The 110,891-nt window shown below is 28.8% G+C and overlaps 3 protein-coding genes across 9 annotated transcripts; 1 reads left to right on the top strand and 2 right to left on the bottom strand.

Moving 5' to 3' along the window:
- The first annotated feature begins 9,980 nt into the window (after positions 1-9,980).
- On the top strand, positions 9,981-28,350 carry LOC135136219 (mitotic spindle assembly checkpoint protein MAD1). Of its 3 annotated transcripts, none has more exons than XM_064065408.1 (9): positions 9,981-10,714; positions 10,968-11,489; positions 11,539-11,755; positions 11,812-11,948; positions 19,637-19,819; positions 19,869-20,060; positions 20,119-20,452; positions 20,507-20,739; positions 27,720-28,350. In XM_064065408.1, the coding sequence occupies exons 2-9, from the start codon at positions 11,040-11,042 to the stop codon at positions 28,176-28,178; spliced, it is 2,205 nt and encodes a 734-aa protein (XP_063921478.1). In that variant the 5' UTR covers positions 9,981-10,714; positions 10,968-11,039; the 3' UTR covers positions 28,179-28,350. The 3 variants fall into 3 exon arrangements, with proteins under 3 accessions (XP_063921478.1, XP_063921479.1, XP_063921477.1); XM_064065409.1 differs by having other exon boundaries at positions 10,713-10,783; XM_064065407.1 differs by lacking the exon at positions 9,981-10,714 and having other exon boundaries at positions 10,762-11,489.
- Positions 28,351-28,541: 191 nt separating this feature from the next.
- Positions 28,542-29,601, bottom strand: LOC135136220 (phosphatidylinositol-glycan biosynthesis class F protein). Its single transcript, XM_064065410.1, has 2 exons — positions 29,450-29,601; positions 28,542-29,400 (listed from the first exon to the last, which is right to left on the bottom strand). Exon 2 carries the CDS (start codon positions 29,383-29,385, stop codon positions 28,720-28,722), a length of 666 nt encoding a protein of 221 aa, XP_063921480.1. The 5' UTR covers positions 29,386-29,400; positions 29,450-29,601; the 3' UTR covers positions 28,542-28,719.
- Positions 29,602-41,875: 12,274 nt separating this feature from the next.
- Positions 41,876-82,893, bottom strand: LOC135136232 (protein disabled). 5 transcript variants are annotated; one of them, XM_064065423.1, is made up of 13 exons: positions 82,497-82,893; positions 82,128-82,317; positions 81,856-82,070; positions 81,655-81,798; positions 81,199-81,339; positions 71,292-71,516; positions 70,886-71,240; positions 68,750-70,675; positions 59,638-59,871; positions 59,304-59,580; positions 43,560-43,765; positions 43,210-43,473; positions 41,876-43,159 (listed from the first exon to the last, which is right to left on the bottom strand). In XM_064065423.1, exons 2-13 carry the CDS (start codon positions 82,162-82,164, stop codon positions 42,198-42,200), a joined length of 4,986 nt encoding a protein of 1,661 aa, XP_063921493.1. In that variant the 5' UTR covers positions 82,165-82,317; positions 82,497-82,893; the 3' UTR covers positions 41,876-42,197. The 5 variants fall into 5 exon arrangements, with proteins under 5 accessions (XP_063921493.1, XP_063921492.1, XP_063921494.1 ...); XM_064065422.1 differs by having other exon boundaries at positions 82,128-82,893; XM_064065424.1 differs by having other exon boundaries at positions 59,638-59,832; positions 82,128-82,893.
- Between the last annotated feature and the right edge of the window lie 27,998 nt (positions 82,894-110,891).

The raw sequence follows: 110,891 nt of genomic DNA, 5'->3' as shown, positions 1-110,891 counted from the left end.
CAAACCAAAAATTGAAGAAGCAAAAAATTGAAAAATCATGAAACTGAAAAATCTAAAATTGAAGAAATGAAAAATCCAAAAGTTATTACAAATCCAAAAACTCAAAAATACGAAAATTGGAAGGTTTCACATTGAAGAAAAGAAAACGAAAAAGACGAAGCTGAAAAATCGAAAAATTGAAAAGTTGAATAAATGAAAATGTTTTAAAATCCAATAATTGAAAAATGGAAATATTCTAAAATTGTAAAATTGAAAAGTGAAATATTTAATAAAATATCATTATTTCATGTTTAAAATGAAAACTAGAAAATTGGAAATCAAAAATTGAAAATTTTCACATTTAAAAAAGAAAAAATTAAAATCAATACGTTGAAAACCGGAAAACTGAAAAAAATGAAGAAAATAAAAAACTGAAACAAGAAATTGCAAATGGAAAAGTTGAAAAGTCGAAAATTGAAAATCGAAACGAAAAATTGGAAATCGAAAAATTGAAAAGGCGGATAAATGAAAAAGCTTTAAAACCCAAAAATTCAAAAGTGGGAAATCGTAAAACTGAAAAAAGAGATTTTAAAAATCATGATTATTTAAAATGAAAACTAGAAAAATGCAAATCAAAAATTGAAGAAGCAAAAAATTTAAAAATCATGAAACTGAAAAATCTAAAATTGAAGAAATGAAAAATCCAAAAGTTATTACAAATCGAAAAACTCAAAAATACGAAAATTGGAAGGTTTCACATTGAAGGAAAAAAAACGAAAAAGATGAAGCTGAAAAATCGAAAAATTGAAAATTTGAATAAATGAAAAAGTTTTAAAATCCAATAATTGAAAAATGGAAAAATTCTAAAATTGTAAAATTGAAAAGTGAAATATTTAAAAAAATATCATTATTACATATTTAAAATGAAAACTAGAAAAATTGCAGATCAAAAATTGAAAATTTTCACATTTAAAAATGAAAAAATTAAAATCAATACATTGAAAACCGGAAAACTGAAAAAATGAAGAAAATAAAAAACTGAAACAAGAAATCGCAAATAGAAAAGTTGAGAAGTCGAAAATTGAAAATCGAAACGAAAAATTGGAAATCGAAAAATTGAAAAGTCGGATAAATGAAAAAGCTTTAAAATCCAGAAACTCAAAAATGGAAAATCGTAACTGAAAAAGAGATTTTAAAAATCATGATTATTTAAAATGAAATCTAGAAAAATACAAATCAAAAATTGAAGAAGCAAAAAATTGAAAAATAATGAAACTGAAAAATCTAAAATTGAAGATATGAAAAATCCAAAAGTTATTACAAATCGAAAAACTCAAAAATACGAAAATTGGAAGGTTTCACATTGAAGGAAAAAAAACGAAAAAGATGAAGCTGAAAAATCGAAAAATTGAAAAGTTGAATAAATGAAAAAGTTTTAAAATCCAATAACTGAAAAATGGAAAAATTCTAAAATTGTAAAATTGAAAAGTAAAATATTTAAAAAAATATCATTATTACATGTTTAAAATGAAGACTAGAAAAATTGCAGATCAAAAATTGAAAATTTTCACATTTAAAAATGAAAAAATTTAAATCAATACATTGAAAACCGCAAAACTGAAAAAAATGAAGAAAATAAAAAACTGAAACAAGAAATTGGAAATAGAAAAGTTGAGAAGTCGAAAATTGAAAATCGAAACGAAAAATTGGAAATCGAAAAATTGAAAAGTCGGATAAATGAAAAAGCTTTAAAATCCAGAAACTCAAAAATGAAAAATCGTAACTGAAAAAAGAGATTTTAAAAATCATGATTATTTAAAATGAAAACTAGAAAAATGCAAATCAAAAATTGAAGAAGCAAAAAATTGAAAAACCCTGAAACTGAAAAATCCAAAATTGAAGAAATGAAAAATCCAAAAGTTATTACAAATCGAAAAACTCAAAAATACGAAAATTGGAAGGTTTCACATTGAAGGAAAAAAAAACGAAAAAGACGAAGCTGAAAAATCGAAAAATTGAAAAGTTCAATAAATGAAAATGTTTTAAAATCCAATAATTGAAAAATGGAAAAATTCTAAAATTGTAAAATTGAAAAGTGAAATATTTAAAAAAATATCATTATTACATGTTTAAAATGAAAACTAGAAAATTGCAAATCAAAAATTGAAAATTTTCACATTTAAAAATAAAAGAATTAAAATCAATACATTGAAAACCGGAAAACTGAAAAAAATTAAGAAAATAAAAAACTGAAACAAGAAATTGCAAATCGAAAAGTTGAAAAGTCGAAAATTGAAAATCGAAACGAAAAATTGGAAATCGAAAAATTGAAAAGTCGGATAAATGAAAAAGCTTGAACATCCAGAAACTCAAAAATGGAAAATTGTAACTGAAAAAAGAGATTTTAAAAATCATGATTATTTAAAATGAAAACTAGAAAAATGCAAATCAATAATTGAAGAAGCAAAAAATTGAAAAATCATGAAACTGAAAAATCTAAAATTGAAGAAATGAAAAATCCTAAAGTTATTACAAATCGAAAAACTCAAAAATACGAAAATTGGAAAGTTTCACATTGAAGAAAAGAAAACGAAAAAGACGAAGCTGAAAAATCGAAAAATTGAAAAGTTGAATAAATACAAAAGTTTTAAAATCCAATAATTGAAAAATGGAAAAATTCTAAAATTGTAAAATTGAATAGTGAAATATTTAAAAAAATATCATTATTACATGTTTAAAATGAAAACTAGAAAATTGCAAATCAAAAATTGAAAATTTTCACATTTAAAAATGAAAAAATTAAAATCAATACATTGAAAACCGGAAAACTGAAAAAAAATGAAGAAAATAAAAAACTGAAACAAGAAATCGCAAATTAAAAGTTGAGAAGTCGAAAATTGAAAATCGAAACGAAAAATTGGACATCGAAAAATTTAAAAGTCGGATAAATGAAAAAGCTTTAAAACCCAAAAATTCAAAAGTGGAAAATCGCAAAACTGAAAAAACATCTTAAAAATCATGATTATTTAAATTGAAAAATCATGAAACTGGAAAATCTAAAATTGAAGAAATGAAAAATCCAAAAATTATTACAAATCGAAAAACTCAAAAATACGAAATTTGGAAGGTTTCACATTGAAGGAAAAAAAACGAAAAAGATGAAGCTGAAAAATCGAAAAATTGAAAAGTTGAATAAATGAAAAAGTTTTAAAATCCAATAATTGAAAAATGGAAAAATTTTAAAATTGTAAAATTGAAAAGTGAAATATTTAAAAAAATATCATTATTACATATATATTTAAAATGAAAACTAAAAAAATTCCAAATCATAAATTGAAAATGTTCACATTTAAAAATGAAAAAATTAAAATCAATATATTGAAAACCGGAAAACTGAAAAAAAATGAAGAAAATAAAAAACTGAAACAAGAAATCGCAAATTGAAAAGTTGAGAAGTCGAAAATTGAAAATCGAAACGAAAAATTGGAAATCGAAAAATTGAAAAGTCGGATAAATGAAAAAGCTTTAAAATCAAGAAACTCAAAAATGGAAAATCGTAACTGAAAAAACAGATTTTAAAAATCATGATTAATTAAAATGAAAACTACAAAAATGCAAATCAAAAATTTAAGAAGGAAAAAATTTAAAAATCATGAAACTGAAAAATCTAAAATTGAAGAAATGAAAAATCCAAAAGTTATTACTACTCGAAAAACTCAAAAATACAAAAATTGGAAGGTTTCACATTGAAGGAAAAAAAAACGAAAAAGATGAAGCTGAAAAATCGAAAAATTGAAAAGTTGAATAAATGAAAAAGTTTTAAAATCCAATAATTGAAAAATGGAAATATTCTAAAATTGTAAAATTGAAAAGTGAAATATTCAAAAAAATATCATTATTACATGTTTAAAATGAAAACTAGAAAATTGCAAATCAAAAATTGAAAATTTTCACATTTAAAAATGAAAAAATTAAAATCAATAGATTGAAAACCGCAAAACTAAAAAAAAAATTAAGAAAATAAAAAACTAAAATAAGAAATCGCAAATGGAAAAGTTGAAAAGTCGAAAATTGAAAATCGAAACGAAAAATTGGAAATCGAAAAATTGAAAAGTCGGATAAATGAAAAAGCTTTAAAATCCAGAAACTCAAAAATGGAAAATCGTAACTGAAAAAAGAGATTTTAAAAATCATGATTATTTAAAATGAAAACTAGAAAAATGCAAATCAAAAATTTAAGAAGGAAAAAATTGAAAAATCATGAAACTGAAAAATCTAAAATTGAAGAAATGAAAAATCCAAAAGTTATTACAAATCGAAAAACTCAAAAATACGAAATTTGGAAGATTTCACATTGAAGGGAAAAAAACGAAAAAGATGAAGCTGAAAAATCGAAAAATTGAAAAGTTGAATAAATGAAAAAGTTTTAAAATCCAATAACTGAAAAATGGAAAAATTCTAAAATTGTAAAATTGAAAAGTGAAATATTTAAAAAAATATCATTATTACATGTTTAAAATGAAAACTAGAAAATTGCAAATCAAAAATTGAAAATTTTCACATTTAAAAAAGAAAAAATTACAATCAATACATTGAAAATCGGAAAACTGAAAAAATGAAGAAAATAAAAAACTGAAACAAGAAATTGCAAATAGAAAAGTTGAAAAGCCGAAAATTGAAAATCGAAACGAAAAATTGGAAATCGAAAAATTGAAAAGTCGGATAAATGAAAAAGCTTTACAACCCAAAAATTCAAAAGTCGTAAATCGCAAAACTGAAAAAAGATATTTTAAAAATCATGATTATTTAAATTGAAAAATCATGAAACTGAAAAATCTAAAATTGAAGAATTGAACAATCCAAAAGTTATTACAAATCGAAAAACTCAAAAATACGAAAATTGGAAGGTTTCACATTGAAGGAAAAAAAAACGAAAAAGATGAAGCTGAAAAATGGAAAAATTGAAAAGTTGAATAAATGAAAAAGTTTTATAATCCAATAAATGAAAAATGGAAAAATTTTAAAATTGTAAAATTGAAAAGTGAAATATTTAAAAAAATATCATTATTACATATATATTTAAAATGAAAACTAAAAAAATTCCAAATCATAAATTGAAAATGTTCACATTTAAAAATGAAAAAATTAAAATCAATATATTGAAAACCGGAAAACTGAAAAAAAATGAAGAAAATAAAAAACTGAAACAAGAAATCGCAAATTGAAAAGTTGAGAAGTCGAAAATTGAAAATCGAAACGAAAAATTGGAAATCGAAAAATTGAAAAGTCGGATAAATGAAAAAGCTTTAAAATCAAGAAACTCAAAAATGGAAAATCGTAACTGAAAAAACAGATTTTAAAAATCATGATTAATTAAAATGAAAACTACAAAAATGCAAATCAAAAATTTAAGAAGGAAAAAATTTAAAAATCATGAAACTGAAAAATCTAAAATTGAAGAAATGAAAAATCCAAAAGTTATTACTACTCGAAAAACTCAAAAATACAAAAATTGGAAGGTTTCACATTGAAGGAAAAAAAAACGAAAAAGATGAAGCTGAAAAATCGAAAAATTGAAAAGTTGAATAAATGAAAAAGTTTTAAAATCCAATAATTGAAAAATGGAAATATTCTAAAATTGTAAAATTGAAAAGTGAAATATTCAAAAAAATATCATTATTACATGTTTAAAATGAAAACTAGAAAATTGCAAATCAAAAATTGAAAATTTTCACATTTAAAAATGAAAAAATTAAAATCAATAGATTGAAAACCGCAAAACTAAAAAAAAAATTAAGAAAATAAAAAACTAAAATAAGAAATCGCAAATGGAAAAGTTGAAAAGTCGAAAATTGAAAATCGAAACGAAAAATTGGAAATCGAAAAATTGAAAAGTCGGATAAATGAAAAAGCTTTAAAATCCAGAAACTCAAAAATGGAAAATCGTAACTGAAAAAAGAGATTTTAAAAATCATGATTATTTAAAATGAAAACTAGAAAAATGCAAATCAAAAATTTAAGAAGGAAAAAATTGAAAAATCATGAAACTGAAAAATCTAAAATTGAAGAAATGAAAAATCCAAAAGTTATTACAAATCGAAAAACTCAAAAATACGAAATTTGGAAGATTTCACATTGAAGGGAAAAAAACGAAAAAGATGAAGCTGAAAAATCGAAAAATTGAAAAGTTGAATAAATGAAAAAGTTTTAAAATCCAATAACTGAAAAATGGAAAAATTCTAAAATTGTAAAATTGAAAAGTGAAATATTTAAAAAAATATCATTATTACATGTTTAAAATGAAAACTAGAAAATTGCAAATCAAAAATTGAAAATTTTCACATTTAAAAAAGAAAAAATTACAATCAATACATTGAAAATCGGAAAACTGAAAAAATGAAGAAAATAAAAAACTGAAACAAGAAATTGCAAATAGAAAAGTTGAAAAGCCGAAAATTGAAAATCGAAACGAAAAATTGGAAATCGAAAAATTGAAAAGTCGGATAAATGAAAAAGCTTTACAACCCAAAAATTCAAAAGTCGTAAATCGCAAAACTGAAAAAAGATATTTTAAAAATCATGATTATTTAAATTGAAAAATCATGAAACTGAAAAATCTAAAATTGAAGAATTGAACAATCCAAAAGTTATTACAAATCGAAAAACTCAAAAATACGAAAATTGGAAGGTTTCACATTGAAGGAAAAAAAAACGAAAAAGATGAAGCTGAAAAATGGAAAAATTGAAAAGTTGAATAAATGAAAAAGTTTTATAATCCAATAAATGAAAAATGGAAAAATTCTAAAATTGTAAAATTGAAAAGTGAAATATTTAAAAAAATATCATTATTACATGTTTAAACTGAAAACTAGAAAAGTGCAAATCAAAAATTGAAAATTTTCACATTTAAAAATGAAAAAATTAAAATCAATACATTGAAAACCGGAAAACTGAAAAAAATGAAGAAAATAAAAAACTGAAACAAGAAATTGCAAATATAAAAGTTGAAAAGTCGAAAATTGAAAATCGAAACGAAAAATTGGAAATCGAAAAATTTGAAAAATCGGATAAATGAAAAAGCTTTAAAATCCAGAAACTCAAAAATGGAAAATCGTAACTGAATAAAGAGATTTTAAAAATCATGATTATTTAAAATGAAAACTAGAAAAATGCAAATCAAAAATTGAAGAAGCAAAAAATTGAAAAATCATGAAACTGAAAAATCTAAAATTGAAGAAATGAAAAATCCTAAAGTTATTACAAATCGAAAAACTCAAAAATACAAAACTTGGAAGGTTTCACATTGAAGAAAAGAAAACGAAAAAGACGAAGCTGAAAAATCGAAAAATTGAAAAGTTCAATAAATGAAAATGTTTTAAAATCCAATAATTGAAAAATGGAAAAATTCTAAAATTGTAAAATTGAAAAGTGAAATATTTAAAAAAATATCATTATTACATGTTTAAAATGAAAACTAGAAAATTGCAAATCAAAAATTGAAAATTTTCACATTTAAAAATGAAAAAATTAAAATCAATACATTGAAAACCGGACAACTGAAAAAAATGAAGAAAATAAAAAACTGAAACAAGAAATCGCAAATTGAAAAGTTGAAAAGTCGAAAATTGAAAATCGAAACGAAAAATTGAAAACCGAAAATTGAAAAGTCGGATAAATGAAAAAGCTTTAAAATCCAGAAACTCAAAAATGGAAAATCGTAACTGAAAAAGAGATTTTAAAAATCATGATTATTTAAAATGAAAACTAGAAAAATGCAAATCAAAAATTGAAGAAGCAAAAAATTGAAAAATAATGAAACTGAAAAATCTAAAATTGAAGATATGAAAAATCCAAAAGTTATTACAAATCGAAAAACTCAAGAATACGAAAATTGGAAGGTTTCACATTGAAGGAAAAAAAACGAAAAAGATGAAGCTGAAAAATCGAAAAATTGAAATGTTGAATAAATGAAAAAGTTTTAAAATCCAGTAACTGAAAAATGGAAGAATTGTAAAATTGAAAAGTGAAATATTTAAAAAAATATCTTTATTACATGTTTAAAATGAAAACTAGATAATTGCAAATCAAAAATTGAAAATTTTCACATTTAAAAATGAAAAAATTTAAATCAATACATTGAAAACCGCAAAACTGAAAAAAATGAAGAAAATAAAAAACTGAAAAAAGAAATTGCAAATTGAAAAGTTGAAAAGTCGAAAATTGAAAATCGAAACAAAAAATTGGAAATTGAAAAATTGAAAAGTCGGATAAATGAAAAATCTTTAAAACCCAAAAATTCAAAAGTGGAAAATCGCAAAACTGAAAAAAGATATTTTAAAAATCATGATTATTTAAATTGAAAAATCATGAAACTGGAAAATCTAAAATTGAAGAAATGAAAAATCCTAAAGTTATTACAAATCGAAAAACTCAAAAATACGAAATTTGGAAGGTTTCACATTGAAGGAAAAAAAAACGAAAAAGAAGAAGCTGAAAAATCGAAAAATTGAAAAGTTGAATAAATGAAAAAGTTTTAAAATCCAATAATTGAAAAATGGAAAAATTCTAAAATTGTAAAATTCAATAGTGAAATATTTAAAAAAATATCATTATTACATGTTTAAAATGAAAACTAGAAAATTGCAAATCAAAAATTGAAAATTTTCACATTTAAAAATGAAAAAATTAAAATCAATACATTGAAAACCGGAAGGTTTCACATTGAAGAAAAGAAAACGAAAAAGACGAAGCTGAAAAATCGAAAAAATATTACATATATATTTAAAATGAAAACTAAAAAAATTCCAAATCAAAAATTGAAAATTTTCACATTTAAAAATGAAAAAATTAAAATCAATACATTGAAAACCGGAAAACTGGAAAAAATGAAGAAAATAAAAAACTGAAACAAGAAATTGCAAATAGAAAAGTTGAAAAGTTGAAAATTGAAGATCGAAACGAAAAATTGGAAATCGAAAAATTGAAAAGTCGGATAAATGAAAAAGCTTTAAAATCCAGAAACTCAAAAATAGAAAATCGTAAAACTGAAAAAACAGATTTTAAAAATCATGACTATTAAAATGCAAATCAAAAATTGAGGAAGCAAAAAATTGAAAAATCATGTAATTGAAAAATCTAAAATTGAAGAAATGAAAAATCCAAAAGTTATTACAAATCGAAAAACTCAAAAATACGAAAATTGAAAGGTTTCACATTGAAGGAAAAAAAAACGGAAAAGTTGTAGTTGAAAAATCCAAAAATTGAAAAATTTCACATTTAAAAAAGCAAATTTAAAAATTAGGACCTTGAAAACCGGAAAATTGAAAAAAAAAAGAATCGAAATAAGTCTCTAGTCAAAAGATAGTCAAAAGAAAGGGTGGATAACCATAGAAATAGTATTAAATGGAAGTAACTTAAGAAATCATAAAATTACTCTTGATCAAGAACCATTAATTAACCACTTAATTCAGATTGTTTACAATACATTTAAAGAATATTTAACTTTTAGTTATTGTTTTAGTTAAAATTCGATTTCAGATTTGTAAATAAAATGCAGCAATGTGATAATCGTATATCTCAACATTATGGCAACAGCGCACTAACCATCCACGTTTATTTAAGTCATTTGGAATATTTGTATTCGTTTCGAAGTTTTCTTCTTTTGGAATCAGTGTTTATAATCGGAAATCGTGATATGTAATAAGCATTCACGTTCGGTAGAAGTAGCTGACAGAAACTTTTCTGTGGTTAAGTTGCAATCTTAAGATCACTAGAAACTAAAGATTGGCATCAACTGTCTAATTTTCTAATTCAAATGTCAAATCTGACTTGTGTGGAAAAAAACAAAGTTTTTCTAGTTTCAACACGCTTCGTTTCAAGAAAATCCTTAAATACAGCGTGGAAACAATTTCCACAAAAATAGTCACAAGAAAACCCATTTTAAAGAAAAAGAGACAAGAAATATTTCGGGGTTATCAAAAAATTACAGAGAAAAATGGACAACGTTTGGGTAAAACGGAAACAGTTAAACTGGTGGCAGAAATATTTTCCGTAAAGTTCTCTGGTGTTGACGAGTGCTTTTCGAATTTTAAAATAATACCGATACAATGGCGTCGGTGCCGTTAATATTATAATCAGAATCAGAAAGACGACTGCGCAGAAAACATTCGGCTTTGAGAATAATTGTACGTAATACACGCATAAATTTAGGTTTCCGAAGGCAAAGTTTTTCACATTTTAAACACGTTATAGCTACCACGCTACCAGAATCAAATTTCTAAGGCGGTATCTCCAATTGCGTGATGATGATGAAGATTTACTTTTCATTTCCTTCGATGAGACATGGATATATCAAAACGGATCTGTGGTAAAATCGGCCGTGGGTAAAATTGTGGATACATGATGATGACATCAAATCTTGTCCTCCTAAAAAAACTAGTGAAGGGAAAAGATTCACAATTTTACATGCGGGTTCCTCTTTGGGCTTTTAGAGGGATGTAATTTTCTCCTTGATTCAAAAATAGATTCAGCAGATTACCACAAAACCATCACATTTTCGATGTTTGACATTTACTTACTTACATGTCACATTTTTGATACCTACTTTCTGATACATTATACACTAGAACAATTATGTCCGCAGTTACACAGCTTAAAAAAAAAAGTTACCAAATCTAGTTACATCTACCGAACGTGAATTCCTTATAAACAATTTCAACTGAAAAGCTGCATTTTGGTAGTTATATTTTTTAATGTTGGTTGCATTTGTTCCTAATTCATTAAAAGCGTCGTTTAGAATTTGTAGGTTAGTTTGTTCACAAACATCCAAGCTTAAAAATAATGGCCAGCCCGGCTATACACGTTTCTGTTATTCAGTTCTAGTGCTGTTTGCAATTTGTAGTAATTACCCACATTTAATAAAGTTGAAAGTTTGGTTAATGTTGAGCACAAGACAGCTTGTTGTATTTTAGCAAGTTTTTTCTTTGCAGAAACACGATTTTGTGCGGATGGTGAAAACTAAATCAATTTTAAAATTATTTATGAACTGAATAACCACGACAATGACTGACAAAGTTAATGATACTATTATAAAAATGGTAACGAATTTGAAGCCGAGTGTGGATTTGGAAGTCAACAATTTCTCCTGTGGCACACCTCTGAAACGTTCATCCAGTTCAGTTTCAAATGATAGTCAAACCAGTTCTGAAGAATCTACAAGGATTAAAAGGATGAAGTACGCAAAAGAAATGAATTTTGGGTATATGGCGTCACCGCGAGAAACGAGACGTTTAAGAACTGATTTACTAGAGGGTCGAAACACTATAATGAATTTAGAAAGTAGAATCCAACATATGCATAACGTTAGAAAAGAAATGGAAATAATGTATGAAAACGAAAGTAAATTACTTAAGAAACAACATGAAAGTGACCGAAAATCAATCGAAGAGTTGGAAGCGCAATTACAGTCAATACGACAAAGAGAGGCTGATCTTAAGAAACAACTTGCTGATGTGAGTACTAGATGTGTAATAATAATGTTACTAAAGAGTTTATTTATAGGTAAATAACAAGTACAGTATGTTGAAAGTACGAAAAGACGAGGAGATTGAAGAATTAGAGAAGAGTCTTACTGAAATGAAGGAAGAATCACGTTTGTTTGATGGTGAAGAGAATGCAGAAATTATATTATTAAATCGCAAATTAGCAGAACTGCAAATGATGCTAGATGCAGCCGAGGAGGATGCAGAGGCACAAAAAAAGCTAGTTTTAGAATTAGGTAATTATCGCAATAACGCTGAACATTGAAGATTTTATATTTATTGTTATTATTAGAAAAGCGTCTGACAGAAAAAAGCGTCACGGAGAGGGAATTAGAAAGAAAAGATCAAGCATTACAAGTTGCACTTCTAAAAATCAAGGATCTGGAGTATGCCAAAGAAAATTTTTTGGAGTTTCAAGACCAAGCAAAGGTAATAAATGATTATCATGGTTGTGTATACTACCATTGTTTAAGTATATTATAGTTGGACAACTTATATGGAGAATCACTTTTCCATGTAGATATTTTAATATTTTATGTCTCACTCGCTTCACTATGAAGTGTATGAAAGGGGGTAAAAATAGTGTGTAAGCAAATTGAATTATCAAAAAATTAAAAATTTTAAAAATCGAAAAATTAAAAAACTAGAAATTGAAACTTAAAACATTGAAAAATTCAAATATAGGAAAATTGGAAAATCGAAAATTCAAAAATTCCGAAAATTGAGAAATTGAAATACATATAGAATAACTGAAAAATTTAATTTTTCAACGTTTTAAATTTATAGATTTTTCGATTTATCAATTTTTCCATTTTAAACATTTTGATTTTTCGATTTTGGCCTTTTTCGCTTTCTCAATTTTTCGATTTTTCGACTTCTCGAAGTTTGATTTTTTTTTATTTTTCAGTTCTTCAGTATTTCTATTTTTCAATTTTGCTGTTTTACGATTTTTTTATGTTTCGAGTTTTTGCCAACTTGGTTTTTCGATTTTTAAACTATTTGTTACTTTTCAACTTTTATTTTTCTCGATTTTTCAGTTTTTCAATTTTTAAATTTCTGGATTTTTCGATTTGTCTAGTTTTCAATTCTCTATTTCATTTTTTAAATTTTCGATTTTGTAATTTTTCGATTTTTCAATTTTTTGATTTCTCGATTTATCAAGATTCGGACGTTCCAATGGTTTGATCGTTCATTTTCTCGATTTATCAATTTTTAACTTTTCTTTCGGCGTTCGACTCCTCGATTTTTGGGCTTTTCAATTTCTCGATTTTTTAGTTATCCAATTTTTCAATTTTTCTGGAGTTTCGAATTCTCGATTTGTCGATTTTTCAGTTTTTCGATTTTAAATTTTAAATTTTCGAATTTTTATTTTTTGCTTGGATTTCTAGATTCTTCAATTTTTCAAATTTTGACGTTGCTAAATTTTCAGTTTTCCGATTTCTCAATCCTTCTATTTTTGATTTTTCCACTTCTCAAAGTTTCGATTTTTCAGTTCTGCAATTCTTCAATTTTTCGACTTTATTGGTTTTTCGATTTCTCAATTTTCCAATTTTTTAATTACCCAATTTGTGGATATTTTTTTCAGTTTTGAGATTTGTCAATATTTCGGTTTTTCGAAGTCTGGATTTTTCGATTTTTTATTTTTGGATTTTCAGTTTTTCGTTTTTTGATCTTTAGATTTTTCAATTTTTCGATTGTTTTATTTCAATTTCTCAATTTTTCAACTTTTCCATATTTTAATTTTTCAATTTTTAATTTCTCGAGTTTCCAGTTCTATTTTTCAATTTTTCGAATTTTTAAATTTTCGATTTCTCAATTTTCTGAGATCTTGATTTATCGAGACTCGGATTTTTCGATGTTTTGATTTTTCGATTTCTCGATGTCTCAGTTTTTGAATTTTACGATGTCTCGATTTTTCGATTTTTACTTTTCGGTTTCTCGAGTTTTCGATGTTTCGATTTTTGAATTATCGGATTTTTGATGTTTGGATTTCTCCATTTTTCAATTTTACGATATTTTAATTTTTCAAATTTTGATATTTCTGAATTTTCAGTTTTCGGATTTCTCAATTAATCTATTTTTTTATTTTCCCATTTCTCCACTTCCCAAAGTTTCCATCTTTCAGTTCTTCGGTTCTTCAATATTTCGATTTTTCAGGGTTTTGATTTTTCAATTTTTCGATTTTTTGAGTTTGCGATTTTTCGACTTGGCTTTTTTGACTTTTCGGGGTCTGTCTCAATTTTTTAATTCCATAATTTTTGGATATTTCGTTCAATTTTGTGATTTTTAGTTTTTCGATTTTTCAATTTTTCTTCCATTTTTCAATTTTTTAATATTTGAGTATTGGGATTATTTTGTATTTCGACTTTTCGAGTTCTGGATTTTTCGGTTTCTCGACTTTCTACTGTTTGGATTTTCAATTTTCCGATTTTTAAATTTTAAAAAAATAAAAATCGAGAAATTGAACAATCGATTAATTGAAAAATCGAAACATCGTAAGATTAAAAAAAATTGGAAAATCGAAAATTTCAAAAATTCCGAAAATTGAAAAATTCAAATATAGAAGAACTGAAAACTCGAGAAATCGAAAAACCTAAAATTTTAAAAATTGAAAAGTTAAAATATCGAAAAGTTGAAAAATTGAGAAATCGAAGCATAAAACAGTTAAAAATTGAAAAATCCAAAGTTTAAAAAACGGAAAATTGAAAATCCAAAAAGTAAAAAGTCGAGAAATCGAAAAATCCAGAACTCAAAAAGTCGAAATACTAAAAAATCCCAAAACTCAAATATCGAAAAATTGAAAAATAGAAGAAAAATTGAAGAATCGAAAAACTGAAAAATTATAAAATTGAACGAAATATCCAAAAATTAGGAAATCAAAAAATCGAGAAACCGAAAAATCAAAAAAGCAAGATCGAAAAATCGCAAACTTTAAAAATCGATAAATTGAAGAACCGAAGAACTGAAAGATGGAAACTTTGGGAAGTGGAGAAATGGGAAAATAAAAAATAGATTAATTGAGAAATCCGAAAACTGAAAATTCAGAAATGTCAAAAATTGAAAAATTAAAAAACCATTGAAGAACTGAAAAATCGAAATGTCTAAAATTTTAAACATTGAATAATTGAAATATCGTAAAATTGAAAAATAGAGAAATCCAAACATCAAAAAATCAATGAAATAAAAATTCGAAAATCGAAAAAGTGAAAAATCAACGAATCGAGAAATCGAACCTCGAAAATTTAAAAAATTGGAAAATTGAAAAATCGGATAATTCAAAAATCGAAACATTGTCAAGTTGAGAAACCGAAAAGTAAAAAATCGAAAAATCGGTACATCGTAAAATTCAAAAACTGAGACAACGAGAAATCGAAAAATCAACAGATCGAAAAATCGAGATGTCAAAAAAGAAGAACTCGAAAATCGAAATACAAAAAAATCCCAAAACTCAAATATCGAAAAATTGAAGAATCGAAAAACTAAAAAATCACAAAATTGAACGAAATATCAAAAAAATGAGAAAACGAAAAGTCAAAAAAGCAAAGTCGAAAAATCGAAAAATTGAAAAATCAAAAAATTGAAGGACCAAAGAACTGAAAGATGGAAACTTTGGAAAGTGGAGAAATGGGGAAATAAAAAAGTAGATTAATTGAGAAATCCGAAAACCGAAAATTCAGAAACGTCAAAATTTGAAAAATTTAAAAATATTGAACTGAAAAATTGAAAAACCTAAAATTTAAAAATCGAAAAACTGAAAAATCAACGAATCGACGAATCGAAACTCGAAAATTTAAAAAATTGGAAAATTGAAAAATCGGATAATTCAAAAATCAAAACATCTAAAAGTCGAGAAATCGAAAAATCGAGAAGTCGAAAAATTGAGAAACCGAAATATGCCAAAATGGAAAAATTGATAAATCGAGAGGTTGAACAATCAAAATATCAAAACATCCGAATCTCGATAAATCGAGATCTCAAAAAATTGAAAACTCCAAAATTTAAAAATTCGGAAAATTGAAAAATAGAACTGGAAACTCAAGAAATCGAAAAATCTAGAAATTTAAAACACTGAAAAATTAAAATATGGAAAAGTAGAAAAATTGAGACATTGGAATGTAAAACAATCGAAAAATTAAAAAATCTAAATTTAAAAAAACGAAAAACTGGGAAAATAAAAAAATTGATTAAATTGAGAAATGTCAAAATTTGAAAAACTAAAAAATATTGAAGAACAGAAAAATTGAAAAATCTAAAATTGAAAACATTGAAAAGCTAAAATATCGTAAAACTGAAAAATGGAGAAATCCAATCAAAAAATCAAAAAATTAAAAATTCGAAAATCTAAAATTTAAAAATCGAAAAACTGAAAAATCAATCGAGGAATCGAAACTCGAAAATTAAAAAAATTGGAAAATTCAAAAATCGGATAATTCAAAAATCAAAACATCGAAAAGTCGAGAAACCGAAAGTTAAAAATCGAAAAATCGATACATCGTAAAATTCAAAAACTGAGACATCGAGAAATAAACAAATTGAGAAACCGAAATAGGCCAAAATGAAAAAATTGATAAATCGAGAGATTGAACAATCAAAATATCGAAACATCCGAATCTCGATACATCGAGATCTCAAAAAATTGAAAACTCGAAAATTTAAAAATTCGGAAAATTGGAAAATAGAACTGGAAACTCGAGAAATCGAAAAATCTAGAAATTTAAAAACTGAAAAATTAAAATATGGGAAACTTGAAAAATTGAGAGATTGAAATATAAAACAATCGAAAAATTGAAAAATCTAAAGTTTAAAAAACGAAAAACTGAAAATCCGATAATAAAAAATCGAAAAGTCGAAGAATCGAAATATTAAAAAATCTCAAAATTTAAAGAAATATCCAAAAATTGAGGAATTAAAAATTGGAAAATTGAGAAATCGAAAAAATAATAAATAAAGTAAAATCGAAAAATTGAAGAATTGAAGAACTGAAAAATCGAAACTTTGAGAAGTGGGAAAATCAAAAATGGATTGATAGAAACATCGGAAAAGTGAAAATTCAGCAACGTCAAAATTTGAAAAATTTCAAACGTTGAACAATTAAAATATTGCAAAATTGAAGAATCTAGAAATCCAAACATAAAAAAAGAAAATAATTCGAAAATTTAAAATTTAAAAATCGAAAAACTGAGAAATCTACAAATCGAAAATTCGAAACTCCAAAATTTAAAAAATCGAAACATTGAAAAATTGGAAGATCGAGAAATCCAAAAATCGAAACATCGAAAAATTCAAAAACTGAGACATCGAGAAATCGAAAAATCAAAAGATCGAAAAATTGAGGAGTGGGAAACCGAAAAGAAAAGTTAAAAATTAAAAAAAAATGATAAATCGAGACATTGAACAATCAAAACCACGAAACATCTGAATTCGATAAATCGAGAAATCAAAAATTTTAAAAATCGAAAAATTGAAAAATAGAAATATGTATTGAAGAAATGAAAAATCCAGAATTTGAAAAATCGCAAATTTAAAACATTAAAAAATTTAAATATGAAAAAATTGTAAACAAAAAAAAAATGGAAACATGAAAAAAACAAAAAAATAAAAACTGGAAAATCGAAAATTTAAAAATTCTGAAAATTGGAAAATTGAAATATAGAAGAACTGAAAACTCGAGAAATCGAAAAACCTAAAATTTTAAAAATTGAAAAGTTAAAATATCGAAAAGTTGAAGAATTGAAAAATCAAAGCATAAAACAAAAATTTAAAAAAACCAAACTTTAAAAAACGGAAAATTGAAAATCTAAAAAGTAAAAAGTCGAGAAATCGAAAAATCCAAAACTCGAAAAGTCTAAATACAAAAAAATCCCAAAAAAAATAGAAGAAAATTTGAAAAATTGAAGAACCGAAGAACTGAAAGATGGAAACTTTGGGAAGTGGAGAAATGGGAAAATAAAAAAATAGATTAATTAAGAAATCCGAAAACTGAAAATTCAGAAATGTCAAAATTTGAAAAATTAAAAAAAATTAATAATAATAATTATATAATAAAATTGAAAAATGGAGAAATCCAAACATCAAAAAAATAAAAATTCGAAAATCTAAAATTTAAAAATCGCAAAACTGCAAAAAATCAACAAATCAGGAAATCCAAAAATTAAAAATCAAAAAGTCGAAGAATCGAAATATTGAAAAATGTCAAAACTGAAATAAATATCCAAAAATTGAGGAATTAAAAAATTGGAAAATTGAGAAATCAAAAACCATTAAAGCGAACTTGAAAAATCGAAGAATTGGGGAACTGAAAATCGAAACTTTGAGAAATCTAGAAATGGGAAAATCAAAAATAACTGAAAATTTAGCAACGTCAAAATTTGAAAAATTTAAAACAATTGAACAATTAAAATATCACAAAATTGAAGAATCTAGAAGTCCAAACATAAAAAAGCAAAAAAAAAATTCGAAAATCAAAAATTTAAAAATCGAAAAACTAAAAAATTGAAAAATTCGATAACTAAAAAATCGAAACATTGAAAAATAGAAAAATCGAGAAATCCAAAAATCGAAACATCGAAAAATCAAAAGATTGAAAAATTAAAAAAATTGATAAATCGAGACAGTCAACAAAATCATGAACATCTGAATTCGATAAATCGAGAAATCGAAAAATTTTAAAAAAGAAAAACTGGAAAATCGAAAATTTAAAAATTCGAAAAACTGAAATATGTATAGAAGAACTGAAAACCCGAGATATCGAAAAACCTAGAATTTTAAAAATTGAAATATTAAAACATCGAAAAGTTGAAAAATTGAGAAAACGAAGAATAAAACAGTCGAATAATTGAAAAATCTAAAGATTAGCAAAAAATTGAAAATCCAAAAAGTAAAAAATCGAGAAATCAAAAAAAGCCTAGCAATCGAAAAATCGAAATATTGAAAAATCTCATAACTGAAAGAAATATCCAAAAACTGAGAAACTAAAAAATTGGAAAATTGAGAAATCGAAAACTGAAAATTCAGAAATGTCAAAATTTGAAAAATTAAAAAGTTCGAAAATCTAAAATTTAAAAATCGCAAAACTGCAAAATCAACGAATCGAGAAATCGAAACTCGAAAATTTAAAAAATTGGAAAATTGAAAAATCGGATAATTCATAAAATAAAACATCGAAAACTCGAGAAACCGAAAAGTAAAAAATCGAAAAATCGATACATCCTAAAAATTCAAAAACTGAGACATCGAGAAATCGAAAAATCAAACGATCGAAAAATTGATAAATCGAGAAAATGAACAATCAAAACCACGAAACATCTGAATTCGATAAATCGAAAAATTTTAAAAAAGAAAAACTGGAAAATCGAAAATTTAAAAATTCGAAAAACTAAAATATGGAAGAACTGAAAACTCGAGATATCGAAAAACATAGAATTTTAAAAATTGAAATATTAAAACATCGAAAAGTTGAAAAATTGAGAAAACGAAGAATAAAACAGTCGAAAAATTGAAAAATCTAAAGATTAGCAAAAAATTGAAAATCCAGAAAGTAAAAAATCGAGAAATCAAAAAAAGTCCAGCAATCGAAAAATCGAAATATTGAAAAATCTCATAACTGAAAGAAATATCCAAAAACTGAGAAATTAAAAAATTGGAAAATTGAGAAATCGAAAAACTAAAGAAGCAAAGTCGAAAAATCGTAAGCTTAAAAAATCGAAAAAGTGAAGACTTGAAGAAGTGAAAAATTGAAACTTTAGGAAGTCGAGAACTGGAAAAATAAAAAATAAAGTTACTTGAGAAATCGGAAAACTGAAAATTTAGAAACGTGAAAATCTGGAAAATTGGAAAATCGAAATATTTAAAAATCGCAAAATTGAAGAGGACAAAAATTAAGAAATCGTATCATTGAAACATCGGAAAATTGAGAAATCCAAAAATAAAAAAAGTTCAGCACTATGCTACTTTTTAACATTTAAATAACATTATAAATGGGAAAATGTTGATTTTTTTTTCCAAAAATCTTGACGTTCCTTGTCCCAAAGCTCACTATTTAGACGAAGTAACATTTGTATTAGGTTGTCTAACTAAAATATACCTACTTAAACAATGATACTACTCACATGTTTTAGACACAAGTACAAAAATTAGCAAACTACGTTGATTTGGAGAAGGACGTTGAAAAACTTAAATGTGAAAACGTAAGACTAAAAGATGAAGTTAAAAATAAATTATTGTTGGAGGAAGAGGTTCATGATTTAAAATCTCGGCTTACTCATTACAAGGAACAAGAAAAAAGAATTGCGGCTTTACAGGTAATTTTTCGCACGATTTATTTGTTGTTTAGTTACTCTTGTGTGTCAGGCTGAACAAGTACAAACTCAAGTGTACTTAAATGAATGGAGATCAGTGGCTCGTGGAATTTGTGAAGTAACAGGATCAGACTCATCATTGCCCCATCTGCTCAGATGTGTAGTTGAAAGACTGCAACAACAAGAAATATCTTTGACTTCGTCTAAAGTTGAGTTAGAATCACAACTATCGACGGCTTTATATGTAAGTATATAGCGACAGTTTTTTAGTATGTAATTTACATAATTTGTTTATATTTTAGGAGCAGAAAGTGGCCAAAACGGAATTAGAAAAGTCGCAGAAACTCCTGGTAGAAATGAAGAAAACAATTGAACAGAAGCAGAATCTTTTCCATCGAATGCAGAAGAAACTTGGGCTTGTCAGTCGCGAACGAGATAGCTACCGTTTACAGCTGGATTCGTATGAAAAAGACCTCACAATGGCTATCAATCCACCTTCAAATGCACCACATACAAGTCAACTGCAATCACAAAAAGAAAGAATCGAGTCTTTAGAGAAAATTGTTGATAATTACAGAGAACTGAATGCTAAATTAGAAAGTGACTTGCAGAGTAGTAACCCGTCTTTATATTCTGGTATGACGATATTTTAAAGTTTTTCTTAAGAATATAATCACGAATTTTTTACAGAACATGGAACAAATAAGACAGAACTTCTTGTGAAACTGCAAGATGAAGTAGAGCAGTTGAAGTTGGAGAATGATATGTTGAAACAGAAACGCGATCAACTGGAAATTCAGTTAGAAGGTCTTCTAGTGGGGCAAGACACACTCCATGGTGGTAAAGTGTATCATTTGGGGAACAATCCGCTGGCTGAATGCTTAGCGCAAAGGGAGCAGTTAGTGGAAAAGTTGGAACAAGAGGTATATTTCATTTAGTTTCTTTTTAAATTTTTTTCTATTGGTGTTCTTGCTGAAAAGTTGATGACGTCATCATAAGATTTTATTATGAAAAAGTCACTTGAAACACCTGCATAGCATGTTGAGTTTTCACCTTAGACGTCAAGATTTTTGGAAAAAAAACATTTTCTAATTTATAATGTTATTTAAATGTTAAAAAGTAGCATAGTCCTGAAGTTGTGATTTATAAATACGCTATTGAGATTTTTCGGCTTTTCGTTTTCTCGATTTTCAGCTTTAGATGTCTCAATTTTTCAATATTTCAATTTTGGACTTATTCAATTTTTCCATTGTTGAAATTTTCGATTTCTCGATTTTTTTATTTTTCGATTTCTCAATTTTCCGATGTTTCAATGATACGATTTCTAAATTTTTGTCCTCTTCAATTTTGCGGTTATAATAGTATTGAATATTATTTTTCAATTTTTCAAATTTTCGTGTTTCTAAATTTTCAGTTTTCCAATTTCTGAAGTAACTTTTTTTTATTTTTCTATTTCCCAACTTTCCAAAGTTTCAATTTTTCACTTGTTCAGTTTTTCGATTTTTTAAGCTTACGATTTTTCGACTTTGCTTTTTTAGTTACGATTTCTCAATTTTCGAATTTTTTAATTTCTCAGTTTTTTGGATATTTCTTTCAGTTATGCGATTTTTCAATTTTTCGACTGTTTTGTTCTTCGTTTTCCATGTTTTAATATTTCAATTTTTAAAATTCTAGGTTTTTCGATATCTCGAGTTTTCAGTTCTTCCATATTTTAGTTTTTCGAATTTTTAAATTTTCGATTTTCTAGTTTTTCTTTTTTTAAATTTTTCGATTTATCGAACTCAGATGTTTCGTGGTTTTGATTGTTCATTTTCTCGATTTATCAATTTTTTAATTTTTAACTTTAACTTTTTTTCGGCTTCCGAGTCCTCAATTTCTCGATCTTTTGATTTTTCGATTTTTCGATGTCTCAGTTTTTGAATTTTTCGATGTTTCGACTTTTGGATTTCTCGATTTTCCAATTTTTCAATGTTTCGATTTTTTCAGTTATCAGATTTTTCAATTTTTCGATTTTTTTAATTTTGGAGTTTCGAATTTTCGATTGGTCGATTTTTCAGTTTTTCGATTTTTAAATTTTAAATGTTCGAATTTTTTTTGCTTTTTTGTTTAGATTTCTAGATTCTTCAATTTTGCAATATTTTAATTGTTCAATGTTTTAAAGTTTTCAATTTTTCAAATTTTGACGTTGCTAAATTTTCAGTTTTCCGATTTCTCAATCGATCTATTTTTGATTTTCCCACTTCTCAAAGTTTCGATTTTTCAATTCTGCAATTCTTCGATTTATTGGTTTTTCGATTTCTCAATTTTTTAATTCCTCAGTTTTTGGATATTTCTTTCAGTTTTGAGATTTTTTCAATATTTCAATTCTTCGACGTTTCGATTTTTCGATTTTTTATTTTTGGATTTGCAGTTTTTTGATTGTTTTATATTTCAATTTCTCAATTTTTCTACTTTTCCATATTTTAACTTTTCAGTTTTTAAATTTCTAGATTTTTCGAGTTTCCGGTTCTATTTTTCAATTTTCCGAACTTTTAAATTTTCGATTTTTCAATTTTTTGAAGATCTCGATTTATCGAGATTTGGATGTTTCTCGATTTATCAATTTTTCCATTTTGGCCTATTTCGGTTTTTCAATTTTACGATGTATCGATTTTTCGATTTTCTAGTTTTCGGTTTCTCGACTTTTCGATGTTTCTGAATTTTCCAATTTTTGAGTTTCGATTTCTCGATTCGTTGATTTTTAGTTTTTCGATTTTTAAATTTTAGATTTTTCAGTTTTTCAGTTCTTCAAAATTTTTTAGTTTTTCAATTTTTGATATTTCTAAATTTTCAGTTTTCGGATTTCTCAATGAATCTATTTTTTATTTTCCCATTTCTCCACTTCCCAAAGCTTCCATCTTTCAGTTCTTCGGTTCTTCAATTTTTCGATTTTTCAGGTTTTTGATTTTTCAATTTTTCGACTTTGTTTTTTTGACTTTTCAGTTTCACAATTTTTTAATTCCCCAATTTTTTGATATTTCGTTCAATTTTGTGATTTTTTAGTTTTTCGCTTCTTTTCTTTTTTTTCAATTTTTCAATTTTTCGATATTTGAGTTTTGGGATTTTTTTGTATTTCGACTTTTCGAGTTCTCGACTTTTTACTTTATGAATTTTCAATTTTCCGTTTTTTAAACTTTAGATTTTTCAATTTTTTACCTGTTTTATGCTTAGATTTCTCGAGTTTTCAGTTCTTCTATATTCCAATTTTTAAATTTTCAGATTTTTTAAATTTTCGATTTTCCATTTTTTTTTTTAATTTTTCGAAGTTTCAATTTTTCAATTAACCGATCGTTCAATTTCTCGATTTTTAAATTTTAGATTTTTTTGTTTTTTTCATGTTTGGATTTCTCGATTTTACAATTTTCTCATATTTAAATTTTTCAATGTTTTAAATTTTCGATTTTTCGCTTTCTCGATTTTTTATTTCTTCAATAATTCTATTTTTCAATTTTTCGGTTTTTTAACTTTGCCATCTTGGTTTTTCGGTTTTTAAAATTTTTCGATTTTTAGATTTCCCGATTTTTTAGTTTCCGGTTTAGCAGTTTCTGCAACATTATTAGTTCTGGGAACTTTTCAATTTCTAGTTTTTTAATTTTTCGATTTTGAAAATTTTTGATATCTCGATTTATCGAATTCAGATGTTTCGTAGTTTTGATTATTCAATTTCTCGATTTAGCAATTTTTCAATTGTTAACTTTTCTTTTCGGCTTCCGACTCCTCGATTTTTCGATCCTCTGATTTTTCGATTTCTCGATGGGTCAGTTTTTGAATTTTTCGACGTTTCGATTTTTGGATTACTCGATTTTACGATTTTTTACTTTAGGGCTTTTCAATTTCTCGATTTTCCAATTTTTCAATGTTTCGATGTTTTAGTTATACGATTTTTCAGTTTTTCGATTTTTAAATTCTGGAGTTTCGAATTCTCGAATTGTCGATTTTTCAGTTTTTCGATTTTTAAATTTTCGAATTTTTATTTTTTGCTTTTTTTATGTTTGGATTTTGCGATATTTTAATTGTTCAAATTTGTTCAATTTTACAAATTTTGACGTTGCTAAATTTTCAGTTTTCCAATTTCGCAATCAATATATTTTTGATTTTCCCATTTCTAGACTGGTCAAAGTTTCGATTTTTCAGTTCTCCAATTCTTCGATTTTTCGACTTCGCTTTATTGGTTTTCCGATTTTTCAATACATATTTCGATTCTTCGACGTTTATTTTTGGATCTTCAGTTTTTTAGATTTTTCAGTTTTTAAATTTCTAGATTTTTCGATTTCTCGAGTTTCCGGTTCTATTTTTCAATTTTCCGAATTTTTAAATTTTCGATTTTTCAATTTTTTGAGATCTCGATTTATCAATTTTTCGATTTTTAACTTTTCGATTTTTCGATTTTGACCAATGTATTTCGGCTTCTCAATTTTTCGCCTTTTCGACTCCTCGATATCTCGATTTTTTGATTTTTTGATTTCTCGATGTCTCAGTTTTTGAATTTTACGATGTATCGATTTTTCGATTTTTTTAGTTTTCAATTTTCCAATTTTTTAAATTTTCGAGTTTCGATTCCTGGATTCATTGTTTTTCGATTTTTAAATGTTAGATTTTCGAATTTTAATTTTTTTTATTTTTTCATGTTTGGATTTCTCCATTTTTCAATTTTAGATTTTTCAATTTTTCAGTTTTTGAATTTCTCAATTAATTCATTTTTTTATTTTCCCATTTCTCTACTTTCCAAAGTTTCCATCTTTCACTTCTTCTATATTTCAATTTTTCGATTTTTAAATTTTCGATTTTCCAGTTTTTTGATTTCTCGATTTATCGAATTCAGATGTTTCTTGGTTTTGATTCCTCAATTTGTCGATTTATCAATTTTTCAAATTTAACTTTTCTTTTCGGCTTCCGACTCCTCGATTTTTCGATTTTTCGATGTCTCAGTTTTTGAATTTTTCGATGTGTCAATTTTTGGATTTCTCGGTTTTCCGATTTTTTCCTTTTGTGCTTTTCAATTTCTTGATTTTCTAATTTTTCAATGTTTCAATTTTTTAGTTATCCGATTTTTCAATTTTTCAATTTTTTAAATTCTGGAGTTTCGAATTCTCGATTTGTCGTTTTTCAGTTTTTTTATTTTTAAATTTTTGAATTTTTATTTTTTGTTTGGATTTCTAGATTCTTCAATTTCGCGACATTTCAATTGTTCAATGTTTTAAATTTTTCAATTTTTCAAATTTTGATGTTGCTAAATTTTCAGTTTTCCGATTTCTCAATCAATATATTTTTGATTTTCCCACTTCTCAAAGTTTCGATTATCCAGTTCTCCAATTCTTCGATTTTTCTACTTCGCTTTATTGGTTTTTGGATTTCTCAATTTTCCAACTTTTTAATTCCCCAATTTTTGGATATTTCTTTCAGTTTTGAGATTTTTCAATATTTCGATTCTTCGACTTTTCAACTTCAGGATTTTTCGATTTTCTATTTTTGGATTTTCAATTTTTCGTTTTTTAAACTTTGGATTTCTCAATTTCTCGATTGTTTTATATTTCAATTTCCCAATTTTTCAACTTTTCTATATTTTAATTTTTAAATTTGTATATTTTTCGATTTCTCGAGTTTCCAGTTCTATTTTTCAATTTTCCGAATTTTTAAATTTTCGATTTTTGGACTTCTCGACTTTTCGACTTTCGATTTCTCGTTGTCCCAGTTTTTGAATTTTACGATTTTTCAATTTTCCAATTTTTTTAATTTTCGAGTTTCGATTTCTCGATTCTTTGATTTTTCAGTTTTTCGATTTTTAAATTTAGATTTTCGAATTTTAATTTTTTTGATTTTTTCATGTTTGGATTTCTCCATTTTTCAATTTTAGATTTTTCAATTTTTCAGTTCTTCAATATTTTTTAATTTTTCAAATTTTGACATTTCTGAATTTTCAGTTTTTGGATTTCTCAATTAAACCATTTTTTTATTTTCCCATTTCTCCACTTCCCAAAGTTTCCATCTTTCAGTTCTTCTATATTTCAATTTTTCGAATTTTTAAATTTTCGATTTTCCAGTTTTTCTTTTTTAAAATTTTTCGATTTTTCAATTTTTTGATTTCTCGATTTATCGAATTCAGATGTTTCTTGGTTTTGATTCTTCAATTTCTCGATTTATCAATTTTTCAAATTTAACTTTTCTTTTCGGCTTCCGACTCCTCGATTTTTCGATTTCTCGATGTCTCAGTTTTTGAATTTTTTGATGTGTCGATTTTTGGATTTCTCGGTTTTTCGATTTTTTCCTTTTGTGCTTTTCAATTTCTTGATTTTCCAATTTTTCAATGTTTCAATTTTTTAGTTATCCGATTTTTCAATGTTTCGATTTTTTAAATTCTGGAGTTTCGAATTCTCGATTTGTCGATTTTTCAGCTTTTCGATTTTTAAATTTTCGAATTTTTATTTTTTCCTTTGTTTATATTATATTATAAATTTTATTGACTAACAGAACAAAGTTCCAAAATAGACAATAGTTTTAAAAAACAGAATATGAAATAAGATGTCCTTATAACTACAAACGTCTTAAATCATTGTTTAAACATATGTTGCGAGCAACTGAAGATATCTATTTATGTTTGGATTTCTAGATTCTTCAATTTTGCGATATTTTGATTGTTCAATGTTTTAAATTTTTCAATTTTTAAAATTTTGACATTGCTAAATTTTTAGTTTTCCGATTTCTCAATCAATCTATTTTTGATTTTCCCACTTCTCAAAGTTTCGATTTTTCAGTTCTCCAATTCTTCGACTTCGCTTTATTGGTTTTTCGATATCTCAATTTTCCAATTTTTTAATTCCTCAATTTTTGGATATTTCTTTTAGTTTTGAGATTTTTCAATTTTTCGATTTTTCCACTTCTGGATTTTTTGATTTTTTATTTTTGGATTTTCAGTTTTTCGTTTTTTAAACTTTACATTTTTCAATTTTTGAACTTTTCCATATTTTAATTTTTCAATTTTTAAATTTCTAGATTTTTCGATTTCTCGAGTTTCTAGTTCTATTTTTCAATTTTCCGAATTTTTCAATTTTCGATTTTTCAATTTTTTAAATTTTCGAGTTTCGATTTCTCGATTCGTTGATTTTTCGATTTTTAAATGTTAGATTTCGTATTCTTCTTTTTTTGATTTTTCGATTTTTCAATTTTACGATATTTTAATTTTTCGAATTTTGACATTTCTGAATTTTCAGTTTTCGGATTTCTCAATTAATCAATTTTTTTATTTTCCCATTTCTCCACTTCCCAGTTTCCATCTTTCAGTTCTTCGGTTCTTCAATTTTTCGATTTTTCAGGGTTTTGATTTTTCAATTTTTTAATTTCCTAATTTTTGGATATTTCGTTCAATTTTGTGATTTTTCAGTTTTTCGATTCTTCAGTTTTTGATAGTTGAGTTTTGGAATTTTTTCGTATTTCGACTTCGATTTCTCGACTTTTTACTTTTTGGATTATCAATTTTCCGTTTTTAAATTTTAGATTTTTCAATTGTTTAACTGTTTTATGCTTCGATTTCTCAACTTTCCAGTTCTTCAATTTTTCTATTTTCGGAATATTATTTAAATTTTAGATTTTCCAATTTTTATTTTTTTGATTTTTTCATGTTTGGATTTCTCGATTTTTCAGTTCTTCAATATTTCTATTCTTCAATTTTGCCATCTTGGTTTTTCGGTTTTTAAAATTTTTCGACTTTTCGATTTCTCAATTTTTGCAACATTATTAGTGTACAACGCACTGACTAATACGTCAGTTTACTACCTTATCGACATCACGTGCTTACACACTAGTTTTACCCCCTTTGACTATAATATACTTAAACAATGACCGAACCTTGATGTGATGTTAATTTTAGGTGGAAAGGCTAAAGATCAAGATTAAAAAACTAGAAGAAGGAATTGAATCCAGCAAACTTGGTGAATCAGCTTTGTGTCCAGAAGAAATCCACACCCTAAAAGAACAAATAAAAACTCATGAGTCTCAAACGCAACGGCTCAAGGATTATTTTAAATCGTCTCTGCATGAATTCAGAAATGTTATTTACATGTTGTTGGGTTACAAGATAGATCGAACTTCGACGTCGCTGTACAAGTTGACGAGTATTTATGCAGAACGGGCTGAAGATCAATTATGCTTCCAATTAAATAATGAAGGAAATCTGAATTTACTGGAGAATGAATTCAGCTCGACTTTGGAGGAAATGGTCAATTTACATTTACGCCACCAAAAATCGATTCCAGTGTTTTTGAGCTCCCTGACTATAGATTTGTTTAACAACAGTACAATGGCAACTAAAACGTTCGAGATAGAATAAACCGATTTGTGTGTTTGATGCATAATTATATTAATATAGGTTTTTCAATGTCATGTCAATACTGCTCATGAAGTTTTTATTTTACTTTATTTAACCTAAGTTATATAGTGTAGTATAATTATTTTTAATGTTAAATCTCAATTACAAACATAGATAAAAACGTGAAGAAGCATTTATATTTTATTTAACCCAATTAATGGATGAAACTTTACTTTTCGTTTTGGAAATTTCAAAACATAAAAAAATTCAAAATATCAGATAAAATGCGGCGTGAAAAAGCGTAAAATTCTAGTAATGAGAAATGATGTTATCTCCAAATAAAATTATTTTACGTGTATATTTTGTGAATAAATTTGTGGCATATAATCTTCAAAGACGTTTTTTTATTTATTAATTTGTCTTGATCGTTACAGCTGATAAATAATTAAATTTTTACAAGGAATCGGTTTCTGTAAATATAAAAATAAAAATTAGTTTTGGCACAAAACAATAAAAAAACAGTTACAGAACTCAAGTCTTACATGAATAACACATTATTACATTACAATGTATACTTTCCAGTTTTTTTACTTAATTTGTGTCGTCGGCTGTACTGCAGGAAAGAACTAACCCAATTTGCCACAGTATACCCTAGTATAGTTCCTACACAGCATGGAATAGGCCAGGTTTGCCATGGGCGGTTCCAATCTAACGGTATTGCAATGGCCCCTAACCATGCCCCAAACAATGTTAATCGGAGTTTCAACATAAACAAATTCTGAATTTCGCTTCCATCGAATGACGTTATTGACAAGAACATTGTTACTGCAGTTTCTGCTCCAAAATGTAGACAGATGGGCAGAGCAGTGAATGTTGCTACCAAAAGAGTAAACATAAAAGTTTCTTCTATTTTTGAAAATACTGAAGCTCCAAATAATACTGTGACCACATACATAGCGCACACAAACAAAATAACTGCTAGTACAGACTTTGTAAGGTCCTTTATGGTCCTATGAACTGTTTTCTGACTGCGTGCAAATATAACAAATTTTAATACTTCCAAGAAAGCAAGTATTAAAATGTTGTAAATACTGATTGCATTTCCTAGTAATAATACGTAGTTACTATGGTATAGAAAAAGTGTGGCAAGTGGTAAATATAACGATGTGCACAGGTCATTCCAGTGTACTATTTTCGAATAATCTTGACAAACTTGTTTCGATTGCATGGTGATAATGAGAACCTAAAATGCAAGGAAAATGAGTGCATCTCTATATTAAATTATAACATACTTTGATCACTTAACAAAAATAATTTTGGCTCCTATTTTAGGTTACCACTTTATGTTCTTTTTTTCTAACCTATGAGACTTTTTCTTCATGTCAACCACATGTCAAACATAAGTCAAATGTCAACACAGATCCCAGGAGTTTATCCCATAGATGAAATAGAAATAGACGGGCGACTTTCTCATTCAAAAAGTGTATTGAATTTCTGCGCTATCTATATTTGCTGTTACAAACCTAAGCAACAAAATCAACACCATGTGTTAGAAACTTGTAATTATATACATGACCACGAAATTCAAATCTTTTATTTTGTCTTTTTACTTCCCGACCGCTGGCCGACTACACTTTTTTGTTTTCTCGACTTATGACCTTTATAATTTGCCCATTTTTTTCCAATTTACGAAGTTTTTTTTCCCAACAAGAAACTGAAAAGATGTTAACTATCATCCTGTTATTGAAATAAAACTCTAAATTAAAAAAAAAGATTAAACAAGAAAAGACGGCTACATATTTAAATAAAGAGGGCAAAATATAAGCCCCGCCCACCCGCCCTATCTCAATTGTGATGATTTTTTCATTCCTGATAAGACCGAGGGACGGGATTTAATTTTAACATCAAAGTTAATCTAGAGAAATTATACCCTTTTAAAAAGATATTTCATATGGTAATTTCTTGTAGAGAAATAAGCTCACGATGAATAAAAAATTCATCACAGTTGAGAAGGGGTGGAATGGGCGGGGCTTATATTTTGCCCATTTTTTGTTAATATACGACCTCTTTTTTTCCCAACAAGAAACTGAAAATATATTAACTATAATCCTGTTATGGAAATAAAACTCTATATTAAAAAAAAGATTAAACAAGAAAAGACGGCTACATATATAAAGAAAGAGGGCAAAATATAAGCCCCGCCCACCCACCCTGTCTCAATTGTGATGATTGTAACATATTATTTCTCTAGAAAATTCTACCCTTTTAAAAACAAATTTCACATGGTAATTTCTTGTAGAGAAATGAGCTCACGATGAATAAAAAATTCATCACAATTGAGAAGGGGTGGGTGGGCGGGGCTTATATTTTGTCCATTTTTTCTTAACATACGAAGTCCTCATTTCCAACAAGAAACTCTAAACATGTTAACTATCATCCTGTTATTGAAATAAAAAGACTCTATATTAAAAAAAAAGATTAAACAAGAAAAGACGGCTACATATATAAAGAAAGAGGGCAAAATTACAGTATGCAAAATATAAGTCCCGCCCACCAACCCTGTCTCAATTGTGATGATTTTTTCATTCGTAATCAGATCGAGGGGCGGAGTGCAATTGTAACATATTATTTCTCTAGAAAATTCTACCCTTTTAAAAACAAATTTCACATGGTAATTTCTTGTTGAGAAATGAGCTGACGATGAATAAAAAATTCATCATAATTGAGAAGGGGTGGGTGGGCGGGGCTTATATTTTGCCCATTTTTTGTTAATATACTACCTCTTTTTTTCCCAACAAGAAACTGAAAACATGTTAACTGCCATCCTGTTATTGAAATAAAACTCTAAATTAAAAAAAAAAGATTAAATAAGAAAAGACGGCTACATATTTAAAGAAAGAGGGCAAAATATAAGCCCCGCCCACCCGCCCCATCTCAATTGTGATGATTTTTTCATTCCTGATAAGACCGAGGGACGGGATTTAATTTTAACATCAAAGTTAATCTAGAGAAATTATATCCTTTTAAAAAGATATTTCATATGGTAATTTCTTGTACAGAAATGAACTCACGATGAATAAAAAATTCATCACAATTGAGAAGGGGTGGGTGGGCGGGGCTTATATTTTGCCCATTTTTTGTTAAAATACGACCTCTTTTTTTCCCAACAAGAAACTGAAAACATGTTAACTGCCATCCTGTTATTGCAATAAAACTCTAAATTAAAAAAAGAGATTAAACAAGAAAAGACGGCTACATATTTAAAGAAAGAGGGCAAAATCTAAGCCCCGCCCACCCGCCCTGTCTCAGTTGTGATGATTTTTTCATTCGTAATCAGACCGAGGGGCGGAGTTTAATTGTAACATATTATTTCTCTAGAAAATTCTACCCTTTCAAAAACATATTTCACATCGTAATTTCTTGTAGAGAAATGAGCTCACGATGAATAAAAAATTCATCACAATTGAGAAGGGGTGGGTGGGCGGGGCTTATATTTTGTCCATTTTTTCTTAACATACGAAGTCCTCATTTCCAACAAGAAACTCTAAACATGTTAACTATCATCCTGTTATTGAAATAAAAAGACTCTATATTAAAAAAAAAGATTAAACAAGAAAAGACGGCTACATATATAAAGAAAGAGGGCAAAATTACAGTATGCAAAATATAAGTCCCGCCCACCAACCCTGTCTCAATTGTGATGATTTTTTCATTCGTAATCAGATCGAGGGGCGGAGTGCAATTGTAACATATTATTTCTCTAGACAATTCTACCCTTTTAAAAACATATTTCACATGGTTATTTCTTGTAGAGAAATGAACTCACGATGAATAAAAAATTCATCACAATCGAGAATGGGTGGGTGGGCGGGGCTTATATTTTGCCCATTTTTTCTTAACATACGAAGTCTTTTTTCCCAACAAGAAACGGAAAACGTGTTAACTGTCATCCTGTGATTGAAATAAAACTCTATATTAAAAAAAAGAGTAAACAAGAAAAGACGGCTACATAAATAAAGAAAGAGGGCAAAATCTAAGCCCCGCCCACCCGCCCTATCTCAATTGTGATGATTTTTTCATTCGTAATCAGATCGAGGGGCAGAGTTCAAATGTAACATATTATTTTTCTAGAAAATTCTACCCTTTTAAAAACAAATTTCACATGGTAATTTCTTATAGAGAAATGAGCTCACGGTGAATAAAAAATTCATCACAATTGAGAAGGGGTGGGTGGGCGGGGCTTATTTTTTGCCCATTTTTCGTTAATATACGACCTCTTTTTTTCCCAACAAGAAACTGAAAATATATTAACTATAATCCTGTTATTGAAATAAAACTATATATTAAAAAAAAAGATTAAACAAGAAAAGACGGCTGCATATATAAAGAAAAATTGGTCTAAAGAGTTTAGACAGTACTTCCCTCGCTGTCGGAAACTTGACGACTGCATGGCTATTGTGTTTTTTTCTCATTACATTTTTGTAGTGGGAATTTAAAAAAAATTGCGATGACGTCAACATTTTTGCAAGGACACGTATATCAGTTGGGATAGATGTAGTGTAATACTAAGAATAAAATTATTGTATTCCCAAATTTTCGGAAAAATGAATTGGGTCGTTTTGAATATTGATTTTTTATAATCAATAAAATAACGAAACAATTTACTCACGTATACGGCAACTGAAAATCGTTTCTGTATAAACATTCTTAATTTAAGATGACAAGCGTAACAGCATACGTGAGAGTCAAACAGAGAAACTGTAAACAAAACGACCATCGGTTTTATTGCTTCGACTTCCGCTTATTATATAAAACATTGGGTTTTATTTTAATTCTTGACGGTGAAATTCACAATTGGTTGATTATAAACAAGTCTATTTCACATTCGCGGAACCAAGTGATCGCATAAAACAAATGCAGGTCTGTAATGTTAAAGTCAATGTAAATAAGCATGCTACCCTTATGTTTCAACCGAGTTTTTCCTTTAACAAATTTTGTGTCTACCAAATTGGGTTGGTTGGGGTGTAATACTAATAATAAGTGTTGCCTTTAATTTAATCAATAAAATAAATTGACTTCATTAATTTTTTTGAACCACCTCTTAAGAAAATCTAAAAAATATGAATGGAATGATAAATCACAAGTACAAACTTATCATATTTTTTGCATTTTAGATAGGATTTATTCAGCAAAATTTAAGGGTGACGTCATCAATTTTTTTAGGAGGGATGAACAAATACATTTTGAACAAAAGTTTACCATGCTTATAATAACTTTAAAATATTCCCAAGATTTCAAAGCATTCGGTTTTGTAATTCCTAATTAAATCGATAAAATAAATTCAGGCCTTCATTAATTTTTTTGAGTCACCCTGCATATGCAAATCCAAAAATACGAATGGAATGATAAATCACAAGTACAGACTCATCATATTTTGTACATTTTAGATACGATTTATTCGGCAAACTTTTGAGCTGACGTCATCAGTTTTTTGTAGAAGATAACCAAATATATTTTGACTAAACATTTATTATGCTCTTTATGACCTTAAAACATCTGCAAGATTTCAGAGCATTCGGTTTTGTAGTTCCTGATTAAATCAATAAAATATATTTACGCATTCATTAATTTTTTTGAGTCACCCTGTATATGCAAATCCAAAAAATATGAATGGAGTGATAGATCACAAGTACAGACTCATCATATTTTGTACATTTTAGATAGGATTTTTTCAGCAAAATTTTGTGGTGACGTCATAAATTTTTTAGGGGGGACGATCAAATACGTTTTGATCAAAAATTTACCATGCTTATGATAATTTTAAAATATCTTCAAGATTTCGAAGCATTCGGTTTTGTAGTTCCTGAGTAAATCAGTAAATTAATTTACGCTTTCATTTATTTTCTTGAGTCACCCTGTATATGCAAATCCAAAAAATATGAATGGAGTGATAGATCACAAGTACAGACTCATCATATTTTGTACATCTAAAATGCAAAAAATATGATAAGTTTGTACTTGTGATTTATCATTCCATTCATATTTTTTAGATTTTCTTAAGAGGTGGTTCAAAAAAATTAATGAAGTCAATTTATTTTATTGATTAAATTAAAGGCAACACTTATTATTAGTATTACACCCCAACCAACCCAATTTGGTAGACGCAAAATTTGTTAAAGGAAAAACTCGGTTGAAACATAAGGGTAGCACGCTTATTTACATCGACTTTAACATTACAGACCTGCATTTGTTTTATGCGTTCACTTGGTTCCGCGAATGTGAAATAGACATGTTTATAATCAACCAATTGTGAATTTCACCGTCAAGAATTAAAATAAAACCCAATGTTTTATATAATAAGCGGAAGTCGAAGCAATAAAACCGATGGTCGTTTTGTTTACAGTTTCTCTGTTTGACTTTCACGTATACTGTTACGCTTGTCATCTTAAATTAAGAATGTTTATACATAAACGATTTTCAGTTGCCGTATACGCGAGTAAATTGTTTCGTTATTTTATTGATTATAAAAAATCAATATTCAAAACGACCCAATTCATGTTCCCGAAAATTTGGGAATACAATAATTTTATTCTTAGTATTACACTACATCTATCCCAACTGATATACGTGTCCTTGCAAAAATGTTGATGACGTCATCGCAATTTTTTTTTAAATTCCCACTACAAAAATGTAATGAGAAAAAAACACAATAGCCATGCAGTCGTCAAGTTTCCGACAGCGAGGGAAGTACTGTCTAAACTCTTTAGACCAATTTTTTGTTAATATACGACCTCTTTCTTTCCCAACAAGAAACTGGAAACATGTTAACTGCCATCCTGTTATTGAAATAAACTCTAAATTAAAAAAAAAGATGAAACAAGAAAAGACAGCTACATATTTAAAGAAAGAGGGCAAAATATAAGCCCCGCCCACCCGCCCTATCTCAATTGTGATGATTTTTTCATTCCTGATAAGACCGAGGGACGGGATTTAATCTTAACATCAAAGTTAATCTAGAGAAATTATACCCTTTTAAAAAGATATTTCATATGGTAATTTCTTGTAGAGAAATAAGCTCACGATGAATAAAAAATTCATCACAGTTGAGAAGGGGTGGAATGGGCGGGGCTTATATTTTGCCCATTTTTTGTTAATATACGACCTCTTTTTTTCCCAACAAGAAACTGAAAACATGTTAACTATAATCCTGTTATTGAAATAAAACTCTATATTAAAAAAAAGATTAAACAAGAAAAGACGGCTACATATATAAAGAAAGAGGGCAAAATATAAGCCCCGCCCACCCACTCTGTCTCAATTGTGATGATTTTTTCATTCGTAATCAGATCGTGGGGAGGAGTTCAATTGTAACATATTATTTATTTAGAAAATTCTACCCTTTTAAAAACAAATTTCATATGGTAATTTCTTGTTGAGAAATGAGCTGACGATGAATAAAAAATTCATCACAATTGAGAAGGGGTGGTTGGGCGGGGCTTATATTTGCCCATTTTTTGTTAATATACTACCTCTTTTTTTCCCAACAGCAAACTGAAAACATGTTAACTGCTATCCTGTTATTGAAATAAAACTCTAAATTAAAAAAAAAGATTAAGCAAGAAAAGACGGCTACATATTTAAAGAAAGAGGGCAAAATATAACCCCCGCCCACCCGCCCTATCTCAATTGTGATGATTTTTTCATTCCTGACAAGACCGAGGGACGGGATTTAATTTTAACATCAAAGTTAATCTAGAGAAATTATACCCTTTTAAAAAGATATTTCATATGGTAATTTCTTGTAGAGAAATGAACTCACGATGAATAAAAAATTCATCACAATCGAGAATGGGTGGGCGGGCGGGGCTTATTTTTTGCCCATTTTTTCTTAATATACGAAGTCTTCTTTTCCCAACAAGAAACTGGAAACATGTTAACTGCCATCCTGTTATTGAAATAAAACTCTAAATTAAAAAAAAAAGATTAAACAAGAAAAGATGGCTACATATTTAAAGAAAGAGGGCAAATCATAAGCCCCGCCCACCCGCCCTATCTCAATGGTGATGATTTTTTTATTCCTGATAAGACCGAGGGACGGGATTTAATTTTAACATCAAAGTTAATCTAGAGAAATTATACCCTTTTAAAAACATATTTCACATGAAATTTCTTGTAGAGAAATGAGCTCACGATGAATAAAAAATTCATCACAATTGAGAATGGGTGGGTGGGCGGGGCTTATATTTTGCCCAGTTTTTCTTAATATACGACCTCTTTTTTTCCAAACAAGAAACAGAAAACATGTTAACTCTCATCTTGTTATTGAAATAAAACTCTATATTTAAAAAAAAAGATTAAACAAGAAAAGACGGCTACATATATAAAGAAAGAGGGCAAAATATAAGCCCTGTCTCAATTGTGATGATTTTTTCATTCGTAATCAGACCGAGGGACGGAGTTTAATTGTAATATAGTATTTCTCTAGAAAATTCTACCCTTTTAAGGACAAATTTCGCATGGTAATTTCTTATAGAGAAATGAGCTCACGATAAATAAAAAATTCATCACAATTGAGAATGGGTGGGTGGACGGGGCTTATATTTAGCCTATTTTTTGTTAATATACGACCTCTTTTTTTCCCAACAAGAAACAGAAAACATGTTAACTATCATCCTGTTATTGAAATAAAACTCTATATTAAAAAAAAGATTAAACAAGAAAAGACGGCTATTTACATACATATGGAAAGAGGGCAAAATATAAGCCCCGCCCACCCACCCTATCGCAATTGTGTTGATTTTTTCATTCCTAATCAGACCGAGGGACGGGGTTTAATTGTAACATCAAAATTTATCTAGAGAAATTATACCCTTTTAAAAAGATACTCCATATGATAATTTCTTCTAGAGGAATGAACTCACGATGAATAAAAAAATCATCACAATTGAGAATGGGCGGGTGGGCGGGGCTTATATTTTTCCTATTTGTTGTTAATATACGACCTTTTTTGACAACAAGAAACTGAAAACATATTAACTATCATCCTCTGTTATTGAAATAAAACTCTATATTAAAAAAAAAAAAAACAAAAATTAAACAAGAAAAGACGACTACGTATATTATGAAAAAGGGCAAATATAAGCCTCGCCCACCCACCATATCTCAGTTGTGATGATTTTTTCATTCGTAATCAGACCGAGGGTCGGGGTTTAATTGTAACATCAAAATTTATCTATTATTATACCCTTTTAAAAAGATATTTCATATGGTAATTTCTTGTAGAGAAATGAGCTGACGATGAATAAAAAATTCATCACAATTGAGAAGGGGTGGGTGGGCGGGGCTTATATTTTGTCCATTTTTTCTTAATATACGAAGTCTTCTTTTGGAAACAAGAAACTGAAAACATGTTAACTATCATCCTGTTATTAAAATAATAAAACTCTATATTAAAAAGAAAACAAACATTAACCGAGGAGTGGAGTTTAATAATTGTAACATCAAAATTTCTCTAGAAAATAAGATTAAAGAAAAAAACGACTACGTAAAAAAGAAAACGGGCAAAATAGAAGTCCCGCCCACCCGCCCCGATCTCAGTTGTGATGAATTTTTCATTTTCAACATGTCTTAAGTTTCTTGTTGTGAAAAGAATGCTACACGTATGACAAAAAAAGGAAAAGAATCTGTCAAATTAAAGAAATCATAATGTTAAATCAGGTGATTAAAAGTACGGTACAAACGGGCATTGTAAATTCAAAATACTGAAAATTAAAAAAACAGAAAATCCGATAATTGAGAATAAACGAACGAAAAAATGTAAAATCAAGAAAATGAAAATTAAAAAATTGGGAAAATGAAAAATAAAAATAAAGAACTTGAAAATTGTAAAAAACTGAAAAATCGAAAAATTAAAAATTGAGAAACTGAAGACGCGAAAAATTAAAAATTATAGTATCGAAATATTGCAAAATTGAAAAATTTCAAAACGAAAAATTCAAGAAATGATAAACTGAAAAATTGCAAGCGTGAAATTGAAAAATTGAAAAAATTAGGGCGGTTTATGGAAGCAGATTAAATGTGGAATATGAGCCGTTATTGGTTAAAACATGCGCGTTGCATAGCAACGGACTTCAATCAAAGTTAATCGCGATTAAGTTTTAATTCGCTTTCCATAGATCGGATGTTAAAGTTGCAAAAACGAAAAATTATGAAACCGGAATTTTGAAAAATGAAAAAATTAAAAACAGAATTTTCGAAAAATTATAAAAACAATCGGTCCAGTAGATTCGGAGATTACTTGTCTAATTAAAATGACGTGTCAAGAAAATATTAAAGTAGTAATTCAGCCGATGGACTTGGCTTACGCTCGGGAAGTAAAAAAAAACGACTGCAATATGAAACAAGTACGAATAAATACAGGGTCATCAAAATTGATTGAAAGAGTTGATAAACATTTAAATTTCACAAGTTTGTACAAGATTAATAAGGGCAAAATCAGGTTTATCCTAACAAGTATTAGCCCCACCCACCCGCCCCTATTTTCTCAGAGGATATGTGATTTGCCAAAAGCAGTCTTATCTTACCGGGTACTAGCCCCGCCCACCCGCCCCCTATTTTCTCATAGTATATGTCATTTGCCAAAATAAGGTATATGTAAGCAAGTACTAGCCCCGCCCACTCACCCTTTATTTTCTCAGAGGGGTATATTAATTTCCGCACCCGTGCCGACCAATCACAACAAAGTATGTCGGCCGATTTTTCAGTTTCTCGATTTTTATTTCGTCAGTTTTTCAGGTTTTAATGTTATAGTTTTTAGATTTGACAATTTATCGTTTTTTCGATTTTTTCATTTTAAGATATTTTTATTTTTTGATTTTTCGATTGTTTATTTTTTCGTTATCCGATTTTTTAATTTCGCTATTTCAGTTTTTTTATTGTTTAATGATTCGTTTTTTTTTCAATTTTTCAGTTTTCGATATTTTAATTTTACAGTTTTTCGATGTTTATTTTGACATTTTTGGATTTTTTAATTCAAATTTTTTCTATTTTTCGATTTTTTAGTGTCTAGATGTTTTAATTTTTTGATTCTTCAGCTTTTAAATTTTACAATTTGTCAATTGTTCTATTTCCTGAAAATTTTGTTTTCCGTATTTTTCTATTATTCGATTTTTAATTAATCAATTTTTCGATTTTCATTGTTTGTTTTTTCAATTTTTCAAATTTTCAGTTGTTTTTTCAGTTATCGAAGTTTTCAGTTTCTCAAATTTTAAGATTACAATTCTTAAATTTCTCGCTGTTTCAAGTTTCGTTTTTTCTATTTTTGATTTTCAATTTCGCAACTGTTCGATTTTTCTGTTTTTTAAATTTTCAGTTTTTTCATTTTTAAGGTTACAATTTTTCCTCTTCCAATTGTTGACCTCTTTTTGAGTTTCTTTATTTTTGCAGTTCTTCGATTTCTCAATTTTTAAATTGTTCAGTTTTTCAACGTTTCTTTTTCGATTTTTCAGTTTTTAATTTTTTGATTTTTCAATTTTTCAGTTTTACAATTTTCCGATTTTTTGATTTTTTAAAATTTCACTTTTAATAAGTTTGTCCTTTTGTTGAAAAATTAAAAAACGAAAAATTGAGAAAATGAAAAATTAAAAATAAAGTACTTCCAAGTATGTAATTCCAAGTTGTTTCGTGTCTTCGATTTTTTATTTTCTCAATTCCAGATTTTTAAATTTTTGTTTTTTTAATTGTTAATTCTTCGATTTTTCCGTGTTTCGTTTTTACATTTCTCGATTTTTTTTGTTTCCTGATTTTCATTATGATTTTTATTTTTTAGTAAAATTTTTGCATGTCTCGATTTTTTAATTTGCAGATATTTTAATTTTGCGATTTTCCAAGTTGCTTTTTAATTTTTAGATTTTCCATCTTTTTACAATTTTTCGTATTTTCAATTTTTAATTTATCACTTTTTCAGGTTTCAATGTTGTAATTGTTTCATTTTTAAATTTGTCGGTTTTTAATTTTTCACTTTTTTCGAATAATTATTTATTAGGGTTTTTTTTAAGTGTACAATTCTTGGCTTTTCAATTACTCGATTTTTCAGTTTCTCGGTTTTTAAATTTTTCGGTTTTTCAATGTTTCGTCATTTCGATGTTACGATTTTTCAATTTTTCCATGTTTCTTTTTTACAATTTCTCAATTTTTTAGTTTTTCAGTTTTCATTTTAAAATTTTTGGATTTTGAAATTATTTTTTTTTTTTAATTTATAATTATTCAATTTATAGAAGTTTTTGTTTTTCGTTTTTTCAATTTTTCACTTTCTCGATTTTTAATTAATCAGGGTTTTCAGGTTTCTGTATTACAATTTTTCGATTTTTCAATTTTTTAATTTTTCGATTTTTTAATTTTTTAATTTTTCGATATTTCAAGTTTCATTTTTCAGTTTTAAAGTCTCATTTTTTCGGTTTTTTCAAGTTTTCTTTATTTTTTCAATTCTTGGATTTCTCAATTTTTTCATTTTTCAATTCAATTCAAAATTTCGGTTTGAATGAATTTGTCCTTTTGTTGAACAATTAAAAAATGACAAATCGAGAAAATGAAGAAATAAAAATCGAGAATTTGAAAAATTTTATATCGAAAAATTGCAGAATTGCTTCGTTTTGTCGATTTTTTAATTGCCCGATTTTTAATTAATCAGAGTTTTGAGGTTACAATATTACAAATTTTCGATTTTTCAAATATCCAATTCAATTTCTTAATTTTTCCATTTTTCGATTTTCCAGTTTCTCGATATTTAAAGTTTCATTTTAAAATTTTTTGTATTTTTGTTTATTTAATTTACCTATAGAAATTTTTGTTTTTCGTTTTTTCAATTTTTCAATTTCTCGATTTTTAATGAATCAGGGTTTTCAGGTTTCTATATTACAATTTCTCGATTTTTCAATTATCCATTTGTTTAATTTCTCATTTTTTCGTTTTTCAATTTTTGGTTCTCAGTTTTTTTTTTTATTTTTTCAATTCTTAAACTTCACAATTTTTATAATTTTCAGACGTTTCAATGTTACAATTTTCTGATTTTTAATTTTTCATAATTTCGGTTTGAATAAATTTGTCCTTTTGTTCAACAAAAAATGAAAAACCGAGAATTTGAAAAATTTTATATCAAAAAATTGCAAATTTGTTTCGGTTTGTCGATTTTTCAATTTCTCGATTTTTAATTGTTTCATTATTTAATGTTTCGGTGTCATAGTTATTCTATTTTGCAAATTTCATTTTGATTAAAATTGAAAATCAAGAACTTGAAAACTTTAAAATTGAAAAATTGCAAAGGGTTTTTTATTTTTTCGTTTTTCCAATTTTTACATGTTTTTAAAATTTTTCCATTTTTCGGTGTCTCGATTTTTAGTTTTTCGATTTTCATTTTGAAATTTTTGGATTTTTCATTTTAAAATAAAATAATAGAACACGAAATCGATTTCCAGATTTTTGGAAAAAAAATCAAAATTAGAAAACTACATTTTGACATTTAATTTGGAATCTGCAAAGCCGAATGCTTTGATGCTTATCATGGCATAATAAATTTTTAATCAAAATATATTTGCTTATCCCCTCCAAAAAAATGATGACGTCGACTGAAAATTTTGCCGAATAAATCCTACCTAAAATGTCCAATGTCCAAAAATACTTTTTTGAAACGCAAGATTCAATCCATGATCAATAAATACACGTAACAATAAATTAAATATATTTAACAGAGGTAGAAAGTACAATGAAAATAAAAATTATAAATATACAAATATCAGATCCACTAATAATGCATTTTCAAATACGAATAATAAGTTTCTCATTATATTTAAAATACGAATGGCTAGAATCACATGAGTTCCTTAGTAAAATTACAAATAAATACATACAACTTAGCATCCTTTTTCCTAGTATTACTTTACTTAACAATAATATAACATTAATAATTAGACAATAAAAGAAGCATTTTGAATGAGGCCGTCAGCACAGATTTATAAAAAAGACGCCTTCGAATCAAATGCTACATTATTTTTCTTCAGCGGGAAATTCCTCAAAATCTTCGGTCCATTTAAGATCGCTGGGTTTCGGAGAATTCTCTGCGTATTGTGTATTTTCATGACTAGACATATTTTCGCTAAAAAAGTCATCATCAAATGGATCGCTTTCACGAGCAAAAATATTTACAGATTCGGATTTCTTAATATTAATGTCTGACTGTATATTATTCGAAAGCCTATGTTTATTAGGTTTCTTTCTTCTACAGTTCGTTGCATTTTCAAAATTATTTGTGCTAAGAGATCCTTCTTTTGCTTTAGAATCAACTTCTTTGATGCTTGATATGCTATTGTCTTTAGGTAGTGGTTCTGATTTTCCGCTGGGGGAAAAATCATCTTCGAATAAAGATTTTGATTTATTTTGTAATCTGGGTGAAAGCTTAAGTTCTTTTAATGACCTTGGTCGATAATTGTCTTTGTTGAATTCAGTGTCTAGTTTAGTTTTTTCAAATAAACTGTGTTGTTTTAACGCTTTTACCGACTTATTAACCACAGTTGGCGATTCTGCCTCTGATGTTTCAAATTCATTTTCAAAATTGAATCTCGTTTCAGAACGTAAATTTGGGGTGCTTTCTTCAGTTGATACGAAATCGTTTTCAAATAAGGATTTAGACCGGGAAGAGGATTTCCTCGGGAACGTGCCCACAATATTCATGTCTGCTTTGGGACTCTCTTTTGTTTTTTTTCTGCTTGTTAATGTGGCGCATTTTTTGCTATTATAGTCTAATTTCGACGCGTCGACTTGTTTCTTAGGGGCTACGTCAGCAAAATCGTTTTCGAATGTCTTACAATACTGTTTGTTTCTGTGTGGGCCTCTAGGTGCTGGACCTGCGTCAGTTTTATGGCGGTAGGAAGTCTCCGAATACTGCGAATCGCGACTCCTTGATCTTCTAGCAGGTTTATATCTTCGGTCCCTTTCGCCATCGCTGCCTCCTGAATATTACGATTTGTAAAATAATAAATGTTGAAATTTCTCTCCTTACCTGTTGCTAAATAATGTCTTGACCTGATTTCACCAGTTTTTCTGTCCATCTCGGAAGCGCTGCTGGGTCTCTTCCAGTTTCTTTTAGCCGTTAAGTAATGCGAAGTGGAAATTTCTTCTGCTTCGTTTGAGTATTCGTCTTCCCAGGGAGATTCTTGCGACTCCCTACTGTAGTAACGTTCATCGTGTTTACGATCACGCCACATGCCGGAGGGTCCATCTGGGTGAGGCCAGCGGCCAGTATTATATCGATTACTGGGTTTGTCTAAAAGTAGCACATAAAATTTATAGCTAAATTATTTCTATTTAAACTGATTTTAATAAAACGTATAATGTTAAATTAGTCTTTACCATGTTCACCTACATCCCTGTCTGGACAACACCATCGTTCCCTTTCTCCCTCTCGTCTTCGTCGATGTCTTCTATCATCAGCCCATTCTTCATCCCATTTATCAACATTATGCTCTCTGCTAAGTACTGTATCATAACGTTCGCGATCCATTTCCCATTTCTGGCGATCTGAACGATGAAATCGTGGAACTCGTTCTTCCTCATATCTGAAAATATACAAATATTGGTAGATTTTTTTTTGTAATAATTTGATAAAATTCCATTTGACAACAATGTAAAAGCGAAGGTACAAATCACCAAAAATCGAATACACATTTAAAAATGTGTGACGTATCAAAAATTGTCAAAGTTTTCAAAAGAGATATTTTTATTCTTCTCCAGATGAAAAAATTGCTTCAATCGTTTCTCGATTTTATATCACAATTTTTGGTTTCTTTATTTCCTTTATTATTTTATTGTTTCTTTCGATTTACAATTATTTATTTATTCAATTTTTCAAATTTTCGGGTTTTGATTTTTAAAATTCCATGATTTTCCACGTTTAAAATTTTTCAATTTGCAGTTTTTGGATTTCCAGTTTTCCAATTTTTCAATTTCTTTAATTTTCAATATTTTGATTTTACAGTACATATTTCTTTTTTTTATTTATCACTTTTTCGAGTTTAAAATTTTTCAATTTTTAATCTTTTGATTTTTCAAATTTTTGTTTCTTCAAATTTTCATGTTTGATTTTCACTTTTGACATTTTGCAAGTTTTCATTATATACTTTTTCGTTTTTTTATTTTTGATTTTTTAATTTTGCAATTTTTCGATATTACAGTTTCTCATTTTTCGATTTTTCACATTCTCAGTTTTTAATTTTTGTCATTTTCAATTTTTCGTTTCCTAAATTTTTCAAGTTCTCGATTTTATGTCACGAATTTTCATTTTTTCAATTCCTTTATTTCCTGTTGTTTCTTTTGGTTGTTCAATTTTTCGAATTTTCAGTTTCTCAATTTTTCGTTTCCACAATTTTTCATGTTCCTGATTTTTATTTTTCAATGTGGCGATTTTTTAATTTTTATTTTCTCGATTTATATCACAATTGTCCGTTTTTTCATTTCCTTTATGTTCTGTTTTTTTTTCGATTTTACAATTTTTCATTTGCTCAATTTTTCAAATTTTCAGGTTTTGAATTTCAGTTCGTCCATTTTTCAATTTTAAAATTTTTCACTTTGCAGTTTTTGGTTTTCCAGTCTTCCGATTTTCCAATTTCGTTAATTTTCAATATTTCTATTTCATAATACATATTTCTTTTTTTTTTTGATTTTTCACTTTTTCGATTCTTAGATTTTCGAAGTTTTCATTTTGTAATTTTTCGTTTTTTAATTTTAATTTTTCAATTTTACAATTTTTCGACTTCCAAAATTTTCAATATTTTCCGAAAAATTGAAGGGTTTGCATCAGTTTTTCAATTTGGCAATTTGTCAATATTACAGTTTTTCATTTTTCGATTTTTCAGTTTCTCAATTTTTAATTTTTCCTTTTTCCAATTTTTTGTTTCCGATTTTAATTTTTCATTTTCCTGATTTTTTTATTTTCACTTTTTCGTTTATTCAATTTTTCAATTTTTCGTTTCCTCAATTTTTCAAGTTCTCGATTTTTATTTTTCATTTTCTCGATTTTATGTCACAAATTTTCATATTTTCAATTCCTTTATTTCTTGTTTCTTTCGATTTTTCAATTTTTCAATTTTTCAAATTTTCAGTTTCTCAATTTTTCGTTTCCACAATTTTTCATGTTCCCGATTTTTATTTTTCAATGTGGCGAATTTTTAATTTTTATTTTCTCGATTTATATCACAATTGTCCGTTTTTTCATTTCCTTTATTTTCTGTTTTTTTTTTCGATTTTACAATTTTTCATTTGTTCAATTTTTCAAATTTTCAGGTTTTGAATTTCAGTTCGTCCATTTTTCAATTTTAAAATTTTTCACTTTGCAGTTTTTGGTTTTCCAGTCTTCCGATTTTCCAATTTCGTTAATTTTCAATATTTCTATTTCATAATACATATTTCTTTTTTTTTTGATTTTTCACTTTTTCGATTCTTAGATTTTCGAAGTTTTCATTTTGTAATTTTTCGTTTTTTAATTTTAATTTTTCAATTTTACGATTTTTCGACTTCCAAAATTTTCAATTTTTTCCGAAAAATTGAAGGATTTGCATCAGTTTTTCAATTTGGCAATTTGTCAATATTACAGTTTTTCATTTTTCGATTTTTCAGTTTCTCAATTTTTAATTTTTCCTTTTTCCAATTTTTTGTTTCCGATTTTAATTTTTCATTTTCCTGATTTTTTAATTTTCACTTTTTCGTTTATTCAATTTTTCAATTTTTCGTTTCCTCAATTTTTCAAGTTCTCGATTTTTATTTTTCATTTTCTCGATTTTATGTCACAAATTTTCATATTTTCAATTCCTTTATTTCTTGTTTCTTTCGATTTTTCAATTTTTCAAATTTTCAGTTTCTCAATTTTTCGTTTCCACAATTTTTCATGTTCCCGATTTTTATTTTTCAATGTGGCGAATTTTTAATTTTTATTTTCTCGATTTATATCACAATTGTCCGTTTTTTCATTTCCTTTATTTTCTGGTTTTTTTTTTCGATTTTACAATTTTTCATTTGTTCAATTTTTCAAATTTTCATGTTTTGAATTTCAGTTCGTCCATTTTTCAATTTTAAAATTTTTCACTTTGCAGTTTTTGGTTTTCCAGTCTTCCGATTTTCCAATTTCGTTAATTTTCAATATTTCTATTTCATAATACATATTTCTTTTTTTTTTGATTTTTCACTTTTTCGATTCTTAGATTTTCGAAGTTTTCATTTTGTAATTTTTCGTTTCTTAATTTTAATTTTTCAATTTTACAATTTTTCGACTTCCAAAATTTTCAATTTTTTCCGAAAAATTGAAGGGTTTGCATCAGTTTTTCAATATGGCAATTTGTCAATATTACAGTTTTTCATTTTTCGATTTTTCAGTTTCTCAATTTTTAATTTTTCCTTTTTCCAATTTTTTGTTTCCGATTTTAATTTTTCATTTTCCTGATTTTTTAATTTTCACTTTTTCGTTTATTCAATTTTTCAATTTTTCGTTTCCTCAATTTTTCAAGTTCTCGATTTTTATTTTTCATTTTCTCGATTTTATGTCACAAATTTTCATATTTTCAATTCCTTTATTTCTTGTTTCTTTCGATTTTTCAATTTTTCGAATTTTCAGTTTCTCAATTTTTCGTTTCCACAATTTTTCATGTTCCCGATTTTTATTTTTCAATGTGGCGAATTTTTAATTTTTATTTTCTCAAATAGTATCACAATTGTCCGTTTTTCATTTCCTTTATTTTCTGTTTTTTTTTCGATTTTACAATTTCTCATTTGATCAATTTTTCAAATTTTCAGGTTTTGAATTTTCAGTTCGTCCATTTTTCAATTTTAAAATTTTTCACTTTGCAGTTTTTGGTTTTTCAGTCTTCCGATTTTCCGATTTCGTTAATTTTCAATATTTCTATTTCATAATACATATTTCCTTTTTTTTTGATTTTTCAATTTTTCGATTCTTAAGATTTTTCAAGTTTTCATTTTTTAATGTTTCGTTTTTTAATTTTGATTTTTCAATTTTACAATTTCTCGACTTCCAAAATTTTCAATTTTTCGTTCCTTCAATTTTTCGGTTTGGATCAGTTTTTCGATTTTGCAATTTTTCAATATTACAGTTTTTCATTTTTCGATTTTTCAGTTTCTCAGTTTTTAATTTTTCCTTTTTCCAATATTTTGTTTCCGATTTTATATCACAATTTTTCGTTTTTCATTTCCTTTATTTTTTGTTGTTTCTTTCGATTTTACAATTTTTCAAATTTTCAGTTTTTTTTCAATTTTTCAAGTTTGATTTCACTTTTTACGTTTTTCAAGTTTTTATTACACACTTTTTCGTTTTTTTATTTTTGATTTTTCAATTTTACAAATTGTGGACTTCGAAATTTTCCAATTTTTCAATATTACAATTTCTCATTTTTCCATTTTTCACATTATCGATTTTTAATTTTTCCCTCAATTTTTCAACTCCCCGATTTTTATTTTGCATTTTCCTGATTTTTTATTTTTCATTTTCTCGATTTTATATCACAGTTTTTTGTTTTTCCATTTCCTTAATTTTTGCTGTTTCTTTCGATTTTCCAATTATTCGTTTATTCAATTTTTCAAATTTTCAGGCCAATCGATTCCAGTTCGTCGATTTTCCAATTTTAAAATTTTTCAGTTTGCAGTTTTTGGGTTTCCACCCCTTTTTTACTTTATGGATTTTCAATTTTTCGTTAAACTTTAGATTTTACAAATTTTCGACAGTTTTATACATCGATTTCTCAATTTTTTTTTCAACTTTTCGGTGTTTTCATTTTTCTTTTTTAAAACTTTTCAATTTTTTTCTATTTCTCGATGTTTCGGTTTTTCAGTTTTCCGATTTTTCAATTTTTTTAAATTCTGGAGTTTCGATTTGTCGATTTTTAAGTTTTAGATTTTCGAATTTTCCTTTTTTGATTCTTTGATGTTTGGATTTCTCCATTTTTCAATTTTGCGATATTTCAATTGTTCAATGTTTTTTAAATTTTAGATTTTTCGATTTCTGGATTTTTTGATTTTCCAGTTCTTCAGTATTTCTATTTTCCACTTTTTCAAATTTTGACGTTGCTAAATTTTCAGTTTTCCGATTTTTCAATTAATATCTTTTTTTTCCGTTTCTCGAATTCGCAATTTCGATTTTTCAGTTCTTCAATTCTTCGATTTTTGGATTTTTCGGTTGACTAATTTTTTAATTCCTCAATTTTGGATATTTGTTTCAGTTTTGGGATTTTTAAATATACCTATTTTTCAACTTTTCGATTCTTTATTTTTTGGATTTTCAGTTTTTCGTTTTTTAAACTTTAGATTTTTCAATTTTCGACTGCTTTATATATATTTCGATTTCTGAATTTTTCGAGTTTTCAGTTCTTGTATATTTTAATTTTTCTGTTTTCCGAATTTTTTATTTTTCGATTTTTCAATTTTTTGAGAACTCGATTATCGAGATTCAGATGTTTCGATGTTTTGATTGTCTCTGTTTTTGAATTTTTCGATGTTTCTATTTTTGAATTATCCGATTTTTGAATTTTCCAATTTTTTTAAATTTTCAAGTTTTGACGTTTCTGAATTTTCAGTCTTCCGATTTCTCAATTAATCTATTTTTTGATGTTCCCATTTTCGACTTGCCAAGGTTTCGATTTTTCAGTTTTTCAGTTCTTCAATTTTTCGATTTTTCAGGCTCCAGATTTTTCAATTTTTCGATTCTTTAGGTTTGCAATTTTTCGGCTTTTCGATTTCCCAATTTTTCAATTTTTTAATTTCCCAATTTTTGGATATTTCGTCCAATTTTGTGAGTTTTCTCAGTTTTTCGATTCTTCAATTTCTCAATTTTGGGATTTTTTAGTACTTCGACTTTTGGATTTTTCACGTTCTGGATTTTTCTCGACTTTTTACTTTTTGGATTTTCAATTTTTCGTTTTTTGAATTTTCGGTTTTCACAATCTTTCAACTTTTCGATATATTAAGTTTTCAATTTTTAACATTTTTTGGGTTTAAAAGAGAAAGTCTTGCAGGCGTTGTGTTTTGTTTTTAAAATATTTTTAAAAAATCTCGAGGATCCGTGGAGTTCTTCATTTGGAAAAAATTTTACTGAATCTTAGGGGCTCCTAACGTCTTTTTCTTAAATATGTGATGTTTCGTTTTTGAAGGAGAAAACGAAATATTGTCAAAACCGACAAAATTGAAAAATCAAGAATTTAAAAAATTTTAAAAATCCAAAAATACAAAAATTAAAATATCGAATAGATGAAAATGTTGAAAAATGTAAGATTTAAAAACTCGCAAAATTTGGAAAAATGGAGTAAGTCAAAAATACAAAAAAAAACAGAAAGTTGAAAAATCTAAAAATTTAAAAATCGAAATCTTGAAAAGTCCCAAAATTGAAAAATCCTAAAACTTAAACAGAGAAATCGAAAAATTGAAAAATCGCGAAATAGAAACTTCAAATGAAAAATAGAAAAATTGGGAAATGGAAGTGGCTAAAAATCAAAAGTTCAAAATAAAAAAAATTAAACTTGAAAAAACTGAAAAAACCAAAAAGTGATAAATCCAAACATCGAAAAACTGGAAAATTAATTCCGTAGAATTGAAAAACTGGACAATCTAAAAACGAGAAAACCGTTAAATCGGAAATTAAAAAATCGAAATATCGAAAAATTGAAAATTTAATTCCGCAAAATTGAAAAATCGAAAAATCTAAAAACGAGAAGGCAAAAATCCAAAGTTTGAGAAATCGAAACAACAAAAAAATTAACAAATCTAAATTTTAACAATTGGAAAAATTGAAAATTTAAAAAATCGAGCAATCAAAACAACAAATGGAAAAATCAAAAATCTGAAAAATCGAAAATGTAAGATTTAAAAAGCCGCAATATTTTGATAAAAAATCAAAAACACGAAAAGTCGAAAAATTCTGAAACTCAAACAGAGAAATCGAAAAACCGGGAAACTAAAAAATCGATTAATCGATAAATTGAAAAAAGATCCGAGAATTTAGAAACACCAAAAATTGAAAAATCGAAAAATTTAAATGCATAAATCCCAAAATCGAAACGTCGAAAAATTGGAAACTTGAATAACCGAAAATACGAATAATCGAAAAACTGAGAAATCGAGAAATCGAAAAATTGAAAAAACGCGAAATCGAAACAACAAAAGATCGAAAAATAGGAAAATTCAAAATTGAAAAATTTAAACTTGAAAAACCTGAAAATGGAAAGGCAAAAAATCGAAAGACTGAAAAGTCGAAACAATAAAAAAGTGAAAACATTAAAATTTAAAAATTTGAAAAATTGGAAATTCTCAAAATCGAGAAATCAAAACATCAACGAATCGAAAAAAAAAATTGAAAGATGTTGATTTAAAAAATCGCAAAATTTTGAAAAATTGAATAAGTAAAAAATCAAAAAAACAACGTCAAAAATTTTAAAAATTTAAAAATCGAAATACATATTGAAAAATTGAGAAATCGAAAAGACGAAAAATCGAAAAATTTAGAAACGTTGAAAAACTGGAAAATCGAAAAATCGAAAAGATGAATTATCGAAAAACCGAAAATTCAAAATTGAAAAATTTTAACTTCAAAAAACCGATAAACCAAAAAGTGAAAAATCGAAAAAAAAATCGAAAGACAGAAATCGAAACAACAAAAAAGTGAAAAGTCTGAAATTTAAAAATTCGAAAAATTAAAAATTTACAAAAGCAATCAAATCAAGGAATCCAAAAAAAAATTGAAAAATCGAAAAATGTTACAATTTAAAAAATTGCAAAATTTTGAAAAATCGAAAACAAAGTCGAAAAATCTAAAAATTTAAAAATCGTTTTACATATTAAAAAATCCCAAAACTTAAACATTGAAAATTTGAAATTTCGCAAAATTGAAAATTTACAAAATCGACAAATCAAATCAACGAATCGAAAAAAAAAAAATTGAAAAATCAGAAAATGTTACGGTTAAAAAAATCGCAAAATTTTGAAAAATCGAATAAGTAAAAAATCAAAAAAACAGAAAGTCGAAAAACTTTTAAAATCGAAATACATAATGTATTAAAAAATCCCAAAAGTTAAACATTGAAAATAGAAAAACTGAGAAATCGAAAAATCCAAAAATTTAGCAACGCCAAAATTGATAAAAATTGAAAAATCGAAAAATTTAAATAGGGCATACATCCGATAAGTGAAACGTCGAAAAATTGAAAAAACGCGAAATCGAAACATCAAAAGATCGAAAAATAGGAAAATTCAAAATTGAAAAATTTAAACTTGAAAAACCCGATAAATCGAAAAATTGAAAAATCGAAACAACAAAAAAGTGAAAAATCTCAAATTTAAAAATTCGAAAAATTGAAAATTTACAAAAGCGACAAAATCAAATCAAGGAATCGAAAAAAAAATTGAAAAATCGATAAATCTTACGATTTAAAAAATTACAAAATTTTGAAAAATCGAATAAGAAAAAAACAAAAAAAAACGGAAAGTTGAAAAAACTAAAAATTTACAAAATCGAAATACATTAAAAAATCCCAAAACTTAAACATTGAAAAATTGAAAAACTGAAAAATGGAAAAATTTAAATAAATCCCAAAAGTGAAATGTTGAAAAATAGTTCAAATCGAAAAGATGAATTATTATCGAATAACTGAAAAATCGCGAAATCGAAACATCAAATGAAAAATCGAAAAATTCAAAATTGAAAAATTTTAACTTAAAAAAACCGATAAACAAAAAAGTGAAAAATGTGAACAACGAAAAACTGAAAAATTAATTCCGAAGAATTGAAAAATCGGACAATCTAAAAACGAGAAGGCGAAAAATCGAAAAATTGAGAAATCGAAAAAACAAAAAAGTGAAAAATCTAAAATTTAAAAATTGGAAAAATTGAAAATTTAAAAAACCCAAAAATGTAAGATTTAAAGCCGCAATATTTTCATAAAAAATCAAAAACACGAAAGGTCCAAAAATTCTAAAACCTAAACAGAGAAATCGAAAAACCGGAAAATTAAAAAATCGATTAATTGAGAAATTGAAAAAAATCCGAAAATTTAGAAACACCAAAAATTGAAAAATCGAAAAATTTAAAGACAAATCCCAAAACCGAAAGGTCGAAAAATTGGAAACTTGAATAACCGAAAAAACGAATAATCGATAAACTGAGAAATCGAAAAATTGAAAAAACGCGAAGTCGAACCATCAAAAGATCGGAAAATAGGAAAATTCAAAATTGAAAAATTTAAACTTGAACAACCTAAAAATGGAAAGGCAAAAAATCGAAAGACTAGAAATCGAAACAATAAAAAAGTGAAAACATTAAAATTTAAAAATTTGGAAAAGTTGAAAATTCTCAAAATCGAGAAATCAAAACATCAACAAACCGAAAAAAAAATTGAAAAAACGAAAAATGTTGATTTAAAAAATTGCAAAATTTTGAAAAATCGAATAAGTAAAAAATCAAAAAAAGAAAGTCGAAAAATCTAAAAATTTAAAAATCGAAATACATATTGAAAAATTGAGAAATCCAGAAATCGAAAAGACGAAAAATCCAAAAATTTAGAAGCGCCAAAAATTGAAAAATTGAAAAATCGAAAAATTAAAACATAAATCCCCAAACTGAAACGTTGAAAAAGCGGAAAATCCAAAAACGAGAAGGCGAAAAATCGAAAGAAAACCGTAAAATTGAAAATTGAAAAATCGAAATATCGAAAAATTGAAAATTTAATTCCGAAAAATTGAAAAATCGAAACAACAAAAAAGTGACAAATCTAAATTTTAACAATTGGAAAAATTGAAAATTTAAAAAATCGAGCAATCAAAGCATCAACAAATGGAAAAATCAAAAATCTGAAAAATCGAAAATGTGAGATTTAAAAAGCCGCAATATTTTGATAAAAAATCAAAAACACGAAAAGTCGAAAAATTCTGAAACTCAAACAGAGAAATCGAAAAACTGAGAAATCGAAAAACCGGAAAACTAAAAAATCGATTAATCGAGAAATTGAAAAAACGCGAAATCGAAACAACAAAAGATCGAAAAATAGGAAAATTCAAAATTGAAAAACAACCTAAAAATGGAAAGGCAAAGAATCGAAACAATAAAAAAGTGAAAACATTAAAATTTAAAAATTTGAAAAGTTGAAAATTCTCAAAATCGAGAAATCAAAACAAAAAAAAAATTGAAAAAACGAAAAATGTTGATTTAAAAAATGGCAAAATTTTTAAAAATCGAATAAGTAAAAATCAAAAAAACAAAGTCGAAAAATCTAAAAATTTAAAAATCGAAATACATATTGAAAAACTGAGAAATCCAGAAATCGAAAAAACGAAAAATCCAAAAATTTAGAAGCGCCAAAAATTGAAAAATTGAAAAATCGAAAAATTAAAACATAAATCCCAAAACTGAAACGTTGAAAAAGCGGAAAATCTAAAAACGAGAAGGCGAAAAATCGAAAGAAAACCGTTAAATTGAAAATTGAAAAATCGAAATATCGAAAAATTGAAAATTTAATTCCGGAAAATTGAAAAATCGAAACAACAAAAAAGTGACAAATCTAAATTTTAACAATTGGAAAAATTGAAAATTTAAAAAATCGAGCAATCAAAGCATCAACAAATGGAAAAATAAAAAATCTGAAAAATCGAAAATGTGAGATTTAAAAAGCCGCAATATTTTGATAAAAAATCAAAAACACGAAAAGTCGAAAAATTCTGAAACTCAAACAGAGAAATCGAAAAACTGAGAAATCGAAAAACCGGAAAACTAAAAAATCGATTAATCGAGAAATTGAAAAAACGCGAAATCGAAACAACAAAAGATCGAAAAATAGGAAAATTCAAAATTGAAAAATTTAAAGTTGATAAACCTAAAAATGGAAAGGCAAAAAATCGAAAGAATGAAAAATCGAAACAATAAAAAAGTGAAAACATTAAAATTTAAAAATTTGAAAAATTGAAAATTCTCAAAATCGAGAAATCAAAACATCAACGAATCGAAAAAAAAAATTGAAAAACGTTGATTTAAAAAATCGCAAAATTTTGAAAAATCAAATAAGTATTAAATCAAAAAACCAACGTCGAAAAATCTAAAAATTTAAAAATCGAAATACATATTGAAAAATTGAGAAATCGAAAAGATGAATTATCGAAAAACTGAAAATTTAAAATTGAAAAATTTTAACTTCCAAAAACCGATAAACCAAAAAGTGAAACATCGAAAAAAAATCGAAAGACAGAAATGGAAACAACAAAAAAGTGAAGTCTGAAATTAAAAATTCGAGAAATTGAAAATTTACAAAAGCAATCAAATCAAGGAATCGAAAAAAAAATTGAAAAATCGAAAAATGTTACAATTTAAAAAATTGCAAAATTGTGAAAAATGGAATAAGTAAAAAATCAAAAAAACAAAGTCGTAAAATCTAAAAATTTAAAAATCGAAATACATATTAAAAAATCCCAAAACTTAAACATTGAAAATTTACAAAATCGACAAATCAAATCAACGAATCGAAAAAAAAATTGAAAAATCGAAAAATATTACGATTTAAAAAATCGTAAAATTTTAAAAAATCGAATAAGTAAAAAATCAAAAAAAAAAGAAAGTCGAAAAACTTTTAAAATCGAAATACATATGTATTAAAATAAAAAATCTCAAAACTTAAACATTGAAAATTTGAAAATCGAAAGACAGGAATTGAAAAATCGAAAAATTTAGCAACGTCAAAAATTGATAAAAATTGAAAAATTGAAAAATTTAAATAGGGCATACATCCCATAAGTGAAACGTCAAAAAACTGAAAAAACGCGAAATCGAAACATCAAAAGATCGAAAAATGGGAAAATTCAAAATTGAAAAATTTAACTTGAAAAACCCGATAATCGAAAAATTGAAAAATCGAAAAAAAAATCGAATCAACAAAAAAGTGAAAAGTCCCAAATTTGAAAATTCGAATTACAAAAGCGACAAATCAAATCAAGGAAGCGAAAAAAATTGAAAAATCGAAAAATGTCACGATTTAAAAAATTGCAAAATTTTGAAAAATCGAATAAGTAAAAAATCAAAAAAACAGAAAGTCGAAAAATCTAAAAATTTACAAAATCGAAATACATTAAAAAATTCCAAAACTTAAAACAGTGAAAATTTGAAAATCGAAAAATAGAGAAATCGACAAATCGAAAAATTTAGCAACGCCAAAAATTGATAAAAATTGAAAAATCGAAAAATTTAAATAGGGCATACATCCCATACCTGAAACGTCAAAAAATTGAAAAAACGCGAAATCGAAACATCAAAATATCGAAAAATGGAAAAATTCAAAATTGAAAAATTTAAACTTGAAAAACCCGATAATCGAAAAATTGAAAATTCGAAAACTGAACTGAAAAATTTATTCCGAAGAATTGAAAAACCGGACAATCTAAAAACGAGAAATCGAAACAACAAAAACGTGAAAAATCTAAAATTTAAAAATTGGAAAAATTGAAAATTTAAAAAACCGAAAAATGTAAGATTTAAAAAGCCGTAATATTTTGATAAAAAATCAAAAACACGAAAGGTCGAACAATTCTAAAACCTAAACAAAGAAATCGAAAATCGGAAAATTAAAAAATCGATTAATCGAGAAATTGAAAAAAAATCCGATAATTTAGAAACACCAAAAACTGAAAAATCGAAAAATTTAAAGACATAAATCCCAGAGCCGAAAGGTCGAAAAATTGGAAACTTGAATAACCGAAAAACCCATCAAAAGATCGAAAAATAGGAAAATTCAAAATTGAAAGATTTAAACTTGAAAAACCTAAAAAATGGAAAGGCAAAAAATCGAAAGACTAGAAATCAAAACAACAAAAAAGTGAAAACATTAAAATTTAAAAATTTGAAAAGTTGAAAATTCTCAAAATCGAGAAATCAGAACATCAACAAATCGAAAAAAAAATTGAAAAATCGAAAAATGTTGATTTAAAAAATGGCAAAATTTTGAAAAATCGAATAAGTAAAAAATCAAAAAAAGAAAGTCGAAAAATCTAAAAATTTAAAAATCGAAATACATATTGAAAAATTGAGAAATCCAGAAATCGAAAAGACGAAAAATCCAAAAATTTAGAAGCGCCAAAAATTGAAAAATTGAAAAATCGAAAAATTAAAACATAAATCCCAAAACTGAAACGTTGAAAAAGCGGAAAATCCAAAAACGAGAAGGCGAAAAATCGAAAGAAAACCGTAAAATTGAAAAATCGAAACAACAAAAAAGTGACAAATCTAAATTTTAACAATTGGAAAAATTGAAAATTTAAAAAATCGAGCAATCAAAGCATCAACAAATGGAAAAATCAAAAATCTGAAAAATCGAAAATGTAAGATTTAAAAAGCCGCAATATTTTGATAAAAAATCAAAAACACGAAAAGTCGAAAAATTCTGAAACTCAAACAGAGAAATCGAAAAATTGAGAAATCGAAAAACCGGAAAACTAAAAAATCGATTAATCGAGAAATTGAAAAAACGCGAAATCGAAACAACAAAAGATCGAAAAATAGGAAAATTCAAAATTGAAAAATTTAAAGTTGAAAAACCTAAAATGGAAAGGCAAAAAATCGAAAGACTGAAAAATCGAAACAATAAAAAAGTGAAAACATTAAAATTTAAAAATTTGAAAAATTGAAAATTCTCAAAATCGAGAAATCAAAACATCAACGAATCGAAAAAAAAAAAATTGAAAAATGTTGATTTAAAAAATCGCAAAACTATGAAAAATCGAATAAGTATTAAATCAAAAAAACAACGTCGAAAAATCTAAAAATTTAAAAATCGAAATACATATTGAAAAATTGAGAAATCGAAAAGATGAATTATCGAAAAACTGAAAATTCAAAATTGAAAAATTTTAACTTCAAAAAAACCGATAAACCAAAAAGTGAAACATCGAAAAAAAATCGAAAGACAGAAATGGAAACAAAAAATTGAAGTCCGAAATTAAAAATTTGAGAAATTGAAAATTTACAAAAGCAATCAAATCAAGGAATCGAAAAAAAAATTGAAAAATCTAAAAATGTTACAATTTAGAAAATTGGAAAATTTTGAAAAATGGAATGAGTAAAAAATCAAAAAAACAAAGTCGTAAAATCTAAAAATTTAAAAATCGAAATACATATTAAAAAATTCCAAAACTTAAACCTTGAAAATTTACAAAATCGACAAATCAAATCAACGAATCGAAAAAAAATTGAAAAATCGAAAAATATTACGATTTAAAAAATCGTAAAATTTTGAAAAATCGAATAAGTAGAAAATCAAAAAAAAAGAAAGTCGAAAAACTTTTAAAATCGAAATACATATGTATTAAAAAATCTCAAAACTTAAATATTGAAAATTTGAAAATCGAAAAACTGAGAAATCGAAAAATCCAAAAATTTAGCAACGCCAAAAATTGATAAAAATTGAAAAATCGAAAAATTTAAATAGGGCATACATCCTATAAGTGAAACGTCAAAAAACTCAAAAAACGCGAAATCGAAACATCAAAATATCGAAAAATGGGAAAATTCAAAATCGAAAAATTGAACTGAAAAATTAATTCCGAAGAATTGAAAAACCGGACAATCTAAAAACGAGAAATCGAAACAACAAAAACGTGAAAAATCTAAAATTTAAAAATTGGAAAAATTGAAAATTTAAAAAACCGAAAAATGTAAGATTTAAAAAGCCGTAATATTTTGATAAAAAATCAAAAACACGAAAGGTCGAACAATTCTAAAACCTAAACAAAGAAATCGAAAAAAAATCCGATAATTTAGAAACACCAAAAACTGAAAAATCGAAAAATTTAAAGACATAAATCCCAGAGCCGAAAGGTCGAAAAATTGGAAACTTGAATAACCGAAAAACCCATCAAAAGATCGAAAAATAGGAAAATTCAAAATTGAAAGATTTAAACTTGAAAAACCTAAAAAATGGAAAGGCAAAAAATCGAAAGACTAGAAATCAAAACAATAAAAAAGTGAAAACATTAAAATTTAAAAATTTGAAAAGTTGAAAATTCTCAAAATCGAGAAATCAAAACATCAACAAATCGAAAAAAAAATTGAAAAATCGAAAAATGTTGATTTAAAAAATCGCAAAATTTTGAAACATCGAATCAGTAAAAAATCAAAAAAACAAAGTCGAAAAATCTAAAAATTTAAAAATCGAAATACATATTGAAAAACTGAGAAATCGAGAAATCGAAAAAACGAAAAATCCAAAAATTTAGAAGCGCCAAAAATTGAAAAATTGAAAAATCGAAAAATTAAAACATAAATCCCAAAACTGAAACGTTGAAAAAGCGGAAAATCTAAAAACGAGAAGGCGAAAAATCGAAAGAAAACCGTTAAACTGAAAATTGAAAAATCGAAATATCGAAAAACTGAAAAATTAATTCCGAAAAACCGAAAAATCCCAAAATTTAAAAGTCGCAAAATTGAAATAGAAGATAAATAAATAGAAGACAATTTTTATATATTTCATTCCTAGGTTTCGTCTTGTTTTATTTTCGAATTGTCAATATTCGATTACTCACTAACTCAGGTTGATAAAAAAACACCACTTCCCATTTAAAATCCCATGATAAATGTAAATACATATTTTCGAAAATTTTCCACTCCCACTCAACAGAAGAAAATATTTAGCCCCGCCCACCCACCCTATCTCGGTTTCAGTGATTGATTTTATCCGATCTGAATGAATCTTATACTTAACAGAAATAAAATTAGTCGTTAGAATGAGAAGAGGTGGGGGGGGGGAGCTCGTACTTGCTAAGGTAAGACTGATTTTGGTAAATCACATACCCTCCAAGAAAATAGAGGTGGGTGGGCGGAGCTAGTATTTGATAAGATAAAACTAATTTTGGCAAATCACATACCCTCCAAGAAAATAGAGGGTGGGCGGGCGGGGCTAGTATTTGACAAGATAAAACTAATTTTGGCAAATCACATATTCTTCAAGAAAATAGAGGGTGGGTGGGCGGGGCTAGTATTTGACAAGATAAAACTGATTTTGGCACTTTTAACATTTTAGACCCTTTTTCAACTATGTATTAATTTTGTTAAAAAATAATCTTTCATCTTTTACTTACTCGTAATCATCTTCGTCATCCCAACTGTCAGCATGCCTCCTTTCTCTGTACTTTTCAAGCGAAACTTGTCTTGCATGTTTCGCCCAACTAGCTCTTGTTTCTCGTCTCGGTTCTTCCTCCCATGGACTAACATCTCTAGAACTCGATGAATGTCCACCAGCCCCTTGGCCACCATGTACGTATCCCGTCTGTTTCCGACGCCTTGGTCTTTCGTAACATTCATAATTTTCATCGTCATAACTATCGGTGGAGCGACGATTAGATGGATAATACTGCACTAGAAATTCATATCATTCATTACTAATTGGGGAAACGTCAACAAAATATTAATTACTTTCAGGTTCAGCAGAAGTGTCCCACCATCCTTCTTGATCTCTCCGCATGCGCCGCCTTGTCCAGTGATCACCACCACTTTCGGAATCGCCTCGTTGCCATTCAAGAGGTGAACCATTTCCGAATTCTTTCGAATCGCTCGACCACGGCGAAACGCCTTCTTCACTTTGAACCGTCTGCTTTTCTTTGGTTGATTCTAATGGCATTCCTTGGTCAAAGATTGCCCAACTCTCACCTGACATAATGTGAATTATCGTTGCAATTTAGGTTTTATTTTTAAATTATTATTTTGACCTATGATTATTTAGTATTTTGGTTTTAGATAAGACTTTATACTTTTGCTGTATTTTTTTGAATGACCCGCACTAACTTTTTTTTGTTAAATCGATGTATCGATATTTGAAAATTGTAATAATTATTTTTACAGTTTGTCTATGACAGTTTTATTATAATACCAATTTTAAAAATAACCCAATTGTGATTTTTTTTGTGAACCTTTTCTCTGGTAAAAAATTTCATGAAACAACAAACTCTCTCATCTGATGTTTGAAAATCAGATCTTAACACAAGTGGAAAAGCTTAATTATACAAAAACAAAAAAAGGCAAACATTATAACCATCACTAACAATATCAATAATATTAATAAAAACAAAATTGGTAGTTAAAAACTATATCCATTGGAATCTAAAAAAGTTTCAAGCTAAAAAGAATGGTGTTTACAGAATTTCCATATCTTTATCTGCGCTCAAGATATTCACTTGTATATAAAACATATACCGGATGTCCCACTTTATTTGTGCTACTCTAGTGTCTCAGTTGTTGGAAATGCCAGAAGTTTGAAATTTAGATCCGTTAATTAAATAAACAAAAACCTTTAAAAGGACCACTTTATGTCGGTTTTTCTGCAAATGATATCAACTTTTTTATTTTAAACAAAATAACGGATTCATAAACTACATGTATAGGAGTTTGTTATTTTATACCACTTAAAATCCATTTACAATTTAGAGACGACGTCAACACATTGTTGATGATCCGATTACTATACTTTTTAGTTTATGCTCGAGATGTAAAAAAAAAGTGTTGTATTTGACTCAGTTAAAAAATAAAAAAAATAAAAAATTTCATTTAACACTCTTAAAAACATATTCTATTTTTATATTCATTTGAAAAGAAAAAGTTGACGTCATTTCCTCAAAAAAGTGATATAAAGGTACTCGTAGATTTTTTTGTGTAAAATAATCCTTCTCTCACATCTTTTCAAGTAACTGAAGTATTAAGTGGGATTTATAAACTTGTTGTTGACGTTGAAGTTCCCGTTGCAGTTGCTTTTGCAGTATTCAAACGGGTTGCATAAAAAAAAGTGGAGGATTTTACTTGATTATTATAAAAATTTACCATTTTAGACACGTTTTAAGTTTCTTGTTGTCGAAATAAGTCTACAAATTAAGAAAACAAGTCAAAATGTAGCCCCGCCCACCCACCCTATCTCCATTGTGATAATCTTTTTTATTCGTCGTGAGCCAAGAAGGCGGAGCTTAGCTGCAAAATCCTCATTTCTCCACGAGAAATTAAAAACATGTTTCTGAGTGTCGTGTTGTTCAAATAATACTACGTATATTAAGATAAAATAAAGCCAAAGATTAGGCTCCACCTACATCCGTCCCGATCTGAACTCTCAATTGTGATGAATTTTTCATTCGTTGTCAGATCGAAGGGCGGGGCTCAATTGCAAGATCCATTTTAAACCCGCCCTATCTCAATTGTGATATATATTTTTTTAATCTAGAGCCAAAGGAGTGGAAATTAATTGTAAAATCCTTATTATTTCTCTACAAGAAATTACCATGTAAGGTATGTTTTTGAGTATAGTGTTATTCTAAGAATATTATGTACATATATTAAGAAAAAATCAAAGCCAAAGATTAAACTCCACCCATACCTGCTCTGATCTAAATAGTAATCAAGTTTTTATTCGTTGGTAGACCTAGGGGCGGAGCCTGATTGCAAAATCCATATTTCCTTACAAAAATTTACCATTTTAATCGTGCTTTAGGTTTCTGAGAATAAAAAAATCATCCCAATTACGACAGGGCGGGTGGGCGGGGCTTATATTTTGCCTTTTTATTTTAATATGTGTAGACTTTTTTTCATAACATGAAACTTAAAACATGTTTAAAAGGTACCATTTTAAGGGCGTTTTAAGTTCCTCTAAGGGAAAATATAAGCCCCGCCCACCCACCCTGTCTCAATTATGATGATTTTTTTTATTCGTCGTAAGCCAAGCTTAACTGCAAATTCCTTATCTACGAGAAATTAAAAACATGTTTTTGAGTATCGTGTGGTTCAAAGAATACTATGTATATTTAGAAAAAAAAAGGCAAAACATAAACCCCGCCCACCCACCCTACCTCAATTGTGATGATTGTAAAATCGAGAAATCCAAACATGAAAAAATCAAAAAAATAAAAATTGGAAAATCTAAAATTTAAAAATTGAGAAATTGAACAATCGGTAAATTGAAAAATCGAAACATCAAAAAATTGGAAAATCGAAAATTTAAACAAAAACGGAAAATCGAAAATTTAAATATTTCGAATATTGAAAAATTGAAATATAGAAGAACTGAAAACTCGAGAAATCGAAAAACCTAAAATTTTAAAAATTGAAAAGTTAAAATATCGAAAAATCAAAGCATAAAACACAGTTAAAAAATTGAAAAATCTAGAGTTAAAAAACGGAAGTTTGAAAATCCAAAAAGTAAAAAGTCGAAAAATCGAAAACTCGAAAAGTCGAAATACAAAAAAATCCCAAAACTCAAATGTCGAAAAATTGAAAAATATAAGAAAAATTGAAAAATCGAAAAATTGAAGAACTGAAAAATGGAAACTTTGGGAAGTGGGAAAATAAAAAAATAGATTAATTGAGAAATCCGAAAATTGAAAATTCAGAAATGTGAAAATTTCAAAAATTCAAAAAAATTGAAGAACTGAAATTAGAAAATCCAAAATTTAAAACATCGAAAAACTAAAATATCGTAAAATTGAAAAATGGAGAAATCTAAACATCAAAAAATCAAAAAAATAAAAATTCGAAAATCTAAAATTTAAAAATCGCAAAACTGCAAAATCAACGAATCGAGAAATCGAAACTCGAAAATTTAAAAAAAAAAGGCAAATTGAAAAATCGGATAATTAAAAAATCGAAACATCGAAAAGTCGGGAAACCGAAAAGTAAAAAAATCGAAAAATCGATACATCGTAAAATTCAAAAACTGAGAGAAAAATCAAAAGATCGAAAAATCGAGGAGTCGAAAAATCGAAAATTGAGAAACCGAAATAGGCCAAAATCGGAAAAACGAAAAGTTAAAAATGGAAAAATTGATAAATCGAGAGATTGACCAATCAAAACATCGAAACATCCGAATTTCGATCGAAAAATCTAGAAATTTAAAGTTTAAAAAACGAAAAACTGAAAATGCAAAAATAAAAAATCGAAAAATCCAGAAGTCGAAAAATCGAAAAGTCGAAGAATCGAAATATTGAAAAATCTCAAAATTGCAAGAAATATCCAAAAAATGAGGAAAAACTGGAAAATTGAGAAATCAAAAAACCAATAAAGCGAAGTCGAAAAATCGAAGAATTGGAGAACTGAAAAATCGAAACTGAGAGATGGGAAAATCAAAAATAGAAAACTGAAAATTTAGCAGCGTCAAAATTTGAAAAATCTAAAGATCAACGATAAATTGAAAATCCAAAAAGTAAAAAATCGAAAAATCGAGGAATCCAAAAATCGAAACAGAAAAATTCAAAAACTGATGCATCGAGAAATCGAAAAATCGAGGAGTCGGAAGCCGAAAAGAAAAGTTAAAAATTGAAAAATTGATAATTCGAGAAATTGAACAATCAAAACCACGAAACATCTGAATTCGATAAATCGAGAAATCAAAATTTTTAAAAATCGAAAAATTGAAGAACTGGAAAAAAAATTAAAAAACTAGAAATTGTAAAATTCCCAGAACCTCTGCCAAATCGGAAACTAAAAAATTGGGAAATCTAAAAATCGAAAAATTTTAAAAACCGAAAAACCAAGATGGCAAAGTTAAAAATCGAAAAATTGAAAAATAGAATTATTCAAGAAATGAAAAATCGAGAAATCGAAAAATCGAAAATTTAAAACTTTGAAAAATTTAAATATGAGAATATTGTTAAATCAAGAAATCCAAACATGAAAAAATCAAAAAAATAAAAATTGGAAAATCTAAAATTTAAAAATCGAGAAATTGAACAATCGGTTAATTGAAAAATCGGATAATTAAAAAATCGAAACATCGAAAAGTCGGGAAACCGAAAAGTAAAAAAATCGAAAAATCGATACATCGTAAAATTCAAAAACTGAGAGAAAAATCAAAAGATCGAAAAATCGAAGAGTCGAAAAATCGAAAATTGAGAAACCGAAATAGGCCAAAATCGAAAAAACGAAAAGTTAAAAATGGAAAAATTGATAAATCTAGAGATTGACCAATCAAAACATCGAAACATCCGAATTTCGATAAATCGAGATCTCAAAAAATTGAAAAATCGAAAATTTAAAAATTCGGAAAATTGAAAAATTAATATATAGACCTGGAAACGAAAAATCGAAAAATCTAGAAATTTAAAGTTTAAAAAACGAAAAACTGAAAATCCAAAAATAAAAAATCGAAAAAGCCAGAAGTCGTGAAATCGAAAAGTCGAAGAATCGAAATATTGAAAAATCTCAAAATTGAAAGAAATATCCAAAAATTGAGGAATTAAAAAACTGGAAAATTGAGAAATCAAAAAACCAATAAAGCGAAGTCGAAAAATCGAAGAATTGGAGAACTGAAAAATCGAAACTGAGAGATGGGAAAATCAAAAATAGAAAACTGAAAATTTAGCAGCGTCAAAATTTGAAAAATCTAAAGATCAACGATAAATTGAAAATCCAAAAAGTAAAAAATCGAAAAATCGAGGAATCCAAAAATCGAAACAGAAAAATTCAAAAACTGATGCATCGAGAAATCGAAAAATCGAGGAGTCGGAAGCCGAAAAGAAAAGTTAAAAATTGAAAAATTGATAATTCGAGAAATTGAACAATCAAAACCACGAAACATCTGAATTCGATAAATCGAGAAATCAAAATTTTTAAAAATCGAAAAATTGAAGAACTGGAAAAAAAATTAAAAAACTAGAAATTGTAAAATTCCCAGAACCTCTGCCAAATCGGAAACTAAAAAATTGGGAAATCTAAAAATCGAAAAATTTTAAAAACCGAAAAACCAAGATGGCAAAGTTAAAAAATCGAAAAATTGAAAAATAGAATTATTCAAGAAATGAAAAACCGAGAAATCGAAAAATCGAAAATTTAAAACATTGAAAAATTTAAATATGAGAATATTGTAAAAATCAAGAAATCCAAACATGAAAAAATCAAAAAAATAAAAATTGGAAAATCTAAAATTTAAAAATCGACAAATTGAACAATCGGTTAATTGAAAAATCGAAACATCAAAAAATTTAAAAAAATTGGAAAATAGAAAATTTAAAAATTCGGAAAATTGAAAAATTAAAATATAGAACTCTAAACTCGAGAAATCGAAAAATCTAGAAATTTAAAGTTTAAAAAACGAAAAACTGAAAATCCAAAAATAAAAAATCGAAAAAGCCAGAAGTCGTGAAATCGAAAAGTCGAAGAATCGAAATATTGAAAAATCTCAAAATTGAAAGAAATATCCAAAAAATGAGGAATTAAAAAACTGGAAAATTGAGAAATCGAAAAACCAATAAAGCGAAGTCGAAAAATCGAAAAATTGGAGAACTGAAAAATCTAAACTGAGAAGTGAGAAAATCAAAAATAGAAAACTGAAAATTTAGCAGCGTCAAAATTTGAAAAATCTAAAGATCAACGATAAATGGAAAATCCAAAAAGTAAAAAATCGAAAACTCGAGGAATCCAAAAATCGAAACATCGAAAAATTCAAAAACTTATACATCGAGAAATCGAAATATCAGAAGATCGAAAAATCGAGGAGTCGGAAGCCGAAAAGAAAAGTTAAAAATTGAAAAATTGATAAATCGAGAAATTGAACAATCAAAACCACGAAACATCTGAATTCGATAAATCGAGAAATCAAAATTTTTAAAAATCGAAAAATTAAAAAACTAGAAATTGAAAAGTTCCCAAAACCACTGCGAAATCGGAAACTAAAAAATCGGGAAATCTAAAAACCGGAAAACCAAGATGGTAAAGTTACAAAATCGAAATATCCAAAAAATGAGGAATTAAAAAACTGGAAAATTGAGAAATCGAAAAACCAATAAAGCGAAGTCTAAAATTCGAAGAATTGGAGAACTGAAAAATCGAAACTGAGAAGTGGGAAAATCAAAAATAGAAAACTGAAAATTTAGCAGCGCCAAAATTTGAAAAATCTAAAGATCAACGATAAATTGAAAATCCAAAAAGTAAAAAATCGAAAAATCGAGGAATTCAAAAATCGAAACATCGAAAAATTCAAAAACTGATACATCGAGAAATGGAAAATCGAAAATTTAAAAATTCCGAAAATTAAAAAATTGAAATATAGAAGAACTGAAATCGAGGAGTCAGAAACCGAAAAGAAAAGTTAAAAATTAAAAAATTGCTAAATCGAGAATTTGAGCAATCAAAACTACGAAACATCTAAATTCGATAAATCGAGAAATCAAAAATTTTCAAAATCGAAAAATTAAAAAACTAGAAATTGAAAAGTTCCTAGAACTAATAATGTTGCCGAAACTGCGAAACCGGAAACTAAAAAATCGGGAAATCTAAAAATCGAAAAATTTTAAAAACCGAAAAACCAAGATGACAAAGTTAAAAAATCGAAAAATTGAAAAATCGAAAATTTAAAACATTGAAAAATTTAAATATGAGAAAATTATAAAATCGAGAAATTGAACGATCGGTTAGTTGAAAAATTGAAACATCGAAAAATAAAAAAAAACTGGAAAATCGAAAATTTAAAAAATCCGAAAATTAAAAAATTGGAATATAGAAGAACTGAAAACTCGAGAAATCGAAGCATAAAACAGTTAAAAAATTGAAAAATCTAAAGTTTAAAAAACGGAAAATTTAAAATCCAAAAAGTAAAAAGTCGAGAAATCGAAAAATCCAGAACTCGAAAAGTCGAAATACAAAAAATCCCAAAACTCAAATATCGAAAAATTGGAAAATAGAAGAAAAATTGAAGAATCGAAAAAGTAGAAAATCACTATATTGAACGAAATATCGAAAAATTTGGAAATTAAAAAATTGAGAAACCGAAAAGTCAAAAAAGTAAAGTCGAAAAATAGCAAAATTGAAAAATCAAAAACCTGAAAAATAGAAAAACTTGAAGAATCGAAGAACTGAAAGGTGGAAACTTTGGGAAGTGGAGAAGTGGGAAAATAAAAAAATAGATTAATTGAGAAATCCGAAAACTGAAAATTCAGAAATGTCAAAATTTGAAAAATTAAAAATATTGAAGAACTGAAAAATTGAAAAATCTAAAATTTAAAACATTGAAAAATGAAAATATCGTAAAATTGAAAAATGGAGAAATCGAGAAACCGAAAAGTAAAAAATCGAAAAATCGATACATCGTAAAATTCAAAAGCTGAGACATCGAGAAATCGAAAAATCAAAAGATCGAAAAATCGAGAAGTCGAAAAATTGAAAAATTGAGAAACCGAAATAGGCCAAAATGGAAAAATTGAAAACTAGAACTGGAAACTCGACAAATCGAAAAATCAAGAAATTTAAAAACTGAAAAACTAAAATATGGAAAACTTGAAAAATTGAGAGATTGAAATATAAAACAATCGAAAAATTGAAAAATCTAAAGTTTAAAAAACGAAAAACTGAAAATCCGATAAAAAAAAATCGAAAAATCCAAAAATCGAAAAGTGGAAGAATCAAAATATTAAAAAACCTCAAAATTGAAAGAAATATCCAAAAATGGAAAAATCAGAGCATCGGAAAATCGTGGAGTCGGAAGGCGAAAAGAAAAGTTAAAAATTGAAAAATTGAAATATAGAAGAACTGAAAACTCGAGATATCGAAAAACCTAGAATTTTAAAAATTGAAAGATTAAAACATCGAAAAGTTGAAAATCTAAAAATTAACGAAAAAATGAAAATCCAAAAGTAAAAAATCGAGAAATCAAAAAAAATCCACCAATCCAAAAATCGAAATATTGAAAAATCTCATAAATGAAAGAAATATCCAAAAAACAGAAATTACAAAATTGGAAAATTGAGGAATCGAAAAACTAAAAAATCAAAGTCGAAAAATCGGAAGCTGAAAAAATCGAAAAATTGGTGAATTGAAGGCGTCAAAAATTGAAACTTTAGGAAGTCGAGAAATAGAAAAATAAAAAAAAGTTACATCAGAAATTGGAAAACTGAAGATATAAAAAACGTGAAAAATTGAAAAATCTAAATATTTAAAAAATTGAAAATAACAAAAATTAAGAAATCGTATCATTGAAACAAATGAAAATTCAGAAATCGAAAAATAAAAAAATCGAGAAATCGAAAATTTGAAGAATGGAAAAACTGAAAAAGCCCAAAATTGAAATATTGTCATCTAAAGTTGAAAAATCGAGAAAACGAAAAGCCGAAAAATCTCAATAGCGTATTTATAAATTACACGAAATCAAAAAAAAAATCGTGATTTAAAAAAAACCTAGTGGACCTCATTATCTCTATCAAAATTTGATTTTCGTGGAATTAGTGCTGACAACCACAAAAATGTCCCCCTACTTTGGGGAATTTTCCTTCAAGTTGGTAGCACTGCACACTACCGCAATTTGATTGGTTGAAAACCCACCGTCTTTCAACGGCAACGTCGAACAGTAACGTCAGCGGCAAATTTATAAATTGACCTTTACAGTGGAACAGGTCAAAAATCGGACATCCAAAACTCCAACTCGAGATTTAGATTCTCAAAATTTTAAATTATTACTTCAGAGTATTAACGTTTTTTTTATTACATTTTTTATATGGGATACTAGTAAGATAACGTTCATGTGAATGTTAATTTTTCAAAGTAGGTAGAAGAAACACGCACTAACCTGCCGCATCGTCATTCTTTTTCCCGACTTCTGAGTTGCTACCAGTGTTGTCAACCTCCGGAGAACTTCCGCTCACTACATCTGACAGAGATCCCGAATTGAGTCTAACATTGCTTTGCATAATGTCAGTTATTGCTATCGGAACAGGACTTTTTATTGCTTTATTTACAGGTGATTTTGGCGACTTTACGGCTTCGTTACTTGGTTTAATATCTTGAGTGTCTAAAGTCGTATTGTATTCAATTAAATTATACTTGGGTGAAATCGGTTGCTTGTCTTTTTCCTCATCAATCAACTTATTTTCAATGTTAATAATAGTCGTTTCATCTGGTTCCTCAACAATTTCTTCATTCAACTCATTTTGGTCATTTTCGTTCTTATTATCGTCTTTATATTCCGCTTCTGTTAGTTTCAATTCGCTTTCAACAATTTCGCGAAGAGCGGCATATTTATCTGTAACTGTGTCATCGATGCTTGAATATACATTATTAACGTTGCTGTCAAGAGAACTGGGCATATTTTCCTTTTCGTTCTGTATTTCTTCGGGTTCTGTATCGATTTTAGTTTGTTTAATTTCTTCATTTATCAGTTCTCGAAAAACGGCGTAACGATCATAGGCTTCAGAACTTGTAACAGTCGTACAATTTATGTTGTTAAAATTTGCAGCAAAGTCGGCATCAAAAGACGGCATTGTGCTGTCAGCTACTAAATCTGATGTCATTTCGTGACTGGCCCGAGATTTGACAAAATTTGACAAGTAATTAGTCAACTGAACTAAAGTCATGTTACTTAATTGAGTAGCTGGTATATTTAGCTTTGTAGCTAATTCATTTAACCCACTTAACGTTAGTTGACTTAAAGTAATATCTAGTCCGTCCAAAGACGATAAATTATCTGCGGCCATGCTTGTTGTTACATTTGGTTTTGAATCCAGATAAGAAGCTATAGTAACTTGGGCTACATTTTGTTTTTTACCACTTTTTTGCGGTGGTGGCAATAAAATAGGAGAACTACTTTTTGCTATAGTTTTTGGTTCCACCTTTTGATCCACGAAACAAATGGGAGTCAAGTAATCTTCCTCGCTAGAGTGTAGATTAAATTGTTTCTTCGGTCTTTCTGGTACTGGTCCATAATCTGATTCAAATTTAGTTTTTCTTGCTGGTACTGGTATTGGAGGACTCTTATCTAAATTCTTCACCACTTCTAAACTACTCGGAGCGGTTTGATACACATCCATGTAGTCGTAATGGGACTCCTCTATGGGCGGTCGAGGAGGCGGCTTCACAGAAAAATCATTTCCGGCTTTTTTCGGGGGCAACGGTGGCGGTTTAATTTGTGTCAATGTCGATTCAGGTCTTGGTGGCGGTTCAGGAGCACTTTCAGATCCTGAAGAAATATCCAAACTGATATTTTCGTGAAGGCGCATTAATTTATTTTCTTGTTTTGATTCAAATTTGTCGAAGTGAACATCGAACGTATTTTGCTTATCAAAGTGAACGGTTTTGGGAGAACTACCGGAAATAACTGACATATGTTTTTCTATCGTGTCTTTGGGTGACTTTGCTAAATTTTTTTGCCCGAATTGCAAGCCGTCGCTTTGTTGATTGAGATCAAACTTGAAACTTTCGAAATCATTTGACTTTGAAACTTTTGTTTTAAAACCTGCAAATTCCGTATCGAACGGATCATTTCTGATAAAATCTGTTCCAGCAAAAGGATCTTCCGTAACGAATGGATCTTCGCCGAATGGATCAGTGGTAAAATCGTTCTGTTGTGATGATTTTGATAAATTAATTTTCTTGTTAAATAAATTCGTTTCTTGTTGTTGAGCTTGTGAGACCAAATCATTAAGTACTTTCTTTGGCGGGTTCTTAAGTTCTTGAAAGAAATGTTTTTTGTCAATATATGGTTTAATTTTTCCGGTTCCTAAATCAAAAATTAACCTAAGTTAAAACCTAGTAACAGGTCATAGTAATCTAATAAATAAAAAACATATTACCAAAGTGGTGTTGGGGGAATTTTATACGAAAAAAACAGGATAAAAACACCTACTCATCGCAATCTCACAAAGTCATAAAAAAGAAAATAATATAAATTAATAGTAAAAATAGCAAGTCAAATGAACAATATACATACCAAGTGGATCCAATTCTGTAAAAACATCAAACTGTGATAAAATCTCTTGTTTGGTCATTTCGTGTTTCTCGTCTTTTGTAGGTTCAGGCACTAGAGGCGGTTCTTCAAAAATACTCTTTCCGCCGGACTGAGTAAACCAGTCTTCGCTCGTCGACTCCGGCTGTGAGCTGCTTAACTCATGAGCAAAAATATCTTTCTTACTTTTTCCATCTCTAGAATTAAATAAACTAGTATCAGAGCTCGTGTCTAGACTGCCACCAGTGCGGGGTGTCCTTGGACTAAATAAACTACTGGTTTCAGAGGTTCGACTAGACCTTTCCCGTCCCGACGATGGAGGAGGTGGCAAAATTGGTTTCTGAAAAATGCGTAAGTCACTAACAAATCAAACTGAAACGAGCGAATTTACAGTGTAGTTAATAAAGCTGTCACCAAAAGGGTCATCTTTAGAGCCATAAGGATCAGACGGTGTCATTCTTTCCATTTGATTAAGGCCTTGTTGCAAACTATTTAATTCTAATTCGAGATCGACCAAATCAGCTACAGCTGTACCGTCCGGTTTTGCTTCTGCACTCGGAATAGCTTTATTATCACTGGTAAAATTTTTAGAATTTTCCTGTGCTATAGGCTGCAACTGAACAGCAAAAATTATTAAAGTTTTCCCTTTTTAACAAGTATACTGTTTCCAACCCACGTCTTGATAAGCAAAATTTCGAAAGTTTTATTTGATCTTCATAATAAATTGTAACAATATAAATAATAAAAAACTTGTTTCACTACAACTCGTCGCTTGAGAACTTGTTTGATTTACAGACCAGAGCGCGCTCAGGCCAATGTCGACTCTAAGCGTTCAGAAGCGATTTGGTGGGTTTTTATAACGACTAAGTGAATATTTTTGGTAGTTATTTTGTGTAACTAAGAATTAATTCTTTATTTGTGTTTTATACTAGCAAAACGTCTTAAACTAAGAATATTGTTGAAATCGTAATAACCCAATGGATTTTTTCTGGAAAATGTTCTATTTTGTATGAATTTAAATGTTTTTAGTGACCATTTTTGTGGTTGTTTTCGATACAAAAATCGAAACTCTAAAAAATCGTAAAACCGAAACATTGAAAAACTGGAAAATCGAAAAATCAAAAGATCAAGAAATCGTGGAGTCGAGAAGTCGAACAATTGAGAAACCGAAATAGGCCAAAATTGAAAAATCGAAAAGTTAAAAATTGAACAATTTATAATAAATGGAGAAATTGACAATCAAAATATCGAAAAATCCAAATCTCGATAAATCGAGAAATCAAAAAACTTAAAAATTCGAATAACTGAAAAATTGAGAGATTGAAAGATCAAAAGAACGAGAAATCGACAAACAGAAAGTTAAAAGCTGAAAAATTGGAAAAGCGGAAAAATCAAAAAACGAAAAAATGAAAAATTGGAAAAACTGAGAAACGGAAATTGGCTAAAAGAAAAAATTGTAAATTTGATAAATCGAAAACCTGAACAATCAAATCTCGATAAATCGGGAATGAAAAATTAACTAATCGAAAAATTGAAAAACAGACCATCTAAAACCTGGAAATCGAAAAATCGAAAGATTAAGAAATATTGAAAAATTAAAATATCAAAAGATTGAAAAATCTAAAATTTAAAAATCCAGAAGTCAAAAATAGAAAGCCGAAGAATTGAAAAAATCCTAAAACTGAAATGTCTAAAAACTGAAAAATCGAAAAATCAAGAAAATGAAGTCGGAAAATAGAAAAATCAAAAACCTGAAAAATCAAAAAATTAAAGAATTGAAGAACAGGAAAATCGAAACACTCGAAGGTCAAGAAATGGGAAAATCAAAAATCGATGAATTGAAAAATCGAAAAATTGAGAGTTTATAAAAGCCAAATTTGAAAAATTAAAAAATCGAAAATTTGACAAAATGCCAATTGAAAAACAGAAAATCTAAAACCGGGAAGTCGAAAAATCAAAAAATTAAGAAATCGATACATTTGAAAAATTCGAAAACTTGAAAAATTCAAATATCGAAGAAGTGAAATGTAAAATCGAGAAATCGAAAAATCTAAAATTTAAAAATCGAAAAATTAAAAAAGTGAAGTCGAAAAATAGAAACCTTAAAAAATCGAATAATTGAAAAATCAAAAACCTGAAAAATCAAAAAATTAAAGAATTGAAGAACAGGAAAATCGAAACACTCGAAGGTCAAGAAATAGGAAAATCAAAACATCGATTAATTGAAAAGTCGAAAAATTGAGAGTTTATAAAAGTCAAATTTGAAAAATTAAAAAATCGAAAATTTGACAAAATGATAATTGAAAAACAGAAAATCTAAAACCGGGAAGTCGAAAAATCAAAAGATTAAGAAATCGAAACATTTGAAAAATTCGAAAACTTGAAAAATTGAAATATGGAAGAGCTGAAATGACAAATCGAGAAATCGAAAAATCTAAAATTTTAAATATTGAAAAATTAAACTACCAAAAAATTGAGAAATCTAAATTTTAAAAATCGAAAAAGTAAAAAGTCGACACATCGAAAAATCCAGAAGTCAAAAATAGAAAAGCCGAAGAATTGAAATACTGAAAAATCCTAAAACTGAAATATCTAAAAACTGAAAAATCGAAAAATCAAAACAGTGAAGCGGAAAAATAGACACTTTAAAAAATCGAAAAATTGAAAAATCAAAAAATTAAAGAATTGAGAACAAGAAAATCGACACACTCGAAGGTCAAGGAATTGGAAAATCAAAACTTCGATTAATGGAAAAATCGAAAAATTGAGAGTTTATAAAAGTCAAATTTGAAAAATTAAAACATCGAAAATTTGACAAAATGACAATTGAAAAATTGGTCTAAAGAGTTTAGACAGTACTTCCCTCGCTGTCGGAAACGTGACGACTGTATGCCTATTATGTTTTTTTTTCGCAGTGGATTTCAAAGAATTCGGTTTTGTAGTTCCTGAGTAAATCAATAAAATAAATTTACGCATTCATTAATTTTTTTGAGTCACCCTGCATATGCAAATCCAAAAATATGAATGGAATGATAAATCACAAGTTCAGACTCATCATATTTTGTACATTTTAGATATGATTTATTCGGCAAACTTTCGAGCTGACGTCATCAAGTTTTTGGAGGGGATAAGCAAATATATTTTGACTAAACATTTATTATGCTCTTTATGACCTTAAAACATCTGCAAGATTTCAGAGCATTCGGTGTTGTAGTTCCTGATTAAATCAATAAAATATATTTACGCATTCATTAATTTGTTTGAGTCACCCTGTATATGCAAATCCAAAAAATATGAATGGAGTGATAGATCACAAGTACAGACTCATCATATTTTGTACATTTTAGATATGATTTATTCCACAAACTTTTGAGCTGACGTCATCAAGTTTTTGGAGGGGATAAGCAAATATTTTTTGACTAAAGATTTATGATGCTCTTTATAGCCTTAAAACATCTGCAACATTTCAAAGCATTCTGGTTAGCAGATTAAAAATTAAATTTCAAAATGTTGTTTTATAATTTTGATTTTTTTTCCAAAAATCTGGATGTTTCGGGTGAAAAGTCGATTCAGAGTTGTAAACTACATGTGTAGGACTATGTTATTTTATACAATTGAAAACCCATTTACTATGTACACTTTTGAAGTGACGTCATCGCATTAGTGGTGGGGATGATTAGACAAATTTTGGTTAGCGTTTTACCATCTACATGATATTCTTAATATAAGTACAAAATTTCACAACAATTGGTCGAGTACTTTCGGAGATTATCTGTCTAATAAAAATCCGGGACAACAGACGGACAGACGGACGGACAGACAGACGGACAGACAGACGGAAATGGGAGACCTATTTCTTCGTCTTCTAGGGGTCATGAAAGATCGAGAAAACGTAAAAGTAGAGAGTCGGCCGACGGACTCGATTACAATACTTCCTTTGCATACGCTCGGGAAGTAAAAACAGAAAATCTAAAACCAGGAAGTCGAAAAATCAAAAGATTAAGAAATCGAAACATTTGAAAAATTCGAAAACTTGAAAAATTGAAATATCGAAGAACTGAAATGAAAAATCGAGAAATCGAAAAATCTAAAAATTTAAAAATTAAAAAATCGAAAATTTAAAAATCGAAACAGTAAAAAAATCGACACATCGAAAAATCCAGGAGTCAAAAATCGAAAAGTTGAAGAATCGAAATATTGAAAAGTCCCAAAACTGAAATATCGAAAAACTGAAAATATAAAGAAAAACTGAAAAATGGAAAACCTGATAAATCCGAAAACTGAAATATCCAAAAACTGAGAACCTAAAAAGTCGAAAAATTGAGCAATCGAAAAATCCAATAGTGAAGTCGAAAAATCGAAACCATTAAAAAACCAAAAAAAAAAAAAAAATCAAAAACCTGAAAAATCGAAAAATTAAAGAATTGAAGAACAGGAATATCGAAACCCTCGAAAGTCAAGAAATAGGAAAATCCAAACATCGATTAATTGAAAAATAGAAAAATTGAAAAATCGAAAATTTGAAAAAACGACAATTGAAAAACAGAAAATCTAAAACCGGGAAGTCGAAAAATTGATAGATTAAAAAATCGAAACATTTGAAAAATTGAAATATGGAAGAGCTGAAATGAAAAATCGAGAAATCGAAAAATCTAAAATTTAAAAATCGAAAAAGTAAAAAGTCGACACATCGAAAAATCCAGAAGTCAAAAATAGAAAAGCCGAAGAATTGAAATACTGAAAAATCCTAAAACTGAAATATCTAAAAACTGAAAAATCGAAAAATCAAAACAGTGAAGCGGAAAAATAGACACCTTAAAAAATCGAAAAATTGAAAAATCAAAAAATTAAAGAATTGAGAACAAGAAAATCGACACACTCGAAGGTCAAGGAATTGGAAAATCAAAACTTCGATAAATTGAAAAATCGAAAAATTGAGAGTTTATAAGTCAAATTTGAAAAATTAAAACATCAAAAATTTGACAAAATGACAATTGAAAAACAGAAAATCTAAAACCGGGAAGTCGAAAAATCAAAAGATTAAGAAATCGAAACATTTGAAAAATTCGAAAACTTGAAAAATTGAAATATCGAAGAACTGAAATGAAAAATCGAGAAATCGAAAAATCGAAAAATTTAAAAATTAAAAAATCGAAAATTTAAAAATCGAAAAAGTAAAAAAATCGACACATCGAAAAATCCAGGAGTCAAAAATCGAAAAGTTGAAGAATCGAAATATTGAAAAGTCCCAAAACTGAAATATCGAAAAACTGAAAATATAAAGAAAAACTGAAAAATGGAAAACCTGATAAATCCGAAAACTGAAATATCCAAAAACTCAGAACCTAAAAAGTCGAAAAATCCAAAAAGTGAAGTCGAAAAATCGAAACCATAAAAAACCAAAAAAAAAAAATTAAAATCCTGAAAAATCAAAAAATTAAAGAATTGAAGAACAGGAATATCGAAACCCTCGAAAGTCAAGAAATAGGAAAATCCAAACATCAATTAATTGAAAAATAGAAAAATTGAAAAATCGAAAATTTGAAAAAACGACAATTGAAAAACAGAAAATCTAAAACCGGGAAGTCGAAAAATTGATAGATTAAAAAATCGAAACATTTGAAAAATTGAAATATGGAAGAGCTGAAATGAAAAATCCAGAAATCGAAAAATCTAAAATTTAAAAATCGAAAAAGTAAAAAGTCGACACATCGAAAAATCCAGAAATCAAAAACAGAAAATTCTAAGAACAAAAATATTGAAAAATACCAAAACTGAAATATCGAAAAACTGAAAAATGAAAGAAAAACCGACCAATCGAAAAACTGAAAAATCCCAAAACTGAAATATCCAAAAACTGAGAAATCGAAAAATCATAAAAAGTGAAGTCGAAATATCGAAACCTTAAAAAATCGAAAACCTGAAAAATCCCAAAACTGAAATGTTCGAAAAATGAAAAATAAAAAAATTGAAAAATTGAGAAATAGAAAAATCAAAAAAGTGAAGTTGAAAAATCGAAACCTGAAAAAATTGAAAAATTGAAAAACCAAAAAACCTGAAAAATCAATTAATTGAAAAATCGAAATATTTAAAAATCGTAAAATTGAAGAGAAAAACTGAAAACCGAGAAATTAAAAAATTGAGAAATTGTAAAATCCAAAAATTGAATAACAAATAGGACTAAGTTGAAAAGTCCCCAATTGAAAAACAGAAAATCTAAAACCGGGAAGTCGAAAAATCAAAAGATTAACAAATCGAAACATTTGAATAATTCGAAAACTTGAAAAATTGAAATATCGAAGAACTGAAATGAAAAATCGAGAAATCGAAAAATCTAAAATTTTAAATATTCAAAAGTCGACACATCGAAAAATCCAGGAGTCAAAAATCGAAAAGTTGAAGAATCGAAATATTGAAAAATCCCAAAACTGAAATATCGAAAAGCTGAAAAATGAAAGAAAAACTGAAAAATCGGAAACTAAATCGAAAAATTTAAAACGACAATTGAAAACAGAAAATCTAAAACCGGGAAGTCGAAAAATCCAAAGATTAAGCAATCGAAAAATTGAAAAATCGAAAAAGTAAAACAATCGACACTGCGAAAACTCCAGAAGCCAAAAATGGAAAAGTCGAAGAATCGAATTATTGAAAAATCCTAAAACTGAAATACCGAAAAATTAAAGAATTGAAGAATAGGAATATCGAAACCCTCGAAAGTCAAGAAATGGGAAAATCAAAACATCGATTAATTGAAAAATCGAAAAATTGACAGTTTATAAATGTAAAATTTGAAAAATTGAAAAATCGAAAATTTGAAAAAACGACAGTTGAAAAACAAAAAATTTAAAACCGGGTAGACGAAAAATCGAAAGATCGAAACATTTGAAAAATTGAAATATGGAAGAGCTGAAATGAAAAATCGAGAAATCGAAAAATCTAAAATTTTAAATATTGAAAAATTAAAATACCAAAAAATTGAGAAATCTAAAATTTAAAAATCGAAAAAGTAAAAAATCGACACATCGAAAAATCCAGAAGCCAAAAATGGAAAACTCGAGGAATCGAAATATTGAAAAATCCCAAAACTGAAATATCCAAAAACTGAGAATCTAAAGGACCGAAAAATTGAGAAATCGAAAAATCAAAAAAGTGAAGTCGAAAAATCGAAAAATTAAAGAATTGAAGAATAGGAATATCGAAATCCTCGAAAGTCAAGAAATGGGAAAATCAAAACATCGATTAATTGAAAAATCGAAAAATTGACAGTTTATAAATGTAAAATTTGAAAAATTGAAAAATCGAAAATTTGAAAAAACGACAGTTGAAAAACAAAAAATTTAAAACCGGGTAGACGAAAAATCGAAAGATCGAAACATTTGAAAAATTGAAATATGGAAGAGCTGAAATGAAAAATCGAGAAATCGAAAAATCTAAAATTTTAAATATTGAAAAATTAAAATACCAAAAAATTGAGAAATCTAAAATTTAAAAATCGAAAAAGTAAAAAATCGACACATCGAAAAATCCAGAAGCCAAAAATGGAAAACTCGAAGAATCGAAATATTGAAAAATCCCAAAACTGAAATATCCAAAAACTGAGAATCTAAAGGACCGAAAAATTGAGAAATCGAAAAATCAAAAAAGTGAAGTCGAAAAATCGAAAAATTAAAGAATTGAAGAACAGGAATATCGAAACCCTCGAAAGTCAAGAAATGGGAAAATCAAAACATCGATTAATTGAAAAATCGAAAATTTGAAAAAACGACAACTGAAAAACAAAATTTAAAACCGGGTAGACGAAAAATCGAAAGATTAAGAAATCGAAACATTTGAAAAATTGAAATATGGAAGAGCTGAAATGAAAAATCGAGAAATCGAAAAATTTAAAATTTAAAAATCGAAAAAGTAAAAAGTCGACACATCGAAAAATCCAGAAGTCAAAAATGGAAAAGTCGAAGAACAGAAATATTGAAAAATCCCAAAACTAAAATATCGAAAAACTGAAAAATGAAAGAAAAACTGACGAATCGAAAAAATTAAAAATCCCAAAACTGAAATATCCAAAAACTGAGAATCTAAAAAATCGAAAAATCGAAAAAGTGAAGTCGGAATATCGAAACCTTAAAAAAATGGAAAAATTGAAAAATCAAAAACCTGCCAAATCGTAAGATCGAAAAATTGAATAATAAGTACACTGAAAAGTCCCAAAACTGAAATGTCCAAAATCAGAAATTAAAAAATTGAGAAATCGAAAAATCAAAAAAGTGAAGTTGAAAAATCGAAACCTGAAAAAATAGAAAAATTGAAAAACCAAAAAACCTGAAAAATCAATTAATCGAAAAATCGACAAATAAAGAGTTTATAAAAGTCAAAAATTGAAAAATGGAAAAAGTAAAAAAATCGACACATCGAAAACTCCACAAGCCAAAAATGGAAAAGTCGAAGAATCGAAATATTGAAAAATCCTAAAACTGAAATATCGAAAAACTGAAAAATCCAAAAACTGAAATATCCAAAAACTGAGAATCTAAAGGATCGAAAAATTGAGAAATCGAAAAATCAAAAAAGTGAAGTCGAAATATCGAAACCTTAAAAAAATCGAAAAATTGAAAACCAAGAAACCTGAAAAATCAATTAATTGAAAAATCCACAAATAAAGAGTTTATAAAAGTCAAAAATTGAAAAATCGAAAGACTAAGCAATCGAAAAATCTAAGAAGTAAAAAAAATCGACACATCGAAAACTCCAGAAGCCAAAAGTCGAAAAGTTGAAGAATCGAAATATTGAAAAATCCCAAAACTGAAATATCGAAAAACTGAAAAATGAAAGAAAAACTGAAAAATGGAAAACCTGAAAAACCCGAAAACTGAAATATCTAAAACCTGAGAACCTAAAAAGTCGGAAAATTGAGCAATCGAAAAATCAAAAAAGTGAAGTCGAAAAATCGAAACCTTAAAAAAAACAAAAATGAAAAATGAAAAAACTGGAAAAATCGAAAAATTAAAGAATTGAAGAACAGGAATATCGAAACCCTCGAAAGTCAAGAAATGGGATAATCAAAACATCGATTAATTGAAAAATCGAAAAATTGACAGTTTGAAAAAACGACAATTGAATAACAGAAAATCTAAAACCGTGAAGTCGAAAAATCGATACATTAAGAAATCAAAACATTTGAAAAATGCGAAAACTTGAATGAAAAATCGGGAAATCGGAAAATCTAAAATTTTAAATATTGAATAATTAAAATATCAAAAAACTGAAAAATTTTAAATTTAAAAATCGAAAAATTGAGAAAACGACAATTGAAAAATATAAAACCGGGAAGTCGAAAAATCGAAAGATTAAGAAATCGAAACATTTGAAAAATTGAAATATGGAAGAGCTGAAATGAAAAATCGAGAAATCGAAAAATCTAAAATTTTAAATATTGAAAAATTAAAGTACCAAAAAATTGAGAAATCTAAAATTTGGAAATCGAAAAAGTAAAAAGTCGACACATCGAAAAATCCAGAAGCCAAAAATCGAAAAGTCGAAGAACAGAAATATTGAAAAATCCCAAAACTGAAAGAAATATCAAAAAACTGAGAATCTCAAGAATAGAAAAATTGAGAAATCGAAAACCTGCAAAATCTATTAATTGAAAAATCGACAGATAAAGAGTTTATAAAAGTCAAAAATTGAAAAATCGAAATATTTTAAAATCGTAAAATTGAAGAGAAAAACTGAAAACCGAGAAATTGAAAAATTGAGAAATTGTAAAATCCAAAAATTGAATAATAAATAGGAGTAAAATGAAAAGTCCCCAAACTAAAATTTCGAAAAACTGAGAATTCGAAAGTTGAAACAGCAAGAAGTTATGGTGTATCAGATCACGGATCATGGCTTATAAATCAAATCGTTTCTGAACGCTTAGAGTCGACATTAGCCTGAGCGCCCCCTGGTCTGTAGATCAAACAAGTTTTCAGACGACGAACTGTAATTCGTGTGACCTGAATTAAAGTGAAGGAAACAAGCAGCTTGTAATATTCTGGTAAATCTAGTGTCAATTTGTCGAAAATAAAACGCGTCGTTAAAAATATTATGCGCGTTTAAACTACAAACTGACATTAACTTGAGATGACGTCACCAATATTTGCTAACTTTTTTTAGCTTCTGAACAATAATCATCAAACATTTCAAAGTAATACGTTATAAGTTTTGGAGATTGTTGGAAACGGAAAACTTGCTAAGAAATTCGTGGAGAAATAAATTCAACAAACAAATGTACTTAAATGTATTTTGTCTTTTATACATACCTTTGTACTAGTAACCGTCGAATCAGAAAACAAGGGAGAACTGGTGAATCGATTTTTATCTAAATGTTGTTTAGCTAATTCAATTTCTTTTTTCTTAAGGGCAAACACAACTTGAAATAAATCTCTCATTGCAATAACAACCTAAAATGTAATCATTGGTTAAAAGCAAGTAAATGCGGGATAAACAGGCACCCACAGTTTTTTGTATTGGTTGTTTTTTATTTTTAATGGTAATTTGAAACATTTGAAAATTCTATAGTTTAGTTATAACTTTTAAAAATAAACAAGAGTTGGTAATTATATTACCAACATAATTTTCATAAAAATTTCAACTTGTTTGACTAAAAGAGCGTTTAATCATCCAATCATCTTGGATACTTTTATGACTTTTCTCTGAATTTATTGCATTAATATATGAACTTAATGAAAATGCATAAATGTTCAGTTTTTTCTTACTTGACTAGCAGCTTTATCCGTTTTTATTCCAAAAAACCTGTGGCCAGTATCAGGTGAACCAAATATATAACCAAAAGCTCGAGAATCTGTCATGTCCTGTGCAATAAAAGAGATTTTATGCACAGGATGGTGATATAATGAGTCCTGTAAATAATAAGCGTCATTTAATACAACTGCGGCAGGTTTTTAAAACACAATTACCCCTGTTTTTTCATCTCTTAATCGTAAACCATCAATAGCTATATTAATAGTAATACGCTGTTTATGCTCGCCTGCAGCTCTAATTGCCATTTTTAAATCAGACAACGCTTCTTGGCACATTCTATCTCCCCTTGCTTCAGAAACTTCTAAAATCCCGATTAACTTTGCTTTAAAACTTACGCCATCTCCCAAGAATCGTGTTGTTTCATTCTTGTCTGGAAGACACCATGAAGAGGAAATGTGTATCATGTATGGTGTTTAGTTATACTCACATTTCAGAGGACTAGTCTTTTTGCGCAATGTTTGCATATTTATCAAGTAATACGCAAATTTTAAAAAACACCCTTAACCATCTGGGACTGAACCATTATTTTTTATCACATAGTAAATTGACTGTACACCTTCCATTATATTAATTGAAAAACCGAATTATAAAGCGACAATTTAAAAACTGTTCATTTTCTACGAAAATGCAATGAATTAATTGATCAGTGGATCCATTGATCAACCCCATTTAGTGGTGTAGCAAGTTTGGGGTTGCAACTTGCACATGCTCAGTTTAGGAGTCTAATCAAATTTTATTGATTTAAAATTTTCCTCAGATTATTTGAAATGTTTTGATTTCTGCATCATGCATTTACCTGTCGTTCACACAATTCATGATTACTGGCGTTAATATTGCTGGAATATTTAAAAGTTCTGTTTTCAACATCTTTCGAAAATTAATCAGATAACTATTTGTCTGTTAATGCACCGATTTTAATGCACTTTGATTTGTATTTTCACATACTGTTACACATTTGTAACATTTACAGTTTACACATTCACATTAATTAATGTAAATGTAATGCAAATGTCAACTTAACCTAACAAACAACGTTCGGAAATGTTATGGGTTGTGACCAGGTTGTAACAAACCAACCAGAGTGAAACCCAATAACTGTTTGTGACGTTTTTGAATGAGGAATTGAGGATATGAGATTTACGATTAAAATAACTTATAATTAGTAAATTCGTTTTTCTTAATATGCAACAACGCGAATGTTATAAGAGTGTTAACAATTAATAGTATTATTTGTTCAAGTGAAAAAAAATATTCTTTTTGTCACACATCTCGACATCTAGGCAACCAACAATACCTAATGTGACTCTATCTTGAATGTGTGGCAATTAGTAACTTTTATGAAATAGAAATATATCTGTGTCTTTGTTATTCTCCGTCTTTTCGACAGCAGGTATTTTTTGTTGCCAGTATGGCGATCCTGTTACTGTCATTAGGCTGTCAATTGTCTTGCTGGTAACGCGTCGTCCACGACTGTTTGCCGGTGTTGTTTTCGCATTCTCGGTGTGAGTATTGACGCGAAAGTTATCAATAGGTGTTTTTACTGTTTGGTTCTGTGGTTATTAACCTGTTATTAAAACAATTTGTTCTTATTCGCTTTAGTTATAGTATAGTGTAGTGTTTTGTGTTCATTTGATTTGTTTTTTTCGTTCGTTTTATTTAGTATATAGTGTGGTATTTTGTGTTCGTTTGATTTGTTCTTTTTAGTTAATTTTCTTACAAAATGCCCCGAAGTTGCTGCGTTAAAGGTTGCGGTAGACGCAAAATTGCAGGGGCCCAACTATTTTCAGTACCCATGGGTAGGTAAATTAATTATATTTTGCAAAAAAAATTACAAAACAACGCTTTCTAAAGTCTGGCTACTGATATTTGAAGGTAACTTCATTGCGGGTAATGCGCTTATGAGGATTTATTGTTTAGCCCCTCTGTAAATGACTAACGAAGTTTATAAATTTTTCTAATCCTCGGAGGTAAAGAAGTACTGTGGGCGCTTATCCCGCTGGTAAAAGCCCTTAAGACGATTAAAGATCAGTGAAGTCACCTACTAACAGTAGCCAAGCTATAACAAGTAGATGAATTTAATGTGTAAAATTACCTACAATTGATTTATGAACCTACACTGTATTTTATTCTTTAGGCATCAAATCAGCAGCAAGGAGACGGATTTGGTTGGAGCTGTTGGAAATTCCGGAAGAAAAACACAACAAAAAGATGGAAGTGTGTGAAGTATGCAATACATTCTGTTTAATCACCTACACTTGAACTATTAAATTTTCAGAAACATTTCTGTAAAGAGGATTTTAATTTTGGGTTTTTGTATAGTGTAAACAGGGATTTGAGACTGAAAGATAGGGCAATTCCTCATTTACATCTATCGGGGGGTCATCACTTTAGGTGTACGTATGAAGGTGAGTATCTATAACGTGTAAATGACAATTATGTATCACTGAAAGCTTGTGTAAAAATTGGGTTGAATTTTTTTTCACATTTGTTGACTTTTCAGTGATTAATAATTAAATGAATCTTAATTATTAATATAATCGTCCAAAATAATGTTGTGTGCAATTTCATCTTGTATCAATATTTTAGGCCTTTCTTTTATCAGGGAAATGTTAAAGATAATTCACTGGACATAGTGTACTGATGCAGTGGTTAATAATTTTTAATAATAATACTTATTTTCCTAAATTTGTTGAACAGTAGAAGATAGTTCAGGTAAATTCTTTTCTGTCGGTTGTAAAGAGTGCAGTTTAATTTTTTTTTTTTATGAAAATACACTGACCGGCAAAAAAACGGCCATCCTGAAAATGTTCGCAAAACCACTTTAAAAATTATCAGTTTAACTAGTGGTCGTTATTTTATTATAGAATCATTCATTATTGACACATTTTGTATAAATCAATAGAACATAACAAAAACAAGAAAGGAAGCTGTTGCAAACAGTATTTTTCATCTTTTGATTATAAGTTTGGCAGTTAATAAACGTTTTCACGCGAAAACAATGCCGTTAACTCTTACAGATGTCTCTCAAATTGTCTCTGATCGAGGATGGTCATAGGCAACGCCATGCGTATTTTCAGGGTGATCGTTTTTTTTTTTTTTTGCCGGTCATTGTATAAGTTTTGAATTGATCTCACAGGCTTCTATCACATCAGAATGTTAAATCTTAAAATATCTTATGTATGCGTAAGAAAAACAAAATGTGCTACCTTTTGTAGACATTCACTTGATTTCATGCTGACCTATTGACATTTATACAAAGTTCAATTTGAATATTCATTCATGATTTTCATGATATACTAACCGACATGGAAAACCGAACACCAAGAAGTTGGAATTTTTCGACCAACTTCGTATATAAGTTAGATATTAGTAATATGTACAAGAAATGATGATAATTTAGGTAGTATCAGTAGGACAGTTTGTCTGTACCATAATCAACGCACGGAATTGTATCTCATACGCTAGATCCAGTGCTGTCGCGTCGATAATTTGATTACAAATATATTTTTCTTTTGGACTATTTCAACATAATATAACATTTCAAGATCACAAATCTGTGGTCCTGTGGTTGAAAAATTAAAAAGGGCATCAATTATTATTATTTGAAGTAATATAGTTAGAAGTAGTTTTTTTACTAGCTGTAAACACTCCTAGCGACGCACTGGCTACGACCTTGTGGACCAGATCAAGGCGTCCCCGCTACTCGCCGTAAAACACCTTACTTCAACTGGGGGATTGCAGCGGTGAAATAAATTCCCGCCTACTGACCATAATCTTTTTTGTTCAAACCATGGAAGAAAACATCAGCTCGTGTGTGGCTATTATTGTCACTGTCATCGAATTTGGTGTATGGTGGTTCTGTATTATTCTGGCAAGATGCCTCCTGTACGTAGACGTCGTAATTTCAGTCACCTAGCGAGTTTGAAATAGGAAGAATTGTGGGCTTGCGAGAAGCTGGAAAATCGTTCCGGGAAATTGGAGCCATAATGCAGAGGAGCGCAAGCACAGTTTCAGAATGTTGGTGGGCATGGACAGAGGAAGGTCGACAATGAAGTTCCAGAGGCACAGGTGGTCGACAGCAAACAACACATCGTCAAGACAGCCATCTTCGACTTTTAGCTTTAAGAGACCGTTTTGCAACTTCCCGATCGATTGCAGATCAATGGTTGGCTGAGACAGGACGACTAGTCACATTGCGAAAGATTTCCAGGCGAATACTGTCCTTTGGACTTCTCACGTATCGTCCTGATTATGTGCTTGCGCTCATGACTGCATACCGCTACTCTGGTGTAGAGAACAACAGCTTTGGGATGCTGAATGGAACAACATCGCCTTCAGTGATGAATCTCGGTTGTGTTTGGCAATGCATGACGGTCGGGTAAGGTTGAGAATACGAAGAGGAGAACAGGGCAATTTGCAATAGAAAGACGTGTGCATCGCACTGTGAGGGTAATGGTATGGGGTGCTATGGCGTATGGAAGCAGGTCACGTCTAGTCTTTGTTCGCGGCAACATGAATGTTCATCGCTACATCCACAAGATTGTAGAACCGCATCTTTTGCCATATCTTCAGACGCTCCCGACCCCCTTTTTCAACAGGATAGCGCCTGTCCTCATGTTGCACGTTTTAGTTTAAATCAATTTGAAGCTGTTGGAGTCAATCTTTTGCCATGGCCACCCCGTTCACCTGACCTTTCACCCATTAATGGGTAAAAGGCTCACAAAGTTAATGTCTCCTCCACAGATCCTAGGAGCTTTACGACATGAGGTACAGCTCACATGGGATGCGGTACCTCAACCGGATATTGATCATCTTATCAGATCCATGCCAAGACGAGTCAATGACTCCATACGTCTTAGAGGTGGTCAATCCCATTATTAATAAAAACTTGGTTCTTCTTTGATTTTTTAACTTGAAATTTTCATTGATTGGGCACCGACCCTCTGTAAATATGTGGTGTTAAAATCATTATAAAATTCCAACTTGTTCTTGGTGTCGGTTAGTATAATTTTACATTTTGAAAAAGTACTCAAGGATTAGACAAAATTACGTATTTGTAGGAACATTACAATTTATAAGATAATGAAATACAAAAAAATATATCATTGTTCTAGTAAGTAGCATTAAATTGGTTGTTACAATACTGTGTATATGGCTTAAAAATCACTTAAAATTTTTAAGCGGTTTTTTAGTTAATTTTTATAAAATTTCTCCTAAACCGATCCATTTTACAACTGCTTTGTGGTAAGTTTTAGATATTACGAAGAAGCAGCATTTAAAAAAATTATTTTAGCTAGTTATGAATAAAGTTTGTATTTCTTTAAATAATAAAAATAAATAAATTATGTAATAACTTCCAGTTGTTTTTTTATTTGTTTATTAAATCAGAATTAATAGAGTTTGGTTTACTTCAGATGATCTTGCTACCCAGTACAATCCTACTATCCAAAACCCAAATTTAAACCTAGACCTGGAAGGAAATCCTAATGCCACTTCCCTAATTTCACTAACCGCTTGTGAAATTGTCACCGATGCAAATTTGGATGTGGTTTCAAAAGGTATGTATTGAAAACTGTTTATTATTATTGTTTGTAAACTATATAGGTAATTCTAATTAATTTGAAACATCATTTCCAAAATGTAATATCGCAACTCAAGTAAAAAAAGGCCGAACATTTTACGTATTTATTTTCCCATATGTGTCCTTAACCAAAAAATGAATAATAAGTAAATTAATTAATTTCCTTTTTGTAGTTGAACCCCAAATATCCTTTGATGTCCCCACTCCCAATCTCAGTCAAACATCAGAACGAGGTAAGTTGCAAGAAAAGTATTTTATAAACTAGGTCCAGCTACGTATGTGTAAATTGTTTTAGTTGTTGAGGTACCAATCAATTCTCTGTCACTTCCTGTTTCACTGCAAAAATTTTGATAAATCAATACATCTAGTATTCGTAATGCAGGAGTTAACAAAATGGGATACTTGGGTTTTAAAATTTTGAATTTTTGATACACACTAATATTATTTAAATAACACTAATTTCTTTTGAACAAATTCTAAAATAATTTTGAAAAAGTTAATAATTAGTGTTAAGAAAAAAATTTTAATTAGTCTCATTACAAAATGTTCAGTTTTCAAAAGGGTAAAAAGTATTGCATGGCGATTTAACAATCTACAAAACATTTTGAGTATTTAATTAGCTGCATAATTATAACATTTTGGGTTTTTTAATAGTATCAACATGTGGATAGCCTAATAACAGAAACACTTTACGTATGGGCACATATAATAAATGAGACGAATAATAAAATCAGGTGCTAGCTCTTAGTAGGGTCACTCGTTTAACTGCTGCATGTACTACGACCGGTGCTACGTGGCACACTATACAACATACATAATTTACCTCCATGAATTTTACCGTATGTGAGTGTAAAAAAATTATCTAGATTTTAGGGTAAAATTAAATTTTGTTTCGTTAGTAGTATGTAGATTAATTGTCGAGAATAATAATAATAACTCACTCTTGTAAAATATGTATATAGGTACAATTGCACTTTTCTTCGGTGCACCATAAGTTGATACTGATATTATTACAAAGCTAATAATGTAATAATTATTATTTTTCACTTTTTCAAAAGGAAAAACGTCACATAAATACATTTAAACTAATACAAACTTCTGCAATATTAGTCTCTACCACGGTGGTATTAATGAAACGTGCAACGTAGGCATTAATTTTAGAGAAAATCAAATCTGTGTAAATCTTTAAACACTTCAGTACTTAACGTATAGAGTACAGTTCCTACACATCGCGCCGCAGTTTACATATAGATTTCGCAGGCCCTGCGAGAGATCCGACGAAATTTAGATGAAGGGATTAAATTTTTTTCTCCGTCCCTCACAATTTACATACGTCGATGTACATATATGTGCCATCTGTATGAGTTTTTTTTTTTTTTTATAATAAAGTATTCGACGGTGATAGTGGAATTTCGTCTCAGATTTAGATTTGGGTTTGCTTTTTGAAAAATCATTTTTTTTTATAACCTGATCCATTTCCTTTTAAAAAAAGTGATGCATAAAATTTAGGTGAAAACGTAATACATACAATTTTTTGCAATGAAGAAAGATCTCTGCTGTAATTAGTGGAAATATTACTGAATAATTATAGTTGACTTATTTTTTTTTTAGATTTCGATTCGAATTCGTTTTTACTGAACGAAATTAAGCTTTTGCGACAACAGAATTTGAATCTGATATCGGAAAATAACTTATTAAAATCCCGAGTTGAACAGTTAGAAGAAGAGAACAAAAAACTTAAAGAACATCAAGCTAAATTTTTAAACGAGGATCAGGTTGCGGCTATGAAGCATGGATCAATGCGGGGACGTAGATGGTCAAATGAGACTTTAACTAAAGCATGTAAAATACGACTCGCATGCGGAGGAGTCGGTTACGACTTGCTAAGAGAATTTAATTATCCGCTACCTGCCCAAAGAACCCTTCGTTTAAGAATGGAACATTTAAAATTTTCACCGGGTATTCTGCACGAAGTGTTCAACGCATTAAAACCCAAAATCGAATTAATGATAGAAGAAGAAAAACATTGTGCTTTACTGTTGGACGAAATGGCAATATCACCACGATATGATTTTGATCCTAGCACCGGGATTGTGATAGGAAAACCAACTCTTCCATCATCAGATAATAATTATGAAGAACTAGCCAGTCACGGTCTGGTGTACATGTTATCTGGTGCAACATCTAGGTGGAAACAAGTCGTGGGATATCAACTTACAGGAAAATCATTTGATGCAAACATGGTAGTAAATGACATTAAAAATATTATTCATGAAGGAGAAAAACTGGGTTTAAAAGTGGACGTTGTTATCAGTGACATGGCTGGACAAAATCAAGCGGTGTGGAGGCAGTTAGGCATAAGAGCCGGACGGTATTCTCCAGTCAGAGGTGCCACACAACATCCGTGCGATCCACAACGAAAGCTATACGTATCACCAGATCCTCCACATATCTTTAAGAATCTTAGAGACCATTTAACAAATGGATCCGTTATTAAGATCCCTAATGAAATTGTGGCTATCCATCAGCTGCACAGTGATGAAGTTAGCATTAAGTACATCGAAATGTTACTGAACAAAGAACGAGAAATGGAGCTAAAAATGGCCCCATATTTGAAAGAATCTTGTATAAAACCTAGCCATTTTGAAAAAATGAAGGTCAGTTTAGCAGTTCGACTGCTACATCACGATACCGGGGCGGCTATAAGATACTGTGTCGAAAGAAATTTAATGCCAAAAGAGGCTTTGACGACGGCTTGGTTTTGCGAAACAATGTTTCAGTGGTTTAAATTGATTACTAGCAGAACGAGATCTTTAGCTCTTAGTGAAAACATTCCCGATAAATATGATCAAGCCACGAAGTTCTTACAGGATCAGATCAGTCTGTTTCATAAGATAAAGATTGGAACAAGTAATCGCTATGCATGGAAACCTGTACAAACTGGAGTAATATTAGCTACAACAAACGCGTTAAACTTAGCTGAATATTACATCAAAAACAAAGGTTTTCACTATGTATGTTTGGGACACTTCACACAGGATGCTATTGAAAATCTATTTTCACAAATACGTTTTGTAAATCCTGTACCATCGCCGAAATATTTTAAAATGGCCTTAAGGCTAATATCCGTGGCACAATATTTTAAAACCAATAGAAGGGGAAATTACGAAATCGACGATTCCACGTATCTCGCTGAGTTTTTTAGTGTCACACAGCGTGCACATTTAGAGGAAGAACAGCCAGAAGATTCATTAGACGAATTGATTCTCGATTTTGTAGTTCAATCAAGAGTTAGTGCCAGCGAAGAACAGAGCTTGTATTATTTAGCAGGAAGTCTTTTAGCGAAGATTATAAAAAGGTACACATTAAACTGTCCAATATGTTTGGCGTTCGTAAAGACTGAGCAAGAAGACCCATCTATTCAGGAGTTAAAACGACTAACTGAACTAAAGGCTTTTGGGAAACTAATATTTGCATCTAGGTAAGGCTGAATTCATTAACAATCATTAATTAATTTTAGCAAAGCACTATTTAGTACCTATGTAGCTATTTACTCAACATGTCTAACAAACAAATATAGAAAGTAAACACTACACCAATTTGGTAAGAAATAAAGAAAATTCTTCCTTAGTAATAAATATACATGATACATGAATTTAAATTGTTTTTGTTCCTCACTTGTAAACATCAATTTACCAAGTCACTGTATTCAACATGAAAATGTCACTTAACTGGCTATAGCCTGTAAAAATTTTACTGGCTAGCCAGTAAAATTTTTACAGCCCTGCTCGTGCTCATACAGCCATATATCTTAAAGCGTAACGGGTTTTTACTGGCTCCAGAAGGTAGCGGGTTTTTACTGGTTCGCCATTCATATCCTTCTGTCCGCCAGTAAAAACCCTTTTATCATGCTAGTAATGTTAAATACTGTAATCTGATTTTCGCGAAAAAAAAATGAAAGTTGAAAACAGGAACTCCAATTTCTTTTTAAATAGGAGAGTAATACTTACATTTATTTACAAATGGAAGTCAAATGTGTATTACACTTGACAAGTCGACTACATGAGTGGATAGGTACATTTATGAGTAAAATAAGTAAATATTTCGATACATATGCCAGTTAAAAGAGAATTTGTTTTTATTACAGTTTCTTCTAAGCGGTACTATCATATTAATTACACATTTCATATCATGCTGTTCATTTTTTTTCAGACAAGTTTACGATTTATTAGAAGAAGCCGAAGTGTATTTCCGACGATACGAAAGCATCCTTCTGCAGTCAGCAACAAAATTAAGTTTAATCACTAATAGCTTCTTGAATCAAAATAACAGTTGCTTTCCTCCGTGTCATCAAATCAAAAAGACAATTTTACAGTTATTTTTTAAGTGCAGGATTCACTTTCTATTAAGGAGAGTTAATGAAAAGGAAGAGAAGAACCAGGAGCAACATCTCCGATGTGAGAGCAGAAGTTTGTCTATGAGAAGGGCGGCTAACAACGTTCGTTGAACAAATTTTTAGTGTTGTTTTTTTGTGGGTTTTTTGGTATAAATGTGCCGAGTAAGTGCATTTTTACGGATTTTAGGGGATTTTTTTTATATCTTTTAAAACAGTACATTTAATTATCAGGGTAGATTGAAAAATGTTACGGTTTATTCCCGAGAGGCTGGACATAAGCTATAGAAATTAACATGTATACTAACCGACATTGAAAACCGAACACCAAGAACGAGTTGGAATTTTTTAACCAAACTTCGTATATAAGTTAGATATCAATAATACAATAAATGATGAGAATTTGGGTCGTATCGGTAAGACAGTTTGTCTGTACCATAATCTTTTTTGTTCAAACCATGGAAGAAAACATCAGCTCTTGTGTGGCTATTATTGTCTCTGTCATCGAATTTGGTGTTGGTGGTGCTGTATTATTCTGGCAAGATGCCTCCTGCACGTAGACGTCGTAATTTCAGTCAACTTAGCGAGTTTGATAGAGGAAGGATTGTGGGCTTGCGAGAAGCTGGAAAATCGTTCCCGGAAATTGGGGCCATAATGCAGAGGAGCGCAAGCACATTTTTAGAATGTTGGTGGGCATGGACAGAGGAAGGTCGACAATGAAGTTCCAGAGGCACAGGTGGTCGACAGCAAACAACACATCGTCAAGACCGCCATCTTCGACTTTTAGCTTTAAGAGACCGTTTTGCAACTTCCCGATCAATTGGGGATGGTTGGCTGAGACAGAACGACTAGTCACAGTACGAACGATTTCCAGGCGAATACGGTCCTTTGGACTTCTCTTGTATCGTCCTCATTATGTGCTTCCGCTCACGGTTTCACACCGCTGTGACCGGATGCTCTGGTGCAGAGAACGACAGCTTTCGGAACAACATCGTCTTCAGTGATGAATCCTGGTTGTGTTTGGCAATGCATGACAGTCGGGTAAGGCTGAAAAAACGAAGAGGAGAACGGGGCAATTTGCAATTTGCATTGGAAAGACATGTGCATCGCACTGTGGGGGTAATGGTATGGGGTGCTATGGCGTATGGAAGCAGGTCACCTCTAGTCTTTGTTAGAGACAACATGAATGCTCATCGTTTCATCCACGAGATTGCAGAACCCCATCTTTTGCCATATCTTCAGACGCTCCCAACCCCCTTTTCCAATAGGATAACGCCCGTCCTCATGTTGCACGTTTTAGTTTAAATCAATTTGAGTCAATATTTTGCCATGGCCACACCGTTCACCCGACCTTTCACCCATTTAACATGTATGGAATTTAAGGGGTAAAAAGCTCACAAAATTAATGCATCCTCCACAGACCCTAGAAGCTTTACGACATGAGGTACAGCTCGCATGAGATGCGGTACCTCAGCCGAATAAAGATCATCTTATCAGATCTATGCTAAGACGAGTCAATGAGTGCATACGTCTTAGAGGTGGTCAAACCCATTATTACTAAAAACTTGGTTCTTCTTTGATTTTTTAACTTGAAATTTCCATCGATTGGTCACCGACCCTCTGTAAATATGTGGTGTTAAAATCATTATAAAATTCCAACTCGTTCTTGGTGTTCGGTTTTCAATGTCGGTTAGTATACAGGGTGTCCCAGAATTCGCGCCATTCCCGTGAATGACATGTTCCCTGTCCCGAACTGTGCCGTAATTCGCAAAAAGAATTGTCCAGGCTTTAACCGTGTGAGAACTGGAAGGCGATTAAGTTGACCAATAGAGAGGCTGCTTTTATATCCGAACGTTTCTATGTTCAAAGTTACCTATGCCAAGAACAAAAAATCGGGTAATACTAAAGTTGAATGAATTTTTTCCGAATCCCCCTCCGTCAACAAAAGGAAACAGAAGTGTGGTTATAAATTTAATCATTTTGACAATTGTTTGTCATAAACTGTCACGAAGTTTATCACTGACCTGAAGAGACGCTTCTGCGCCAAAGATGACTGATTAATGTACACAGAGACGTCAAGGTTTACTTTAAGGCAAGTAGCATGGGACAGAAGTTATTTCTGCTGCCATTCTAGTTAAATTGTGTTTAACTGGGCTGTACATGTCATAAGAGAAGCTGTTTCATTTCATCGTAGGCAAATAATACATTTATTACTATTCTACATAGAGTAGCTACCGAAGAGCAGGTATTAGAAGTCATTTTCTTAGAACCCCGTGAATAATCGTCGGCACCCAGACCAACATGTGTTTCACCGATTGTTACATCGAGCAAGAGAAGATCTTTTCAACCTAGTCGGAAAGGCCGTGCTGGGGCTCCACGGAATGTACGTGTAGGTGCTGAAGAGCAAGTGTTAGGAAACATGGAAGCGGATCCTAGGAGAAGTGTCCTCTACGTAGCGCAAATTAGTGGATGTTCAAGATCGACCACTCATCGTATCCTTCAAGAGAGAAGACTGCATCCTTACCATTACACGAGAGTGTAGCATCTGCGACCAACCGACTACCCGCGACGAGTACATTTTGCTCAATGGTTACTGCGACAAAATGAACTAAATCCTGATTTTACACGGCGCATTCTTTTCACCGACGAATGTTCATTTTCCCGAGAAGGAATGTTTAATGCACACAATTGGCATTTCTGGGCACACGAAAATCCACATCTCACTAGGGTGAGAGCATATCAGGAGCGATTTACTATTAATCTATGGGCTGGAATCATTGGTACTACTGTGGTAAAAATTTTAATGCATCTGATAAAATTATCAGATTACCTGATCGCCTTAATGGGGATGCATATGCTAATTTTCTACGACTAGAGCTTCCGGCATTGTTGGAAGACGTTCCTTTGAATGTACGGCGGAATATGTGGTTTCAGCACGACGGCGCTCCTCCACATAATTCGATACTTGTACGACGAACATTGAAAAGAGTATCGTCATAGGTGGATTGGGCGTGGCAGTACTAATATCTGGCCTCCTAGATCTCTAGACCTTTCTGCTTTGGACTTTTTTTTGGAATCAAATTAAAAATTACGTATATAGAGAACCCCTAGATATGTTAGAAGAACTGGAAGAGAGACTGCACGAAGCCTACGCTACAGTTACTCCTGAGATGTTACATAATACACAACACAACATAATTCAACGAGCTAGAACTTGCATTGAAGTTAATGGTGGTCATTTTGAGCACATTGTTTAATAACGTTACAGTACAACGATTCCAGCCCATAGATTAATAGTATTGCTCTTGATATGCTCTCACGTTAGCGAAATGTGGATTTTCGTTTGCCCAGAAGAAGTGAATTGTGCGCATTAAATATTCCTTTTCGGGAAAATCAACATTCGTCGGCGAAAAGAATGTGCCGTGAAAAATCAGGATTTAGTTCATTTTGTCGCAGTAACCATATAGCAACATGCACTCGTCGCGCAGTCGGCTCGTCGCAGATGCTGCACTTTCGTCAATAGTAAGGATGCAGATTTTTCTCTGTAAGGATACGATGCATGATCGATCTTGAGCATCCAATCATTTGTGCCACTTGTTCTTCACTGTCTATGCGTATAATCCGTGGAGCCCCAGCACGGCTTTCCGCATAGGCTGAAAAGATCCATCTTCTTTTGCTGGATGCAACAAACGACGAAACACATGCTGGTCAAGGAGCCGATGATTGGGGAAAAGACCTGTATATTCGCGCACAGCAGTGGCTGCATAGCGTGTACATTCTCCATAAATTGTTTGTATTGTTCTTAAAAAAAATTGCAACTATTGTTATAATTTTTATTCGTATCTTTTCAATCTCTAGAAAGTATGTACTCACAACTTTAAAGAAACTGTCTTAAATCATCATGTGCAACATCAATATTATTCTTGAATAAGTCTCAGTTTTCAGTATCTTCCCCACATGATTGACACCACAGCAGATACCTATGATCTTAATACACCAGAGAAGTGGAGTCTCGTCTATTTTTTCGTTGCTTAGATTAGGTATCAGCAACAAAGCTGTTCAGTAAAAATTGATACTGTTTATTGAAAATCATAATCACTGATTAATCAAAAGCGATATTTATGTTTAAATACACTTAATAACGTTCTTTGAATGGACATGTGGTACTCTTTTTTAGAAATAACGATAAACTTAATATCAGGCATATGATGCATTCTGAAAATGTACTAATTTTCGTTAAAAAGAACAACACATTATTCACGGGGCTCTAAGAAAATCACTTCTAATACCTGCTCTTCGGTAGCTACTCTATGTAGAATAGTAATAAATGTATTATTTGCCTACGGGCAGTTTCACAAATTTGTCAACTTCACATCAATAAAATTAATTGCAAATTTATACAATTAAATTTACTTCCACCACTGGAGTAAATATTCATTAGTTTCATACTAGTATTGATTTTTGAAAAGATTTTGAAATTATTTAATTTTTGAGTGTTTTTTATAATATGACCGAATACTTAATTATTGTCATATTACATGGTGACTTCGTAATTTAAACAAAAATAATTATTACGCTTTATAATCAAGACAAATTGTAATATTGCTCTTAATAATGATTGTCAGGTGTTACTTTACCCGAATTTAATCAATACAATTTGGGGTAGTTATTACAAAAGGAATAAAATAAATACACTTACTGAAAGCGTTTACGTCCGACACCAAAAAAAATACAAAATATCTTTGCCACATGTAAATTTGAAATAATAATTAATCAGTTTACCGGATATAATGCAACCTTTAGATGATACAACTCTTGAGATAATTAAGTTCAAGTATACTCTGACGGTCTTTAGTAAAATAGTAGTGTCGGACGTAAAATATTTCTATTTCTAAATTTCGAAAGTCTCGTCACGCAGAACATAGAAACCTACGCAAGCCTAGGCGGGTTCGAAATTATTTTTTTGACATTTTCTAAATGTATCTATGTATAAATTGTTGCATACGCGTGTTAAATAATGGCGTTAACAAATCAGCAAAAAATGGCAAGAAGAAGGGCAAAATTAAACAGTAATCCTGAATTGAAAAAAGCATACCTGGAAAAGGACAGATTAAGGAAAATTGAGTACCGGACCAAGCGTAATCAAAAAATGACAGCATACCAGCTAAAACAATTGAAATTAAAGGAATGCGAAAGAATGAAAAACTGGTATAAAATGAAGAAGCAAAAAAGTAAAGAAAATGTAGAGTCTAGTTCTTCTACTGAACAATTATCAACCATCTACAAAAGTCGACAAGCATTGGGAAAAGCTTTAAAGAAGGTAACTAATAATTTGCCAAAGTCAGCTGAAAGAAGTGATTTATCAGTTGGCTTCACAGTACAAAATAGATGTTAACGACGGTCCGCCTATTTTCCCGTTACAAAAGGACAATCATTCAGATATTGTGAAAAACTTTCAGGAACAAGACGAAGTCAGTTGGCAAGCTCCTGGAAAAAAAGATAAAGTTGTATACAAAGAAAGTGGGAAAAAGGTGGAAAAACAAGCAAGATATTTATTGTCGTCATTAAAAGAAACGTACTCACATTTTCAGACTGTACATTCAGATATAAAGATAGGATTTACAAAGTTTACTCTTTTACGACCAAAACACTGCAAACTCTTTCGATCTCTTCCACATACGGTATGTGTTTGTATATACCACGAAAATATCAAACTTTTACTCGATACACTTGCAAAGTGCACAGATCTAAAAACAAATACTGGAGAATTTATTTCTCAAATCGTTTGCGACGATTCTTCGAAAGATTGTATGTTACAACTTTGTGATTTATGCCGTAATAAAATATTTGCGAACTGAAGAAATAGTGCTAGAGTACTGTCAGTGGCAAAATATCAATGGACGCACAGACAAAATCAATTTATCTGAAACATCTTCACAAATATTTCAAAAACTGAAGACTAAACTGAAACAGTTCTTCTGGCACACATTTATTAAACGACACCAATCGAAAACCGCGAAGTCTATTACTGATTGTCAATCTCTTCATTTTGTGCAGCCTTGTGGAAAAGGCGATTTGCTCATAAGTGAGTTGTCTGGAGATACTCCTCGGTGAGTAAAAATAAATGTTTAGTCCTATTAGTTTGTTTTCATTAAGAATTAAATGTTGTTCTAGTTAAATATACCTTTAAACCATTTTATTTGCATAATTTTATTTGATAAGTTTACGTCCGACACCATAAATTTACGTCCGACACCAAACTTAAATTATTTTAAAATATACAAATTAAATTGTTAACTATGGTTTGACGTTATAGGTGTATTCTAAACATATCATTTCATAGTATGATTTCTCTCAATACTTCGAATATTTCCAAAATTCGCAGAAAATTACGTTCATACAACTCACTGTTTGGTTATGGTTTTGTGTGAATACGTCCGACACCAAAATATGTAAGATTCTCGCTTAAACATGTGGGAACTATTTGCTGCAAATATATTATTTTTATAATCTACGATGTCTTATTAGATGTTTCGTTAGCAATAATAGTATCAAAATTATTATGAATTGATGCAGGAGGCTTTTACATTGTATTTTGTGTTCCAAATTTTACGTCCGACACCATGAAATTGCCCCTACGATGAAATGAAACAGCTTCTCTTATGACATGTACAGCCCAGTTAAACACAATTTAACTAGAATGGCAGCAGAAATAACTTCTGTGCCATGCTACTTGCCTTAAAGTAAACCTTGACGTCTCTGTGTACATTAATCAGTCATTTTTGGGGGCAGAAGCGTCTGTTCAGGTCAGTGATGAACTTCGTGACAGTTTATGACAAACAATTGTCAAAATGATTAAATTTATAACCACACTTCTGTTTCCTTTTGTTGACGGAGGGGGATTCGAAAAAAATTCATTCAACTTTAGTATTACCCGATTTTTTGTTCTTGGCATAGGTAACTTTGAACATAGAAACGTTCGGATATAAAAGCAGCCTCTCTATTGGTCAACTTAATCGCCTTCCAGTTCTCACACGGTTAAAGCCTGGACAATTCTTTTTGCGAATTACGGCACAGTTCGGGACAGGGAACATGTCATTCACGGGAATGGCGCGAATTCTGGGACACCCTGTATTATAGCAAGTTAATGGCATTTATTAAGTACATATACAGGGTGTCTCAGAAATAAGTACATTAATTTTAATTGGTTATAGAGCTCATCTTCTTCTATCATTAATTCTGCTTCATAGCGACAATCTGATCCTCGTTTAAAAATTTAACTTGATGTTCTTTAAGTTTTTTGTTCTCTTCTTCATTGTTAGTGAATTCAGCCTTACCTAGATGCAAATATTAGTTTCCCAAAAGCCTTTAGTTCAGTTAGTCGTTTTAACTCCTGAATAGATGGGTCTTCTTGCTCAGTCTTTACGAACGCCAAACATATTGGACAGTTTAATGTGTACCTTTTTATAATCTTCGCTAAAAGACTTCCTGCTAAATAATACAAGCTCTGTTCTTCGCTGGCACTAATTCTTGATTGAACTACAAAATCGAGAATCAATTCGTCTAATGAATCTTCTGGCTGTTCTTCCTCTAAATGTGCACGCTGTGTGACACTAAAAAACTCAGCGAGATACGTGGAATCGTCGATTTCGTAATTTCCCCTTCTATTGGTTTTAAAATATTGTGCCACGGATATTAGCCTTAAGGCCATTTTAAAATATTTCGGCGATGGTACAGGATTTACAAAACGTATTTGTGAAAATAGATTTTCAATAGCATCCTGTGTGAAGTGTCCCAAACATACATAGTGAAAACCTTTGTTTTTGATGTAATATTCAGCTAAGTTTAACGCGTTTGTTGTAGCTAATATTACTCCAGTTTGTACAGGTTTCCATGCATAGCGATTACTTGTTCCAATCTTTATCTTATGAAACAGACTGATCTGATCCTGTAAGAACTTCGTGGCTTGATCATATTTATCGGGAATGTTTTCACTAAGAGCTAAAGATCTCGTTCTGCTAGTAATCAATTTAAACCACTGAAACATTGTTTCGCAAAACCAAGCCGTCGTCAAAGCCTCTTTTGGCATTAAATTTCTTTCGACACAGTATCTTATAGCCGCCCCGGTATCGTGATGTAGCAGTCGAACTGCTAAACTGACCTTCATTTTTTCAAAATGGCTAGGTTTTATACAAGATTCTTTCAAATATGGGGCCATTTTTAGCTCCATTTCTCGTTCTTTGTTCAGTAACATTTCGATGTACTTAATGCTAACTTCATCACTGTGCAGCTGATGGATAGCCACAATTTCATTAGGGATCTTAATAACGGATCCATTTGTTAAATGGTCTCTAAGATTCTTAAAGATATGTGGAGGATCTGGTGATACGTATAGCTTTCGTTGTGGATCGCACGGATGTTGTGTGGCACCTCTGACTGGAGAATACCGTCCGGCTCTTATGCCTAACTGCCTCCACACCGCTTGATTTTGTCCAGCCATGTCACTGATAACAACGTCCACTTTTAAACCCAGTTTTTCTCCTTCATGAATAATATTTTTAATGTCATTTACTACCATGTTTGCATCAAATGATTTTCCTGTAAGTTGATATCCCACGACTTGTTTCCACCTAGATGTTGCACCAGATAACATGTACACCAGACCGTGACTGGCTAGTTCTTCATAATTATTATCTGATGATGGAAGAGTTGGTTTTCCTATCACAATCCCGGTGCTAGGATCAAAATCATATCGTGGTGATATTGCCATTTCGTCCAACAGTAAAGCACAATGTTTTTCTTCTTCTATCATTAATTCGATTTTGGGTTTTAATGCGTTGAACACTTCGTGCAGAATACCCGGTGAAAATTTTAAATGTTCCATTCTTAAACGAAGGGTTCTTTGGGCAGGTAGCGGATAATTAAATTCTCTTAGCAAGTCGTAACCGACTCCTCCGCATGCGAGTCGTATTTTACATGCTTTAGTTAAAGTCTCATTTGACCATCTACGTCCCCGCATTGATCCATGCTTCATAGCCGCAATCTGATCCTCGTTTAAAAATTTAGCTTGATGTTCTTTAAGTTTTTTGTTCTCTTCTTCTAACTGTTCAACTCGGGATTTTAATAAGTTATTTTCCGATATCAGATTCAAATTCTGTTGTCGCAAAAGCATAATTTCGTTCAGTAAAGACCAATTCGATGGGAATCTCACTGTTGAATTTTAATAGTTCATGTTGTAGTTAAATAAGTTCAGCATTTTTACTTCCCGATCGTAAGCTATGAAAAGTCCACTGGACATGTGGATACAGTTTCATGTTTTCTCGACTTTTCATGACCCCCCCAACACCCCACCCACCTCCAGTATGAAAATATAGGTCTTCCGTTTCCGTCTTTGTGTCGTGTGTTGGCGATTTTAGGCAGATAATCTCCGACACTACTGGACTCATTGTTGTGAAATTTTATATGTACCTAACTGTTTCAAATATATTGTGTAGATGGTAAAATACTAACCAAAATCTGTCTGATCATTCCTAGCAACAATTTGTTGACGTCACCTTAAAATTTTGCATCGTAATACATTATTTAAATTTTATAAAATAACACAAGTACTTATGTACTCGTATGTGTCGTTTATGGGTACCCCTTTACTTTTACCTTGAACTCAAAATTTATCTATTTATTCCTCTCCAAAGACTTGACGAGTTCATCACAAAACTTTAGTATTTAAAATATGCAATACAGTGAGTCTACACTTCTGGTTTGTCATAGCATTCGTATTTATTTAAACTGCTTATACAGTCACTTAAAAAAATAATGAAGCAATTTATTTTATTGATCAAATTACACTAGCACCTATCCAAATGAATATATGTACTCTTGCTAAAAAATTGATTGCTTCATAACAAAATTTTGTTATGAACAACTAACTCACTTGAAACATGTTCATCGCATATTTTCTTACTCACAGTTTAGAAATTTATCCATATTATTTATTTAAAAAAACTGCATTTGTTTAATTATAATTCATGGGCGACAAAAGTTCTGTGTAAATAACTTTCGGCCACCTAATGTGGCACGCTTTTCTAAATGAAATATTTTTTGTAAAGCGCCTCTACAGGTACAGCAGTAATTATAGCTAAATTGTTTGCCAATTTGCTACATTGCAACTAATACATATATACCAAGAAGTTGTGAAAACCTTATCACAAAAAATTCATGTACATTAACATGAACAATGCAGTTCAAAAAGTGTGTTTTAGTGAATATAACATGTTTTAAGAACATATTATAATATAATAGGAACGTATTTATTTTAGGTAATCTATTATCATGTTCAAGGATTCCAAAACTATCTTCCAAAATTTTAACAAGTGTTAGAAGTTTAAATGTTAATTTCTCGTTTTGGCAAGGTAGTAACGTTATAATTAGTAATAGATTATATATATGTACACTAAAATCAATAATATTTATCACCACCAAAAAACTTAATGACGTTTCTTCAAAAAATTAGTACAATAATGGGTACAAAAACACGCCTTGTGATATATGTGATAATGTTTATAATTTTTAGTAATTAATGTGGCGTGATACATTAGTAGTTAGAATAATTTATTAAACAGATACTCTTAGTCAGCATTATTCCTAAGAACTAAACTGCCAAGTGAATATACCTATAAGTTATAAATTATATACTATACTCATTTATTTGTAAGCAAGTTTGTTGGGTGGTTTGCCTACCAATATGTTTATTAATAGTTAGGAATATGCAGCTCATTTCTTTACATAAGTTGACGTTTCATTAATTCAAACTATCTGTAATAATCGATTCCAGGGAGCCTTACAATTTTGATTCATTGTTTTAATTTAAGCTTTTAGATTCTTAATCGAACTCTTTACTTCATGAATTTAATGAATTTTACTACAAATTTAATGGATACTTATAAACATCAGCTTGTGAAAGTGTATGTTTTTGTTAGCCATTTAATTTTAGTGTATGCAGCTTATAATAGAACGTTTAGGGCCGGTTGCATAAACGCAAATCAAATTTAATCTCTGATTAAGAACAATTGTAACTATGATAATAACAATCGTTACTATGGAGTTAATCAAAGATTAAATTTGATTTGCGTTTATGCAACCGGCCCTTATTAGAGTTGTATTAGTTTCAGTTAACTGTCACAATGTTGTTTGTATAGAACATTAGACAATTAGCGAAACCACGTTCCGTAGAACGTACGTACAGCACGCAAAACTTAGAAAAAACTGTTAGACCTAGAAAATGCAATGTCCCTATTGGGTCTGTGCTATTGGAGATTGTGTACGTTAACGTAAAATACGTTGTACGTAATGTAATTTCGCTAATTGTCTAATTTCTCAGTATTAGTATGGTTTAATTTAACTCTATTTATTTGTTATGTATGTCTTTAATACACTTGGTGTGTCAAGCTATTTCGTAAGACGAGAAAATCATGGTGTTACTGCTTCTTTCTTAATACTGTGTAGTCATTATAACATATTATAACCTATAGACATTAACACAATGTTGTTTAAGTTGATATCATTGATTCGTACATATATTTTCATACAGCCCATGGAGGTAGAATAATCATATTACCTCCATGATAGAAACCAATTTATTAGTAAATATTTTAGAAAACAGAAACGTAGTGTATATACCTTATATGTAAAACTCAGTTTTTGTATGCTGAAACCAATTTCACAAAAAAGTGAAAGAAAACAACTCTTCGTGTTCTACAGTCATATTTTGGCGCCTAAGGTCTCCAGCAGCAGGTCTCCGATTTTCGGCCTGAATCTCATGCCTCCGTCCGGCGAAGTGAAATCTCGGATCGAAGAACTGGTAAAGCAATATTTGCGTATACATGGTCACTGGTCAATTTTTTATGTGACATGAGTTTGTTTCGAGTCACCAATTAGTAATGCTGATGTGAAGTTCTCCTTTTAGTAAAATGTGGTGGCTTGGCATTCATCACAATACATGTTACTGTTGTGCTGCTTCACATAAAATCTCCGGCTAAACTACAGGGTCGACCTCGCAACCGTATTGACACTTTGTGAAAGCACTTTAACGTCGTCAACAATTTTTTGCGACCAAAAACAACAGTTTTGCAAGTTGCAGAAGTTATAACAACCAATTTTACAGTATTTTAAAACATGTCAATAACAAATTTTGAACGTTTTATTCAATGTTACTTCGATTATTTATTACTTTGCTCCAATTATACGCAAACAATTATGAATCTTCTGTTAAAATACGCACAAGAAACAAGATTATTACTTGCAATGTAAAAAAAAGCATTTACAACTGTTTAGATTTACTGCTCAATGTTTATACATTTTTCTCATGTTTTAAACACTCGCATTTACAACTTTCAAACATAAATGAGCAAAAGCAAATTAATCCCTAAATTATTAATTAAAATACAGTATTCTAAAACAAGAACTGCAACACAAACTCTTATTAAACTACTTTGTTAGTTTTATAACAAATTTATGTACACACTTTCAACCTTCTAAGATCAATATTATAATAGTCAATACTAACTTCTGCTCTTGTGTAGTAGTTTAGCAAATTTTATATAATCATTGAAAACTACATGCAATAATGCACTGTATAAAAAAATTAATACAAACGTTACTTTCTTAAAACTTGTAAACTTTTCATTAACCAAACGATTTCAATATAATTCTTTGTAATATTGGTGCCTAGCTGACAGTAATCATTTAAGTTCAATATGCCCTGGCCAAAAGCCTTCTTACTGTTGGATATTGACAAAAAAATAAATACAAAAATCCAATTTACACAAAACATTTAGCACTGAACAAATTGTGTGATAAAATGATTACAAATTAAACCTGAACGAGAATGTGAAATATCCATCCTTTGAAGGAAACATAACATTTATACTTTTTATGCTATTTACCAATTCCTATAAGCGATGCTTTAAACTTTACTACACTGATAGTTTCAATTACATGAATGCATTTCTTCTTTGAGATTGATCGCTTTGGTTATTTTACCAACATTTCTTCACAAGAGTTTTCTGTGTTGAACGCTAAGCTTGTTACTTTTTTTCTGCTATGTTGGAACCTGTATTTCTGAAAGATACAATGGTTTAGTGCTTCGTTCCATTAAAACTGAATTACAAATTTTCCTCCCCAAGTAAATACCTGAAAAGGTCGTTATACAGATTACGGCCCGCAAGCTATTAGTTGCGCCAAATATAAGCAACCAAATACATAGGCATTTCATACACACAAATTGCAATAACCAGATGATTCAAAGATCAATCATTTCCGCGTTTAGAAGTGTTTGTAATGGAAGCGTCCTGCATACCCAAACAATCGAGATTTTGTTAAAAAACACTTTAAAAAGACATTAAAGTACTTGCACATTTACAGCACATGAGGTAAATATTTCCGAAATTAGTTTTTACGGAGTTTCCACAACATTTCTTTGCGAAAGCCCTTGGGTGGTAATCTAGACAATAACGTCAAAAAATTTACTTTTATTTATCACTTCCAAACTAACTTAATGTAAATATTAAATAATTCCACTCGAAAATTGTGGTACAATCTGTCGTAACCTCAATTCGTACACACAGTAAATTTTCTTTGACAGTTTCTGCATGGGTGCCATGCATTTGATAGCGAAAATTACTAGTTCGCTCTATCTTTTTTTAACACATAGGTTAGGTTCCTCTCTGTCAAACTCCGACCACAGGCAATTTGCCGTACTTTCTAAAAGTAATAATAGATCTAGTGACTTTAACAATACCTCCCTACATCGCACTGCATACATATTTTTTGATTTGATTATACAAGTGGCTCAAAAAAATTTTAGGAATGCAATACTATTAATGATGTGATAACCCAAACATCCCGCCTTAAATTGACATGTAAAAAAAAATTAAATTCAGCGAAAAATTCAAAAAATTCAAAATTTGGCCGTGGCTGTGATCATCTGACAAAATGGAACCAGAGAACATAGAGAAGCGTCATAGTCTCATAGTTTAAATTAAATGCAGACTTATGTTGGCAACAGTGTTTGTTTCTAACTTATTCAGCTACGTCAACCTCATTTTAACAGCGTTAGGTAGAGGTTCCGAGGTTCACTCAATATATATGGACTTTTCTAAAGCATTTGATAAAGTGAACCATTCCATCCTTATTCATAAATTGGAAGAGTACGGTGTATCAGGGTCCCTACTTACATGGTTTATCTCGTATATTTCCAATAGATCGCAACAGGTTAAGATAGCCAATTGTCTGTCACATATGGTGAATGTAACCTCGGGAGTTCCCCAAGGGTCAATTCTGGGGCCCCTATTATTTTTGATATATGTTAATGACATAGGATATAAATTTGAAAGTCCTTATCGTCTATTCGCTGATGATTTAAAAATTTTTAGAATTATAAATTCTAGAAATGACGTTACAACTCTACAACGAGATCTTGGTCATCTGGAAGAGTGGTGTGTTTCCAACAATATGTTACTAAATGAAGATAAATGTCACGCAATAAATTTTAGTAGGAAAATTGTATCATGCAAGGTTAAATATATTTTAAATGGCCAAATACTTAACTTTGTTTCTGAAGTTAGAGACTTAGGTATCACTTTGGACTCGAAGTTGACATTTATACCACATTACGAAAAAATTGTGTGTAGAGCTAATAAAATCTTAGGGTGTGTAACAAGATACGGTAGTGAATTCAAAAATTTACAAACAATAAAAACTTTGTATGTTACACTAGTTAGATCGGTAACGGAGTATGGATGTATACTTTGGTCACCTCAATATAAAATCCATATCGACAGATTAGAGGCGATACAACGAAAATTTCTTAATTGTGTTAAGCATAAATTGCCTAACAATTTACAAATAGACTTCAATTACAATTTAAGTTTGAGCTATCTTGGAATGACAACATTATGTACTAGACGAAAATACTTTCAACTTTGCTTTGTTTTTAGAGTCATGAACAATCTTTTGGACTGTAACGAAATTCTGCATTCCCTATTTTTTTATGTTCCGCAGTTTGCTGTGAGGAGAAGTCCATTGTTTAGTATAGAAAGCTGTAGGAGAAACTATACTTTAAATTCTCCATTGAACACAGCACTCCGTACTTGCAATGAGTTCTCGGATTCATTGGATTTTTTTAATTGTCAATCTTATGCTGTTTTTAAAAATCGTGTCCATCATTTACTGTGTTCTTAAAGTTACTGTAAATGTAATCTGTATCATTATTATTGTAAATGGGATACTTACTTGCCCGTGAATATAGATTATCATTATTATAGCGACATTAGGTTTTGTGGTGTGCTAATATCTGCATCAAAGAATGTTATATTTAGTTTTAGTTTTAGTTTTATTTCATGTACATCCTAAATTTTTAGTTATAAGTTACTTAATGAATTGCTTTCATGTTTTATGTAATAGGAGTTTCTTTCCGTTAATAAACTATTATTATTATTATATTATTATTATTATTATATAGGAATAAAATTGACTAGAAAAAATGTCATCATATTTTTAACGTTTTAGTGTTTTACTTTCGACAAATTGACACTAGATTTACCCGAATATTACAAGCTGCTTACTGTTTTTTCCGCTTTAATTAAGGTCACACGAATTACAGTTCGTCGTCTGAGAACTTGTTTGATCTACAGACCAGAGGGCACTCAGGCCAATGTTCGACCATAATTTCTTGTTGCTTCAACTTTCGAATTCACAATTTTTCGAAATTTTAGTTTGGGGACTTTTCAGTTTACTGCTATTTATTATTCAATTTTTGGACAATTTCTCAATTTTTCAGTTTTTCGGTTTTCAGATCTTATCTTCAATTTTACGATTTTTAAATATTTCGCTTTTTCAATTTTTGACTTTTATAAACTCTTTATTTGTCGATTTTTCTATTAATTAATTTTTCAGGTTTTTGGTTCTTCAATTTTTCAATTTTTTTAGGTTTCGATTTTTCAACTTCACTTTTTTGATTTTTCTATTTCTCAATTTTTCTATTTTTTTATTTCTCATTTTTCGGACATTTCAGTTTTGGGATTTTTCAGTTTACTTATTATTCAATTTTTCGATCTTAGGATGTTGCAGGTTTCTGATTTTTCAATTTTTCGATTTTTTTAAGGTTTCGATATTTCGACTTCACTTTTATGATTTTTCGATTTCTCAGTTTTTCGTTTCTTTAGATTCTCAGTTTTTGGATATTTCAGTTTTGGGATTTTTCAGTTTTTCGATTGGTCGGTTTTTCTTTCATTTTTCAGTTTTTCGATATTTCAGTTATAGTATTTTTTCAATATTTTGGTTCGAATTTTCCATTTTTGATTTCTGGATTTCTCGATGTGTCGACTTTTTACTTTTTCGATTTTTAAATTTTAGATTTCTCAATTTTTTGGTATTTTAATTTTTCAATATTTAAAATTTTAGATTTTTCGATTTCTCGATTTTTCATTTCGCTGTTCCATAATTCAATTTTTCAAATGTTTCGATTTCTTAATCTAATGATTTTTCGACTTTCAATTCTCGTTTTTTCAAATTTTCGATTTTTCAATTTTTCTATTTTTCAATTAATCGATGTTTCGATTTTCCTATTTCTTGACTTTCGAGGGTTTCGATATTCCTGTTCTTCAATTCTTTAATTTTTCGATTTTTCAGGTTTTTGATTTTTTTTTTTTTGGTTTTTTAATGGTTTCGATTTTTCGACTTCACTATTGGATTTTTCGATTGCTCAATTTTTCGACTTTTTAAGTTCTCAGTTTTTGGATATTTCAGTTTTCGGATTTATCAGGTTTTCCATTTTTCAGTTTTTCTTTAATTTTTCAGTTTTTCGATATTTCAGTTTTGGGATTTTTCAGTATTTCTATTCTGCAACTTTTCGATTTTTGACTCTTGGATTTTTCGATGTGTCGATTTTTTTGCTTTTTCAATTTTTCAATTTTTCGATTTTTAAATTTTAGATTTTTTAATTTTTAAATTTTTCGATTTTTCGATTTCTCGATTTTTCATTTCAGTTCTTCGATATTTCAATTTTTCAAGTTCTCGAATTTTTCAAAAATTTTGTCACATTTTCGATTTTTTAATTTTTCAAATTTGATTTTTATAAACTCTCGATTTTTCGATTTTTCAATTAATCGATGTTTTGATTTTCCCATTTCTTGACCTTCGAGTATTTCGATTTTCCTGTTCTTCAATTCTTTAATTTTTAATTTTTCAGGTTTTTGATTTTTCAATTTTTCGATTTTTTAAGGTGTCTGTTTTTCGACTTCACTTTTTTCAGTTTTTAGATATTTCAGTTTTACGATTTTTTAATATTTCAATTCTTCGGCTTTTCTATTTTTGACTTTTGGTTTTTTCGATGTGTCGATTTTTATGCTTTTTCAATTTTTCAATTTTTCGATTGCTTAATCTTTCGATTTTTCGACTTCCAGGTTTTAGATTTTCTGTTTTCAATTTCCGTTTTAAATTTTTCGATTTTTCCATGTTTTGATTTCCCGATTTAGTTTCCCATTTTTAGTTTTTCTTCTATTTTTTCTATTTTCAGTTTTTCGATGTTTCAGTTTTGGGATTTTTCAATATTTCGATTCTTTGACTTTTCGATTTTTGACTCCTGGATTTTTCGATGTGTCGATTTTTTTACTTTTTCGAGTTTTCAATTAATCGATGTTTTGATTTTCCCATTTCTTGACTTTCGAGGGTTTCGATATTCTTGTTCTTCAATTCTTTAATTTTTCGATTTTTCAGGTTTTTGATTTTTCTTTTTTTAGTTTTTTTAAGGTTTCGATTTTTTGACTTCAGTTTTTGGATTTTTCGATTGCTCAATTTTTCGACTTTTTAGGTTCTCAGTTTATGGATATTTCAGTTTTCGGATTTTTCAAGTTTTCCTTTTTTCAGTTTTTCTTTCATTTTTCAGTTTTTCCATATTTCAGTTTTAGGATTTTTCAATATTTCGATTCTTTGACTTTTCAATTTTTGACTCCTGGATTTTTCGATGTGTCGATTTTTATGCTTTTTCAATTTTTCAATTTTTCGATTGCTTAATCTTTCGATTTTTCGACTTCCCCGTTTTAGATTTTCTATTTTGCAATTGTCACTTTGTCAAATCTTCGATTTTTTAATTAATCGATGTTTTGATTTTACCATTTCTTGACCTTCGAGGGTTTTCATTTTCCTGTTCATCAGTTCTTTAATTTTTTGCTTTTGCAGGTTTTTGATTATTCAATTTTTCGATTTTTTAAGATTACTATTTTTCGACTTCACTTTCTTGATTCTTCGATTTTTCAGTTTTTAGATATTTGAGTTTTAGGAATTTTCAATATTTCAATTCGGCTTTTCTATTTTTTACTTCTAGATTTTTCGATCTGTCTACCTTTTTACTTTTCCGATTTTTCAATTTTTGGATTTTTAAATTTTAGATTTTTCAATCTTTTGATGTTTTAATTTTTCAATATGACTTAATCTTTCGATTTTTCGACTTCCTGGTTTTAGACGTTCTGTTTTTCAATTTTTCAATTTGTTAAATTTTCTTTCCCGATTTATCGAGATTTAATTGTTCAGATTTTCGATTCATCAGTTTTTCAATTTTTTGTTTTGGCCTATTTCGGTTTCTCAGTTTTTCTAGTTTTCCATTTTTTCGTTTTTTGATTTTTCCGCTTTTCCATTTTTTCAACTTTTAACTTCTTGTTTGTGGATTTCTCTATTTTTCGATTTTTCGACTTCATCACTTTTCGATTTGTCGTTCTTTTGATCAATCTCTCAATTTTTCAATTTTTCGAATTTTTAAGTATTTTGATTTCTAGATATATCGAGATTTGGCTTTTTCGATATTTTGATTGTCAATTTCTCAATATATAAATTGTTCTTATAATTTTTAATTTTTCGGTTTTTCGATTTTGGCCTATTTCGGTTTCTGAATTGTTCGACTTTTGGACTCCACGATTTCTCTATCTTTTGATTTTTCGATTTTTTAATTATCCGATTTTTTAAATTTGGGAGTTTCGATTTTTCGTTATTCGGTTTTTGAATTTTAGATTTTTGAATTTCACATTTTTTCGATTTTCTGATGTTTCATTTTTCGATTTTCAGATCTTCGATATTTCGATTTTTCAATGTTTCGGTTTTACGATTTTTTAAGGTTTCGATTTTTGTATCGAAAACAACCACAAAAATTGTCATAAAAGCATTTAAAC

This window comes from Zophobas morio, unplaced genomic scaffold, assembly GCF_036711695.1.
Source record: "Zophobas morio isolate AGI-343-1 ecotype UQ-CSIRO unplaced genomic scaffold, CSIRO_AGI_Zmor_V1 ptg000026l, whole genome shotgun sequence".
Classification (NCBI taxonomy): domain Eukaryota; kingdom Metazoa; phylum Arthropoda; class Insecta; order Coleoptera; family Tenebrionidae; genus Zophobas; species Zophobas morio.
This window is presented reverse-complemented; position numbering and strand designations above follow the sequence as displayed.

Excerpts from the sequence above, each read along its gene's own strand:
- LOC135136232 (XM_064065422.1), bottom strand. The coding sequence starts at position 82,164 with ATGCAAACATTGCGCAAAAAGACTAGTCCTCTGAAAT. Across the intron at positions 59,581-59,637 it reads CACTTCTGCTGAACCTGAAA|TGCAGTATTATCCATCTAAT; the intron begins GTAATTAATATT and ends ATGAATTTCTAG. Across the intron at positions 43,474-43,559 it reads CAGGGATGTAGGTGAACATG|ACAAACCCAGTAATCGATAT; the intron begins GTAAAGACTAAT and ends TGCTACTTTTAG.
- LOC135136219 (XM_064065408.1), top strand. The coding sequence starts at position 11,040 with ATGACTGACAAAGTTAATGATACTATTATAAAAATGGTAACGAATTTG. Across the intron at positions 20,453-20,506 it reads TAACCCGTCTTTATATTCTG|AACATGGAACAAATAAGACA; the intron begins GTATGACGATAT and ends AATTTTTTACAG. Across the intron at positions 20,740-27,719 it reads TGGAAAAGTTGGAACAAGAG|GTGGAAAGGCTAAAGATCAA; the intron begins GTATATTTCATT and ends TGTTAATTTTAG.
- LOC135136220 (XM_064065410.1), bottom strand. The coding sequence starts at position 29,385 with ATGCAATCGAAACAAGTTTGTCAAGATTATTCGAAAATAGTACACTGG.